At 43.5% G+C, this 144,179-nt stretch overlaps 3 protein-coding genes and 1 long non-coding RNA gene across 9 annotated transcripts in view; 2 read left to right on the forward strand and 2 right to left on the reverse strand.

Annotated features, from left to right (window-relative positions):
• Window positions 1–417: 417 nt before the first annotated feature.
• LOC137350598 (solute carrier family 25 member 44-like) lies at window positions 418–21,356 on the reverse strand. Of its 2 annotated transcripts, none has more exons than XM_068015302.1 (4): window positions 21,174–21,356; window positions 10,688–11,344; window positions 8,695–8,822; window positions 418–4,836 (listed from the first exon to the last, which is right to left on the reverse strand). In XM_068015302.1, exons 2-4 carry the CDS (start codon window positions 11,307–11,309, stop codon window positions 4,735–4,737), a joined length of 852 nt encoding a protein of 283 aa, XP_067871403.1. In that variant the 5' UTR covers window positions 11,310–11,344; window positions 21,174–21,356; the 3' UTR covers window positions 418–4,734. The 2 variants fall into 2 exon arrangements, with proteins under 2 accessions (XP_067871403.1, XP_067871402.1); XM_068015301.1 differs by having other exon boundaries at window positions 4,749–5,377.
• Window positions 21,232–84,940, forward strand: ireb2 (iron-responsive element binding protein 2). 2 transcript variants are annotated; one of them, XM_068015299.1, is made up of 23 exons: window positions 33,045–33,079; window positions 33,642–33,748; window positions 39,243–39,335; window positions 40,386–40,551; window positions 46,967–47,104; window positions 50,220–50,441; window positions 50,739–50,808; window positions 53,959–54,142; window positions 56,522–56,661; window positions 56,780–56,951; window positions 57,041–57,141; window positions 60,593–60,709; window positions 67,995–68,154; window positions 69,637–69,772; window positions 70,458–70,542; window positions 71,070–71,226; window positions 71,324–71,448; window positions 73,887–73,991; window positions 75,942–76,084; window positions 77,112–77,259; window positions 77,358–77,480; window positions 77,578–77,763; window positions 84,066–84,940. In XM_068015299.1, exons 1-23 carry the CDS (start codon window positions 33,060–33,062, stop codon window positions 84,174–84,176), a joined length of 3,009 nt encoding a protein of 1,002 aa, XP_067871400.1. In that variant the 5' UTR covers window positions 33,045–33,059; the 3' UTR covers window positions 84,177–84,940. The 2 variants fall into 2 exon arrangements, with proteins under 2 accessions (XP_067871401.1, XP_067871400.1); XM_068015300.1 differs by lacking the exons at window positions 33,045–33,079; window positions 33,642–33,748 and adding an exon at window positions 21,232–21,468.
• Window positions 84,941–100,186: 15,246 nt separating this feature from the next.
• Window positions 100,187–144,179, forward strand: part of LOC137350599 (hydroxylysine kinase-like) — a 51,341-nt gene continuing 7,348 nt past the window's right edge. The window contains exons 1-5 of one of the 4 annotated variants that reach the window (XM_068015307.1): window positions 100,221–100,259; window positions 100,560–100,784; window positions 119,768–120,104; window positions 131,997–132,139; window positions 140,798–140,978. In XM_068015307.1, the coding sequence (XP_067871408.1) occupies window positions 119,768–120,104; window positions 131,997–132,139; window positions 140,798–140,978 (661 nt within the window). In that variant the 5' untranslated portion in view covers window positions 100,221–100,259; window positions 100,560–100,784. Of the gene's footprint in view, window positions 100,260–100,559; window positions 100,785–101,415; window positions 101,531–101,944; window positions 102,007–119,767; window positions 120,105–131,996; window positions 132,140–140,797; window positions 140,979–144,179 lie in introns of those variants that run through there. The other 3 variants (XM_068015305.1, XM_068015306.1, XM_068015304.1) reach the window with 3 other exon arrangements.
• LOC137350602 (uncharacterized) overlaps window positions 124,001–144,179 on the reverse strand; it is a 44,579-nt gene continuing 24,400 nt past the window's right edge. The window contains exons 2-3 of the long non-coding RNA XR_010969463.1: window positions 140,758–140,878; window positions 124,001–125,218 (exon numbers count right to left, since the gene is read on the reverse strand). This is a non-coding gene — a long non-coding RNA (uncharacterized lncRNA). The remainder of the gene's footprint in view (window positions 125,219–140,757; window positions 140,879–144,179) is intronic.

Consider the following 144,179-nt stretch of genomic DNA (forward strand, 5'->3'; position numbering starts at 1 on the left):
GCAAGGAACATGGGTTGGAGGGGGGGGGGGGGGGGGGGGGGAAAGGGGCTGCCAGTGGTGGTTAATTTTAACCTAGCTACCAAGTCGGGGAAATTGATGGGTTCGGGTTCAATGCCTCACTCCCTTTAACTCTCCACTGCAGTGTCAGGAGAACAATATCAGATTGGATATACAACCAGCATTCCACCTGATCTCCCTGAGGTTCCCACCTGGCACATCAGGTTAAAATTGCACCATAGTTTACCCAGAAGCAATGAAGTTGTGCTTTAATCCCACAGGGTGCAGAAGATGCTTGGTAAAGAATGACAAATTCAATAGTAGTATCTTTTCATCAGAGTAAAGCACAAACTAACCGGCTGCATGTTAAAGCAAATGATTAAACCCATTTGTATGAGCGATCACACAATCAATCACAAAGACACAAAGGTTTATCTTTAATAGATTAAACATTTGACCACCATTCAGTTTAACAAGAACATCTTGGACAGGTACAGTGTTACACTGTTGTGGGAAACATATCTAGCAGCATTCAGCAATTTATGCACCAGATTAAAACCAGTGGATGAACACTGCTCGGATGCGACCTGTAAACGTGCATGCAGCAATCTTAACAGTTAGATGTTTACACCTAAAATGCCCTGCCTAGCAGTCATACAACTGCAGTAGCTATCTCACCAGTAAATGATTTGTCAGCATTTAAAAAAAATTGTACAGTACTTTGTTGGAGGATTTGATCAAATCCATGATTGGAAATATTGTGCAATTAGCATTTTACTTTTTAAAACCACAAGGTGCTAATATAGCCTAGAGTTAAGCGCAATACGTGCAGAAACAGCAGCATTGGGAATACTGATATTGCAATGTCTCACCTGCAACCTACTCTATTAAAGTATCATGTTGATATTAAATGGAGAGATCTGTAATGCATGCTGCAAAAAGCTGGAAGGTATAATATTGGGAGGGGTTGAGATAATATCATATACTAAAATATTGAAGCTTAACTAATTTACCTTCCTCAATTTGCACTCCTGAAATATTCTCTATCCTGATCGAGCTGATGGTTGTCTCATTTCATTTATACCAAGTTTGAGCTGCCCTTTTATTGCAACCCACATGACAGAGATATATAACCCATACAGATCTAAGTTAATCATCTTGAAACTGTATTAAAGAGATGGCACAGCTGCTCTATGCCTTTAATAGAGTCAGGGACTGTTCCCCTAGACTAGCTCATATAGTTCTAACTTACAAAAAAAAAGGGGACAAATAACAGCCGGGAAACGACAGGCCCAAAAGGCGAACATCCATCATTGGGAAGATGCTTGAAAGGCTCCTAAGAGATGCCCTTAATGATTGGAAACAGGGTCATCAGAGATAGCACAGCGTCCAGCTCATGCCTTACACACTTTTTCGAGTTGTTTTGAAGTCACGAGTTAGTGGATGACGGTAAGCTGGTTGATATTGTTTGCCTGGACTATAGAAAGCCTTTTACAAGGTACCCAACACTAAGTTATTTTGCAAGATAAAATCTGTGGTATCAGTGGGAATTAGTGCATTCAAAAAGTTGTAATTAACAGACATGGATCAGCCTGGAAGCAAGTTATTGGTATTGTCCCCCAAAAATCAGTCCTAGACTTGATACAGTTCAGTTTTTATTAATGACATGGACAGTGGTGTTGCAGTTGATTGTATGTGAAGCAGTAGTCATAAAAGTAAACTAGATTTAGAATCTTGCTTTATTTTATATACATATATGTTTAATGTTAGTAGACTCTGTATTAAAGAAGTGTCCATTAAATGATTGAACTGTAATCACATCAGACTGAACAGGCACCAACAAATACTAATTATCCCTTTTAAGATAAACTGACTTTGTGATAATTAACAAGCTTAGAACTATCCGAGTGAAGACAGAGCGGAATCATGAAAGCTGAACAGGTTGTTGGTTAGACCACATCGAGTGGACTGTGTCTAGTTTTGGTGCCCTGACATGGTGGGTGACATAATGGTCTTGGAAAAGGTTCAGAGGAGAGCTACAAGAATGATTTCTACCTTATAAAGACTTTGTTACTCAAATAGGCTTGAAGAGTTGGGTCTTTTTATTTTACTTTAGAGCAGTCTAGACTTAGAGACAATCTGATAGAGGTCTATAAAATAATGAAAGGGTTGGAATGCATGCCTATAAATCAATTATTTACGTTTGACATATTGGTGAGGACCAGAGGGCATACAGATACAAATTGTGAAAGTAGGAATAGGCTAGATGTTAGGCCATGCTTCTTTTCCTGGAGAAGAGCGCCTCTGGAATGTGTTACCAGCTTTATTACCTCTCTTACTGGCCCTGGGATTTCTTCCTGGTCTCTCCCATGAAAGTACATTAGCAAGTGTATAGTTACAGTGTTCCAGGCACCATGAGTGTGGGCAGGGCTTGCTGGACCAGCTGAACTTTTCCTGCCCACCATTCTCATGTATACTGTGCACCCCCTGAACTTTTTTGATTGTATGTTCATGTGTCCACATTTATAACGGAACTGCCTATGTAACAGTGCCAATTATATCTGCTCAGTAAAGAAAGAGTCATAGTGGCAATTACAACAACAACTTGCATTTATATAGCCACTTTAATGTAGTAAAACCGTCCCAAGGGGCTTCACAAGAAGGTAAATCAGGCAAAAATGTTACACCGAGCCACATGAGGAGATATTAGGATAGGTGGCCAAAAGCTTGGTCAAAGAGGTAGGCTTTAAGGTATATCTTAAAGAAGGAAAGGTTGAGGGAGGAATTCCAGAGCTTAGGGCACAAGAAGCTGAAAGAACAGCCAGCAATGGTGGAACAAGAAATTGGGGATGAGCAAGAGGCCACAATAGGAGGATTGCCAGAGATCTTAGAGGGTTGTAGGGCTGAAGGAGGCTACAGAGATAGGAGAGGGTGAGGCCATATAGGGATTTGAACACCTTCACTCGAGCTTGGAGTCTTCTAACTTCTAATCTTCACAAGGAAGTTAAGTTAAACCATTACAAATCATTGGTTAGGCCTCAGGTGGCATATTATGTCCAATTTTGGGTACCACACTTTAGGAATGATATCAAGACCTTGGGCAGGGTGCAGAGAAGATTTACCAGAATGATACTGGGGATGAGGGACTTCGGTTACATTGGAGAGATTAGAGAAGTTGGGGTTGTTCTTTTTGGAGCAAAGAAGGTTAAGGGAGATTAGATAAGTGTTCAAAATCGTGAATGACTTTGATGCACTAAATAAGGAGAAACTGTTTCCAGTGGCAGAATGGTCAGTAACCAGATTTAAGGTAATTGGCAACAGAACCAGAGGAGATAATGAGGAGTTTTTTTTTTACACAGTAAGTTGTTATGATCTGGAATGCTCTGCCTGAAAGGAAGGTGGCAGCAGATTCAATAAGAACTTTCAAGAGGGAATTGGATATACTTGAAAAGAAAAATCTGCAGGGCTATGGGGAAAAAGCAGGGGTTGGGTAGTGGGATGACTGGATAGATCTTTTAAAGAGCTGGCATAGGAACAATGGGCTGAATGGCCCCCTTCTATGCTGTATGATTCTTTGAAAGGAGGAGGAACTGGGAAATTTCCGTGTCAAGTTTCCATAAACAATTCTGTTATAAATACTGACAAAGGAGCAGATAGAAGAACTATAGAAATAAGGACAGAATATATTACTTTAAAATGGAGACTGAATTATGTTTGCATGGCCTGGATCATTTATGCCCCGTCCTTGCTTCATTTGAGACTATGCTTGGTCTTGACTCCCTATGTGCAATGGCATGTAAGATCAACTAATATCTATTACAAATATTCTTCAAAATAACACTAATGAAAACTGAAACCATTACAAATTCCTTTTGTAAACTCTGCATTTGAGGGAAAGTTAGATAGGTACATTTGGGAGGAAGAATAGCAGGATGTGTTGGTAGGGCAAGATGAAGTGGGAGGAGGTTTGCGTGGCACATAAACACTTGTATAGACCATGGGACAAATGACGCATTTCTGTGCTGTAAATTGTGTATAATTTTCACAACTGACAGGAGAGTATAATTACCCTTTGAAAGATACTTCCCATTATAAATGTGGACACTGGAATTTATAATGAGAATAAAAGTAAGGACAAACTGGTCTCATTTTACAATGGGGACTGAAATACTTCTATGTACTCTAGTGCAAACTGCCCTCTGATCCTGTGTCACCTGCAGACTACACCTGGTCCTGACTCCCTGTGTAAAAAGTCCCCAGAGGTCAACTAGAAATATAGAAGTTGCTATTTTTTGGTTCGTAGGCATCAGAAGCAAAAGCTTTACAAAAACTATACAGTTACTTTCTCACAAATGCATTACTAACAATTGGATAAATATAAATTAATGTCCATTAAGTGCACAGAATCTAATATGACTTTCTTAAAAAAAAAAAATCAGAGGGGTCTGAATAACACTGTGGGGTATTTAAGCACTAGCATCAACAGTCTTAAATAGCCGTGTAAACCAAGAAATGAGGTTGAGTTTGAGGAGCCTAAACAAACCAGCTCTCCAAATCTGTAACAATCTCGGGAGCAATTCACTCTATTTATATCTTACAGGGTGAATGCAGCTTTAGTCTATTTATACTGATATACTAGGGGGGCTACGAGAAGAGGAACTTCACTTGTGCCAATATGATTGCATGTGGTGCCAACAGATCTTTTAAACTCAATACCTATTTTTACCACCACCTACGTTAGATCTGAAACAGGTAGTGCTGCAGCCTTCTGTTATGCAGCTTCATATCCTGTCCAACACATCCCAAGTTTTGACGGCCAAAATGAACTGCTGGGCATTTCTGTAGTTCAAGGGACACAGTATGAGAATATTACACATCCACCTTTCTACACAATTCATAATGATTTGATTCACAGCTCAAGCATATGTTAAGCCCCAGATTACAGAATACCAGAGTTTGTAACTGAGTCTGGGGTATAACAATACTGTACAACTGAAAATGGAAAAAGTTCATTTCTAAAATAGAGGCCCTTTGCCTTAGTTTGGCACCTGCACCATCACTGGAGTTTAAAATTTCAAACAGTGAGTTTATGTATAAGCTGACCAAATTTTTTTTTACAACTTTGCAATAATAGCTGCCGTGGAAACTTGTATTAGTTTGTTTCAATTAGATTCAGGCTCACAGGCAACTACCAGTGTCTCGATTCCACTAGTTCTTGCCTCAGACTCATTTTCTTCAGTGCTTCATAACCGACTACCAAGATGAGAGTTGTTGGAGCTGAGGATAAGATGCGAGCAGTCAGTCCCTTGGTCAAGCCCACCAGACCTTCTTCTCTCAGAAGCTGCCTGAAAGTTTCAATCATCGAGGACTTCCCCCCAACCTAAAACAGAACACATTAGAGGAACCAAGCAAATTAAGCAATCGGGAAAATCCAGTGTATTTCTAATAGGTTGCTTTGTCTGACCTTGTTCTCTACTCATTACCACTCCATGAGTTCATTTCGTTCATCAAATTTAGATTTGAATATCTTTCCAATAAAATTTAACAAATTCTTTTCTTAATATTAGCCCTGTGTTATTGTACCAGTCAATAGGTTCTACGAAGGTTAGATGTAAGCATCCATCTAGATTTCTGAGAGATCTTCTCCGTCACTTGGTTCTCAATGTTACTCTCGCCATCTATTATGAAGAGTTTATTTAAAACGAGACAAATGTACCAATGTTTAAATGATATCTGCCCTAATTAACCTCTTTTCCAAGGGGAAGTAAGCACTTAACCTTTATTCATCCCAGTTTCTCTTTCACAGTATTCCTTTCCTTCCTCAACTCTGATGACAAAAGCTGCATGTAATCTTTTAAGGGTGATCTAGATAATGCATTATTTCAAAATTAATTCTCGGGATATGGGTGTCACTGGCCAGGCCATTTATTGCCCATCCTTAGTTTCCCTCAGGTAGTTGTGGGCCTCCTCCTTGAACTGCTGCAGTCTTTGAGCTGAAGGTATTTCCATAGTGTTTTTAGTTAGGGCGTTCAGGGATTATGACACAGTGATGACAAAGGAACGGTGATATATGTTTGAGTCAGGATGGTGTGTGACTTTGAGGAATAATTGGAGGTGCTAGTGTTCCATTGTGCCTGCTGCCCTTGTCCTTCTAGGTGGTCGCCAGTTTGGGAGGTGTTGTTGAAGAATCCGTAAAGGGTTCCTGCAGTGCATCTTGTAGATAGTACACACTGCAGCCAGCGTGCGATGGTGGTGGAGGGAGTGGACGGTTAGTGTGGTCAATGGTCTGCTGTTCAAGTTACTGCATTGCCTGTCTGCACTAATTCTTTGCAACAAATATTTTACAATTGTGTATATTTCACTAATTGCACAGTGGTTGTGCCTAGATATTTTCAATCTGGCACTTTCAAATCCTGCTTGTACACTTGTCTTCAAATGTCTTAAGTTTATACGCTATTGCAAATTGTAGATGCGCCTGTGTTTAACGTAATTTGGCAAATCCACTGCCTAAACATGAAGGTTTACTAAATTTTCTGAATAATAATTTTCAATGACCCTACAATTGTCTCATTCATAAGACTGAGGATCCTACTCAGCTCTCATCAACAAGATTATCAATGACGTCAAGGGAGAGCAAAGGGCCATAGGAATGATCCCTGTGGTAATCCACAATGAAATGTTAAATGAGTATGCTGCTTTTATACCAAGCAGTCTCTGTTTGAAGGTCTTTTTAAAACAGATAAGCAGCTAAAATTCCAAAAGCTAGATCAAGGATACTGGGTCCTAGGATCAGATAAATATGTAAAAGCAGTTTTAAGCTCTGTGAACATCAAGAAAAGAGTGCTAACTTAGCTCTTTCCCCTTCAATAACTTATTGTCATCTGACACTTTCTGAAGGCAGTGATTGGTGCCTTGTTATGGAGCAATGGGTGGCAGCGGCTCCCAAGTACCTCACCCATGGAGCTATTCTTCACACGTCAACTTGGGCAATCAGTGCTAGCAGGCCATTCAACATGGAGACTGTTTCAGCTAAATATAATTCTGACCAGCACTTTCAAGGGGAGGAAATCACTGATAAGCAATCAGAAGTGGGAACCCTGGCCTGTTCCCTGTCTCCCCAGCCCAATGATACCAGCTGTAGTCTCCCCACTCCTGTAGTTAAATTGACTAACAGCACTGGGTAGGAATTGAATCTGGCACCTTCATGACCTGTGTAGCTCAATATCATACTGCACAGTCCATTCAGCCATGGAACGACAGGAAGCTTCAAGTGGCTATTTCTATGTTTAGAAACAAGAATTCCAATACCACTTAATGTAAGTATTATTGGTCAAACTGCTAAATTACTTCTGTCCATCTCTCTCTGTAGTAAAAATTCCAAGTTATTGAATTTTGAATCCTGATAAAAGTGGAAGCAATGTTCAAATTAGACTTTATCCATTTCTTTTCATTTCAAAATACAAAATTCACGGGCAATCATTGCATTTAAGTGACCAGAAAGGGGAGTAAAATTATACACAAATGGCAATTCCATGATCTCAGCAATGAACCGCATTTGCAGGGAATGCAAGTCAGAGTATCAGGGCTACAATGCTGCAGCCTTACCCATCACCTGGGTTTCCTGTGAACACAGCATCCCATCGGAAGTGTGGGTTCATGGAGTTAGCCCAGGGCTGTTTCTGAACACATTGTTAGTCTTGTTGTAATGTTTTTCTTGCATTTCACAAGCGTTCAGTAAGTAATCTTGATTTTTTTCTCTCTTATCTGGGATCTTGAGTTGGGTTCATTTTTTAAAGAAAGGCATTTGTTTTAAAAATTACTGAAATGTTATGGCAGTGTTTCTGCCCTAAAAATCAAAACTAACTCAAAAGCATAGGAGATAACAGGACATTCAGACAATGTCGTAAACTATTACATAGAAACAAATTGCACCAGAAATCAGAATCTAGAGATGGGATTAGTAACTTCTAAACACTCTCATTCACAGTATTTGCACAGCCTGTTGGAACAGGTTTTATTCTGTTTAGATTTTATCTTTCTGTTGTTAAGTGTCATGGCCAGAATAAGCTGTAGTTGACCATTAGAAAATTATGAGCTAAAATGTTAGCAAACAAGAATAGAAGCCCTGAATGATTTTCACTTCCTTAAACCAGGGATAACCCCTTTTGCCATACCTTTGTCTGCAACTAGATAACTCAGTACAAACTGGGATTGAACCTGAGCCTTTCTGGTCTACGTAGTTCAGTACTGCAGTGTGTAGTGCAGTTACTCACTAAACTGAGGGAGAGATTCACGATCATTATATTAAATGGTTAGCCCTTTAGTTCACTGATGTTTTTACAAGAACCAATGTGAGTTTTAAACATTCACTCCCTCCACAATTGGCACATCATGGCTGCATTGGGAACCATCTACAAGATGCACTGCAGCAACTCACCAAGGCTTCTTTGGCAGCACCTCAAACTCCACCACCTAGTAGAACAAGGGCAGCAGGTACAAGTTTCCCCTGCAACACACGCACACTACCTCCACTCCGTTCCTTCATCATCGTTGGGTCAAAATCCTTAAACCCCCACCTTCACCACACAGACTGCAGCAGTTTTCATGGGTAACTAGGGATGGGCAATAAATACTGGCGTTGCTAGCAACATCGTACGCTGAGAATAAATGTTTTTTTATTTTAAAAAGTATTCTCACCTGAACCCTAGCCCTGACCACATCCATCGGATTGGTGAGTGTAGATGCTGTGGCTGCTGCCAGTGGTCCAGCAATTCCTTGAAGGAGCAGATGAGGGCATTCATTGGGAACCAATTTTGACATCTGCTCTGTAATTCAGACACAAGAAAAGGCATCAATGGTTAGATGCACACAATCAGAGGATTCCTCACTCAGCTACCCTGCACTAATACCACAAGCACACGAGAGCTCTTTCTATTGTATATTAGCTATTACAATTTACAAAGTTCAGAGGAAGAGTTTTACTACTAGGACTCCTGTCAAACATTTAATGGTTACAAAATACATTAATTAGTTGGAGACCCTTTAAGGCTCATTATCTGCTTCAGTTATTTCAAAGAAAAACCTTTTAGTTTAAACAGTCATGTCTGGAGGTAGGGCAGGAGTGCTTCCTCACTCTCTTTTGTGGTCTGTGATTTTTCTGGAACTACTCTATTAATAATCCACATATGGTGCATATATTAGAAGTGAGGAAGCCTTTAGGATCATTAGAACTGAAACATTCATGACGGTTTGCAAAAAGGACTGTGCTACAAGAACTTTGGGAAGACAAAATAAATGAAGAAAAAGTTAAATGAATGACTGGAAGATCAAAGGCAAAAAAGTGCAAAGTATTTAAGGAATGGTGGTGCAAATAGTCAAACTGAACTCTGTCCAAATTGAACAGATTATGGAGCGAGAGCAGTGGCAAGATAAGCACAAGGGTTTCAAAACTTTCTAGGAATTTAGTAGGCAGGGGAACTGGAAAAAAAGTTCAAAGATCAGAAAGGCAAGTAAAACTGTGAAAGTTAGAAGAAAGAAGAGAATTCAGGCAAAACCTTTACACTTGGAAAGTAATGAACTTGTGCAGTAATTTACTAGAGACAGTTATTGCAACACACAGTCTAAATGTGAGCGATACAATTGGATGCATATCCAGAGAGAAGGAACTGAAAGACATGGTTAAAAGGTGGACAGGGAAATGGACTTTTCTAGTTCTTAAAATTCGGTGTGTTCATACATACGAGGAACCGGCATTTAACTGTTACTGCAGTATTGTCATGTAAGCATCACTGCAGCATTGGTATTTAACCATTCCCACAGCTTTAGTATTTAATCGGTACTGTGGCATTGGTGTTTAATTGTTACTGCAGCACTGACCTGTAACTGTTATTCTGGCAGTGGTATGTAACCGTGATAATGGCATTTAACCACTACTGCATTACTGGTATGTAACTGTTAAGACAGCTCTGCTATTTAACCCGTTATTGCAGCAGCACTGTCATTTAACCATTACCATGATACTGGCTTTACTACGGCACTATCATGTAACTGTTGTTGCGGCACTCGCATATAACTGCTACTGCCACATTGGCAGGTAAATTTATTATGGCATTGGCACACATCTATTACCGCAGCACTGGTACATAACCATTACACACCAGCATTCAACATTACTGTGGCACTTGTACAAAACATTACTGTGACTTTGGAATTTAAGTTAACATGACACTGACATTTAACAGTTACTGTGGTGCTGGCAGTAAATTGTTACCCTGACACTGACATGTAACTGCTACATACTGGCATTTAGCCAGAGCTGTTACACTTTTATACGGGAGCCGTGTCCTATTTCATTCTATGTTATTTACTGCACTGTGATACCAAATGGTTATAACACATAACTGCTGAACAATACTTTCAAGTACCATGACAAATCAAGCCTGAAGGAAGCTCAAAATTTGAGAATGTGACCTCAGTCTTAAAACTAAAGTATCCCAATGAAGTAGAATTTGCTGAAGAGCAATTGTTTTAAATTTTACTATATTCAGTCTGACAAAGTTACACCATATATTTGTAGTTCAAAACCTCTCCCCTTCCAAATTATTTGATGTCCAGCACATTTATTATAAGGCTGAGATGTAATTATTAGCAGCTGATGTCACGATGGGGAGAGAACTATAGCCTTACATACCTGTAAAGAAGTGATAAAAGGGCCACCACACTGCACTGTTAGGAATGTATGTCAACAAGGAGGCTAAATATCCTCTGTAAAACCCTTTTGGGCCGTCAATCCTGAAAATCTTAACGATAACTTCCCGCGTTTCTCCGAATGCTCGTCTGTATTCTCCTTCATTTGTTGAAATCTTGAACCTGCCAAGGTTCCCTGCGTGGCCCACCATCATCAGGTGCTGAGAAATGATATCAATGGGCACAATGATGGTTTGTGCCACAAGCGATGCCGAGCCTCCTGCTATAAATGACTTAATGGCATCATTATTGCTGTAGTTGGACACGTACATGCGTACCAGCTCGTAGGTTGTAATATACCCTTGACCAGAGACTAGGGTGAATGTGTTCACCGGAAACCCTCTGTAAAGTCCTCGTACACCCTCGGCTCGTAGGATTTTAAGGAACGCGTCAAAAGTGCCTCGGTAATGACTATTCCCCTTTTGTACCTGAAGCCTTGTCCTGATCAGTGCGGCCGGATACATTGTAAGCCGCATCGATAGAGTCATCAAAACACCAATAGAGTAGAATTTTTTCTTGTCCAGGTCCTGCCACTCTATTATCCGAACGTTTCGCTTTTCTTGCATTGCTGGCCACTGTTGCTCCTGATGTCCAAAGTAATCTGTTAAGGTCAGAAAGGGAGCTTAGTTTCATTAAGGGTGCTAATGTCATTAGGTCGAATTTGTCCACTTTACAAGTTTTCTTCCCAGGATGTACATAAAATTCAGTGTGACTATAGGGAATTTGACGCATTGAAGCTCCTCCCTCTCGTATATGAACTCTCCCATCATAGCATGTAATTTGAATGACCCCCAGAAGTAACATAAAACAGTGCATTATATCAACTGATAGAAAAAGACATTGGCCTGCTCCCACAGTCCTTCCAACACTTTCTCCCCTTAGTGTTGCTCAAAGCCAGTGATTCATGCCTGGGCAAGTTCCATAGTGGCATGACTTTCAAGTAACCAGTCTGAATGTGCAAACTCAGATATTCAACTGTGAAAGGTATCTTAGCCAAAGCCGATCTTGTCAAAATTCATGAGTTTCCCAACGCAACAATTGCTGTCAGTGAACTGATTAGCAATCCTCTCCTATCCTTTCCCTCACTAACGCAGGTACACTGGTACTAATTGTAGACTTCAGGCCATATATACATCATCTACAGCTGCCAATCAATAACTATACCAGACAGATATTTAGTGTGTTCGCTACTGTAGTAGCACCACAACCTTTGTCCTAATACTCTCTCTTGATGCTGAGAAGACACTTAATTGAGTTGAATGGTGCTGTCATGCAGGAAATGACTCTGACGTGGGAAACATTGAAGAATGGCACAATATGGGAGAGCGGGCGCCAAGGTTTTCAGATACTGCATTGGAGGCCTTGGTAGAGAAGGTGGAGAGGGGGAAAAATGTCATCTATCTGCAGGGGGACAGCAGGCCATCCAGACAAATTCATAGAATACAGTGAGAGCAGACAGCCGTGGAGGTCAATGTCAGGAGTCAGGCCCTGAGGACCTGGATGCAACAAGTTCACTGACCTCACACAAGTGATCAAGGTCAATGAATGCATCTTCAAACGCTATATTCTACAAACTGAACCACTAGCCTCAGACATTGCTCAATGTACCACCCCTCCCATACTCACTCACCTACCAAGAATCTCGATCAACTAGGACTCATATCTAACATTCACATTCTTCACCGCAGCCTCTCAGGGATGAAACTGGACGGACTACCCGGCGTCAACCTAGGCACCGGAAACAATAACGGCAAACCCAGCCCTGTTGACCCTGCAAAGTCTACCTGACTAACATCTGGGGGCTTGTGCCAAAGTTGGGATTAGTCACAGATTAGTCAAGCAGCAGCCTGACATAGTCATACTCACCAAATCATACCATACAGACGATGTTCCAGACACTGCCATCACCATCCCCGGGTATGTCCTGTCCCACCAGCAGGACAGACCCAGCAGAGGTGGTGGTACAGTGGTATACAGTAGGGAGGGAGTTGACCTGGGAGTCCTCAACATCGACTCGACCCCATGAAGTCTCATGGCATCAGGTGAGACATGGGCAAGGAAACCTCCTGATGATTACCACCTACCACACTCCCTCAGCTGATGCATCAATACTCCTCCAGGTTGAACAGCACTTGGAGGAAGCACGGAGGGTGGCAAGGGCGCAGAATGTACTCTGGGTGGGGAAATTCAATGTCCATCACCAAGAGTGGCTCGGCAGCACCACAACTGACCGAGTTGGCCGAGTCCTAAAGGACATAGCTGCTAGACTGGGTCTGTGGCAGGTGGTGAAGAAACCAACAAGGGGAAAAAATACACTTGACCTCGACCTCACCAATCCGCCTGCCGCAGATGCATCTGTCCATGACAGTATTGGTAGGAGTGACCACCGCACAGTCCTTGTGGAGACAAAGTCCCGTCTTCACATTGAGAATACCCTCCATTGTGTTGTGTGGCACTACCACCGTGCTAAATGGGATAGATTTCAAACAGATCTAGCAATGCAAAACGGGGCATCCATGAGGCGCTGTGGGCCATCAGCAGGAGCAGAATTGCACACAACCACAATCTGTAACCTCATGGCCTGGCATATCCCCCACTCTACCATTACCATCAAGCTGGGGGACCAACCCTGTTCAATGAAGAGTGCAGGAGGGCATGCCAGGAGCAGCACCAGGCATACCGCAAAATGAGGTATAACCTGGTGAAGCTACAGCTCAGGACTACTTGCACGCAAAACAGTGTGAGCAGCATGCAATAGATAGAGCTAAGAGATGGTAGATGACCAATGAATAACCAATAAATCAGATCCAAGCTCTGCAGTCCTGCCATATCCAGTTGTGAATGATGGTGGACAATTACACAACTAACTAGAGGAGGTGGCTCCACAAATATCCCCATCCTTAATGATGGGGGCGCCCAGCACATCAGTGCAAAAGACAAAGCTGAAGCATTTGCAACAATCTTCAGCCAGAAGTGCCGAGTGGATGATCCATCTCAGCCTCCTCCTGAACTCCCCAGCATCACATATGCCAATCTTCAGCCAATTCGATTCACTCCGTGTGATATCAAGAAATGACTGAAGGCACTGGATACTGAAAAGGCTATGGGCCCTGACAACATTCCGGCAGTAGTACTGAAGACTTGTGCTCCAGAACTTGCCACGCCCCTAGTCAAGCTGTTCCAATACAGCTACAACATTGGCATCTACTTGACAATGTGGAAAATTGCCCAGGTATGTCCTGCACACAAAAAGCAAGACAGGTCCAACCCGGCCAATTACCGCCCTATCAGTCGACTCTCGATCATCAGTAAAGTGACGGAAGGTGTTGTCAACAGTGCTATCAAGTGGCACTTGCTTAACAATAACCTGCTCACGGACACTCAGTTTTGGGTTCTGCCATGGCCACTCAGCTCCTGGCCTCAGTACAGCCTTGGTTCAAACATGGACAAAAGAACTGAACTCAAGAGGTGAGGTGAGAATGACTGCCCTTGACATCAAGGCAGCATTTGACTGAGTGTGGCATCAAGGAGTCCTAGCAAAACTGGAGTCAATGGGAATCAGGGGGGAAACTCTCCGCTGGTTTGAGTCGTTCCTAGCGCAAAGGAAGATGGCTGTGGTTGTTGGAGGTCAATCATCTGAGCTCCAGGACATCACTGCAGAAGTTCCTCAGGGTAGTATCCTAGGCCCAACCATCTTCAGCTGCTGCATCAATGACCTTCCTTCAAACATAAGGTTAGAAGTGGGGATGTTCGCTGATGATTGCACAATGTTCAGCACCATTCGCGACTCCTCAGATACTGAAGCAGTCTGTGTAGAAAGGCAGCAAGACCTGGACAATATCCAGGTTTGGGCTGATAAGCGGCAAATAACATTCGCACCACACAAGTGCCAGGCAATGACCATCTCCAAAAAGAGAGAATCTAATCATCTCGCCTTGACATTCAATGGCATTATGATCGCTGAATCCCCTACTATCAACATCCTGGAGGTTACCATTGACCAGAAACTGAACTGGAGTAGCCATATAAATACTATGGCTACAAGAGCAGGTCAAAGGCTAGAAGTCCTGCGGTGAGTAAATTACCTCCTGACTTCCCAAAGCCTGTCCACCATCTACAAAGCACAAGTCACTTGCCTGGATGAGTTCAGTTCCAACAACACTCAAGAAGCTCAACACCATCCAGACAAAGCGACCCACTTGACTAGCACTTCATCCACAAACGTTCACTCCCTTCACCACCGATGCACAGTGGCAGCAATGTGTACCATCTACAAGATGCATTGCAGCAACGCACCAAAGCCCATAAGACAGCACCTTTCAAACCCGCAACCTCTACCATCTAGAAGGACAAAAACAGCAGATGTATGGAACCACCACCACCTACAAGTTCCCCTCCAAGCCACACACCAGATGAGCACTAGATGAGCACTTGAAACACGATAGCATACAGGCTACGAGCCGTGCTGGAAAATGGGATTAGAATAGTTAGGTGCTTGATGGCCGGCACAGACACAATGGGCCGAAGAGCCTGTTTCTGCACTGTATAACTCAATGACTCTATGACCATCCTGACTTTGAACTACATCACCATTCCTTCACTCTTGTTGGGTCAAAATCCTGGAACTCCCTTCCTAACAGCACTGTGGGTGTACCTTCCCCACACGGACTGCAGCAGTTCAACAAGGCAGCTCACCATCTTCTCAAGGGCAATTAGGGATGGGCAATAAATGCTGGCATAGCCAGCAACACCCCTATCCCATGAACGAATAAATAAAAAAAAAAGCATGCCTTCAAAATCGAACAGATTCAGCCTCACCTAATATAAGCTGCTTCCACGCCATCAAGAATGCCATATAATTTGTTCTAAAATAAAAGTTAGCTTGTCCGAGCATTGTTCCTAACCTTTCTTCTATTCCCACCAATGATCCCTGGAGCAATATGCAGCAGCTACTGATTTTGCTGGCTCAGACACCACATCAAGGACAGGAGAGGAAAGGATACTGATCTGCAGGCGTTTTAACTGTAGTCATTGGTCAACATTGTTGAAAAAGGAATGAGTGGATTCCTGCTGGGACAGTAGATCTTTAATAGTGCATTTTCATAAAGAAAAAAAACTCGTGAAGAATTTCCTCTTACATTACCTAATACAGAGGCAGAATTGTACTTCATTCTGATTTTTTCTTCATTCATGGGATGTTGGTGTTACTGGCTAGGCCAGCATTTATTATCCCTAATTGCTGTTGAGAAGGTGGTGGCAAGCCACCTTCTTGAACTGCTGTAAGCCATGTGGTGTAGGTATACCCACAGTGCTGTCACGGAGGCAAATCCAGGATTTTGACCCAGCAACAGTGAAAGAATGGCAATATATTTCCAAGACTGGATAGTGTGTGACTTGGAAGGAACTTGCAGGTGGTGATGTTCCCATGGACTTGCTATCTCTTGTTCTTCTAGGTGGTACAGTACAGGTTTAGGTGTTGTGAAAGGAGCCTTGACGAGTTGCTGCAGTGCATCTTGTAGCTGGTATAAACTGCAAACATTTGGCCACCCAACCTCATTGTTTGCCCTTGTCTTTAATGCATTTAACAATGCTAAAAAAAAGTCGTCAGCTCATGGGAAAACTGTCTTTTTGTATCATCCAGATAGGCCATCTGAGGCTCTTTTCTATCAAATATTTCCATCTTTTGCTCTGATAGTCATTTGATCTAAAACAATGTTCAAAGGCAATTTGTTTATGGCCTCTACAAGGCTGATCTAGAGAGGTGTTAAGTCAATCAAATTGCCAAGGGAATTAATCATCAAAAAATATCTTTAAAAAGCACAAATTAGTTTGGACAACAGCACATCTAATAACTGCTGGAGCCGTCATGAATTGGGCACAGTCCCCTCCTTACAGAAAAGGTTTGACTGGTGTGTGACAGAGCAAACATCTTTAGGTCTCTTTGATCTATGACTTCCACAAGAGAGGTGGATAATATGCTCTCAAGTGTGCAAAACAAGTCTGCAACATTAATAAAGACTGACATACCAAAATCAGAGACTGTCAAAAGCTGTTTATAAATTACTGCAGCAGCTACCTCAAGCTGGTCCCATTCACCCATCAACCCTGGATCCTGGTGAAGAAATGTCTTGATTTTAAAATTCTCATGTTTGTTATCAAATCCCTCCAAGGCCTCACCCCTTTCTCTGTAATCTCCAGCCCTCCAAGATTTTGGCGCTCCTCCAGTTCTGGCATCTTAAGGATCCCCAATTTTAATCACTCCACCACTGGCAGCTGTGTCTTCAGTTACCAAGGCCCTAAGCTCTGGAATTCCTTCCCTAAACCTTTCTGCCTCTCCTCCTTTAAGAAACTCATTAAAACCTACCTCTTTGACCAAGCTTTTAATTCCCTTTCCTAATATCTTATTATGTGGCTCAGTGTCAAATTTTGTTTGATAACGTCTCTATGAAATGCCATGGGTGTTTTACTATATTAAAGGTGTTATATAAGTTGTTGGATATAAAATTAATATGAATACAACTAGATTTTAAATGCACTGCAGGGTGCATTTGCCAAACAGCTAAAGCTGCCGCCAAGAAGCTGTTCACCCCCCTGTTGAGCACTTCTTTGTTTGACAAATTTATTCAAGTTTTTTGAGGCTGTAACTAGTAGGGAAGATAAAGGGGAATCATTAGATGTCGTATACCTGGATTTCCAAAAGGTATTCGATAAAGTGCCACACAATAGGCAATATAAAGGCTCATGGAGCTGCGGGTAATATATTAGCACGGATAGAGGATTGGTTAATGGACAGGAAGCAGAGAGTGGGAAGAAACAGGGCATTTTCAAGTTGGCAAGCTGTGACTAGTGGAGTGCCGCAAGGATCAGTGCTGGGGCCTCAGCTAGTTACAATCTATATTAATGACTTAGATGAAGAGACAGAGAGTAATGTATCTGAGTTTGCTGACGATACAAAGCTATGTCGAAAGGTAGGCCTGTGGGCAGGACACATAGATGCTTTAAAGCGATATAGACTGGTTAAGTGAGTGGGAAACAAGATGGCAGACTGAGTATAATGTGGGGAAGTGTGAAGTTATTCACTTTGGTTGCAGGAAGAGAAAAGCAAAAATTTTTTGAAAGGTGTGAACTTTCAAATGTTGATGCACAGAGAGACTTGGGTGTGCTCGTACAAGGATCGTGGAAAGTTAGCATGCAGGTACAGCAAGCAATTAGGAAGGCAAATGGCATGTTGGCCTTTATTGCAAGGAGATCGGCGTACAGGAAAAAATAAATCTTGCTACAATTGTACAGGGCTTTGGTGAGACCACATCTGGAGTACTGTGTGCAGTTCTGGTCTCCATAATTAAGAAAGGATATATTTGCATTGGAGGTGGTACAGCAAAGGTTCACTAGATTGGTCCTGGGATGAGAGGGCTGTCCTATGATAAGAGGCTGAGTAAATTGGGCCTATATTCTCTGGAATTTAGAAGAATGAGAGGCGATCTCATTGAAACATACAAGATTCTGAAGGAGCTTGATGGGGTAGATGCTGAGAGATTGTTTCTGCTGGTTGGGGAATCTAAAACACGGAGGCACAGTCTCAGAATAAGGGGCTGATCATTTAGGACTGCGATGAGGAGAAATTACTTCACTCAAAGGGTCGTGACTCTTTGAATTCTCTACCCCAGAGATTTGTGGATGCTCCATCATTGAATACATTTAAGGCTGGGATAGCCAGATTTTTGATCTCTTAGGGAAATCAAGGGATATTGTGAGCAGGCGGGAAAGTGAAGTTGAAGCCCAAGGTCAGCCATGATCGTATTGAACGGCAGAAAGGCTCGATGGGCCATATGGTCTACTTCCGCTCCTATTTCATGTTCAGTAACTTGTCACTCTTTACAAATTCAAAGACTTGTCCAGACTTTCTTACTTGAAGTAGTTCTTCCAACTGGCTCACTCCTGGACACAATACAAGAAGCTCAGCATTTAATAGTTGCCCTCTCACCACCCTCTCTCCCAGCCATATTTCTAACCTCTTCATTGTGTAACTGCTGTGACCAGCTCTTTGATTTTCTCTGACACCAGCCCCCACCCCACCCATTTCCAAGCTGCAAATCCACTAACCTCCTCCCACATCCCCAGTCTTATCTGTGCTTGGATAGCCCTGAAGAGAGAGCATGCAGTGTCCACCAGTATGCTCGAGACCTTCAGTGATCAGCAGGCACCCCAGTAGCGCAAAACGAGCTGTATCACATCAGCTGCTTTTTATGCCCCCCTCCCGATATTCATTCCACTCACTTTAATAAAAGTGAACAACAAGCAGGGCATATTACAAGCAGCTGAGATGATAATGCCCATTTAGTACTACCGTCTAAGGCACTCTGGAGTTAGAATATGTCTAATAGGCACAGACACAAAAATATGATTTAATTTTTTGCTTCTCTTTTGGTTCTGTTGCAATTGGACTTGAGGTTTCAATTCTTTTGTTAGTTGTTGTATTTTCAGCACCTTTGGACCACAGGTTAAGTTGTTGTTAAAGGGGAACCTGTGGTGCTGATTGGGTTGCCAACACTGGTTGGATGTATTCCTGGAGGTATCATCACATGACCAACACCCCTACCATGTCAAACAATAATTCTAACTAACAACTAAAAGTGTTCAAAGAAAATCAACAAAAATACATTTTTAATGTCCCAGTAATTGCTCGCTGTGACCAGGAAGATTAACCTTTAATTCCAGGGGTACCACTATCATCTCTGCACTAGAAATTATACAAGCTATAGTTCAAATCCCTTTCCTGAGACTTGAGCCCAAAACACTAGACTGGCAATCCAGTGCAGTACTTAAGTAGTGCTTCGCTATCATAGGTGCCGTCTATTGGATGAGACATTAAACTGCGGCCCCACATGCTCTCTCAGTGTACGTAAAATATCCCAGGGCACTATTTTGAATAGCATGCAAGTTCTCTCCAGTGTCCTGGTCAATATTTGTTAATCAACATGGCTAAAACAGATAAACTGGTCATTGTCCCATTGCTGTTTTCAGGATCTTGCTGTGTGAAAAGTGGTTGCATTTCCTACATTACAACAGTGAAAGCATTTCAAAAGTACTTCATTGGCTACAAAATGCTTTGGGATGTCCTAAAGTCATGAAAGGCACTATATAAATGCAAGTTCTTTCTTCTTACCATGCCAACCATGGCTCAATTGGTAGCAATCTCACCTCCGGATTCAAGTCCCACTCCAGGGCTTGGTAAGAAAAATCAAGGCTGACACTCCAGTGCAGTACTGTGGGAGTGCTACACTGTCGGAGGTGCCATCTTTTCGGTGAGATGTTAAACTGAACCCCCATCTGTCTGCTTGGTTGGATGTGAAAGATCCCATGGCACTATTTCAGAAAAGAGCAGGGAATTTATCTCTGGCATCCTGGCCAATATTTATCCCTCAATCAATATAGCAAAAACAGATGATCTGGTCATTATGTGGTGAGCAGATTGGCTGCCGCATTTCCGACATTATCACAGTGACCACACTTCAGAAATACTTCTGAGAAGTATGAAGGGATACATTTTTGGCAGTAAAAATTAGGATGCAATATAAAATAAAGGATACCATTTTAAAGGGGGTGCAACAGCAGAGGGTCCTAGGGGTATATGTGCACAAATCATTGCAGGTGGCAGGGCAGGTTGAGAACGCAGTGAATAAAGCATACGAGATCCTGTGCTTTATAAACAGGCGCATAAAGTACGAAAGCAAAGTTATGGTGAACCTTTTTAAACCACTGGTTTGGCCTCAACTGGAGTATTGTGTCCAGTTCTGGGCACTACACTTTAGGAAGGATGTGAAGGCATTAGACAGGGTGCAGAAAAGATTTACTAGAATGGATCCAGGAGGAGATTTGGTGGAGGTGTCCAAAATCACGAGGGATCCGGACAGAGTAGATAGGGAGAGACTGTTCCTATTGGCAGAAAAGTTGAGAACCAAAGGACATCAATTTCAGGTGATTGGCAAAAGAAACAACAGTGACATGAGGCAAAACTTTTTTTAATGCAGCCAATGGTTAGAATCTGGAATGCACTGCCTGAAAGTGTGGTGGAGGCAGATTCAATCGTTGCTTTCAAAAGGGAATTGATTAATAATCTGAAGAGAACCAATTTGCAGGGCTACAGGGAAAAGGCAAGGGAGTGGGACTAACTAAGCTGCTGGTCCTGAGAGCCGACACGAGTAGGACGGGCCGAATGGCGTGCTTCTGCACTGTGACCTTTCTATCATTCAATGTTCCAAATCTCCCCTCGGATAGCCACATTTGAAAAACAGCTCCAGCTCCCTGCCTCCCCTCAGTTTCTCTATGAAACACTGGCATGGAGGGAGGAGAGGCTGCCGACGCTGCCCATCTCTCGCCCTAACCCTTCTCCTTGTCTCAACTCCCGACCTGCCGCCACATCTCCTCACCAGGCCTCCCGCCGCTTCTTCCCGGGTCAACGGTCAGAGGTCAACCTCTCGGCGCCCGAAGGATTTCTTCCCGTCCCTCTTCCCAACCGGCCTGCAAAGCTGACATTGAATACAACGAACGGGCCTCAAACAATGAAGAATTGACGGCCTGTCCCGCCGCACAGCCAGTTGCTAGCCAGGGCTCGGATGGAGCGCCGTAATTGGTTGGAGCGGCGGCCCAATGGGGATGGACGTTGCTGCGGGGTGCGGCTGTCCGTGTTTTGCCTGGATGGGGCGATGGCGGCGGGGGCTGAAGGTAAGAGTGGGCCGGGGCTGGAGGGAACATGGTGACCCTGGAGCCTGGGGGTGAGGGAGGACCGGCTGGGCTTCTCCTTTCGGTTTCCCTCTTTGACCGTGTGGCTGTGGTGAGGTGACGCTCGGAACGGGGTTCAATACAAGGATGCCATGCCGGATCAGACCAGATGAGGGGTCGGGGACAAACCCTGGTCCAGGGAGACAGCCCCACAACTACAGCCGCTCACTGTTCCTTCTCCAGTGTGCAGCCTTTCCTAGTTAGTAGTGTTCAGGCCTGCCCTTTAAAAACTGTCGAATTGTGAGGCTCCCCTATTTTAGAAAGTTAAACGTCTACATTTTTTTCAAAAAGTAAAAAAAAACTCGAGTCCAGTCTTATTGTGGATGGTGCTGGTAACCCAGTGAACTGGTATTTTTTTGATTTCTCCTTTAAATTGAATCAAGGAAGAACATTTGATGGTCAGTGCTGAGACCGGGGTTAGGGACATACAATGTCCCACCAAAAACTGGTGGAAGGAGAATCTGTAACCTCTTTGAAAAGGGAGGTGGTTTAATATTTAAAAGGGTGTGGGCTGGGGAGTGGATCTCAGTTGATAAGCTGGCATGATATTCGCCCATCTGTGCTTAAGAAAAGCTATGAATCTTAATAAAACAATTTGTATGTTATTACAAGTAAGGTGTTGCAGTTTGTGTACTACACCATCAGCCTAGCCAGCTCTTATTTGTTCACTGCCTTTATGCCTAATTTCTGGCTCCTGCTGATCTGAAAATGCTTTTAGAAATGGCTGTTGTCTCCTGGTTTCCTCAAGTGACTGATTCTAAAGTAAGGGATTGTCATTGCTGCTGCAGTAATTTTGCTGTCACTCCCAGGTTATCAGCATTTTGACATCAGGTTATCAGCATTTTGACATCAGGTCACAAGGCATAAAAGAATTCCAGCTCAAGTAGTTTGCTCATTTTAAAAAATTGGTGTTAAATTGTTCAGTCAATGAATTCATACGTAATTTCTCAAACTGGCTGGGAGTAATTTTATTTTGTTAGGTGATTACCCTTTCTGATGCCTGAATCTTGAGCTGGAATTATTTTATAGTTTGTGACTTGATGCCAAATTACTGGCATACCTTGCATATAGAACTACCAAGTGATTAATGTGAGGTTAATATCTAATCCTGTCGGTGGTTGCCTGAGAAATTGCTCTCTTTTAGTTAGAATGTCCTCAGCTCTGTAGCTTACTCTTGACAAATCCATGAGCAGTTTTTCGATGTCACTTTAAAACTTGTGTAACCCTTCTTTCCTTAATGCTCATTGCTGCTACTGTGCCTTATGAAAAGCATAATGATCTTTGCTTCCTGTGTGGATGCATAATGGTAAAGCCTAATAAAATCAGTATCGTGTGGATTCAGCTTTACATTAAAGCATTTTCAGTGAATGATGTGAATCGCAGAACTGCTGATATAAAACTTTGGCTGGAATGGTTGCCGTCACTTAAGTAGATTTTCAAGAGTAATAGAGAGGGTTCCAAAGCAGAAAATGCTGGAAACACTTGACAGGTTAGGCAGTTTTTCTGGAGGGAGAAGCAGATAATGTTTCAGAAACAGTTAACATTGCTTCTCCCTCCACAGATGTGGTCTGACCTGCTGAGTGTTTCCAGCATTTTCTGGTTTTATTTCTGATCTTCAGTATCTGCAGCATTTTGTTATTGGTTCCAAACCTGGACAGGCTTATAAAAGGGTTTCCAAATATGTTGTTTTCAGTGTTGGATATTTTTTAACCTTGCCTTTCAGAAGGCATTTAATGAAGTGGCTTACAAAGGATTTCTGGCTGAGGTGAAAGTCCTTGAATTAATAGACTGTAAGTTCAGTAACCTGGTTAAATAACCCAGCGGGAAAAACAACAAAGGGAATGGCCAGCAGTGATCATTCTGATTGGGTTGCTGTAACTGTGAGCATCAAAGTGCCCCAGAGTTGAGTTCCGGGACCTCTCCTGTCTTTATAACTAAGCTTTGTGAAGCAATTAAATGCAGAATAGTGTCCAATTGTGTGAGGAAGTAGGTGGTTCAGAGCAAAGAAATAATGGTTATCCCAACTGCAAGTGGCCCAATGAATTGTAAATAGTGCTTAATATTGACAAATGCAGGGTAGCACAATTGTATAAAATATTTTAAAAAAAACAGTGTGAGCATTGAAAGTATTGCAGCGCATGGCAAACAGAATTGAAATGGACTGTATAAGGCTAGTTCTAAGCTATGTTCCTCATACTAAGACCAAGCTGACTCCTGACAAAGTGCCAAAACCCTACTTCAAGGATTCAGAGGAGAATTAGGATGATTTTCAGTTTTGCCTTATTGATAAATGGGATTTAATCTCATTAGAAAAAAGTAAAAGGAGAACTGTGGAGAAATCAGGGGGCACATTTTCAGTAAGAACAGAGAAGAGGGTAAAAGAGGGGGGGGTGTGGCATTGTTAATCAAGGAAAGTATATCAGCGGCAGAAAGGACGTTTGAGGACTCGTCTACTGAGGTAGTATGGGCCGAGGTTAGAAACAGGAGAGGAGAGGTCACCCTGTTGGGAGTTTTCTATAGCCCTCCGAATAGTTCCAGAGATATAGAGGAAAGGATAGCGAAGATGATTCTCGACAGGAGCGAGAGTAACAGGGTAGTGGTTATGGGGGACTTTAACTTTCCAAATATTGACTGGAAATACTATAGTTCGAGTACTTTAGATGGGTCTGTTTTTGTCCAGTGTGTACAGGAGGGTTTTCTGACACAGTATGTGGACAGGCCAACCAGGGGCGATGCCACATTGGATTTGGTACTGGGTAATGAACCCGGCCAGGTGTTGGATTTAGATGTAGGTGAGCACTTTGGCGATAGTGATCACAATTCGGTTAGGTTTACCTTAGCGATGGGCAGGGACAGGTATATACCGCAGGGCAAGAATTATAGCTGGGGGAAAGGAAATTATGATGCGATTAGGCAAGATTTAGGATCTGTAGGATGGGGAAGGAAACTGCAGGGGATGGGCACAAACGAAATGTGGAGCTTATTCAAGGAGCAGCTAATGCGTGTCCTTGATAAGTATGTACCTGTCAGGCAGGGAGGAAGTTGTCGAGCGAGGGAGCCGTGGTTTACTCAAGAAGTTGAAGAGGCGCGCTTGAGAGTTACAAGCTAGCCAGGAAGGATCTAAAGGGAGGGCTAAGAAGAGCAAGGAGAGGACACGAGAAGTCATTGGCGGATAGGATCAAAGAAAACCCTAAGGCTTTCTATAGGTATATCAGGAATAAAAGAATGATAAGAGTTAGAACAGGGCCAATCAAGGATAGTAGTGGGAAGTTGTGTGCGGAATCAAAGGAGATAGGGGAAGCGTTAAATGAATATTTTTCGTCAGTATTTACAGTAGAGAAAGAAAATGTTGCCGAGGAGATTACTGAGATACAGCCTACTAGGTTAGATGGGATTGAGATTCACAAGGAGGAGGTGTTAGCAAATTTGGAAAGAGTGAAAATAGATAAGTCCCCTGGGCCAGATGGGATTTATCCTAGGATTCTCTGGGAAGCCAGGGAGGAGATTGCAGAGCCGTTGTTGTTGATCTTTATGTCGTCATTGGCGACAGGAGTAGTGCCGGAAGACTGGAGGATAGCAAATGTCCCCTTGTTCAAGAAGGGGAGTAGAGACAGCCCTGGTAATTATAGACCTGTGAGCCTTACTTCGGTTGTGGGTAAAATGTTGGAAAAGGTTATAAGAGATAGGATTTATAAAGCATCTTGAAAAGAATAAGTTCATTTGCGATAGTCAGCACGGTTTTGTGAAAGGTAGGTCGTGCCTCACAAACCTTATTGAGTTTTTCGAGAAGGTGACCAAACAGGTGGATGAGGGTAAAGCCGTGGATGTGGTGTATATGGATTTCAGTAAGGCGTTTGATAAGGTTCCCCACGGTAGGCTATTGCAGAAAATACGGAAGTATGGGGTTGAAGGTGATTTAGAGCTTTGGATCAGAAATTGGCTAGCTGAAAGAAGACAGGGTGGTGGTTGATGGCAAATGTTCATCCTGGAGTTTAGTTACTAGTGGTGTACCGCAAGGTTCTGTTTTGGGGCCACTGCTGTTTGTCATTTTTATAAATGACCTGGATGAGGGTGTAGAAGGGTGGGTTAGTAAATTTGCGGATGACACGAAGGTCGGTGGAGTTGTGGATAGTGTCGAAGGGTGTTGTAGGGTACAGAGGGACATAGATAGGCTGCAGAGCTGGGCTGAGAGATGGCAAATGGAGTTTAATGCGGAGAAGTGTGAGGTGATTCACTTTGGAAGGAGTAACAGCAATGCAGAGTACTGGGCTAATGGGAAGATTCTTGGTAGTGTAGATGAGCAGAGAGATCTTGGTGTCCAGGTACATAAATCCCTGAAAGTTGCTACCCAGGTTAATAGGGCTGTTAAGAAGGCATATGGTGTGTTAGCTTTTATTAGTAGGGGGATCGAGTTTAGGAGCCACGAGGTCGTGATGCAGCTGTACAAAACTCTGGTGAGGCCGCACCTTGAGTATTGCGTGCAGTTCTGGTCACCGCATTATAGGAAGGATGTGGAGGCTTTGGAAAGGGTGCTGAGGAGGTTTACTAGGATGTTGCCTGGTATGGAGGGAAGGTCTTACGAGGAAAGGCTGAGGGACTTGGGGTTGTTTTCGTTAGAGAGAAGGAGGAGGAGAGGTGACTTAATAGAGACATACAAGATAATCAGAGGGTTAGATAGGGTGGATAGTGAGAGTCTTTTTCCTCGGATGGTGATGGCAAACACGAGGGGACATAGCTTTAAGTTGAGGGGTGAAAGATATAGGACAGATGTCAGAGGTAGTTTCTTTACGCAGAGAGTAGTAGGGGCGTGGAATGCCCTGCCTGAAACAGTAGTAGACTCGCCAACTTTAAGGGCATTTAAGTGGTCATTGGATAGACATATGGATGAAAATGGAATAGTGTAGGTCAGATGGTCGGCGCAACATCGAGGGCCGAAGGGCCTGTACTGCGCTGTAATGTTCTAATTCTAAAAAAAAATTAAGGGGCGAGGAACATAAGGTCATAGAGTTATACAGCACAGAAACAGGCCCTTCGGCCCACTGTGTCCGCCCCAGCCATCAAGACTATCTATTCTAATCCCATTTTCCAGCACTTGGTCCGTAGCCTTGTATGCTATGGTGTTTCAAGTTCTCATCTAAATACTTCTTAAATGTTGTGAGGGTTCCTGCCTCTGCCACCCCTTCAGGCAGTGTGTTCCAGATTCCAACCACCCTCTGGGTGTAAAAGTTTTTCCTCAAATCTTCTCTAAACCTCCTGCCCTTTACCTTAAATCTATGCCCCCTGGTTATTGACATCTCTGCTAAGGGAAAAAGTTTCTTCCTATCAAACCTGTCTATGCCCCTCAATTTTGTATACCTCAATCATGTCCCCCATCGGCCTTCTCTGCTCTAAGGAAAACAACCCTAGCCCATCCAGTCTTTCTTCATGGCTGAAATGCTCCAATCTAGGCAACATCCCGAAGAATCTCCTCTGCACCCTCTCCAGTGCAATCACATCCTTCCTATAGTGTGGCGACCAGAATTGTACACAGTACTCCAGCTGTGGCCTAACCAGCGTTTTATACATCTCCATCATAACCTCCCTCCTCTTATATTCTGTGCCTTGACTAATAAAGGCAAGTATCCTATATGCCTTCCTAACCACCTTATCTACCTGTGCTGCTGCCTTCAGTGATCTATGGACAAGTACACCAAGGTTCCTCTGACCCTCTGTACTTCCTAGGGTCGTACCATCCATTGTATAAATCTAAGACTATCCTCCTCACTATTTACGACATCACCAATTTTTGTGTCATCTGCGAACTTACAGATCATACCTCCTGTATTCACATCTAAATCATTAACGTACACTACAAACAGCAAGGGTCCCAACACCGATACCTGCAGTACACCACTGGTCACAGGCTTCCAATTGCAAAAACAACCCTTGACTATCACCCTCTGCCTCCTGCCACTAAGCCAATTTTGGATCCAATTTGCCAAATTGCCCTGGATCCCATGGGCTGTTACCTTCTTGACCAATCTCCCATGTGGGACCTTATCAAAAGCCTTACTGAAGTCCATGTCGACTACATCAACTGCTTTACCCTCATCTACACATCTAGTCACCTCCTCGAAAAATTCAGTCAAATTTGTTAGACATGATCTCCCCCTGACAAAGCCATGCTGACTATCCTTTATTAATCCCTGCCTCTCCAAATGGAGATTAATCCTGTCCCTCAGAATTTTTTCCAATTTTTTCCCAACCCCTGATGTTAGATTCACTGGCCTGTAATTACCTGGTTTATCCCTGCTACCCTTCTTGAATAATGGTATCACATTTGCAGTCCTCTGGTACCTCTCCTGTGGCCAGAGAGGATTTGAAAATTTGTGTCAGAGGCCCTGCTATCTCCTCCCTTGCCTCACATAACAGCCTGGGATACATCTCATCTGGGCATGGGGATTTATCCACTTTTAAGCCTGCTAAAACAGTTAATACTTCCTCCCTTTCAATGCTAATATGTTCAAGTATATCACTGTCCCCCTCCCTGATCTCTACACCTACACCATCCTTCTCCAAACTGAACACAGATGCAAAGCAATCATTTAAAACCTCACCTATGTCCTCTGGCTCCACGCACCAATTACTATTTTGGTCCCTAATGGACCCCACTCTTTTCCTGGTTATCCTCTTGCCCTTATTATACTTATAAAACGCCTTAGGATTTTCCTTTATCTTGCCCGCCAGTGTTTTTTCATGTCCCCTCTTTGCTCTCCTAATTACCTTTTTTAGTACCCACCTACACTTTCTATACTCCTCTAGTGCCTCCGCTGTTTTCAGTGCTCCGAATCTGCCATAAGCCTCCTTTTTATTTCCTGGTCCAATCCTCTGTATCCCTTGACATCCAGGGTTCCCTGGACTTGTTGGTCCTACCCTTCACCTTAATGGGTACATGTTGGCTCTGAACCCTCACTATTTCCTCTTTGAATGACTCCCACTGGTCTGATGTAGACTTTCCTACAAGTAGCTGTTCCCAGTCCACTTTGGCCAGATCTTGTTTTATCATATTGAAATTAGCCTTCCCCCAATTCAGTGCCTTTATTTCCGGTCCCGCTATGTCCTTTTCCATAACTACCTTAAATCTTAGTGTTAGGGTTACTATCCCCGAAATGCTCCCCCACTGACACTTATACCACTTGGCCGGCTTCATTCCCTAGGATTAGGTCCAGTACTGCCCCTTCTCTTGTAGGACTTTCTACGTACTGGCTCAAAACGCTCTCCTGTATGCATTTTAAGAATTCCGCCCCTTTTAAGCCTTTTACACTAAGACTATCCCAGTTGATATTAGGTAAGTTGAAATCCCTCCTATTATTACTCTATTATTTTCACACCTCTCTGAGATTTGCCTACATATCTGCTCCTCTATCTCTCCCTGACTGTTTGGAGGCCTATAGTACACTCCCAGCCAAGTGATTGCCCCCTTTTTGTTTTTAAGTTCTACCCATATGGCCTCATTTGAGGAACCTTCTAAAATATCATCCCTCCTTACTGCAGTAATTGACTCCTTGATCAACAGTGCAATGCCACCTCCTTATCCCCTCCCCTATCACGCCTGTAGATTCTATACCCTAGAATTTTGAGCTGCCAGTCCTGCCCCTCCCTCAACCATGTCTCTGATAGCAACAGTATCATAATCCCATGTGCTAATCAATGCCCTCAATTCATCTGGCTTACTAGTAAGACTCCTTGCATTAAGATAGATGCAATCCAGTCTTGCATTTTTCACTTGTGCCTTAACAGGTCTATATTTGCTCTGCCTTCCAGACTGACTCAATTTCTCTTCTTTATTGACTGAGTATCACCCCCTACTGTACCTCCACTCTGTATCCCATTTCCCTTCCAAATTAGTTTAAACCTCCCCCAACAGCACTAGCAAACCTCCCAGCAAGGATGTTGGTCCTGTTCCGGTTCAGGTGCAACCTGTCCAACTTGTACAGGTCCCACCTTTGCCAGAAGCAGACTCAATGATCCAGGAAACTAAAGCCCATCCTCCTGCACCATCTCCTCAGCCGCGCATTCATCTGCTCTATTCTCCTATTCCTATACTCACTAGCAGGTGGCCCTCTAAATCTGCCATAAGCTTCCTTTTTTTCCTTATCCAATCCTCTAATTCCCTTGACATCCAGAGTTCCCTGGACTTGTTGGTCCTACCCTTCACCTTTACGGGAACATGTTGACCCTGAACTCTCACTATTTCCTTTTTGAGTAACTCCCAATGGTCTGATGTAGACTTTCCTACAAGTAGCTGCTCCCAGTCCACTTTGGCCAGGTCCTGTTTCATCATATAGAAATTGGCCTTCCCCCAATTCAGTGCCTTTATTTCTGGTCCATCTTTGTCCTTTTCCATAACTACCTTAAATCTTACAGACTTATGGTCACTATCCCCGAAATTTCTCCCCAACTGACAAAGTAAGGACTTATCCAGTGGGCGAGGGAAGATTCTGCCTGATCAGTCCCTTTGATTTTTTTTAAAGTAGCCTGCTTGGGGATGCTTTCATTGGGTGTAAGTGTGATTGAACTCAATAATTGTTTTCCTGTGTCTCCCCACACCCCAAACCCACTATCAAATAGTCTCCTGATGCTGACAGTTTAGGGTCACTCATGGAGAATAACAACATGGATGCAATAGAGTGCTGGCCCCGATGTAACTGTTTGAGCAGAAAATTGAAGAAAAAAGTGACAAAAAGGCCTTCCACATTGCAGTGGGGATAAATGGTTCAGTAGGGAGTTAAGAATGGTTTAAGGCAAAGCAAATAGTATTTAAAAGACTAAAACTAAGAAGAAGGAAATTGGAAAAACATAAAATGAAACATAAAAATGGTTAGAGAATTTTTAAAAATTAGGGCATTTTGGTAGTGCACCTTTTTTTGCATATTTTCTGTTAGAATGACATAGAATATACAGCCCAGAAGGGAAAAGGTGGCAGTTTCTCATATACATTTGTTTGACAAATTCCATTTTGTGATCGTTCACATAATTAATGATTCAGTCGAACTTCTTAAAGATAATTGGATTAAATTAAGTAAAGATGAGAGGATATGGATTTGTGGTAGGAAAATGAAGATGATCAGGGTTTGAATAAAGGATACAAATGTCAGGGGAGCTGAGTGTGCTGATTCCTGCTCTCATTTCCTTTTGTTATATTTCTGTATTCCTGTTTCCCTTCAGTGTGATTTGGACAAGTTACTCATGTTTCTCTGTAAGTCACTGGTGAATTTACGCATCCATCACACTTTGTGATTTTTAAAGCTCCAGAGGGTTGTGCTGATTCATTTGTCCCACGCTCTTGTAACTTTCAGTGCTTAGGGATGTCATTGGCTCAAATGCAGGCATTTGCCAATTGTTTCTGGCCCAATTTTCTGGAAGCTGTTCCAACCTCCAAAGCTGATGATGGAAGCCAGCAGGAGGAAGAATCTAATAGCAGGATTAAAGTTATTTTGCCATAAAGAAAATGTTTGGAAAATAGTGGATTTTGCAGAGTAAAATTATATTTGGGTGGCAGCAGAGCTTAGTGTCGAATAGTTGCAGTTTCAAACACTGCTGCAGCACTTAAGTGACAATTACTGTTCAGTGTAGTTCTGAGATGGATGTAAAAGATCCCAAGACACTTTGTTGAGGACCAAAACATATGTTATATCCTTGTGGGAGCTTGTTGTATGTAAATTGCCTACCTCTTTTGCACATCAAACAACTGGCTTGGAAGCACTTTGAGGATGTGAAAGACATATAAATGCAAGTCTTTTTAGTTAAAAGAAAGAAAACAGGATAGAGAGAATTAGAAGGGGGGCAGGAGAAGAAATGAAAGCAAAATTGAATTATTTACAATTTTAATCCTTTTATCTGTTAGTCACAATAAAGCTCCTCATATCTCAGCAGCTTTATTGTCGAGTTTCAAAGCACTGAAAACTTTCAAAACTGACCAATCCAGGGAGGAGGTCGTGTCTTTTTAATTGTGTAATTGTTAAAAGTGTTCAAAGATGTGAAGAAAATGAAATTAATTGAGGCATTAAACAATGTGGGGATTCTTATACTTAACAGAAATATAATGAAGTAAAACTTATATTTTCTATAATCTCTACCCGAACTACTATTATCATGTATTGAGAAGACTCTAAGTGTTACTGGAGCCGTATCTTTTCAAAGCATTTACACTGTGTGAAGTTTTGTATACAAAGATTAAAAGGGTGAGCCTTTAAACTCATCAGACTGGTGGGAGAAGTAACTCATCCTTGTTACAGTGGAAGAAATGCAAACACGTTTACAGGAAGCACTATCAACTGAAATTTTTTTTTTAAAAAGCCGCTAGAATAGACGTGAGTTGGTCATATAATTAAAATAACAGTGCTTAGAATGGTATAATGAGCATTCTGTAGCTGAGCTGTTAAACGAACCTCAGTTGAGGGACAAATATTTCTGCCTTGGTTGCAAATTATACTTTAGTCAAAACAAAGATGTTTTATCCCTTTTTAGAAATATTTTCAATTAATTCAATTTGCCACCGCCCACAGGACTGATGCCCTTCATGTACTTATATGAACTTTTAATTCAATTACTGAACTTCAAAACTAACCCTGGTATGTGTTTTTGGACTGTCTCAACGATTTGCTTCTTTCAGCTGCTTAGAAGTGATATCTGAAGTAGACTGTAAGACTTTCTCTTATCTCATTAGGGCGGTATCAAAAGTAACTAGATCTAAAGTAAAACTAGGAAAAATATTTGGTAAACTATCCAATGGAAGTTAAATATGCAGAAGTTCAAGGTTTTTGTAACTTTGAATTCCTTACTCACTGCCTGACTTTTACCTAGAAAGTATATCTTAATTTTCACCAGAATTTCATATTTTAAAAGTTTCCAAAAGTTTAATTTAAAAGAATAAGTAAAATCCAGATATTCTCAATCCACATATGTATTTGATCTGAGTACAAATGGACAGCTTTAATATGCGGCAACTTTTGTGCAATGTGGTGATTGCATGATCCACAGTACACGGCCCTCCCAATATTATTCCTTCAGATTTGACTCAATATTTTCACACGATTTTTCATTGTGCTTCCCGCTGTTTCACTCCATTTATTTTCGGCCTGACCAACATTCATTTCTGCCTCAACTACAGCCACAAAAAACGGGTGAACCGATCATTCCTCTCTGTCATTTGTGCAACACTACTGTGTGCAAAGTAACTGCTGTATTTGCCCTCATAATAGCAAGTTCATTGTTTGTGAGGTGTGTTACATTTCTAAAAGATATGATAAAGCACAACCTAAATGCAGGTTTTTTTCAAAGTTCAGGACAAACTCCAACATTCTGCCTGAGTAAGTTAGATTAGGGAGGCACAAAAATGTGTTGTTTAACCTGAGTCTGTTTTTCTTTTCTAAGGCAACTCCTTATGAGCCTGAAGTATCAACACCAGATGGCTGAATATTCTAGGCCATCCTTTTCAAGACAAGCTTACTAAAGAAAGAAACTCTGTGCTCTTTAGACCATATGTTTCCTATATGGCTTACACAAAGAACAAGTTAAGCAGTCAAAAACAGACAGTTGGCACTTGAAAGCCCCAAGCACAAATTTGGATTGTATAGTGTCCTGTGTCTGTACTGTGTATCGTATGCCCTTGCATCAAGACCAAGTTTCTCTATAGTTGGGTTTGTATCACTGTGCCGTCTACTAAATGTTTTAGTTGCTCTGCCATACAATTCAGGTTCACTGGCAGTAGTGTTGTACTGCTAGTTCCTGTAGGCTAAGCAGCATAGCAGAACTTGCAAAATTCACCAGCCATACGTATTTGGAATGGATGCACCATTTTCCTGTATTGATGATCGCACAGCACATGCATAGTAAAACTTGAGAAATCCAATCAAGTGTTGAAAGCAATTGGCACTGATTAAGTAGAGTCCAGGGGTACCATTGGTTTTAACACCGCGATGGTGGTGAGGACCGTTTTACTGCCTTGGTGCTGAGAATTCACCAACACCGAGAAAACGTTCACACCGACCATCAAATTCAATGTAAATGAAAAGCAGATTGCACTCAACTCTCTAAAAAGCTAACTGTCTAATGAAATGGTAATTCTTTGGCAGGGGACCTCTACTTGGAGATGCCAACGCAGCTTGTGATAGTATCACTGAGACAATCCCAGTGCTTCAATTCTTTGGAATAGATTCCCTCAGGAATAGTCAAAACAAGGGTCAGTATCTTCTGATGGACATGTGGTGAGAGGTTTCCTAGCTGATTCCTAAACAAATCCAAGAATTTATCAGTAAATGAATCCCACTTTGTTCCTAGGCCCTACTGTTTGGGCAATGGGTAACCCATCTATGTTTGCAAACTATGGTCCCAGTTTGCACTGTTTTCACTGAAGATGGTCACAGTGGTCCTCTTGTAATGAAACGACCATCCTAGAATAATATCCAAGGAAATTACAGAGCTTCCTTGCTTGACAGTTTTGGTTCCATGGGTAGACTAGCTCCCAATCTTCAGAGAGGCATGGTTGTACTTCAGAAGTTTAAAAAAAAAATTCATTCACGGGATATGGGCGTTGCTGGCAAGGCCAGCATTTATTCCCTAATTGTCTTCGAGAAGGTGGTGAGCTGGTGCCTTCAATAGTCTCCATCCATCTACAGATAGCTGGACACAGGACTCCCCTGAGAAAGATGCCAGTAATGGCCAAGGACACATTATCAGACTAAAGCTCTAAATACTCAGCCGTTTAATGCAGCACTCCAGGGATCTGAATGCTGGGAAGGAGTCCCTTCTCATCTCACATTAACCACATCAGGGTGGTTTTTATGGGATTCCTTTATCTACATACTTGTATAAATTATCAATATCTAATTCTAAACAGACTGGGTATACAGAGTTCAGTGACATTCCTAACTAGTAGCCCAGTTGCCAATTTCTCATTTGTACTTCAGGTCCTCCCTCATGGGAAATTAACAACACATAAGGATAAACCTGAGTGATGTGACTGAATGTCCTTATGGATAGCATGGCACCAGACCTACCAAATATTATTTGTTCGCCAATGGCCCACATACCTCACCACTCGCACGAGAACACATTGAGATATTGTTTGCAATTAGTTGGGGCCTTGATGGAGGACCAAATCCGGGAAGCACTGGTCCATGACCATGGACTCTGCAGCGAGATACATGCTTTTCAGTGTCCTCCTCCACCGACTGCCCTAGCTGAGTTTGCATTGTTCCAGTGACAACTACAGCTGCACAGAAACTGTTGTAATCATCTGACAGGAAAGGCTTTTGGTGGAAAAATGGGTAGCGGAACTGATGGAATTTTTTTTCTAGAAGCAAACAGAACATCTAGTATTTAATACTTAAAGCAATTGGTAGAAGGATTTGAGGGGAGTTGAGAATGTTTTTTCACCCACAGGGTGGTGGGGGTCTGAAAGTCACTGCTTTAAAGGTTGGTAGAGACAGAGAGCCTCATCGCTTAAAAAAAACCTGTATATGCACTTGACATGCTGTAACCCATAGGGCTATGGTCCAAGAGCTGGAAAGTGGGATTAGACTGGATCACGCTTCTTCATCTGGCGGGGATGATTCTGTGACTAACTTAAATTTTAAGAGTCTCCTTTGTGCAACAAAAAGGCTCTGTGCAATTTCCTGACCAAATCTTGATTACCATGTACTAGCCACTTACCAGATGCTCCCTTCTCACTTGGAGCCCTGCCTATTTCAGCTGATCAGCATACCAGTAGTATCAGGGATAATTAAAGAGTTCAGTCCTTTAGGAAACATTAGATTTCTACTCCAGATGTTTTGTAGTTCCCCAAGAAGATAGCAGGACTGTGTGCTTAACTGGTCCTCCATACCTGTCACTCCTGGTAAAAGCCTTGTTAATTGTCACTGTGCGTACCTTAACCAAAGCTTTCTTTGCTGTCATTCAAAACCTGGAAACTGTTAGCTTGCATAGTTTGCAAGCTTCAATCCTACATGAATTGGCTGCTGCTATGTTAGGGGCTAACGTAAAATTAACCAGGATGCTGCACAAACAGACTCGTCCAAAAATACTAACCTTTCCTAATTCATAAATAAAAACAGAAAATGCTGGAAACACTCAGCAGGTCAGGCAGCACAGACCCGAGAGAGAACCAGGTGGATGGCCTTTCACCAAAACTTTTTTTTATTCATTTATGGGATGTCGGCATCTCTGGCAAGGCCAGCATTTATTGCCCTTTCCTAATTGCCGTTGAGAAGGTGATGGTGAGCTGCCTGCAGTCCATGTGGGATAGTTACATCCACAGTGCTGTTAGGAAGGAAGTTCCAGGATTTTGACCCAGCGACAGTGAAGGAACAGCGATATAGTTCCAAGTCAGGATGGTGTGTGACTTGGAAGTGAGCTTGCTCATGGTGGTGTTCCCATGCATTTGCTGCCTTTGTCCTTCCAGTTGGTAGAGGTTGCGGGTTTGGAATGTGCTGTCTAAGGAGCCTTGGTATGTTACTGCAGTGCATCTTGTAGATGGTACACACTGCTGCCACTGTGCGTTGGTGATGGAGGGAGTGAATGTTTGTGGATGGGTTGCCAGCCAAGCGAGCTGCTTTGTCCTGGATGATGTCAAGCTTCTTGAGTGTTGTTGGGAGTTGCACTCATCCAGGCAGATGGAGGGTATTCCATCACACTCCTGACTTGTGCCTTTTGTTTAACAACTAACAGATGTTCGAGATGAATAGCAGTTTACCATGTGCACATCTAGGAAAGAGGAACAAAACTGATCAGATGGAGGGCGGGAGTGTTTAAATGGCAACAGGGATGATGGCAAAATGAGGGGGTGTTAAGACAGGGAAAGAAACAAAAGATGGATCCAGAGTAGGGGATAAATGGCTACAGCAGAATAACAGAGGAGGAGGGAATCTCAGGAAAGCTGGCAAGAGGAAGAAGTCTCCCGTGACTTGGGAGTGTGGTGGAGAAAGATGGCTAGATCCCAGAAATCTGGACCACCCACCGGCCGTATACCGATATGGGATCCCGGCCGTATACCGATATGGAATCCCCATCCGGAAACACCATCCCATACCTCCTTCACTGCAGTGGCTCTGGTGCAGCACCCTGTCCAAGAGAAAATGGGAGCTGTGCTTGAGATCTAAAGTTGTTAAACTCAATATTAAAGCCCTGAGGTTGTAAAGTGCCTGGTAAAAACATGAGATACTGTTCCTTGAGCTTGCTTTGAACTTCATTGGAGCATTATAGGAGGCTGTCAGAGTGCAGGTCTGCTAGAGAATTAAAGTGTCAGTCAAATAGGAGGGATAGGGTTAGAAGGAAATGGAGGGGGAGAAAGATCCTGAGAGACCTTGATATCTTAGAGTTTCCTAATTCTTAGTTGGTGAGAGAACAATTGCTTTGTGCTAAGAGCGAAGTTCGGGTTAGTGGGTCAATATAGTTAACCAGAGAGATATCTCTATGTTAAATGAATACTTTGTTTTTGCCGCTGGCTTGTCGGAAACCCGAAAATGTCTGAGAAAAGATTCATTCTGTTCTATTCAAACAAGGTATGTTGGACCGCAGGCTAGACGAGCTGAATGTTCCCTCTGCTTTCCCGTTTAAGACTGCTTTTCTCTCTTCAGTGCTAATATGCTTATCTACAGCCTGCCACTGGGTAAGGTCATTGGAAGAGGAGCAGAGGCAGCAGTTTAACCCTCCTTCAGTGTTGATAAGGCACTCAGATACAATCTCAAGCATGAGTCTTGCAGGAACTGTGTATGTGCATTGCACAAAGTCCAGATAACAGATTCTCTGGGCAGGACTTGGTGTTGCTGTGTTGGTTAGCTACAATGAATCAGTGAATTGGAATGGTACAGACACACTTAGTGAGTTCTGTTTGTTGTATGATTGCTTCAAGATTGCTGTCCCTTTAAGAACTCAGTATGCTAATGAGCTAAGTACCAGGATGTATTCATGTAACTAGAAGCCATAGTCACTCTGCAACTGTAACACCCTAGACAAAGGTTCTATACATAGTTCGCTCTGTATTGTATATACTAGTTTAGCTGTTAATAAACCTGTTAGAGATCTTCAAGGCACTGGAATTCACGTACCTCATTGTGTTGCTTAACATAACACATGACACTGTTTTTTGTAAGGCTGCGTTTGCTGACAATACAACCACTAGGTGGCGCAGTACTAGCACATGCACAAATGCAACCTCGTCCACTGAAATGTCACTGTCTGTGACGTTCAGGCAGCTGCCAGTATTAGAGATGGCACTGCTCAATTTATCACAGAAAAATAACTTCAACTTGGCAATCCCCTCAATGGCTGCCATTGCCGCCTCCATCCCGCTCCCCAGTCCCTCCCTCCTTCCTGCCATTTTGCTCTCTATTGGGGTCTCCTATGCCTGTCTTCTCATCGCTAGCTCCCCGTAGCCTTCCCTTAAGCACTTGCTACAGTCTCACCACTTCCTCCCCGCCCCCCCGCCACCCAGCTGCTTGCTCCAGATCTTGCCACTACTCCATCCCCCCCCCCCATTCCTCTCGTCCGATTGTTCCCCGCTCTTCACTTCCCGCCACCTCCCCCCCCCCCCCCCCTCAGTGGCTAGCTCCAGGCCACGCTGCTTCCCTCCCTCTACGCCACTCGCTCCCACGTTCGATCATTCTCCACGTGGTGTCTGAAGAAGCAAGGTGGGCCACGAGGGGTGACTAGTCAATGTAGGAGCGAGTGGCCGAGAGGAGGGAAACGGCACGGCCTAGAGCTAGTGGCTGGGGCGGGGAGCCGTGGGAAGCGAGGAGCAGGGAACAATAGGCCGAGGGGAGTCGGGAGTAATGGCGAGATCTGGAGCGAGCAGTTGGGGGGGGGAAGCGGCCAGGAGGGGGAAGGGGGAGAAAGTGTCAAGGCCTAGAGCAAGTGGCTGAGGGGGGAGAGCGGCCAGTGGGATGGGAGAGAGTAGCTGAGTGGGGGGGAAGCGGGGAGCGAGTGGCAGGATTGGAGCTCCAGCCTCAAAGTGGCCCATTCACCCGCTCCATGACGTTGGCGTTATGCGATGACGTTTTCCCGTGTGTGTGCCAGTTAGTCATGCCAAGAAGTAGGCTGCGCATGCGCAGCATCTCGCTGAGAGCAAGAGACCATTTGCGCATGTGCGCAGCTTGGAGCGCTCTGATGATGTCGGCAGGCCACAGCGTTGTCAGGAGTCAACGCTGATTTTGTAATCTGAGCACATCTGTGTATCCACCCTCATCTCAAATTGGCTGTGTATTCAGATTGGGAATTGGAAATGCTTGGCAATACCAACAGTTGTGCTTTGTCGACCAGTTAAAAAAAAAGTCATGGATATGAGAAACCCAGTGTTGGACCTGTGAATTTCCACTAAACTATGATTATCTGTTGAAATTACAGAGATAGTAACCCTGTTAGATCACCAATCTTTCATGCTCAGCTGTGGACTTCCACACCTTTGTGGCAGTGTCAGTGATATTCAGAGTTTAGCCCAGCCATATGTTGTATCAAACCTTCGGCTGTGCTATTTTCACCTCTTTTCATCTATTAATTAGTCATATTGTTATGTAGAGTCCGGAAATGTTGATGCTTCATCAGACCTTTGAACTTCACTTGTGTTGATCAGAGAAAGCAAGTGTTCTACTGTTTTTAATAATCAGCTTTTTAAACATAAAATCAAACCTACTGTTATAAGTTACATAATGTATGCTAAATTTTTTTCCCCTTAATTTTAGAACATCCCTTCCATTACTTAATTGAGCCATTAACTGCAGAGCTTCCGGACAAGAAATACTTCAATGTTCTTAAACTCAATGGCCCACGATATGGTGAGATTTTTGCAAATACGTTTTGGAGGGTTGTTTTCATTTGCGAGGACGGGTAGGAGGGCAAGATTATATATCCGTGTATCCTATAAATGACGTGCAAACCCTTAATCAAATTTTAGGTTAAAACCATGTGACTTCTTGTCAGTTATCTGGGGTCGTTTTTATTCTCCATCCTTGTCCTCTGCCTTCTGGTACCTGGGTTCCATTTGACATCTCTGCAGCAATGCTGACTGACACAGAGATTTGTGGGGGGCTTGAAACTCCATCTCTCCATGTATATTCTTTACACTCTAAAAGCACAGTTGCCGGCTATACTTGTAGATCGAGCAATTAACTCCCAAAAACTAAGTTGGCAATGTGCTTTTTGGTGTAATGCTGATTCATGCAATCATGGAGCTCCCAAGATTGATCCATGATTTGTTGAGTTGGACAGTTAAGCTACAGTTGATCCTGGGACCCCATTACTAGGGTAAAATTGGCCAGTGGTTATGATAGATATCTGGTGGCCTGAAAGTTCATGCATGGAAGCGTGGTTAGTAGAATGAACCATAATAGTCTTCCTAACAGATGTTAACATCTGGAGAACTATCCAAGCCTGAATCGCTGCTTTCAAGAGGGAAAGGGTCATTGGTGGAGAGTGAGAACATTGCATGTTAAAAGGCAGCCCTGGGAGCGGAGATTTCATTTAGAGCTAGTCCTGATGTGGCCTTGTGCATTTCAGTTATAGTGACCTCCCGTCTGCCTTGTTTACAAACATAGAATATAAAAGCACGACACAACCGAGATAACTTCCTTAAAAGCAATGAATGAGTAGATGATAATGCCATCCTGCATGTTTCATGTAGCACTCCTTTATGTAATATATTTAAAATGCATATGAAAAGTGACCATTAATTAACTGGCATCTTCTAGTTAATGCTGTGAAACTATACTTGAGTGCAACTGTTTGTTGGGTAAAATTGATCCTTTAAAGAAGTTTCATTTTATACACACAATTTTGTTTACATTGATTGAACTATAACTTGCAATTGACCTTTGTTTCTCCAATAGTGGGATTGCCGTACTCCATCCGGGTCCTGCTGGAGGCTGCTGTTCGAAATTGTGATGGGCTCCATATAAAGAAAGAGGATGCTCTAACTATTCTCGATTGGAAAAACCAACAAAACCAAGCTGATGTTCCCTTCTGGCCAGCCCGGGTCCTCCTCCAAGACTTCACGTGAGTTAAATAACTGGATAGAAAATTGAATTTGGTGTTTAATTGCCAATTAAATATACTTGGCTTTACTTGAAGGATGGGAAAAATGTATATTTAATTTGATCCCTTGTTCACAATTTATCAGTAGACATGCTATTGTATAAGAACAGGGGTGTTGTCAATAAGTTTAACACTTATAGGAAATGTAGGCTATACGGAAGCTTTTAAATGTGTACCCACTCCCCCTCCCGTTTATCTATTTTTCTCTGTGTGTATAATATGTGTTTGCCATGTTTTTTTCACACTCCTGTGTCATTTTTTCCCTTAGCTTTAGCAGAGACTGCCTGCGTAAACTTATTGTGATATAATTACACCCTCCTGTCAGCTGTAATGCCGTCGTGCCTCAATTTTGCATCTCCCAGCTCGAGTCTGCCCTGCTGAGAAATTCCAATATTCTCTAACCCATTTCTAGTTTCCCCAAACTATCTAACTTGTGACTTAAATCTATTTTGATTTGTTAATTATAATTAATAAGAAAAAAATGATTTTAAAGTGAGTGGTGAATTGCTCTTGCATGCCTTAGCCCAGTGACCGCCGCCCCCACCCATCCACCCCTCTTAGCCCAATTTATTTGAAGACTGCATTTGGTCTTGACTTCCCATATTCAAGATCAAGGGAAACTAGCTCGCCTTATGTATGATAGAAAAATGTGTTAATATTTAAACTGCACATTCTTTCAACCGCAGTTCTTTTGATGGGTTGCTCTCTGGTGGAAAGTGCATATGTAGCTGTCTGGGGAAGATCGGATTGGGTTATGCTGTGGTTTTTCTTCATCTCCTTGCATCGATCCAGAATGGGTACTTGGAAAGGGTACCAGATGGAGCCCCACAGTTAAATTTAGCGCTTGACTTTTCCAAATTGTATAATTGAAAATGAGGGATGGATTTATCTGCAGTATGGCCGTTATTTGTCAAAACATATTTAACTTTATGAAAGATAATTTTTATTTTGTATCCTATCCTATCATTTAAAGCTTTTCCATTATTCCAATTGTCTCTGTTCCAACTGTGTTCTGCTTCTTCCGACTCATCTTGCCTCCTCCCTTAATCCTGTCTTTCCACCCATCTTGGGATGACCTCATCTGGCATTAAGTTAGTGAAGACCTTTTGAACCAAGCTTTTGGTCAGTCATGCCAGTTATTTATTGTAGATAATGGAACCTGTGGGAAGAGGGGATCATTTCAGGAATACAGATCCAGGGGAGTTTTAAGTAGAGAGTAGAATACAGTTCAAGTTGTTAAAGTCATTAAAAATAGAAGAGTGAATGGAAACTGAGTGAGCTGAAGATTTTGAAGTGTTTCAGCTTTGTACAGTTAATACTAAAATAAAGGCGCTCCAGAAATCTAGTAACAGTTTTGCTGTAGCAGTTTGTTTCCAGTTATGGCGGCTGAAAATTTAAAGGGCTAGATTGGAATTTCACAAACCTGCTGGCGATGTAAGAGATATTAGTGATGATAGCTACCTGTATTGTCTTTAGTATAGATGGAAGCACAAAGTGGTTTACAAAGTTTGTTTGTGTGTTATGGAGTATGGGTCCAACTGCTGTTCATGACCATCACTAATGATGATCTATATATTCTTCCCTCTGCTTCCTCTAGTGACTGATCTCCTGAAACACTTTTACTACCAGGAGAACAGACATGTAATGATCCACTTGGATGACTTACCTGTCATGTTGTTTGCTGTCTTGCTGCCACTGTTGGGAATGACTTTCCTATTTGTGGATACTTACTCTGACACATGAACCCAAATCTAAATGGTCAGTACCCTAAAATGCCAATATGATTCTGACCAAGATCCCCTGAAGTCACAGACCATCCTGACTTGGACATACATTGCCGTTTTGTCTTCACCACTGGGTCAAAATCCTTGAACTTCCTAGCTAACATCATTCTGCAAGAACCATTACTACAAGAAATGTAACAGTTCAAGGAGAAGGTCGACTGCCACCACTTTTTTTTTTAGAGAATTAGACCATTACAGCGCAGTACAGGCCCTTCGGCCCTTGATGTTGCGCCGACCTGTGAAACCATCTGACCTACACTATTCCATTTTTCATCCATATGTCTACCCAATGACTACTTAAATGCCCTTAAAGTTGACGAGTCTACTACTGTTGCAGGCAGGGCATTCCACGCCCCTACTACTCTCTGAGTAAAGAAACTACCTCTAACATCTGTCCTATATCTATCACCCCTCAACTTAAAGCTATGTCCCCTCGTGTTTGCCATCACCATCCGAGGAAAAAGACTCTCACTATCCACCCTATCTAACCCTCTGATTATCTTATATGTCTCTTTTAAGTCACCTCTCCTCCTCCTCCTCTCCAACGAAAACAACCTCAAGTCCCTCAGCCTTTCCTCGTAAGACCTTCCCTCCATACCAGGCAACATCCTAGTAAATCTCCTCTGCACCCTTTCCAAAGCTTCCACATCCTTCCTATAATGCGGTGACCAGAACTGCACGCAATACTCCAGGTGCGGCCTCACCAGAGTTTTGTACAGCTGCAGCATGACCTCGTGGCTCCGAAACTCGATCCCCCTACTAATAAAAGCTAACACACCATATGCCTTCTTAACAGCCATATTAACCTGGGTAGCAACTTTCAGGGATTTATGTACCTGAACACCAAGATCTCTCTGTTCATCTACACTACCAAGAATCTTCCCATTAGCCCAGTACTCTGCATTCCTGTTACTCCTTCCAAAGTGAATCACCTCACACTTTTCCGCATTAAACTCCATTTGCCATCTCTCAGCCCAGCTCTGCAGCCTATCTATGTCCCTCTGTACCCTACAACATCCTTCAGCACTATCCACAACTCCACCGACCTTTGTGTCATCCGCAAATTTACTAACCCACCCTTCTACACCCTCTTCCAGGTCATTTATAAAAATGACAAACAGCAGTGGCCCCAAAACAGATCCTTGCGGTGCACCACTAGTAACTAAACTCCAGGATGAACATTTGCCATCAACCACCACTCTCTGTCTTCTTTCAGCTAGCCAATTTCTGATCCAAAGCTCTAAATCACCTTCAACCCCATACTTCCGTATTTTCTGCAATAGTCTACCGTGGGGAACCTTATCAAACGCCTTACTGAAATCCATATACACCACATCCACTGCTTTACCCTCATCCACCTGTTTGGTCACCTTCTCGAAAAACTCAATAAGGTTTGTGAGGCACGACCTACCCTTCACAAAACCGTGCTGACTATCGCTAATGAACTTATTCTTTTCAAGATGATTATAAATCCTGTCTCTTATAACCTTTTCCAACATTTTACCCACAACCGAAGTAAGGCTCACAGGTCTATAATTACCAGGGCTGTCTCTACTCCCCTTCTTCAACAAGGGGACAACATTTGCTATCCTCCAGTCTTCCGGCACTATTCCTGTCGACAATGACGACATAAAGATCAAGGACAAAGGCTCTGCAATCTCCTCCCTGGCCTCCCAGAGAATCCTAGGATAAATCCCATCTGGCCCAGGGGACTTATCTATTTTCACACTTTCCAATTTTGCTAACACCTCCTCCTTGTGAACCTCAATCCCATCTAACCTAGTAGTCTGAATCTCAGTATTCTCCTCGACAACATTTTCTTTCTCTACTGTAAATACTGACAAAAAATATTCATTTAACGCTTCCCCTATCTCCTCTGATGCCACACACAACTTCCCACTACTATCCTTGATTGGCCCTAATCTAACTCTAGTCATTCTTTTATTCCTGATATACCTATAGAAAGCCTTAGGGTTTTCCTTGATCCTATCCGCCAATGACTTCTCGTGTCCTCTCCTTGCTCTTCTTAGCTCTCCCTTTAGATCCTTCCTGGCTAGCTTGTAACTCTCAAGCGCCCTAACTGAGCCTTCATGTCTCATCCTAACATAAGCCTCCTTCTTCCTCTTGACAAGCGCTTCAACTTCTTTAGTAAACCACGGCTCCCTTGCTCGACAACTTCCTCCCTGCCTGACAGGTACAGGCTTATCAAGGACATGCAGTAGCTGCTCCTTGAATAAGCTCCACATTTCGAGTGTGCCCATCCCCTGCAGTTTCCTTCCCCATCCTACGCATCCTAAATTTTGCCTAATCGCATCATAATTTCCTTTCCCCCAGCTATAATTCTTGCCCTGCGGTATATACCTGTCCCTGCCCATCGCTAAGGTAAACCTAACCGAATTGTGATCACTATCACCAAAGTGCTCACCTACATCTAAATCTAACACCTGGCCGGGTTCATTACCCAGTACCAAATCCAATGTGGCATCGCCCCTGGTTGGCCTGTCTACATACTGTGTCAGAAAACCCTCCTGCACACACTGGACAAAAACTGACCCATCTAAAGTACTCGAACTATAGTATTTCCAGTCAATATTTGGAAAGTTAAAGTCCCCCATAACAACTACCCTGTTACTCTCGCTCCTGTCAAGAATCATCTTCGCTATCCTTTCCTCTACATCTCTGGAACTATTTGGAGGTCTATAGAAGACTCCCAACAGGGTGACCTCTCCTCTCCTGTTTCTAACCTCGGCCCATACTACCTCAGTAGACGAGTCCTCAAACGTCCTTTCTGCCGCTGTAATACTCTCCTTGATTAACTATGCCACACCCCCTCCTCTTTTACCATCTTCTCTGTTCTTACTGAAACATCTAAATCCCGGAACCTGCAACATCCATTCCTGCCCCTGCTCTACCCATGTCTCCGAAATGGCCACAACATCGAGATCCCAGGTACCAACCCATGCTGCAAGCTCACCCACCTTATTCCGGATGCTCCTGGCGTTGAAGTAGACACACTTTAAACCAAGTTCTTGCTTGCCAGTGCCTTCTTGCGTCCTTGTAACCATATCCCTGACCTCACTACTCTCAACATCCTGTACACTGGAACTACAATTTAGGTTCCCATTCCCCTGCTGAATTAGTTTAAACCCCCCCGAAGAGCACTAGCAAATCTCTCCCCCAGGATATTGGTACCCCTCTGGTTCAGGTGAAGACCATCCTGTTTGTAGAGGTCCCACCTACCCCAGAAAGAGCCCCAATTATCCAGGAAACCAAAACCCTCCCTCCTACACCATCCCTGCAGCCACATGTTCAACTCCTCTCTCTCCCTATTCCTCGCTTCGCTATCATGTGGCACGGGCAACAACCCAGAGATAACAACTCTGTTTGTTCTCGCTCTAAGCTTCCACCCTAGCTCCCTGAATTTCTGCCTTAAATCCCCATCTCTCTTCCTACCTATGTCGTTGGTGCCTATGTGGACCACGACTTGGGGCTGCTCCCCCTCCCCCTTAAGGATCCCAAAAACACGATCCGAGACATCACGAACCCTGGCACCTGGGAGGCAACACACCAACCGTGAGTCTCTCGTTCCCACAGAACCTCCTATCTGTTCCCCTAACTATGGAGTCCCCAATGACTAATGCTCTGCTCCTCTTCCCCCTTCCCTTCTGAGCAACAGGGACAGACTCTGTGCCAGAGACCTGTACCCCATTGCTTACCCCTGGTAAGTCGTCCCCCGCAGCAGTATCCAAAACGGTATACCTGTTGTTGAGGGAAACGGCCACAGGGGATCCCTGCACTGCCTGCTGGTTCCCTCTCCTTCCCCTGACGGTAACCCATCTACCTACTTCTTTTACCTGAGGTGTGACTACCTCCCCATAACTCCTCTCAATAACCCCCTCCGCCTCCCGAATGATCCGAAGTTCATCCAGCTCCAGCTCCAGTTCCCTAACGCGGTTCTCGAGGAGCTGGAGTTGGGTGCACTTCCCGCAGATGCAGTCAGCAGGGACACTCTTGGCGACCCTTACCTCCCACATTCTGCAGGAGGAACATACAACTGCCTTAACCTCCATTCCCACTATTCTAAATTCCCAACAAATCTACTGAAAAACCAAAAAAAAAAGTCAACCAAAGTGTGCAGTCAATGAGATGTAGCCACTTTCCCTCACATACTGAGAATTTTAAAAAATTACTTTTACCCTGATCAAAGGGAGCAAAACCAAATTGTCATATATCCCTTTTTAAAATTGAAATGTTAAGAATCTGTCAGTTTATGCACCCTAATGCCATGCTACCAAAATATAGCTCTTTATCCTTCAACCCACTATACTGTATACTAAACAGGAAACTTAAATTTACAGCCTAAGTACTTTGAAGTGTAGTCACTGTTGTAATGTAGGAAACTGGCAGCCAATTTATGCACAGCAAGCTCCCACGACAGCAGTTTGCTAGTGACCAGATAATCTGCTTCAGGTGTTGGTTGAGGATTAAATATTGGCCATGACATGAGGAAGAATAATGGTCGATATATGATTGCTTCCTTAAAAGACAGGAAGCTAGTTGTTGTTTCTGACTGTGTGTTTAATTTCTTTCAGTGGGATTCCTGCAGTGGTGGATTTTGCAGCCATGAGGGAAGCTGTGAAGAAACTTGGAGGAGACCCTACCAAAGTCAATCCAGTCTGTCCAACTGATCTGATTGTTGACCATTCAGTACAGATTGATTACAGTAAAAGGCAAGGAAACTAAACATGAGTAAGCTTTGCTTGCAGCAGCTGGAATTTTAATTGCTGTACTAGTTTTTGCATAGACAATTTGCCTGTGTATTTACTTTGAACAACAACAGCCTGCATTTCTATAGCGCTTTTAATATTGTAAAACTTCCCAAGATGCTTCACAGGAGCATAATCACTGAAACAAAATTTGACACTGAGCCACATGAGATATTAGGGCAGATGACCAAAAGCTTGGTCAAAGAGGTAGGTTTTAAGGAGTAGCTTAAAGGAGGGAGGGAGGAATCCCAGAGTTTAGGACTTGGCAGCTGAAGGCACAGCTGCCAATTGTGGAACGATTAAAATCAAGGATGCTCGAGAGGCTAGAACTGGAGGCGCGCAGATATCTTGGAGGGTTGTAGGGCTAGAGGGAATTGCAGAGATTTGAAGGGGCATGGTCATGGAGGGATTTGTAAACAAGGATAAGAATTTTAAAATCGAAGTGTTGCTTAACCGGGAGCCATCGAAGGCCAGCAAGCACAAGGGTGATGTGTGAACAGGTCTTAGTGCGAGTTCAGACATGGGCAGCAGAGTTTTGGATGACCTCAAGTTTACAGATGGTAGAATGTGGAAGGCCATCCAGGACTGTGCTGGAATAGTCAAGTCTGGAGGTAACAAAGGCATAAATGAGGGTTTAAGCAGCAGATGAGCTGAAACCAAGGATGGAGTTAGACGATATTGTGGAGATTGAGATAGGCAGTCTTAATGATGGCACAGATATCTGGTTGCAAGCTCATCTCTGGCTCAAATTCTCAAATATGAAACCTAGTCTGGTCCATCCTTAGACATTTGTCAGAGACAGGGATGGAGTCTGTGACTAGAAAATGGTGTTTGTGGCAGGGTCTGAAGACAATGGCTTTGGTCTTCCCAATATTTCATTGGAGGAAATTTCTGCTCATCCAGTACTAGATGTCATACAAGCAGTCTTAACAATTTAAAACCGTGAAGGGGGTGAGGTAGAGCTGGGTGGTCTCAGCGTACATGTGGAAACTGACGGTGTGTTTTCAGATGATGTTACCAAGGGGCAGCATGTAAATGCGAAATAGGAGAGGGCCAAGGAAAGATTTTTGGGGGACACCAGAGGTAACGCAGGAGTGGGACGAGCACCCATTGCAAGTGATTGTCCAGCTACAACTGGATAAATAAGAATGGAACTAGGCGAGTGCAGTCCCACCCAGCTGAATGGCAGTGGAAAGGCATTGCAGGAGAATGGTGTGATCAACTGTGTCAAAGGCTGTAGACAGGTCACGAAGGATGAAGACAGATAGTTTACCTTTGTCACAGTCACATAGGATGTCATTTGTGACTTTAATAGCCATTTTGGTACTGTGGCAAGGGCGGAAACCTGATTGGAGGAACACAAACATTAAGTTCAGGGGAAGATGGACACTAAATTGGAAGGCAAAGCACATTCAAGGACTTTGGAGAGGAAAGGGAGGTTGAAGATGGCAGTAGTTTGCAAGGATAGGTGGGTCAAGTGTTGTGTTTTGAAGAGAGGAGCGATGGCTACATATTTAAAGGAGAGGGGAATAGTACACGAGGAGAGAGAGAACTGTTAACAATATCAGCTAACACAGGAACCAAGAACGGAAGTTGAGAGATCAGTTTAGAGGGAGTAGGGTTGAAGGAGCAGGAGGTGTGTATCATGGACAAAATGAGCTCAGAGAGGGGATAAGGGGAAATAGGGAGAAAGAAAGAAAGATCTGAGTTCAGGGCAAGGGCAGGGGTGAGCCTCAGAGGAAGTTTGACCTGGTGGGCTAGAGGAAGGCAAAGAAGTGGTAGGGGCAGCTGATCAGATGGTTTTAGTCTCAATAACAAAGAAATTCATGACCTCCTTGCACTTGCTGGCGGTGAGGATGAAGGAGACAGGACAGACGGTTTACAGTCGAAAAAAGAAGCTGGGAGGTTACCTTTGCATTCCAGGATGATCCCAGAATAGTGAGCAGTTTCGGCAGATGAGAGCAGGATCCAAGAATGCTTTATGTGGTCCAACCAGATCTGGTGGTGAATGGCTAAATCACCATATCTGTTCAAGTCTGCATTTCTTGGACTCACAGGAGTGGAGATGTGGGCTGTACCAGGGGAGCAGACAGGGTGAGAGAGTTTAATGGGGACTGGGGCATTAAAGGTGGTGGTGAGGATGTGGTTGAGCAGATTGATAGCTGCAGAAATGTCGCAGATGACAAAAGACTACATAGTTGGCATTTTGAAAGTGAAAAGAGGTGATTCATTTAACTGTAACCGAATTGAATTGTGCAAGTACTTGTCAGAGATTTTATCATTCACATCTCCTTTTCAGGTGGCTTATACAGTTAATTTAAGTTACTGGCAAAAGAGCCAGAGGGGAGATGAGAATTTTTTTGACTGAGTACGTTGTTATGATCTAGAATGCATTGTTTTAAAGGGTGGTGGAAGCAGATCCAATAACTTTCAAAAGAGAATTGGATAAATACTTGAAGGGGCAAAATTTGGAGAGCTGTGAGGAAAGGGACTAATTGGACAGCCAAAACAGGCATGATGGGCCGAATGGCCTCCATCTGCGCTGTAAAATTTTACGATTCTATTCTATTGCAGCATAGGTTTTCAAAATGAGCTTCCTAGACTGAGAGGCATGAGGAAATCCAACGTGGTCATCCAATTTCAGACCTTTTTTGGTTCAGACTCACTGGCATACTATTCCTATCGCCATGTACAGAAAAAACATTAGGTTCTGCAATGATGGCACTGTTTTAACATTGTACCTAATGTGTTTATCAGAAAGTAGAACACCGGGTCCTCATTAAATCCATAATATACAGCACAGCCATCGTGCCTGTGCTGGCTCTTTGTAAGACCTATGTACTTAGTCCCACTCTTTCCTTGTAGCCCTGCAAATATTTACTGTTCATGTACAGTATTGTGGTTATCCAAAACGCTCCCATACAGAAGAGTGCAAAAACCACTGTGCTGTAGACAAACTTTGAATCTGTTAACCTGCATAATAATTTGCAAATTTAGCTATTGCAATTTTTTTTGCGAATGTGCCGTTTATCAGTGAGGTCCGTAATTGTACCTCTTTTTTTTTGTTTTTTTCGGGCAGTGCCATTCAAAATGCTCCAAATCCTGGTGGAGGTGATGGTTCTGGAGCAGCACCTAGAACTTCCAGTGCCAAGCTGCCATTGAAATCCTCTCCGTGTCGAAGCTCCAGGGGCTGTTTGAGTGTATGCCACAGTGAAGCAGGCGCCACGTCCTCAGGAAAACGCAGCACAGAGATAGAGAACACACCATTGCTTTGTCCTTTCCACCTGCAACCTGTGGCCGAGTAAGACTGACCTTTTCTTCTTCCTAATGTCTGCTGCTTAATATGTTTTTATGGAAGATAGTTCTGTAGCCTAGGTTACATTTTCAATGATGTGTTCTGTCTGTCTTGGTTGAGGGAAAGCAAAGACAGAGATAGATTTAGAACATAGTTGGAAATGTTCCTTGCCTCTCTGTCTTAACTAAATGCAAATGGCTTTGTGCATCATTCTTGCAGTTTGACCATGGTTAAGCATTTAAAATACAATAGAATTTGACAGCTGTGTTGTTATTTATTGTAAGCTTTTTTTAAATTTTCTAGGCCAGAAACCTTATTAAAGAACCAAGAAATCGAATTCAACAGAAATAAGGAACGGCTACAGTTTTTTAAGGTTTGTCTATCAACATATGAAAAATCTTGCATTTCCTGTGAATTTTTTTCTGTTATAAATTCATTAGTCTATATTTATAATGGAAACTCTAGGTAAATTTGTCACAATGGCCGAGATTTTATGGGCCCCCCTTGAGGCAGAGGGAGGTGGTTGGGGGCGGGGTGCGGTGAGCTCACTGCCCAGCAATCTTCCCGGGGGCGGGAAAGGCTGACGACAGCCTTCCCACCCAGAGGCCTCTTCCCACCGCCGCTGGGAACTTACCAGCGGTGGGAGGGGCCTCCACCGCACGGGGAGCACGCATTGTAAAGCAAGGCGCCCTCCTGTGCGCTTGAGGTGGGGGGGAGGGGTGGTCCCTCCTTTGCGGGCAATTTGTGGCCCATGGAAGACCCCACCAGAACAACTTTACCTACCCCTAGGACCACCCCCCAACACCACCTAACCAGGGCTTTCTGGACTGACCCTGGCGACTCAGCCTCACCTACCTCTGTTCCGGAGTTTTACCACTGAGCCTGGGTCCGAGGCCTCTTCAATCCCGGTGGCGCTGTCAATACTGCTGAGCAGCCAGCCCTCTGATTGGCCAGCAGCTCTTGGAGGCAGGGTTCCCATTCCTTTAAAATCTTTAAAGGGGCAGGGATCCCACCTCCTAAAACTTTGACTCAGGAAGACCAGAGGATGGCTCCGGGGGTGGGTGAGGGGGGCACGAAAAGGCGGTGACAAGGTTCCCCTTTGTCTTTTTGGCCTGGTGCTGGGGGCCTCGCCTCTAGCACAAAATCCAGCCTAATAATTTACATAGAGAGTTTCCATTATAAATCCCTATTTTCATATTTATAATGGGAATCCAAAAATAAGTCAGAGAAATGGGGACCGAATTATGTCCGTGTGCTATAGTTTAACTATCCCCTGGCATCTAACCTAACGGTTACATTCAGCCATGATTCTCTGGGCTGAATTTTATGTAAGCTACAGGGGTTCCAACGCCGGGCCAGTTAGAGGGCCAGCAGCTCAGCGGTCCCAGCAGTGCCACCAGTAGGCTTGGGAACAGAAGCAATCATGGAGGTCCAGAGTGCAGGTAAGTGGGCGGGACCAGTCAGGCAAGCCCTGGAAAGGGGTTTGTGGGGGGTCTGTGGCGGTTGTTGAGGGCAGTATGAGGGTGAGGGTCATTTGTGGTGGGGGGGTGGGGTGAGGTGGTGGTGTTAGCCACTTAAGAGCCTCAATTGGGCTCGGCCTTCCCCCACTCCTGACAAAATTGAATGGTGTCGGGCACGGGATCCCCTCCCTTCCCCTGCTGTTTAGTGAGCCTCCCTGCCTGTCCCGAGAGGGCTGATAAAATTCATCCCTCTGCGTGCAGTGTAGCACAGAACTACAAATCTTGCATAACTGAAGGCTACTGATGCAGTTTGGCATAATCAGTATATGTGTGGTGCAGACTGAAAGCTGACAACAGAGCCACTTTAAGTACTGATGTGGGGAAAAAACAAAGGAGATGATTTGAAAGCAAAATAAGAAAGTGGAAAAATGTAACATCGTGAATTTCATTGTGATCGTGAATTTCATTGTGATCTTAATGTTGTCTAAACACTCTCCCTCAGAATAATGCAGTCAATACTTGGGCTGAAAGACAGCACAGTGCAAGGTAGAATATAAGCTTTGGGCAGCAATGCACAATAAAACAGAACAGAGTGCTTATTTTGGGTGAAATAAGGAAGCAAAGACAAAAGGCCAGCAAAGATACCATAGTATACTTTGACTGACTATGACCATACACAGCAATAATCAAGGAAGTTCAGTCCTAATATAATGGTTGCAACAAAACTTTAAAGATATCTTTTTAAGATTAAATTCCTTTTTAAAATCAGCTCATTCTGAAAGAGAGAATTTTCATTTATCTATCCCACAGTGCTTTGACGTGCAGTTGCTGTTATGCAAGCAAACATGGCAGTTAATTTGTGCACAACAAGGTCCCACAAGCAGCAATGCGATAAGTAACTTGTAGTTTGTTTTGCTGGTGTTGGTTGGGGGTTGAATGTTGCACAGGACATTGGGAGAACTCTCAGCTGTTTTTTGGATACTGCCCTAGGATCTGAAAGTTGGCACCTCTGACAACGTAGCACTGTTAGTTATTTAAGATGGCTTCACTCAATGGAGATTATTTTTTCATTCTGTTTTGAAATATATTCCAACCTTATAAAGCAAGTCTTTTCAAGACAAGCCATTTGTACATTACACCATGGTACATTTAGATCTACAATGACTCCACTCAGCCACGGCTCAGTGTGTAGCACTCTTGCCTCTGAGTCAGAACGTTGTGGGTTCAAGTCCCACTCCAGAGTCTTTAGCATGAAGCTCTAGGCTGACAGTCCAGTGCAGTACTGAGGGAGGTGCCATCTTTCAGAGGAAATATTAAACTGAGGCCCCATCTGCCCCCTCAAGTGGATGTAAAAGATGCCATGCCATGATTTCGAAGACAAACGGCCAGGGGTGAGGTGGGATTCCCCCGTGTCTTGACCAATATATATCCTTCAACCAACATCAGTTTCAAAAATAACGATCTGTTGGTTATCACATTGCTGTTTGTGGGAGTTTGCTGTGTGCAAATAGGCTGCCTTGTTACCTACATTAAAATAGTGACGGCACTTCAAATGTACTTAATTAGTTGTAAAGTGCTTTGGAATATCCTGAGGTCATGAAAGGTGCATATAAATCTAAGTCTTTTTACAATAGTTCCATCTACTATACCTGTATAATGTGTAATAATGCTTCCTAGCATAAAGCAAAGGGTCTCACTGGGATGTCAACATCTGTGTTTTATCCACAGGTGCTGTCTGAGTTAATTGTTTTCAGCATTCGCTTTCTGTTTTAAGATTTCTTAGTGTCAGTTCTGTAAAAGCAAGAAGTTGTTCACAAAGTACAGAGCTGCATTTACACCTGCCTAATACAGTTCATAACAACTGTGGCCAAATAAGTGCACCATTTTAGAGGGCTGTCTGAAGTGAGATAAAAACTGCTTAAAGACAGAAATACATTCTAATATAAGGCAAATCATAGCACAGAACATAAAAATGTATGTTAATATTGGCAAAACTGTTCCATAGTTTAATTTTAAATTTTTTTTTCACATTTTCTCCCACTCCCCATTTTTTTTTTGTGCAGTGGGCTTCTAAAGTATTTCAGAATGTGACCGTGGTGCCCCCGGGAAGTGGCATAGTGCACCAAGTAAACCTAGAATACCTGTCCCGCGTAGTGTTTGATCTAAGAGACGTTTTCTTCCCCGACACTGTGGTGGGCACTGATTCTCATACGACAATGGTGAATGGTCTCGGAATTCTAGGATGGGGTAAGTGTGGGACCAGCTGATTCCACTTACTGATTGTTTTTTAACCACTTAAATCATAGGACGAGAAGCAAGCATCTTAAAGCAGCTGTAAAAAAAAAAATTGACTACACTTGACTTTGTTTCATCATTTGCAGTCTTTTAAGTTTGTTGGTTTAAAACTATTGGTTTAATGTGTGTAGTTTGTTTTAAAGAGGGATTATCTCAATATTGGTCCCAAATTGTTGGAATGAATTAGAAGTTGACCTTTTAACTGTATTTTCTGAATGTTTTTGTCAAAGCACCTCATGACCTCACCTGAGACCAGGTTTGAAGGGTTTCGAGGCTGAATGTCGAGGAGTTAAACTGACCATGATCATCTGCAGTGCCATCTTCATGTGTTAATTTACTGCTTGTACTGTGAGCCTTGCCTCTTCTGTCTCGCTTCTATAATGTTGATGTTTAGAGAAACAAAACCACAATAAAGTGAAAGGCTTTTGCTGTTAATTGTGTTTAATTATATGTGGGTGATGGGCATTAACTGGGGATTCACTTGTGCTCCTGTAAATAGGAACAGACTGAAACTGTGGTGGTTGGGTTAGGAGCTGCCTGTTTGTAATGGGTATCTCTGTAAATAAAAATGTGTAAAGATTAGGCTCCAGTTCTATTCTTCACCATCTGGCTTCATGCAGTAGAGCACTAGCTACCTTTTTAAAATGAAATCTTTTCAGTTGGCCAGTGGTTTACAACCTGGGGGACTTGATGGGGGTCCACGAAAGAACCTGAATGCGACCCGCTGCTGCGACAGGGTGGGCCAGATGCATTCTGTTGTCCATTCCAGTTACTGGCAGTCTCCCAGTTGCAGAAATGCTGCACACCAGGAAGCAGACAGGCTGGTAAATAGCAGAGGAGAAGGGCAGAAACCGGAAACACTCAGCAACTATAGAGTGAGTGAGTGGGCGGTGGAGAGGCACACCTGAAAACGCCCAACAGGAGGCACCGAGTCTAATTCTACTCCAGCAAGAGCAGGGAGGTGGTGTGCAATTAAGTATTCTACAGGCATGTTGAAGAACCTGTAAGGTTGCCTTCCAACTAAAGGGAAGATAAAAGTTTCACATAGCCAGACACATCAATGTTTGATATATCGGATCGCCTGGCAAAATTTCATGCAAGTTCCTTTAACAAAAACAAAAGGAAACCTGATGAACTTTACGTTCAGAGATGTAAATACACAATGAATTTCTAATATAACTCAGATGGGGGGGAGGGTCTGTGATTGCTAATCCATTTGAAAAAGTTTGAGAACAATTGTAGTAGCTGATTCAAATGCTTTACACGCACTGGAGCTTGTAGATTTGTACATATTACCTCTGAAATTTTAGCAGATGTTGGTTGGGCAATCCGTGATAGTTACGTCATCCCAATATGCACTTTAAAGAAAGCACCCTTTTTTGTCTTTTATGAGAATGAAAGGATGTTTAAAAAGATTTGCCTGTGAAATCTCTTTCCTTCTTATTGCCCAAAACCCCAAAATTAAAAGGTCCTTTAAAACTCGCTACTGAGGAAAGATGGTGGTTATGTAGCTCTCGACAGCAATAGATTTTGGAGCCAGTTTAAATGCTCAGAAGTCCGGTACTGCATTAGGAATCCTCTTTTTCTCTGTTCTCCGGGTTTTGGGTGATGCCAGAATAGCTGTATTTACTACCCATCCCTAATTGCCCTTAGAAGATGGTGCTAAACCTTCTCATCCAAGCAGTGTAGCTTCCATGGCGGTGTTAGATACAGAATTCCAAAATATTGGCATGGGGGACAATGATGCAAAGGCAGTCTATCTTTAGTTTGATTTCACATTCTTATTAAATAAGCTAGGGACATCTGTTGATAGAATGTCAGTGTTGTACCAGTGGTTATATTTTCATTTATATTAACAGCAGGGGTTAATGTTTTCTTTCCAGCTCTGGGATGCATGAAATAAATGTTTTGGACTAGCTTATGATTAGGTCCAGTGCTCTTGACCAACAAAGGAAGTTTAAAACAAATTGTAGCATACCATTCATTCGAAGATACTTCTTTCAAAGCATTGGATACGCAATTGTTTTTAGACTTAAATGCAATTTAGAGTTAGTCGAAGCAAACCACCTCTGATGTTGCTGCATGCTTGGTTCCAGAATTGTATGATTAATAAATATATTTTCTGATATTTATAATATGATGCAACATGATATCTAATTGCTGGGTGGAAAATTAACTCTTGACCACACTTTATTAAATCTGGGCTACGTTGTTTGCACATGCTGTGCAGTTATATTCGAAAAAGTTTTGCAAAGCGCTTGCTTGATTGCTGTAAATGTTCTTGTCTTTATCCCACAAACGTGAATAAGTGAGTGTTTATTTACTTTCCAGGGGTTGGTGGGATCGAAAGTGAAGCAGTTATGCTGGGCCAGCCAGTCACACTGACTTTACCCGAGGTAGTTGGATGTAAACTGGTTGGGATCACAAACCCTTTGGCCACTTCAATCGATGTTGTTTTAAGTGTAACAAAGGTATGCAAGGTTTTTGGAATTTTTTTTTTTGCTCACTTCAAGCTATAATGTTAACCAAATTACAAGCAAAGAGAGGAGAGGATTCATTCTTTATTTCTGTTTCCCTGCCCCCCCCCAGCATCTTCGACAAGTGGGTGTTTCTGGCAAATTTGTCGAATTCTTTGGTCCAGGAGTGTCCCAGCTATCTGTGGCAGACAGAACAACAATAGCAAACATGTGTCCTGAATATGGTGCTACTGTGAGCTTTTTCCCAGTTGACGATGTTACTTTAAGGCACTTAAAACAGACAGGTGAGGGGAACTGGAGAATTTATAGAATTTCTCAAATTTCACATTTTTTTTCCCCCTCAACTTTTTAAGACTTTTGTTTTTAATAACAGGTTATGGTGAAACAAAGCTTGAAGCTGTGGAAACCTATTTAAAAGCTGTGAAACTGTTCAGAAACTATCAGAATCCATCAGAAGACCCGGAGTATTCGCAGGTGATTCATTTTGCTAGGAAGAATGAGGAGAGGCAATATAAACTAAACGACACAGTTTTGAAAAGGGGTGCAGGAGCAGAATGACCTGGAGATGTAGATAATCAAGTCTTTGAAGGTGGCAGGAAAATTTGAGAAACCTTTTTTAAAAAGGCATATAGGATTTTTGGCTTTATTAATAGAGGCTCGAGTACAAAGCAAGGAAGTTATGTTAAACCTTTTATAAACTACTGGTTAGCCCCACCTGGAGTATTGTGGCCAGTTCTGGGCACCATGCTTTAGGAAGAATGTTAAGACCTTGGAGAGAGTGCATAGGATTTTCACTAGAATCATACCAAGGATGGGGGAATTTCAGTTAGGAACATAAAAAGATTTATGGCATAGAAGGAGGCCATTTGGCCCATCGTGTCTCTGCGGCCGAAAAGAGCTATCCACTCTAATCCTACCTTCGAACTCTTGGTCCATAGCCCTGTAGGTTACAGGACACCTCAAAAGCATATCAATGTTTTTTAAAAGCGATAAGGGTTTCTGCCTGTACCATCCTTTCAGGCAGTGAGATCCAGACCCCCACCACCCTCTGGGTGAAAAGAATTACTGCTCAACTTCCCTGTAATCCTTCCACCAATTACTTTAAATTTATGCCCCCTGGTTATTGATCTCTCTGCTATAGAAACATATGTAAACTGGTGGGTAGAGACTGGAGGAGAGGGAGTTGTTCACTTGTTCTCCTCAAAAAACTCACTCTTGTTACTTCTATCCTTGCAAACTGCTGCTCCATCTCCAACTTCCTTTTCCCCTCCAAAATCCTTGAACGTGTTGTTGCTTCCCAAATTCACGCCCACCTTTCCTATAACTCCATTTTTCAACCCCTGAAATGCCCTTTATAAAAGTCACAAATCACACCTTATGTGACTGACCATAGCAAGTTATCCTATCTCATCCTTCTCGACCTGTCAAAGCCTTTGGCTTGGTTAACCACACTACCTTTTTCCAACATCTCTCCTCTGTTATCCAGCTGCATGGGACTTCCTTCCCTTGGTTCTATTCTTATCTATCTAATTGTAGCCAGAGAATCACCTGCAGGTTTGTCTTCCCAGACTGTTCACTCTGGTGTCCCCCAAGGATCTACCCTTGGGGGCCCCCCCATGTTTCTCAACTACGTGCTGCCCCTCGGCATTGTTACACAAGAACACAACATCAGGTTCCACATGTACACTGATGACCACCACCTCTCTTGACCTCTTCAGCGTCTCTTAATTGTCAAACTGCTTGTCTGACATCCAAGTACTGGATGAGTAAAAATTTCTTCCAACTAAATGTTGAGAAGACTGAAGTCATTGTCTTCAGTCCCACCACAAACTCTGTTTCCTAAGCTATTGACTCCATTCATCTCCCTGTCACTGCCTGAGGCTGCACCAAACCATCTGCAATCTATTTGACCCTCAGACAAAATATCTTTTCCATTACCAAGATGTCTACTTCCACCTCCGTAAAATCAATGGTCTGCACCCATGCTTCAACTCATGGGCTGCCTGAAATCCTCAGTCATGCCTTTGTTATCGCCAGACTTGACTACTCCCGTGCTCTCCTGGCTGTCCTCCCACTTACCACCCTCCATAAACTTGAACTTGTTTAAAACTCTGCTGCCCATATCCTAACTCAGACCAAATCCTGTTCATCCATCACCCCTGTGCGTGCTGATTTATGTTGGTCCCTGGTCCAGTAACGCCTTGATTTTTAAAAATTTTCATCCTTGTTTTCAAATCCCTCTGTGTCCTTACCCCGCTCTAACTCTGCAACCTCCTCCAGCCGTACAACACTGAAATATGTGCTTCTCCAGTTCTGGCCTCATAAGCATCCCCAATTTTAATCGCTGCACCATTGGTGGCCATGCTTTCAACTGTGGAATTCCCTCTCTGTGCCTCTAGCTCTATCTCTTCCTTCAAAATGCTTCTTAAAACCTACTACTTTGGCCAAACCTGTACTAATATCTCCTTATGTGGCTTTGGGTCAGAATTTCTTTGTTAACGCTCCTGTAAAGCTCCTTGGGACTTTTAATGCACATAAAATGCCATATAAGTGCAAGTTGTTGTAAGAGCACAGAAGGTTAAGGGTCGGTTTGATGGAGGTGTTCAAAATCATGAAGAGTAAGTAAGGAGAAACTGTTTTCACTGACTAGGGTTGGTAACCAGATTTAAGGTAATTGGCAAAAGAACCAGAGGCAACATGAGGGAAAAAAATTTATACAGTGTGTTATGATCTGGAATCCACTGCCCAAAAGGGTGGTGGAAGCAGATTCAGTAGTAACTTGCAAAAGGGAAATGGATAAATACCTGAAGGGGAACATTTTGTAAGACTATGGAGAAATAGCAGGGAAATGGGAATAATTTGATCTTTCAAAAAACCAACGCATGCATGGTGGCCATCTGGCCGCCTCCTTCTGTGCAGTATCACTCTAGGTAGTAGCAGCAAGTTATATAGTGTAGTCCAGAGTTTTGAGCACAAAAATCTAGGCTCACACTCCAGTACAATACTGAGGGAGTGCTGCAGTATCGGAGGTAGCATCTTGCAGTTGAGTCATTAAACCAAGGTCCTGTATGCTCTTCCGGGTTAATGTAAAAGATCCCATGGCACTATTTCAAAGAAGAGCAGGGCAGCTATCCCTTTGTCCTGATTAATATTCCTCTCTCAATCAACATCATCAAAACAGATTACTGTTTGCAAATTAGACTGTCACATTTCCGACAATACAACAGTGACTAACAGTCAAAAGTACTTAATTGGCTGTAAAGCGCTTTGGGACGTCCTGAGGTGCGATATAAATGCAAGTTCTTTACTGTGTTGTAGCATTTTCCTGGTGTTATAATTCCATAAAAGCAATTATCGAATCTTGTCTATGTAATACAAATTTCTGCAAAAGTGGTCAAAACCGTAAAAACCTAGTTACAAAGAGAGAAACAAAGAAGCTTTTGGTTGGTTATGACAATGTTTTTGGGGGGGAGGGGGGGAATTGCAGTGATGAGTGTGTCTCTTGTATTAAATCTACTAAACCTCTGTTTACTCACCCCTACCATTTGTGCTTTTATGTTCCTGGTTAGAGGCAGCTTGGAACCAGATGTTTTGTGTAGGAGCGCCCTCTGACTATAATGGGGATTGTGAGCTGTGGGGATCCACTTCTTATATCATTGGCATTGAGGACTGTGAAAGCACAGAAACAAGTCTTTTATGCAAAGGGTATATCTCCCAATTTTGACCAGCGTTCTAGAGCATAAAACACAAACAAGAGGCAATTGTCAAGAACAGTCTGTGTACAGATCTCTTCATTTGACATTTTGGGAGCATGAAGCAATTCAACAGAAGAAAAGTCCACATACTTGCATTTTATTTTTGCTATGTTGACATTTGTTTAAAGGTTGAGCAGTGTAGACTGGCATCTTCTCTATCTATTCCTCAGGTTATAGAGCTAAATCTTTCGGCCATTGTCCCATATGTGAGTGGTCCAAAACGGCCACAAGACAGAGTCGTCGTATCCAACATGAAGAAAGATTTTCAGAACAGCCTGAATGAAAAGGTGAGTGTAGCTAGAATTATTGAAGATCTGCAAACTGCATTGTTCATTAATTCTGGATGTGGAATCTGGTGAAAAGGTTCAGAAAATAATTTATTTTTACGCAGCAAATCTTTACAGAACCAATGCAAAATTCGTATGACATAGAGAAAGGTGGCAGTGGGGGTTATGCTCCACATTCATTGCGTCACTAGACCTAGGTTTCAGAATATCACTGATCTGTTTAAAGGTCATTTCATTGAAAGGACAATACAGATTAACTCCTGTCAGCAGCGGATATAATTTGCAGCTTCTGGGACTTGGTGTTCCAGCCATGGAACCTGCCAGAGTAAGCTCTAATCTAACAAACAAATTGAAAATGTTGATTAACCCTTTTGACTGCTGACTGGCTTTTGGAACTTGCACTTTTTAAGTGCCAAAGATGTGCTGGTGAGTAGATCTTTTTCAAGAGTGAAATTGCACAATGTGATAACTGTGAAATTCCTTTGTCTGCTGTTTTAAAAAGTATTAACCCACTTGTACACAGCTCCATTAAAACAACAGGAAAGGGATTAGGAGCAGCATATTAAGCACTGGATGTTAATATTTCACTGTGTTTCAGAACCTTTGGGGCACTAGGACCTTGGGGAGCAGTCGTTTTGTCGGGTACTGATAAATTCAGGTTCAAGCTGAGCTATTTGTTCAACAAAAGCAAAATATAGCAGATGCTGGAAATCAGAAATAAGAACAGAAAATGCTGGAAACGCTCAGCAGATCAGACAGGATCTGTGGAGACAGTAACAGAGTTAACGTTTTAGGCCGATGACCTTTCTTCAGGATCAGCACCTGCTATCCGAGAAAATGGGAACAGCGGCTATGGTATGAAGTTGTTGAACTCAGTGTTGAGGCCAGAAGGTTGTAAAGTGCCTAATCAAAAGTTGAGGTGCTGTTCCTCGAGCTTGAGTTGCACTTCATTGGAACAGTGTAGGAGGCCGAGGACAGAATAGAGAATTTAAATCGTATGCATCTACACCTCCAGCCTGCAGCAGGACCATCTGGAGGACCTTGCAAGATTCAGTGAGGGAGAAATGGAGGAAGGGTGTAATGGTGGAAGAGATTTCTTTAAAGAGGAAATGAATGAAGTGCAAAATAAACTCAGCTGAAGATGAAAGGGTAGCAATTGTGTTCATAGTCATTTATAGCATAGAAGGCGGCCATTCAGCCCATCGAGTCCATGGTGGCTCTCCAAGGAGTAATCCAGTCAGGTCCACTCCCACTCTCGCTCAATCCCCGTAGCCCTGAAAGTTCATTTCCTTCAAGTGCCCATCCAATTTCCTTTTGAAATCATTCATTGTCTTCATTTCCACCACTCTTGTGAGCAGCGAGTTCCAGGTCATTACCACCCGCTGCATAAAAAAAGTTCTTTCTCACATTCCACCTGCATCTCTTGCCCAAAAGGCTACAAAGGGATATAGATAGGTTAGGTGAGTGGGCAAAGACCTGGCAATGGAGTATAATGTGGGAAAATGTGAAATTGTCCATTTTGGCAGGAAAAACAAAAAAGAAGCATATTGTCCAAATGGTGAGAGATTGCGGAGCTCTGAGATGCAGAGGGATCTGGGTGTCTTAGTGCATGAATCGCAAAAGGGTAATATGCAGGTACAGCAAGTAATTAGGAAAGCTAATAGAATGTTATCATTTATTGCGACGGGAATTGAATGCAGAAGTAGGGAGGTTATGCTTCAGTTAGACAAGGCATTGGTGAGTCCACATCTGGAATACTGTGTACAGTATTGGTCCTAATTTAAGGAAGGATATAAATGCGTTAGAAGCAGTTCTGAGAAGATTTACAAGACTGGTATCCCTAGTTATGAAGCCCAAGATCCCATATGCCTTGCTAACCACTCTCTCAATATGCCGTGCCACCTTCAAAGATCGATGCACATACACTCCTGGTCTCCCTGTTCCTGCACTCTCTTTAGAACTGCACCATTAAGTCTATATTGCCTCGTCCCATCCCTTCTGCCAAAATGCATCACTTCACACTTGTCTGTTTAAATTCCACCTCCCACTTGTCTGCCCATTCTGCTAGCCTATCTCTGTCCTGTTGCAGGTGGCTCATATTATCCTCACTGTTTGCCACTGCTCCAAGTTTGGGATCATCGGCAAATTTTGAAATTCTACTCTATTGCAAGATCCAAGTCATTCATATATAGCAAGAAAAGCAGTGGCCCTAGCACTGACCTTTAGGGAACAGCACTGTCTGCCATACTGCAGTCTGAAAACCAACTGCTTACCACGACTCGCTGTTTTCTGTCCTTAAGCCAATTTTTTAACCAATTTGACAATAGCCCTTCTATTCCATGAGTCTCAATTTTGTTAACCAGTCTTTTATGTGGTACTTTATCAAACGTTTTCTTAAAATCCATATAGACAACATCTGCCGCATTCCCTTCTTAACCTTCTCTGTAACTTCATCAAAATATTCAAGTATATTAGTAAAGCACGATCTGCCTTTTACAAATCGGTGCTAACTACCCTTAATTAACTCAAACCGCTCCAAGTACCTGTTGTTTTTTTTTAGAACATAAGAACTAGGAGCAGGAGTAGGCAATTCAGCCCCTCGAGCCTGTTCCGCCATTCAGTACGATCATGGCTGATCTCATCTCGGCCTCAACTCCACTTTCTTGCCCATTCTCCATAACCCTTCAAACCTTTATTAATTAAAAATCTGTCTATCTCCTCAAATTTACTCCATAACCCAGCATCCACCGCACACTGGGGCAGTGAATTCCACAGACTCGCAACCCTTTGAGAGAAGTAATTTCTCATCGTCTCTGCTACCCCTTATCCTAAAACTATGACCTCTTGTTCTAGATTGTCCCACCAGAGGAAACACCCTCTCTACATCTACTTTGTCAATCCCCTTAATCATCTTGTATACCTCAATTAAATCTCCTCTCATTCTTCTAAACTCTAGAGAGTAAAGGCCTAAACTGCTCAATCTCTCTTCATAAGACAAACACCTCATCTCTGGAATTAATCTAGTGAACCTCCTCTGAACTGCCTCCAATGCAACTACATCCCTCCTCAAGTAATGGGACCAAAACTGTACACAGTACTCCAGGTGCAGTCTCACTAATGTGTTGTACAGTTGCAGTAACACTTCCCTACTTTTATGCTCTATTCCTTTAACAACAAATGCCAAAATTCCATTTGCCTTCCTTTGTTACCTGCTGCACCTGCATACTAGTTTTCTGTGATTCATGCATGAGGGCACCCAGATTCCTCTGCACCGAACCACTCTGAAGTTTCTCTCCATTTAGATAATTTGCCTTTCTATTCTTCTGACCAAAATGGATAACTTCACACTTGTCCACGTTAAACTCCATCTGCCAGATGTTAGCCCATTCACCTAACCTATCCATATCCATTTGTAAATTTCTTATTTCTTTATTGCAACTTACTATCCCACCTATTTTAATGTCATCTGCAAATTTGGCTATAGTACCTTCTATCCCTGCATCCAAGTCATTAATATAGATTGTAAATAGTTGGGGCCCGAGGACCGAACCCTGTGGCACCCCACTAATTCCATCTTGCCAACCAGAAAAGGACCCATTTATCCCGATTCTGTTTTCTGTTGGTTAGCCAATCCTCTATCCAAGCTAATAAATTGCCCCTAATCCCATGTGATCTTACCTTGTGTATTAACATTTTGTGTGGCACCTTATCAAATGCTTTCTGGAAGTCCAGATATACTACATCTACAGGATCCCCATTATCCACTTTACTTGTTACATCTTCGAAGAACTCTAGGAAATTAGTCAAACACGATTTACCCTTCATAAAACCATGCTGACTCTGATGGATTGCGTTTTGACTTTCTAAATGTCCTGTTATTACCTCCTTAATAATGGATTCTAACAATTTCCCAATGACTGATGTTAAACTAACTGGTCTATAGTTTCCTACTTTCTGCCTCCCTTCTTTTTTGAATAAGGGCATTATTCGCATTTTTCCAATCCACTGGAACCTTTCCCGCATCCGGGCAATTTTGGAATATTATAACCAGTGGACCCACTATCTCCACTGCCACTTCCTTTAAGACCCTAGGATGTAGGCAAACTGGCCCTGGGGACTTGTCTGCCTTCAATCCCAATAGTTTGCTCAGTACTTTTTCCCTAGTGGTGATGATTGTTCTAAGTTCCTCCCTTCCTATAACCTCTGCATTATTTGTTACTATTGGGATGGTACTAGTGTCCTCCACCGTGAAAACTAAGGCAAAATACTGATTTAGTGTCTCTGCTATTTCTGTGTTCCCCACCATTAACTCCCCAGTCTCATCCTCCAAGGGACCAATGTTCACTTTGGCTACTCTCTTCCCTTTTATATACTTATAGAAGCTTTTGCTAGCTGTTTTTATATTTTGCGCTCATTTTCTTAATTTACCTTTTCTCTTTTTATTACTTTTTTAGTAACCCTTTGTTGATCTTTAAAAGTTTCCCAATCTTCTGGCCTTTGCAATATGGTATGCCTTAGTTTTTGTCTTTATGTTACCCTTGACTTCCTTGCTTAGCCATGGATTTTTTTCCCCTCTTCCAATCTTCCTCTCTGGAATATATTTTAGTTGGGAGGAATTGAATATCTCCTTAAACATCTGCCACTGTTCATCAACTGTCCTATCTTTTAGTCTTCCTGCCCAGTCCACTGGGGCCAGATCTGTCCTCACGCCTATGCAATTACCTTTGTTTAACTCCAGAACGCTAGTGTGAGACTCCAGTTTCTCGCCCTCAGACTGAATTTGAAATTTTCCCTGATTATTGTTTCCAAAACCTTACCCACTACTGATAAACTAACTGGCCTGTAGTTGCTAGGGTTGTCCTTACACCTTTTCTTGAATAAGGGTGTCACATTTGCCACTCTAATCATCTGGCACCTCCTCTCTATCTGGGGAAGATTGGAAGATTATGGCAGGCCCTTCCAGTATTTTCTCCTTCGCTTCCTTTAGCAACCTGGGATGCAAGTCATCCAGATCAGGTAACCTATCTACCCTAAGCATAGCCAGCCTTTCCAGTACTTCCTCGCACTCAATTTTTACCCTATCCATTGTCTCTACTCTCTCTGCTTCTGCTGATATTTTGTCAGATTCCTCTTCCTTGGTAATCACCAATACAAAGTGCTCATTAAGTATTCTAACCTTACCCTGTGCCTCTCAGTATATATTACCCTATTTCTCCCTAATAGGCCACACTCCACCTCTTATTACCCACTCACAATTTACACGCTGGTAGAAGATTTTTGGGTTCCCTTTTAGGTTGACTGTCATTCTCATATTCTCTCTTTGCCAGTCTTATTTTCCTGTTCACCTCCCCTCTCAACTTATTGCATTTGTCCTGGTCCTCAGTTGAGTTCACCTGACATGCATCATGTACCCTTGTTTTTTCTGTTTTATCATAATCTTTATCTCCCTCGTCATCCAAGGAGCCCTGTTTTTGTTTCCCTTACATTTCACCCTTGTTGGAATATACCTAGCCTGTACCTGAAGCAGCTCTTTCTTAAAGATAACCCATTGTTCCATTACAGTTTCTCTTGTCAGTCTTTGGTTCAATTCTACCCTCGCTAGATCCCTTCTCGTTGCATTGAAATTAGCCCTCTTCCAATCTCGTAATTCTACCTTATATTGTTCCTTGCTTTTCTGCGTTACGTCTAAACCTTATGATACAAGATCACTCTTACCTCTTACCCAAGTATTCCCTCACAGGCACTTGGTTCACTTGGACCACCTCATTTCCCAGCACCAGATCCATAAATGCCTCTTTTCTAGTCGATCCGGGGACATACTGATCAAAGAAGTTCTCCTGAGCACATTTCAGAAATTCCTCCCCCTCCTTTCACTTTACTCTGACATTATCCCAATCGATATTTGGGAATATAAAGTTCCCCAGTATCACCACCCTATAGTTCTTGCACATCTCTGTGATTTCCCTCTAGATTTGCTCCTCTGTGTCTTTCTCACTATTTGGAGACCTATAGAATACCCTTATTGGCGTTATCCTACCCTTTTTGCTTCTCAACTCTAAGTAAATGGATTCTGTCCTTGCCTCCTCAAGGACATTCCCTCTTTCCAACACTACAATGCCTTCCCCAATCAGTACTGGCACCCACCTCCCTTTTCTTTCCTTCTCTACCTTTTCTGAACACTTTATGTCCTTGTATATTAAGCACCCAGTCCTCAGAATTTTTAAGCCGTGTCTCCGTTATTGCCACTACAACATATTCCCAGACTGCTATTTGTACTTGTAGCTCACCAACTCTATTCACCACACTTTGTGCCTTTATATGCATTGTAATCCTGTTTTTGCATTCCTTTTAACCCGTTAGTCTGCTCCTGTCTAGTACTGTCTAACATTAAACACCTTATTTCTCTTGTTCTATATGCTGGTGCCCAACCCCCTGCCAATTTAGTTTAAACCCTTCCTATATCTCCATTGTGTAAATGACTGGTAGTGAATTAGAAATCAGTTATTCATTATAGATGTTTGGATGCCACCTTAACTGTGAACTTCCACCAAACTCCTGTGACTGAAATACTCTACGACAGATATTTGCTGATTAAGATCTCTTTTTTAATGAAACATTTTTCTTCAAACAGTTCCTCCGCTGCTCACCTGAAGGCAGTAACTTTCCTGTGGTACAGTTCCATAATTGTAGCCACTCTTTTTGTGAACTCTGTGTGCATCTTTCGGCTGGTTAATTGACTGTGCCTTCGATCCATCCTGGGTGCCAATCTCAGCGTGGTAGTGCTGCTAAGCGGTGCAGTCATAGGTTTCTCAGTTACTCACAATGATTAACTGATCGATACTGGAATGACAGGTGGAGTACTAAACTTAACCTCAGCATCTCCGGTTCAACAACGTATCTAGTGACCCCATGTGTAGATCAGGTGAGAACAGATTGGACTTGGCCATGAACTCTTTCTCTCTTCGCTTCCCACCATTCTGCCTCACCCCGCCCTGTTCCCCCTCCTACCTGCATTTCAGTAGCACTTGGTGTTGAGGCCCACATATGATGATACCCAGTTGGGCGACTGAGGAACTTTTGACATTGCACCCAGCAAGGGGTCAGCGGAGTCAAGGGATAATTGGAGCAGGAATGGCTCAAGAATCAGTATCTCGATTATAGTTTTATTGGTAGACTGTATTAGACCTTAAGCCGATTAAGATACTTTTCTGTATCCCATCCAAAATGTTCTGTACTGTTTGTCTCAAGTAGTGCTTAACTGCATTCTAATTTGCTTTTGGTGCAGGTTGGCTTTAAAGGATTTCAGATTCTCCCAGAAAAGCAGAAGAAGATCGTTGCCATTGAGTTTGAAGGGAAAGATTATAAGCTCGCCCATGGTTCTGTTGTCATTGCCGCTGTAATAAGCTGTACGAATAATTGTAATCCATCCGTCATGCTGGGGGCAGGTAAAGTATCTATTTGTGATCAAACTAGTTTACCATAAAATCACATTTGTCACCTACCTCTAATTTCACTCTGTCAGGGAGGTATTGCAAAAGGTTAATGTGTTCTAAGTTCGCCTTTGGGACCTTGGTTTGAATCCAGCTCAAGACTAATCAGAGTGGAAATGTAGTCGTTCTCCTAGCTGTAAAATGTTACACGGAATGAGTTTGGGCAATCTGAACCCATTTCCTTGGAGATGAAAGGCAGCAACTCAGAGCTCACTGAGCTAGCAGAAATTACATTTTGAGGTGGTTTAAGAATGTTTGCTGTGGGGAGAAACTGGGAATGTGGGGGAGTGAGAGTAACCATTGGTGCAATGACAAGAGTATTTCTCCAAGGTTTAGATTAAGACCCATGATTGAGACCAATTGCCCTGTTTCTCCCCTCTTCCTCCTCCCCATCCCCTTACAAATATTGCTAAGATATTGGTTCCATGGGCACTAGGCACCCTCTGGCAACCTGCCCATTACTTAAATAAAAACAAGAAATGCTGGAACAACTCAGCAGGTCTGGCAGCATCTGTGGAAAGAGAAGCAGAGTTAACGTTTCGGGTCAGTGACACTTCTTCGGCCCGAAGGGTCACTGACCTGAAACGTTAACTCTGCTTCTCTTTCCACAGATGCTGCCAGACCTGCTGAGTTGTTCCAGCATTTCTTGTTTTCATTTCAGATTTCCAGCGTCCGCAGTATTTTGCTTTTATTTTAGTGCCCATTACTTACTTGAGTGAGCTTGATGATAAAAAAAAAATCAACAGGCTGTTCAATAACTGGAGGCAGCAGCACAGCTGTTCACTGTGTACTAGCATGTTATTTTGAAGTTGGAGTTAAGACAGCTAGTTGGTATAGAATCAGTCAGAATCTTGTCGGTACCTACCTGAGAGTGCTGGATCCTGAAAGAAATTCTTCTTGTGTCAGCCGTGGCTCAGTGGGTAGCACTCTCGTCTCTCAGTCAAAAGGTTGTGGATTCATAAAATCCAGACTGATGCTCCAGTGCAGTACTGAAATACAGCTGCAGTGTCAACGGTGCAGTCTTTTGGTGAGATGTTAAACATCTGCCATCTTGGGTGGACATAAAATATGCCATAACACTATTTGACGAAGAGCAGGGGAGTTCTCCCTGGTGTCCTGCTCAATATTTATTCCTCAACCAACATCAATATAGCCGATTATCCGGTCATTTTCATGTTGCTATTTGTGGGAGCTTGCTGTGTACAAATTGGCTGCCACACTTCCTATTTTACAACAGTGACTACACTTTCAAATTACTTGATTGGCTTTAAAGCACTTTGAGATGTCATGTAAATGGTGCTGTATAAAATGCAGCTCTTTTTCTTTTTTTTTACTTAGAATTGACATTCTTCACTCTGATCACATCAGCTATTCATACAGGTTAATTCCCCTTTTTCTATAATGCGTACTGATTCAAAGTTTAAATATTTCCACCAGGTTTGCTGGCTAAAAAGGCCATTGAAGCAGGTTTGTCTGTTAAACCTTACATTAAAACCAGCTTGTCCCCTGGAAGTGGGATGGTGACGTATTACTTGAATGCCAGTGGTGTACTGCCTTATCTGCACAGGCTCGGGTAGGTGCTTTCAAATGCTCAATTCAGTGGTCTTATTCAGTAATGAAGTTAAAGTGACTGCCAATTAAATTTTGTCTGTGAAAGTGAGAGGAGAAAGAAAACTTTTAATGTTTTCATGGAACATTCTGGAGTTGATTCAAATTGCTTATTTGGGGGCAGCAAATTGTCTCGGGTAACAGAAGCTTCCTCCTTCACTATCCAGCAGGATACTCCTCACTTTCTTATTTAAAATATGCTTTTAATTGTAATGAGTGAGACATGATAGCGAGTTCACCATATCATACAAGTGCTGAAAGCTATTTGTAGCTTGTGCATGGAGAGCTTGGTGATTGAACAGCTGCTAAACTGAGAAAAGCTGCTGTCAGGTCGATCACTGTATGGATGTGAGTTTCGTGCAGGTTTCAATAGTAGACTCATTGCAGCAAACCCCATTCTCCTCTTCAGTTTGTACATTGGTTAAAATTAAGGTAACACATAGGTGGAAATGTGATGCACGTATCACTTACAGTCCCTTATTGAATGAACTGGTATTGGGCAATAATACTGGCAGCATACAAGTATAAGCTACCCACTGGTCTAGCAAAAAAGCTGTAAATGGAAGAAATGATCACTGATTCTTCTACAATGGTAAATCTAATGTGTGTGTTAAATGGGTAAGCAGCACTTGTCTATCTTTTTGAAACAGGTTTGAAGTTATTGGCTACGGCTGTGCGACCTGTGTTGGGAATACAGCCCCTTTGCCGGAGTCTGTTGTTGCTGGTATCAAACAGGTAAAATCGGATGTTTGCTTTGTAAATGTCTTTGCACCAAGAGGAGTGTTCTTTATGACAGTGGATGTACATGCCTGGCAAAACACTTCTCAAAATGTCACTTAAAAGCCATTTAATGCTTTCATCCTATGTAGACAAAATGTACAACGTTACAGTAGAAAACATTTGAAAATGTTTATGGACCGGGGATGGGGGAATCATCCCAAGTAATTCTCAGCATTTTTCAGATTTCATCACTCTGTAGTGACATTGTGTGCCTCATTTAAGGTACAGTTACATCATGCAAGTTACATTATCATCATTGCAGACACACCATTGCATGCCACCTTACAATCTGTAACTTTGTGAAAAGATGTTCACTTGTAAAATTTTAAATCGGGTTCCATCCTATTGTTCTTTGCTGCAACCCTTTGCTTTTAGTGAAGAAGATTGTAAGTCTGAATGGTTACTGACTGACTCACTCTCTCTCTCTCTCTCTCTTTCCCCCCCCAACCCACACACTCTGTCTCTCTCCTTCTCTCGTACAGGGAAACCTCGTTGCGTGTGGAGTTCTATCTGGAAATAAAAACTTTGAGGGCCGCCTCTGTGACTGTGTTCGTGCCAACTACCTCGCCTCTCCTCCATTAGTGGTAGCATATGCCATTGCTGGCACAGTTAACATAGACTTTGAAAAGGAACCTTTAGGTATGTAATTGGTTTGTTGGTAGATCTGTGTCCATTGAGTGTTTCTCATTTGGTTAATTTGAAAAAATGGAATTAATATTTTGCCATTATTTTCTAGGTGTAAACTCCAATGGAAAAGAAATCTACCTGCATGATATTTGGCCTAGCAGGGAAGATATCCAGCAGGTAGAGGAACAGCAAGTGATCCCGTCCATGTTTAAAGAACTGAGAGAAAAAGTAGAGGTTGGTAGTTACACAGCTGAACTACTCGGGTCAGGGGACAACGTTCAAGAGGCCCTTATTGCATATTATGATTTTTTGCTTAATGCCAGATATTCTGCTTGGGTTCAATGTCATTGACCATTGCCTGCCCCCCAATGAGCCAGAGTGTGCCTGTACAACCCAATCCCCAGCTAAATGTAATGAGATTCAGGGGTTGAATAGAGAACCACTGTCATCCATACGCAATTTCTCAGATAATGTAGCAGTCTCTGCTCACATGCAGCAGGACCTGGACAGCATTCAGGCTTGGGCTGATAAGTGGCAAGTAACATTCACGCCACAAAAGTGCCAGGCAGTGACCATCTCCAGTAATAGAGAGCCTTACCATCTCCCTGTGACATTCAATGGCAGTACTATCGCTGAATCCCACACCATCAATATCCTGGGCACGCCATTTACTAGAAACTTAACTGGACCAGCCACATAAATGCAGTGGCTGTAAGAGCAGGATGGGAATTCTAACTCCCCAGAGCCTTTCCACTATCTAAAAAGCACAAGTCAGGAGTGTGATGTAATACTCTCCACTTGCCTGGATGAGTGTAACTCCAACAATACTCATGAAGCTTGACACCATCCAGGGAAAAGTAGGCTACTTGATTGGCACCCCATCTACTGCTTTAAATGTTCACTCCCTCCACCAGCGGCACACCGTGGCAGTAGTGTGTACCATCTACAAGATACACTGCAGCAACTCACCAAGGGTTCTTCAACAACACCTCCCAAACCCGTGACCTCAAACACCTAGAAGGACAAGCACAGCAGATGCATGGGAAAAGCATCACCTCCAAGTTCCTCTACAAGTCGTACATCATCCTGACTTGGAAATATATCATCGTTCCTTCATTGTGGCTGGGTTAAAATCCTGGAATACCCTATGCAATAGCACTTTGGGAGTACCTACACCATGCAGACTGCAGTAGTTGAAGAAAGTGGCTCACCACCAACTTCTCAAAGCCAATTAGGGATGGGCAATAAATGCTGGCCTTGCCAGCAGCACTCATCCAATGAATGAATAAAAAAAACTTGTACTCCAGCTTACTAAAATATACCCCATGCTGCCACACCTTTGATGGGTAGAAGAATATGCAGTCTTACACAAAAACAAAATACTGCAGCTGCTGGAAATCTGAAATTAAAACAGAAAACGCTAGAAATACTTAGCAGGTCAGGCAGCATCTGTAGAGAAAGAAACAGAGTTAATGTTTCAGGTCAATGACCTTCCATCAGAACTGATTTTCAACAGAAGAAGTTGCACTCTTATTGGACTGATTCAGATAATAAACCAGCAGACACATTTTGAATATTAATTAAGTAAATTAATCATACCCAGTGCAAGTGGTATACTTGCAGTAAATAACAAGATTTATAAATCTCCTCACTGTCAAAACAATAAAAGTTTCTCCTGCAAAATCTTCAATGTTAATCTTGTGCTTAAAACCTCGGTTATTTATGCCCCTGGTTATCTGGTACCACAGGATTGTCTGATGTACCGCAGGGTTGTCTGATGTACCACATACCCCTCATGGCTGCAGATTGGCTGCTTTCTTTTGTGCACTACTGTGCAAGGTGTAGCTCCAAAAGTCTTTTGGCGATAACCCAGAACAAAACAAAATTGTAAACTAGTTCTCTTAACTGCACAGGATTTTTAAAAAAGTGACTTTTTTTCTTTCTCTCTAAGCATACAGCTGCCAAGTAAACATTTACTGTAATCAGCCCCATCGCGGCTTGTAATTGAATGGAATTGGCTTGACCCATTGATCAGTTCCAAACACTGGAGTGACCTTTTAGAAAGGTCCGCATCCAAGGACAATGGAAACAATTAGCCCCCATGTATCAATAAATATGGGGTGTGTATTTGCTACAACCTGTGGATAAACAGCTAGCAATAATCAATTTGAACCCTACAGGAAAGTATTCAACTTAAAATTGTTGTATAGGATGTGTTTCTTGAGCATGAACCTTGCTTCCTGTTATCATGATTTGTTTGTCCCACTTCTCTGTAAAAACTATTTCCATTGTATATTTCTGTCAATGTTTCCCATCAATTTTGCAGTGGTCAACTGCCACAATATAATTTCAGGCTCTGGTCACTAGGTGGCTCTGAGGATTGAGTTTCTAAACTGTCTCTTTCCCTCAACTCTTATGACCAGCTTGTATATTAAAAGATTTGGTTCGCCAACTAACTGGGCAATGGCTCCAGCAAATTTACTAATCATAGACAAAATTCTTGGAGTTTTGTGTTGTTTCATTGTTAGAAAAAAGTGTGGCTGGATGAGAAACCTTTGCTCATATTGTGACATAGATTTATTTTTGGACTAAAAAAAATCACAAGTAAGCAATTGGTATTTTTTAAAAAAACTGAAAATATCAAGCAGAAATTCCATTCATTTTTTTCCTAGAAAGGAAATAATCGCTGGAATGCCTTGGAAGCTCCAGAGTCGCTTCTGTTTCCCTGGGATTCAAAATCAACCTATATCAGATGTCCTTCATTTTTTGATAAATTTGTAAGTAATATCAATTTTATAATCAGTGCTGTTCCTTTATTTTGCTATTATGTCAGTATTTTTATCTTGGCTTTGTATACTTTCTTCCCCCCCCCTCGCTTGCCTCTCCCCACCCCCCGGTTCTCTCTTCTGGACCCCAATCTTTAAATGTGTTTGCGATTGCTGCAAAGCTCCCTCCTCGTGAAAAAGACAATATCCTGGGAGATTGACCAGAGAGCAACCTTTCACAAAAATGCACAAGGACCGCATTGAGTGTATCTTGGCAGAGGAGCGAGCTGATTGTATAGGTGATGGCAGGAGGCTTTTATAAAGAAATGAATCTAAAAGTTGAAAACATTCATTCAGTGCCAGCATCATGAGCTTCATCCATCGAAAAGCTGAAAAGCACTCTCCTGGTGAGAAGCTGTACAGAAGCTTCTAGCTCCCACTATCAACATCCAAGGGGTCACCATTGACCAGAAACTGAACTGGATCAGCCACATAAATACTGTGGCTACAAGAGCAGGTCAGAGGCTGGGAATTCTGCAGTGAATAACTCACCTCCCGACTCCCCAAAGCCTGTCCACCATCTACAGGCACAAGTCAGGAGTGTGATGGAATACTCTCCACTTGCCTGGATGGGTGCAGCTCCAACAACACTCAAGAAACTCAGCATCATCCATGCCAAAATAGCCCACTTGATTGGCACCCCATCCACTACCTTAAGCACTCGCACTGCGCCACTGGCGCACAGTAGCAGTAGTGTGTACATCTTCAGGATGCACTGCAGCAACTTGCCACGTCTCCTTCGACAGCATCTTCCAAACCCACAACCTCTACCACCTAGAAGGACCAGGGCAGCAGATGCATGGGAACACCACCATCTGCAAATTAGCCTCTGAGCCACACACCATCCTGACTTGGAAATATATCACCATTCCTTCATTGTTGCTGTGCCAAATGCCTGGAATTGCCTCCCTAGCAGCACTCTGGGAGTACCTTTACCACAGTGGTTCAAGAAGCCAGTTCACCACCTAAAGGGCAATTAGGGGTGGGTAATAAATGCTGGCCTTGCCAGCAATGCTCACATCCTGTGAATTAATTAAAAGTAAATGTCCCTCATGATTATCTCGGAAGACAAATGGGGTTCCCTATTTAAGAGTTTTCACCAGAAATTATCTAAATGTGAGCCAGGCAGTACCCATTCTGCTTTTGTAATGTTGAATTTCGTCCAGTTACAAATTCTTACTCAAGGATTACATTTTTAAAAATTGCTGTATGAAAGATCTTGCAGAACTTAAACTAAATGTGTACTGTTTTTAAAACCGTATTGTATTTTAAACTAAGCTTTTTTTAAAAAATGTTTACAGATTCCATGCCAAGGTATCTAGTTTAATTCTTTTGTTCTGGAAGAATGTGTCATGTATTCTTGTATATAATTTGAATCCAAATTTTTAACTTAAAATGTAGTTTACAATTTGAAGTTGATTTTAGTGTTTTTAGACTTGTGGTGGAGTATTAGTGCATTCCATTGCTAGAACTAAGACCCAGATGGCTTCAGTAACAGAACAGGAGTCACATTTGCAGGTTGCAAAAATCACTGCCCTTTTTATTTGTTCCTCATTATTTCTTCTCTATTTTTGGTCCAAACTGTACCACTTACTATTTCTTGCCCAAGAGCCAGTTGAGAGTAGAACGGCTGCCTGCTTGTAACTAGTTTGGAAAGCCAGAGGAGATTATGTGGTGACCTGGTCGTTCATTATCTCTTCTATCTAGGAACATGCAGGATATTGGGAATGACCATTTCTATCCATCTAATAACAGATGCATGATTTGTATGGAATAAAATGTAACACTCCTGCATCACCAATCAAGCTTCACTCCTCCAAATCATGATCATGCCCACGCCATTCAGTTTCAGTGCTTGCTTCACGTGTGAATTTAACTTATCTTCCTTTCTTTTTCCTTTAGACCAAAGAACCCAGCTGTCCTCAGTCCATTGAAAATGCCCACGTCCTGCTACATCTGGGAGATTCTGTTACCACTGACCACATCTCCCCTGCAGGCAGTATAGCCCGTAACAGTGCTGCTGCCAGATACCTGACCTGTAAAGGGTAAGTGGAATTTTCGATTACTCTCCATTTATTGGCTTTCAAGCTTGGTGCTTGTTTTTAAATAAAAATACTTACTGGGATCCATTACCTTTTCTCAACTTCCTGATCAAAAACATGTGAAATTCTCTGACAAATAGAGACAAGCCAATCTAATTCAATATTTACGGTCATTTAAAAAAACACTAAATGGCAAGATACTAAATTCATTCCATCAGTGTTTAGTTGTTAGCTATGTACACATAGTAGAATTGGATTTTCTTTCATGGAACATAGGAGAACATACAGCCCCTCAAACCCATTCATTTAGGTCATGGCTGATCTGCATCTTAACTCCATCTACCTGCCTTAGCTCCATACCCCTGATACTATCACCTTATCTCCATCTTGAAATCTCCATTGGCCCAGCATCTACAGCTTTTTGGGGGAGAATTTGCTAGATTTCTACTGCACTTTGGGGAAAAAACCCTTTCTATAACCACACAGTTACTGGCAATGCTAGTACAGGGACTGACTGCAATGAAAACCAACATCATTCACAAGCCCAGTTCAAAGCTATCTTATTCTCTTTATCAAGGCAGATACCTCGGAGCATGATGAGTGCTGGGTGCAATCTTGGAAATCAGATTTGCGATGACCTTTAATGTTTTTCTGTCTGTTTTTCTTAACACTTGGAGGGTTACTAAGCCAGACAACATGTAGAAGCTCAATTAACATGCATAATAGGGTATTCTGCACTTGGAGAGCATGTCTTTAAATGGAATTTGCTGGGTGAAAAGTCACAGGCTGCACATCTGTGATTCCCCCATGCGGTCTCTGAGTGCCACTCCCAATGGGGAGCACAAATCGCTGAATTATTCCTCTGCACTTCATGCCAGAGCATTGTTGGGTTAATGTCTGCACCTCTACTAATCAGCTCCTTCACAGTATCAATTCATTCAAACCAATAACTCTAATTGAAACAAGAAATTCAACAATTGACGGAATTAAAGATATATTAATTGTGTATGAATTCTTTTTGTAAACTTAGTCTCACGCCCCGTGAGTTTAACTCATATGGAGCACGACGGGGTAATGATGCTGTGATGACCCGAGGGACCTTCGCCAACATCAGGCTCCTGAACAAGTTTATTGGCAAAACAGCACCGAAAACAATACACATCCCATCTGGGCAAACAGTAAGTATTCGGAGTGATTAATGCATTAAAAGTTTAATATTTTTCTTTTTAAAAAAAGCGGCTTTTTTGATGAACCTGTGTACCTTTTATTTTTACAGTTTGATGTGTTTGATGCAGCTGAGCGGTACCAGAGGGAAGGCTTTCCATTGATTATTTTAGCTGGGAAAAGATACGGCTTGGGTAGCTCGAGAGACTGGGCAGCCAAGGGACCTTATTTATTGGTAAAGCTCAATTCTGTACCTCTTGTAAGAACTGCTGTGAGTTGATTTCTGACTTAAATTGCCGATGTAATCCTGTTATTGTGCCACTGCATTGCAGGGCGTCAAAGCCATTCTAGCTGAGAGTTACGAGAAGATGCACAAGAACCACTTGATTGGTATGGGCGTCATTCCCCTTCAGTTCCTTCCAGAAGAAAATGTAGACAAGCTTGGACTCACCGGAAAGGAGCGGTACACAATAATAATTCCTAAAGAGCTGTGCCCTGGAACGACAGTCGATGTATCGGTATGGATATAAAATCTTCTGTAGATTAACTTATACTTGTAGGGGGTGCTGATATAATTTATTACAGTTTTGTTCTGCCTTGCTCTCACATCAAGAGTCGTGGTGAGAGAAGGTTTTTTTTTAGAGATACAGCACTGAAACAGGCCCTTCAGCCCACCGAGTCTGTGCCGACCATCAACCACCCATTTTATACTAATTCTACATTAATCCCATATTCCCTACCACATCCCCACCTTCCCTCCATTCCCCTACCACCTACTTATACTAGGGGCAATTTATAATGGCCAATTTACCTATCAACCTGCAAGTCTTTGGCTGTGGGAGGAAACCGGAGCTCCCGGCGAAAACCCACGTGGTCACAGGGAGAACTTGCAAACTCCGCACAGGCAGTACCCAGAATCGAACCCGGGTCGCTGGAGCTGTGAGGCTGCCGTGCTAACCACTGTGCCGCCCAACAGATATTTCTCCTTCTCCCTGTCCCTACCACCCCCCAAGACTGATATATGATTTTTCTGTGACCACATATTGGTTGGCTCCTTTTCATCAATTGTTCAAGTTCGAGGGAGCTTTTGAGAGACGGGAACTATCTCTTCTATTTTCCATTCTCTTAACTGCTTTCTTTCCTGAAGGAGCAATTCCTTTGTGTGTGAGCCTGGGCAGATAGTTTCAGTACACTCAGAGCATCACAGCCAAGCATGATCCCAATCCCATCCTCAAAGCCCACATGCACTTTCCCCAGGGCCTCTGGAGCAGGAATTCTATCTCATTTAGTTTACTTCCTTCTGACCCAAGGCGGGCTGCTGGACAGTTAATATCAGCTAAATCAGCACAGACTAGGGCTCGCATCTGATGTCTTTCGGGATGTAAGTGACCCAATTTTCATTGCCTTAAACAACTGAGGATCAGGTGAGATTCACCTGTTGCTGTCCAAAAGTTAAGGGAATTTATTTTAGTGATTTGCTAACAGCTGCAAACTGTGTCCAGACTTTTCCCTTTCAATCACCATTTATAGCTGGAAGCGACAGAATGCTGTGGAAAGTACCAACTAGCAGGGGAAAAGTGGCACAGTTTAGTAAGAAGGTCTTTCACCCGGACTCGTGAAAAATGCAAAGACAGGATTAAAACATATATTTGTAAATGCACACAGTTTGGTGAATAAGGTTGGTGAGCTACAAGCACAATTAGCAGTATGGGATTATGATGTAGTGACAATAACGGAAACGTGACTTAAAAATGATGAGGACTGGGCACTTAATATACAAGGATATAAAGTGTTCAGAAAAGATAGAGAAGGAAAAAAGAAAGGTGAGGTGCCAGTACCGATTAGGGAAGAAACATTGTAGTGTTGGAAAGAGAGGATAACTTTCAGGGGATAAGGGCAGAATCCATTTGGTTCGAGTTGAGAAACAAAAAAGGTATGATCACGCTACTGGAGGTATTCTATAGGCCTCCAAATAGTGAGAGATAGCGGAGCAAATCTGCAGGGAATTCAGAGATGTGCAAGAACTACAGAGTGGTGATATTGGGAGACTTTAATTACCCAAATATCAATAGAGATAATTTGAAAGTAAAGGGAAAGGAGGGGGAAGGATTTCTGGATTGTGTTCAGGAGAACTTCTTTGATCAGTATGTTCTTGACCCAACCAGAAAGGAGGCATTGTTGGATCTGGTGCTGGGAAATAAAGTAGGCCAAGTGGACTAAGTGTCTGCCGGGGAGCACTTGAGTAAAAGTGATCATCGTATCATAAGGTTTAGACTTGGAATGCAGAAAAGCAAGGAACGATATAAGCTAGAATGGCTAGATTGGAAGAGGACTAATTTCAGTGCAATGAGAAGGGATCGAGCCAGGATCAAATGGAACCAAAGGCTGACAGGAAAAACTGTAATGGGACAATGGGCTATCTTTAAGGAAGAGCTGCTTCAGGTACAGGCTGGGTACATTCCAACAAGGGTGAAAGGCAGGGGTGCCAAAAACCGGGCTCCTTGGATGACGAGACAAGAGATTAAGATGAAACAGAAAAAGAGGGTGTATGATGCATGTCAGGTGAGTTCTTCAAGTCAGAACCAGGCCCTATGCAATACGTTGAGAGTGAGGTGAAGAGAAAAATAAGACCGGCAAAGAGAGAATATGTGAGCAGAAAGACAGTTAACATAAAAGGGAACCCAAGAATCATCTACTGACATGTAAGTAGTGAGAGATGGAGTGTGACTTATTAGGGACAAAGAGGGTCATATGCTTAGAGGCACAGGGAAAGGCTAGCATACTTAATGAGTACTTTGTATTGGTGTTTACTAAGGAAGAGGAATCTGACAAAATATCAATAGAAGTGAAGAAAGAATGGGCAATGGCTAGGGAGGAGGTACTGGAAAGGCTGGCTATGCTTCGGGTAGATAAGTCACCTGGTCCGGATGACTTGCGTCCCAGGCTGCTAAAGGAAGTAGAAGTGGGAGTGGAGATAGCGGTCAGGCTTGCCAAAATTTTCCAATCTTCCCTAGATACGGGGGAGGTGCCAGAGGATTGGAGAATGGCAAATATGACACTCTTATTCAAGAAAGTGTGTAAGGACAGTCCTAGTAACTACAGGCCAGTTAGTTTATCAGTAGTGGGTAAGGTTTTGGAAACAATAATCGGGGAAAGATATCAACAGGCACTTGGAGCGGTTTGAGTTAATTAAGGATAGCTAACACCGATTTGTAAAAGGCTTGATAATCTAATTGAATTTTTTGATGAAGGGAATGCGGTGGATGTTATCTATATGGATTTTAAAGTATTTGATAAAGTACCGCATAAATGGCTGGTTAACAAAATTGAGGCACATGGAATAGGAGGGCCAGTGTCCAATTGGATAAAAAAAAATTGGCTTAAGGACAGAAAACAGCAAGTTGTGGTAAATGGTTGGTTTTCGGACTAGAGGATGGTAGACAGTGGTGTTCCCCAAGGGTCAGTGCTCAGACCACTGCTTTTTTTGCTATATATAAATGGCTTGGATCTTGGAATACAGAGTAGAATTTCAAATTTGCCAATGATGCCAAACTTGGAGCAGTGGCCAACAGTGGGGATGATATGAAGTGCCTGCAACAGGACATAGATAGGCTAGCAGAATGGGCAGACAAGTGGCAGATGGAATTTAATACAGGCAATATGAGGTGATGCATTTTGGCAGATAGGTGAGCCAATATAGACTTAATGGTGCAGTTCTAAAGAGTACATAAGGGGACATGTGCGCGAATAGAGGGACCGGGGGTGGGGGGTACATGTGATCGATCTTTGAAGGTGGCACAATATATTGAGAGAGTGGTTAGCAAAGCATATGGGATCTTGGGCTTCATAAATAGAGGCATTGAGTACAAAAGCAGGGAAGTTATGCTGAACCTTTATAAAGCTCTGATTAGGCCCGAGCTAGAGTATTGTGTCCAGTTGTGGTCGCCACACTTTAGGAAGGATGTGAGGGTCCTTGAGAGGATGGAGAGGAGATTTACCAGAATGGTTCCAGGGGTGTGGGATTTTAGTTACCAGGTTAGGTTGGAAAAGCTGGGGTTGTTCTCTCTGAGCAAAGAATATTGAGGGGAGGTTTGATAGAGGTGTACAAGATTGTGCCAGACTTAGATAAGTTAGACAAGGAAAAACTGTTCCCATTAACTGATGGTACAAGAACTAGGGGACACAGATTGAAGGTTTTGGACAAGAGATCCTGTGGGGAATGTAAGGATGAACTTATTTATGCAGCGAGTGGTAATGACCGAATGACGACCTCCTGTGCCATAAATGACTAAATGGCTGTGACCTGGAACTTGCTGCCCACAAAGTGGAGACAATCAATGATTTCAAAAGGAAATTGAATGAGCACTTGAAGGAAATAACCTTGCAGGGCTATGGGGAAGGAGCTGGAGTGTGGGGCTGACTGGATTGCTCCGCGGAGAGCTGGCATGGACTCGATGGGCCGAATGGCGGCCTCCTGTGCCATAAGTGACCATAACTCTTGGTTTGAAAGGCGACCACTCGTAATTCTTACACTTTCTGTGCTACAACTGAAACATGAGATGTCTTGTCCTCTTGTTTATAAGGGAACATGTTCCCTTTCAATGAGTTATACCACATTCGGAAAAATGCTTGTCCTGTATGGAGCTCTATCTCCCTTACTCCTCCAGTCTGTAAATCACAAGCTCGATGACACCTAACCCTGTACTTAATCTGTCAGATTTATTTTCAATCTTGATCATGTCCAGCACTGAGAACCGAGACCCAGCACTTTCTCAATTGGGAGAGGGAGGCAAGTTGCTCACCAAGGATTCAGCACTGTTTCTTCTTTTCTCCTTACACTGACCCTGACTGGGTCTGAATCGAGGCAGCAAACTGCAGTGCATAGATTTGTTTTCCAGTATATTCATGCCTCCTTTCTTTCTCCCCTGCCACCTGCACATGTACAATGAAAGCATTCTGAGACAGCTGATAAGGTCCACAACATGTCTTTATTTTTTCCTTCCTTTCTTCATTCTCGGCATATGTGCGATGCTGGCAAAGCCAGCATTTGTTGACCATCCCAAGTTGCCTACTCAAAATTGAGTAGCTTGCTGGGCTACTTCCGTGGGCAGTTAAGAGGGAACCACATTGATGTGGGACTAGAGTCACATGTAGGCCCAAGTCAGGTAAGAATGGCAGGCTTCCTTCCCTAAAGAGCGTTAGTGAAAGCAATTGGCTTTTTACAACAATCTTCATAGTCACTTTCACTGAAAGCTTTTTGTTTCAAGACTTTTTTAAAAAACTAAATTAGAGTTTTTCAAAATGCCGTGTTGGAATTTGAATTTCCATTCTCTGTATTACTCACCCAATAACATAACCACCACATCACTGTATCTACGTAAGTGCACGCATATTTTAAATGAAAAGGGATTAAGGGAGACAGTACTTTGCTGAAGCTTTACCTGGGGAATTGACAGGAAATTTGAATAATTTGGGGAATGCCCATCACAGTGCCGATCGCATGTGGTTAGTGAAATGGGCTCATGACCATTCCTAGTTTTGTGTATATTCTGTGCGAAACTCTGAACCAGGCAGGTCTACAGTTTGGTGAGTCTGAGCAACAAATGGTGAAATCTAAATTTAAAGGAACTGTTTTGTCTCTAATTTTAGTCTCAAAGTCACATTATTATTAAATAATTGCACCAATTTGTAAAGGCAGGAAGTATTCATACCAGTTCCTCCTGATTCCACTCTGACCTCTGCATCGCCAACACTGTCGCCTCAAGAGTGCCTTGAGATTCCATCCTTTGATGATGCCTTTGATCCCCTGTTTTCCTATTGCTGTTCTTCTCTAGGGGTTCTTTTACTGTGTTAAAGCTACAGTATAATTGTACGCTGGTTATTCTAGCTCTTAAGGTACCAGCATTTTCAACTTTAATCTTGGGTTATGATGCTTTCAGTGAGCTCAGAGTGATGAAACTTCCCTGTGACGACAATGTGCTGGAGGGATGAGATTTTTCTGACAGGAACATCTCCAATACATCAGCACTCCAGTTATACGGGCGGCACAGTGGCGCAGTGGTTAGCACCGCAGCCTCACAGCTCCAGCGACCCGGGTTCAATTCTGGGTACTGCCTGTGCGGAGTTTGCAAGTTCTCCCTGTGACCGCGTGGGTTTTCGCCGGGTGCTCCGGTTTCCTCCCACAGTCAAAGACTTGCGGGTTGATAGGTAAATTGGCCATTGTAAATTGCCCCTAGTGTTGGTAGATGGTAGGGAATATGGGATTACTATAGGGTTAGTATAAATGGGTGATTGTTGGTCGGCACAGACTCGGTGGGCCGAAGGGCCTGTTTCAGTGCTGTATCTCTAAATAAATAAATAAATAAAACCTACAGTTTGTCTCTTGGCTCTGCCAGTTGTAGCTTTGGAAGTTGGGGTAGGAGGGGTGCCAACACGAGACAGGACTCTGGGTGACTTCAGACTGTCTGTAGGTTCTTGAGAATGTTCTGACTGAGACTGACCATTTTTGATCCGCTCCCAGTGATTTCTGTTCCATGTGCCCCTATTTTTAATACATGGATTATATTCAGTTGATAAAATACTGTGCATACTGGAAATCTGAAATAAACACAAAATGCTGGAAACACTCAGCAGGTCAGGCAGCATCTGAGGAGGGAGAAACCGAAACGTTAACTCCGTTTCTCCCTACCCAGATGCTGAGTGTTTTCCAGCATTTTCTGTGTTTCAAACGTAGTAAGTTTAAAACCTTAATCAGTAGAAGAGTGAAAAGTAAGTTATTGTTTTTCCCATGATATAATCTGTTAAATATTCTGTCTTGCAGACAAATACAGGAAAGACATTCAGAGCTGTAGCTAAGTTTGACAATGAAATGGAAGTCACCTATTACAGGCAAGGAGGCATTTTGAACTATGTCGCTCGAAAGATGTTATAACGGCTACTGCATTTCTTCACTTCGTCTGCAACTGTGGTTTGGGTTCCCGTCCACAGGTGACATTATTGAATCCAGTGCTGTTGGAGTGATGGCTATAGCTGTTGAGGTCTTTCATGCCAGGTGTACTGTATATTTCAGAACTGTCTGCTTGCACCTCAAGAGACCGGCTGTGAATGGAGTCCTTGCCTTGCGAGTACACATGATTTCTTCCTTTTGCGTTTATAATCACTGTATTAATTTTTCATACTTTTTTGTAACTTAAATTCCTGTATGAGATGTGTGTATCGCAAATGGAACCATTCAGATCTGAAGACAAACCACTAAACAACATTGCTCATTCAGTCCACCACTGCCTTTCTCTGTATGAGGTTCCGTCGCTGTGGGATTTTTTTTAAACTAGCCCTATTTAACAGTAGACTTCCCAATTTTTAAATTTCCACATTTTAGCCTTGTTTCTGCCTTCGGGTGGAAGCAGTTTCCCGAACTTAAAAGCAAAGGGTGACGTGAGCATTCAGAACACTGTGAAGTAAAGCCATCTGAGGACGATGGAACAAAGAAACAGTGAAAACGCGGCAAAGGTTTTGAGATTTTATTTGCAGACTGTAGGCAGACAAGAACCACCTCTCAGTTTAAACATCAAAATGTTTGGTATTATATGATGTGTTCAAGACAAGTGTATTTCAGTGATAATTCTAACATACAAATGCTACTGACAAACTGTGCATTTTTAATAAGTTGTAAGAATAAACATGTCAAACCATAAATTTGGGTCATGCTGTTTGCTGCTCTGTGAAATGTCCAACTATTTATTTTATTCTTTCACAGAATGTGGGTGTCACTGGTTAGGCCAGCATTTATTGCCCATCCCTAATTGCCCTTGAGAAGGTGGTGGTGAGCCACCTTCCTGAACCACTGCATTCCATCTGGTGCGGGTATACCCACAGTGCTGTTAGGAAGGGAGTTCCAGGATTTTGACGTAGCGACAGTGAAGGAACGGCGAAATAGTTCCAAGTCCGGATGGTGTGTGGCTTGCAGGGGAAATTGCAGATGGTGTTCCCGTGCATCTGCTGCGCTTGTTCTTCTAGGTGGTAGAGGTCGTGGGTTTGGTAGATGCTGTTGAAGGAGCCTTAGTGAGTTGCTGCAGTGCATCTTATAGATGGTACACACTGCTGCCACTGTGCATCAGTGGTGGAGGGAGTGAATGTTTGTAGATGGGGTGCCAATCAAGCCGGCTGCTTTGTCCTGGATGGTGTCGAGTTTCTTGAGTGTTGTTGGAGCCACACTCCCCCAAGCAAATGTATTTCAATCACACTCCTGACTTGTGACTTATAGTTGGTGGACAGGCTTTGGGGAGTCAGGAGGTGAGTTACTCGCTGCAGAATTCCCAGCCTCTGACCTGCTCTTGTAGCCACAGTATTTATATGGCTACTCCAGTTCAGTTTTTGGTCAATGGTAACCCCCCAGGATGTTGATAATGGGGAATTCAGCGGTGGTAATGCCATTGAATGACAAGGGGAGATGGTTCCATTCTCTCTTGTTGGAGATGGTCATTGCTGGCACTTGTGTTACACGAATGTAACTTGCCACTTTACAGCTGAAGCCTGAATGTTGTCCAGGTCTTGCTGCATATGGACATGGACTGCTTCAGTATCTGAGGAGTCACGAATGATGCTGAACATTATACAATTATTAGCGAACATTCCAACTTCTGACCTCATGATGGAGGGATGGTCATTGATGAAGCAGCTGAAGATGGTTGGGCCTAAGACACTACCCTGAGGAACTCCTGAAGTGATGTCCTGGGAATGAGATGATTGACATGTAACAGCCACAACCACCTTCCTTTGCGCTAGGTATGACTCCAACCAGTGGAGAGTTTTCTCCCGATTTGAATTGACTCCAGTTTTGCCAAGACTCCTTGATGCCACACTCGGTAAAATGATGCCTTGATGTCAAGGGCAGTCACTCTCCACTCACCTTTGGAGTTCAGCTCTTTTGTCCCTGTTTGGACCAAAGCTGTAATGAGGTCAGGAGCTGAGTGGCCCAGGTGGAACCCAAACTGAGCATCAGTGAGCAGGTAAGTAAGTCAGGCAGCTGAGTAAGTGCCACTTGATAGCACTGTTGGTGACACCTTCCATCACTTTGCTGCTGATTGAGAATAGACTGATGGGGCGGTAATTGGCCGGGTTGGATTTGTTCTGCTTTTTGTGGATAGGACATACCTGGGCAATTTTCCACGTTGTCAGCTAGGTGCCAGTGTTGTAGCTGTACTGGAACAGCTTGGCTAGGGGTGCGGCCAGTTCTGGAGCACAAATCTTGAGTACTATTGCCAGAATGTTGTCAGGGCCCGTCGCCTTTGCAGTATCCCGTGACTTCAGCCATTTCTTGATATTGTGTGGAGTGAATCAACTTAGCTGAAGACCGCATCTGTGATGCTGGTGACTTCAGGAGGAGGCTGTAAAATATTGAGATTGAGATCAAGATGCTGCATGACGGTACTATAGTTACCTAGGTGAGTCATTGCTGTTTGTTAACGGGGCTAGATTTGGCAGGGTGGAAATTCACTGCTAGCTTAAGAGCAAACAAACAGTTCCTGCCCCAATTCTCCTGCCTGCCTTTGTTCAAAAGCAGTTTGTGTTATTCTATCAGTACGGATGTATCTGGTATTATGAGAAATCATGAAATGTTTGTTCTGGTATCTGAGAAATGTGATTTTTTCTATAAAATGTCTTTAATGCAACGGATATCCTGTGCTGCAACTAACATTCCAGCAAACTTTTTTCGAGGAAAGTTTCTCCAGTCAAGGTGGCTCCCTCAAAGTTTCCACATGTAGTGCAATGTACATGTGTGTACAATGTACATGCATTAATGAATGTACAAATAAGCATGGAAGGGAACAGTGATTCCCAACTAGTCTTTGTTGATAGAATATCTGGAAAGCAATGGTCTCTTAAAATGTGTTCAACTGTGACTAAGTGAAACTCTTGAGTTTGACTCTGCTTCTGAGAAAGGGGCCTCTAGATTTGGTATTATTGAATATTAAAATTTTACAGAGCAGAAGGTCATTTGGCCCATCTCACGTGCTAACTCTTGAAGATCTGTTCAGCTAGTTCTATTCACTTGCTCTTCCATGTACCTTTCTTACATTTTTATTTTTCAGATATTTGCCCACTTCCCTTTTAAAAGCTATATTGATTCTGGTGGTCCTGTCAAACTCCTTTTGGATGTAACTTGCAGTAGAAGACAACTGTCAGGCTGTACGGGTTTCCCAGGGTTCTGGAGGCAGATCGAGGCCCTCTGTTGATTCATCTTCATTCCACAATGGGTTATATTGCCTCAGTTCAGCTTGTGTAAGTTCACCAATGGACAACACTGATAGGCAGGGAACTGCCATAACTCATTTGTGTTGGAGTAGTCGTGCTTAATTGCCACCTTGCAGGAATAGACTGGAGTGAAAGGCTGGCTGTTTAAAGAGCAAAGATACTCAGAAATTAGATATAAACAGGGCTGTTGAGAAAGAGTAGGGGAGTTGGACTAATTGGATAGCTATTTCAAGGAGCTGACACAGGCACGACAGGTTGAATGGCCTTCGTCTCTGCGCTGTATTGTTCTGTGATTCTACTCTGTTCAGCCATGGTTCTGACACAGTTTCTTCGGAGCCCAGGCAAGTAGCCGTCTGATAACTTGAGGTGTTGCTCGCACCTTATCATTCAACATGCTGAAGTTCTGCATCCAGTGCTGTGATGTTTCGGGGGTGCCCTGCAGTCTGCTCCTGCACTGATCTGAGCAGTTGTGGTCCGCTGCATGCTGCATAATTTCGTCCTGGTTTGAGGGAATCCCACTGCAGCAACCTGAGAAGCAACAAGGACAGGAAGGAGGAAAGGAGCCTCTCCGAAAGGTTACAAGAGGTAAATGACAGCATCTCTTCTGTTGTCCAAAATATCTGCGGCAAGCTTATAACGTTCTAATTCCTAATAATCTATAGCCATTACCTTCCTCCCAGCATTGAATAACATCTTACAAAGCCTTTCCACTGAAGACATCTGGCAGTGTAGAGTGATTCATCTCCAAGTTATTAAGCTGACAAAAGCCAATCAGTTCATGTTGGTGTTTATCCTCCATTAAGCAGTAATCCTAATCCCATATGCCTGATCGTTCCTGTATGGCTTTATTCCTTTTTCCTTCAACCACCTACCTTGGAGCATACAAACAGGAGTATGCCATTAAGCGCCTTGAGCCTGTTCTGCCATTCAGAGATATTGTGGCTGATCTGCGACCTAACCCATATCCCTTAATATCTTTGGTCAACTAAAATCTATCAATCTCATATTTAAAATTACTAATTGATCTCTCATCAATTGCCATTTGCAGAAGAGTGTTCCAAACTTCTATCACCCTTGTGTGTAGATGTGTTTCTTAATTTTACTTCTGAAAGGTCTGGCTCTAATTTTTAGATTCTGCCCCCTAGACCTAGACTCCCCAACCAGCAGAACTAGTCTCTCTCAATGTACCCTATCTGTTCCCCTTAATATCTTGAAAACTTGGATCAAGTAACCCCTTAACATTCTAAATTCCAGGGAATACAACCCTAGTTTGTGTAAGAGCAAAATACTGTGGATGATGGAATTCTGAAATGAGAACAGGAAGTGCGGGAAATACTCAGCAGGTCTGGCAGCATCTGTGTAGAGAGAAACAGAGTTAATGTTTCAGGTCTATGACCCTTCGTCAGAACTGGTAGAAGTTAGATATGTAACAGTCTGAGCAAGTGAAAGGGGAGAAGAAGGGTAAAGATAAGCCCAACAACTACAGGCCAGTCAGTTTAACTGCGGTGGTGGGGAAACTTCTAGAAAGAATAATTTGGGGCAAAATTAGTAGTCACATGGACACGTGGGTTAAGTAAAGAAAGCCTGCATGGAATTTTTAAGGGAAAATCATGTTTAACTAACTTTCTGAAGTTTTTTGAGGAGGTAACAGAGGGTTGATGAGGGCAATGGTGTGATGTACATGGACTTTCAAAAGGCGTTTGATATCGTGTCACACAACAGACGTATGAGCAAGGTTATAGCTCATGGAATAAAAGGGACAGTAGCAACATGGATATGGAATTGGCTGAGTGACAGGAAACAAAAAGAGTAGTGGTTAATGGATGTTTTTTGGGCTGGAGAAAGATTTATAGTGGAGTTCCCCAGGGACCAGTGTTGAGCTCCTTGCTTTTTCTGATATATATTAATGATCTAGAACTTGGTGTACAGGGCACAGTTTCAAAGTTTGTGGATGATGTGAAACTTGGAAGGATAGTGAACTGTGAGGAGGATAGTGGAGAATTCCAAAAGGGTATAGACAAGTTGGTGAAATGGGCAGACAGGTGGCAGATGAAGTTCAATGCAGAGAAATGTGAAGTGATTCATTTTGGTACGTAGAACATGGGGAGACAATATAGAATAAAGGGTACAATTTTAAAAGGGATGCAGGAGCAGAGGCACCTGACTGTATATGTGCATAAGTCATTGAAGGTGGCAGACAGGTTGACAGAGCAGTTAATAAAGCATACAGTATCCTGGGCTTTATTAATAGGGGTATAGAGTACAAATGCAAGGAAGTTATGTTGAACTTGTATAAGACACTAGTTCGGCCTCAGCTGGAGTATTGCGTCCAGTTCTGGGCACCGCACTTTAGGAAAGAGGTGAAAGCATTGGAGAGAGTGCAGAGAAGATTCACAAGAATGGTTCTAGGGTTGAGGAACTTCAGTTATGAAGTTAGATTGGAGAAATTAGGACTGTTTTCCTTCGGGAAGAGAAGGCTGAGAGGCAATTTATTAGAGGTATTCAAAATCATGAGGGGTCTGGACAGAATAGATAGAGAGAAACTGTTCCCACTCGTGACAGGATCGAGAACGAGAGGGCACAGATTTAAAGTATTTGTTAAGAGAAGCAAAAGTGACATGAGGAAAAGCTTTTTCACACAGTGAGTGGGTAAGGTCTGGAATGCGCTGCCTAAGAGTGTGGTGGAGGCAGGTTCAATTGAAGCATTCTTAAGGGAGTTAAACTGTTATATGTGAAGGAAGAATGTGCAGGGTTACGGGGAGAAGGCGGGGAAATGGAACTGCGTGACTTGCTCTTCCGGAGAGCTGGTGCAGACACGATGGGCCAAATGGCCTCCTTCTGTACTGTAATGACTGTGAATGTTTCTGTGATCTATACTGCTTACAATGCCACCTACCTTTGTGTTATCAGCAAATTTGGATGTGTGGCTCTTTATTCCATCATCTAAGTCATTATAAATGCGATGAATGGTTGAGGTGCCAGCACAGATCTTTGCAGGACACCACTGGTCACATCCTGCCAATTAGAGTACCTGCCCATTATCCCTACTCTCTGTCTCCTGCTGCTCAGCCAATTTCCGAACTAGGTCAATAATTTTCCTTCAATTCCATGAGCTTCAGCTTTAGTTAAACAGTCTCTTATGAGGGACTTTACAAAATGCCTTCTGGAATTCCATCCGTAGACATTTCCCCTGTCCATTCCCTTAGACACCTCTTCAAAAATTTCAGTCAGGCTCCTCAGGCATGGCCTATCCTTTACATGTCTCTGCTGGCGCTCTCTGATCAGCAAGTTCTTGACAACAATGTTTCCTGGTTTCCTTTCTCCTTTCTTAAATAATGGAATGACGTGCAATTTTCCAATCTTAAAGGTATGGTTCCCTGATGAAGAGAACTTTGGAAGGTTACAGTGTTCCAGCCAGGTGGTAAGGGGTGTGGGTGGTTCCCACTGTTCATCTCCTAACTGATCACAACAGTGTTTTTGTTACTAGGGTTTTACCCCCCCCCTCCCCCTTGTGTTTTATTTGTCAAATAAGCAGGTTTTCTTACAGGTTTAAAACATCAGATTGACTGTTTATTGAGCAATATTAATTCCTGAAATGGTCGCAATCCCACCCACACACAAGAATAGAGAGGAAAAAGGTAAGTGGTTTGAAGTGAGGTAGGTGTTCAGGGTTCACGGTAAAGCTGTTGAATCTTCTCTGAGGACAACTCTTAAAGTTGCAGACCTGTGTTTTCAGATTTTTCTGGTGGTTGGGACTTTAGTCGGGAGGCAGTGATCACTTTCACTTCTCTGCTGCAAGAAGTTGATGTGTAGAATTCACAGCAGGGCTCCTTCTTTGGCTTTTGCTGGATCTTACAGCTCTCGGTTAGACAGACTTTTGTGAGGTTTGTTCTGATCACTCCCTCTCTCTCCAGAGAACAACTTTTTAAGGTCAAAAATCTCTTGCATGCTGCCTCTTTTAGGAGACATATGGCCCCCTCCCTGTGGTGACCAACAATGGACCAGGATGTGGCTACTTCACACCTTTGTTTCACAAGAACCCATTCAAATCAAAAATATCTCTTGATGGATTCAGGGTAGGTGTAATTGACACCGCTTAGTGTAGAATGTATCGTTTTGTCTTTAACAGACAGTAAGACAGTTTGAATATACAGGGCCAGGTCACTTCACCTTTAACAGCCATTCTGCAGCACATTGTCCCCTTGTTTTAAAGGAAAATTCAATTTTTAGAACTCTTCAGTTTAGATTCTGTATTTTCATCATTACCCTTCATGTGAGGCTGACAATAGTTAGGGCATCAACAACGTTCTAACCTACTTCCTTTAAACCCTGGGATGGAAATCTCTGGCCATTGATAATTGTTATTCTTCAGTGCAGTTATTTTCTTCAATACTGTTGCTGTGCTTACATTAATTTTGGTGAGCACCTGTCTCTGACTCAATAATAGTTTCCTTGCGATGTGGTATGCTGACCTCTTCTCTACTGTAAATACTGATGCAAAGTGATTATTCAGTAAGTTCACCATTTCCTTATTTTCATTGCCTACATCACCTTTATCAGTTCTCAAGGGCCCTACGTTGCAACTTACCGCACTATTTTTCCTAATATAATTGTAAAAAGTGTTTGATTTTGACATCCTTTGCAAGTTTCTTCTCATACTCCATTTCTGTAGCTCTTACTATTTTTGACACTTTTTGCTGTTTGTATATTTCCCATTTACCAGGATCCATTCTTTTCTTTGCAATTTTATATGCTCTTTCATTTAGTTCTGTGTTGTCTCTTACCTGTTTAGTTGTCCATGACTCTCTTTTTTGGCAAATAGAGCTCTTGCCCTTGGGATATAAATCAGTTCTGTATCACATTAAATTCTTTATTGAACTCCTCCCTTTTATGAACCCATCCCTCATCTATTATGTTGACATGGCCTCTGCTTCAATCACTAACTCCAGTAATGCATTCCACAGCCTCACAACCGTCTGTATATAAAATAAACTCCTGCTCTCTCCTAAATCTCTTCAATCTTGTATCTATTTCCCCACATTCAAGTTTCTCCATCACTGGATATTTATATCCACTCTGTCCGATCCCTTCATAATTTATGCATTTACTCTGTAATTTCCTCAGTTCTAATGAAAACAGCCTCCTGTTAAAGAAAAAGCTTGCATTATATAGTGCCTTTCACCTCAAAAGTACTTCAGTGCTGAGGTAATGAAAGGCAGTATATAAACACAAGTCTCTCTTTCTTCCAAATGCAGTAGGCCAAGCTTCATTTCTCTGGATCACTTGCTCACATTGGCTGTGGACTCTTAAGCTGCACGTGATGGGAGGCTGAATGTTTGGCTGGCATCCTCTGTAGAAGTGAGATAAGGGTCCACGGGCTCTTTAGTCAAGGATTGATGCTTCTCCAAACATGAGTAGCAGTCTCCCCATCATTCAAGCCTCTCCCCATCTCTCCTGACGGCAGGTGCTTGGTGATACCACACTGTGCTCGTTCCTACTGCAATCTGCCAAAAGATTGCCAGGTGTTGGCTCTGGGCAAAAGTGTAGAAGGGAGAGAGGTTGCAACTAACTTGATAGGGGATGGAAACCAGGTGGAAAAATGAGGTGCACAAAGAATTCAGCGAAGTCAGATAGCATTGTAGAAATAGTGAAACATTAGGTGCAGCCAGAGTAAGAGGAAATATAATAAGGTGTAAATTAGGTTTCTCATGCTTGTTTGTAAATGCACAGAGTGTGGTAAATAAGGTTGATGAGCTGCAAGTGCAGGTGGCCACATGGGAGTATGATGATGTGGTGATAAGAGACCTGGCTCAAAAAAAGGCAGGCCTGGGTACTAAATATTCCTGGATACAGGATGCTCAGGAAAGAAAGGAGGAGGAGTGGCAGTATTGATTAAGGATGATATTGCAATGCTGGAGTTGCCCGGGAGAGTTGAGGACAGAATCCTTGTGGTTAGAGACAAGAAACAATACCGGGAGTATTTCATAGGCCACCAACTAGTGGGAAAGATAAAGAGGAATAAATTTGCAAAGAAATTAGTGATGCATAAATTAAAGAGAGGTTATAATAGGGGACCTTAATTATCCTAATACAGACTGGGACAATGGTGTAAAGTGCAGAGAGGGGTTGAACATGAAGTATGTTCACAGAATTTTCTGGTCCAATGAGGAAGGAGGCTTTGCTGGATCTAGGTTTAGTTCTACAAAATAAGGTGGAACAAGTGGATCAAGGCCAGAATCTTTCCTTGTGGCAGTGGCCCCGCCCACTGGCAAAAATTATCAAGGGTGAGCCCGCCTCCGCTGGGCCGGGAAGCCATGCTGTAATTTTAAGTGGCCCAGGCCCTTTATTGGCCTTGGTCGGGACTTCCACCCCTCTAAGGAAGGAAGTCCCACCTCGAAGCCGCCGGCCAATCAGAGGGCTGGCAGCTTCTCAGTCCCAGCAGCACCACCAGGATAGGTGAGTGGAGGTTGGGCCTTGCCGAGGACATTCGGCTGGGCAACGGGGTGGAGGTCAGAATGTAGGGCGGGGGCGGTAGTTTTAGGGGGAGTGGCCTGTGCAGCTGGGGGAGCCCTCTGTGAGTCACAGGGTGTCCAATCAGGAGGACTGCCCCCCCAACCTGCCAGATATTACCAGGCAGCCTCCTCAGGTGCCGGTGTTTACCCGTCGTTGATAATATACCAGCGACAGCAGGAGATAGCCCTTAAGTGGCAATTAATTGGTCACTTAAGGGCCTCAATCGGCCTTGGGCGGGGTGGGGGGGGGGAACATTTGCCACCTCCCCCAGCAGCAAGGGCGGGTAGGCGACGGGCCCAGCAGCCCCCCACAACTCAATTTTACGCTCCTGGGGGGCTAAAAATTGATAAAGAGGCGGTATTAGAAAGGCTGTCTGTACTTAAAGTTGATAAGTCACCAGGACCAGTTGAGATGCATCCAAGGATACTTGGGGAAGTAAGGGTGGAAATTGCAGAGGCACTAGCCATAATCTTCCAATCCTCCTTCATATAGGGGTGGTGCCAGAGGACTGGAGAATTGCAAATGTTACATTTTTCAAAAAAGGATGTAAGGATAGGCCCAGTAACTACAGGCCAGTCAGTTTAACCTCAATGGTGGGAAAGCATTTGAAACAATAGCTCCGGACAAAATTAACAGTGTTATGAAAGTGATTCCATTTTTTGTGAAATTGTTTTGAGGATTTGTGTTTTAAAACTGAAAAAATTCCATGGATGTTTTTTTTAACGAAGTTCACAGAAAGGACACTTGAGATGTTGTTTGAAAACAACCTTTACTGGAAATTATGTGCTTTAAGCTCAATAAACAACAGAAACCTTGGTGATCTGGGAAAGATGTTTACAAAGAAATGACATGTCAAGATTTATGAGCGTCAGGAGGTTGTGACTTGCTGTTTGGTTTCACTTCTGAGAAGTTGTTTTGGTTCAGTTGGGGTGTGGACTGTGTTTAAAAAAAACAGTTGAAGATCAGCCTGCTAAGAAAGAAACCCCAGATCATCTTTCTGGCACACCTCTAAGAGACCCTGAGATCCAGTGTGTCAGCTCCGCTTTCCTCTTGTCTTTGAAAAAACCCTGCAAAACCAGATTGTGATCGTAGAAACCCCTGATGCCATATTTCTCCTGGAAAGCCTACCAGATTAATTCTCAATGCTGCCTGAAATGAACTGCTTCTGAAAAGATCCCAGTGATCCATTACGGTATATCCAGACGCCAGACAAAAAGGGAAAACTGACACCAATATCTTATCTTTTTTTTTCCTTCAAACATTAACAAGTATTTGGCCAAAGTATTGTGTCTTATGCAGAGAGAGTTTCTGTATTTTTTTCAGTTTGTGTGTGGGGGATTTTAAAAGGGAACTTTCATATTTCAATCTGTGTTAATGCTTTTCTTACTGAATAAGTCTTGTTTTATAATAAATTGATAATTTTGTTGTTTATTAAAGAAACCTGGTTGGTATAGTTTATTCTGGGATAAAGAATAGAGCATATGATTGACCTCATTAGTAACTGTGTAAACATTTAAATATATGTTGTGATCTGTGGAGAAGTGGAACTAGAAAAGACATGCACTCCTCTCACCTCGGAGGTGGTAACAGTTATCTACTTTGGTAGGCAGAATAGATGTGCAGAGTATTTCTTAAATGATGAGATTAGAAAGTGTACATGTACAAAGGGGCCTGGGTGTCTTTGTCAATAAGTCACTGAAAGCTAACATGCAGGTACAGCAAGCAATTAAGAAGGCTAATGGTATGTTAGCCTTTATCACAAGAGGATTTGAAGTCTTGTTTCAGTTGTATAGGATCTTGGTTCGACTGCACCTGGAGTACAGTGTGCAGATTTGGTCCCCTTACCTTAGGAAGGATATTATTGCCACAGAGGGAGTGCAATGAAGGTTCACCAGACTTGTTCCCGGGGTGGCGGGACTGCCCCATGAAGAGAGACTGGGGAAACTGGGCCTTTATTCTCTAGAGTTTTGAAGAATGAGAGGTGAAATCTGCAGAATACTTAAAGGGGTAGACAGGGTAGATGCAGCTAAGTTGGGGAGTCTAGAACCAGGGGACACAATTTCAAAATAAGGGGGAAGCCACTCAGGACAGAGATGAGAAATTTCTTTACTCAGAGGGTTGTGAATCATAGGAATTCTCTACCCCAGAGGGCTGTGGAAGCTCAGTCATTGAGTATGTTTAAAGCAGAGATTGACAGATTTCTAAATACAAATGGCCTAAGGGGATATGAGGATAGTGTGGGAAAAAGGCATTGAAGTGAATGATCAGCCATGATCATATTGAATGGCGGGGCAGGCTCAATGGGCTGAATGGCCTACTCCTGCTCCTATGTTCCTAACAGTCACTTGGACAAATGTGAATGAATTAAGGAAAGCCAGCACAGATTTATTAAGGGAAAATGGTGTTAAATTTGATTTGAGTTTTTCAATGAAGTAACAGAGTGGGTACTGTGGTATATATGGACTTCCAAAAGGCATTTAATAAAGTGCCACATAACAGACTTGTCAGCAAAGTTAAAGCTCATAGAATAAAAGGGACAGTGATAGCATAGATATGAAGTTGGCTGAAGGACAGATAACAGAGTAGTGGTGAATGGTTTTTCGGACTGGAGAAAAGTATATATAGTGGGGCTCCCAGGAGTCAGTACTAGAACCTCTGCTTTTCTATATTAATGACCTAGACCTGGGTGTACAGGGCACAGTTTACGGGATCCTGGGCGTACAAAAAAAAGTTATGTTGAACCTTTATCAAACACTGGTTCAACCTCAGCTGGAGTATTCTGTCCGATTCTGTGCACCATACTTTAAGAATGATGTAAAGGGTTCGAGAGGTGCAGAAAATATTCATGAGAATGGTTCCGGGGATGAGAGACTTCAGTTACGGGGACAGATTGGCAAAGCTGGGGCTGTTCTCTTTAGAGAAGAGAAGATTGGGAGGAGATTTGATAGAGGTGCTCAAAAACTTGAGGGGTCTGTCGGAGTAGATAGAGAGAAACTGTTCCCTTTTGGGGAAGGGACAAAAACAAGAGGACATAGATTTAAGGTGATTGCAAAAGAATCAGAGATGACACAAGGGCAATCTTTTTTATGCAGCGAGTGGTTAGCATCTGGAATGCACTGCCTGAGAGTGTGGTGGAGACAGATCCAATCATGGCTTTCAAACGGGAATTGGTTAATTATTGAAAGAGAAAATAATTTTCAGGGCTATGGTGAAGGGGAAGGAGGACTAACTGAGTAGCTCTTCCAGTGAGCAGGTATGGACACAACAGGCCAAATGGCCTCCTCCTGTGCTGTAACCATTCTATGTTAGGGAGTGAAGCTGACAGGCTTGGCTGTTCTTCCCCCTACTGCTCCATAGCAGCTTGGGACTCTCCTTGCCTGCTTCTCTTCCATTCTAATCTCTCACTAGGGGAACCGACCTACTTATTTTCCAAAGAGGCATGAGCTTAGAACTGCCAAGACTGGAGGAGGGCAAGTTCTGCAGCAGCTGAAAACACCTCAGAACCTGGTGACAAACCTTCAGTTGGTAATGTCCCTCTCATTTCTCCTGTGCCTCCATCCCCACCCTCTGCTGGTCTCCCCAGATGTTCTAACTCCTCCATTTAAAGTGGACCGTTTTGACCAAGAGGGTTAAGGGTTCGCACACTGATATTTGGACAGGCCAATCTCAGGACCTTGGAACTCAAAACTCTAGCAGTGTTTAGGCTGAGTGGGATGAGAAAGTATAAATTCAACGTAAGAAACCATCTAGGGGTCACGGTTAGAGGCATAATGTTGGAAACAGAAAATTGACAGCACAGAAGGAGGCATTCGGCCCATCATGCCAGTGCAAGCCTAATCCGACCTACCAGCTCTTGGACTGTAGTCTTGCAGGTTATGGCACTTCACGTGCATATCCAAGTGTTTTTTAAATGTAAGGAGGGTTTCTGCCTCTACCACGCTTTCAGGCAGTGAGTTCCAGACCCCTACTGCTTTCTAGGTAAAAAAAAAAATTGCCCCTTAACCCCCCCACCTCTAATTCTTCTACCAATTACTTTAAATCTATGCAGCTTAGTATCAACATCTCTACTAAGGGAAATAGGCCTCGCCTATCCAAGTCATCCAAGCCTCCCAATTCTATACACCTCAAATAAATCTCTCCTCAGCTTTCTCGCTTGCAAAGAAAACAATGCCAGCCTTTCCAATGTCTTTAACATCCCTGTTGTCTTCCCCATTGCCTTACTTTACCTCATATTGTGGGCCGCCTTCCAAAAGGTGATGCAAGAAACAAATTTACAGTCCTGACCTTTATTCTTGCCTTTAGCTGCAGTGCTCTGCCACTCCAATTAATTAAACCAAGCAGCCTCATTGAAAACCTGAATATCTGATCCATTGGTCAAACGTGTGGCTCTCAGTAATAAGTGAGACTTGGATTATTCAAGTTACAGAATCAGCAGTGTTATTTACCATGGACTGGAACTGTTTTTCAGATGGCTATCTCATTCCTGGCAGGTCTAAGAAACACATGAATAGAATTGATTGACTCAAGGACATTCTGAAACCTTGTTTTTAGTGACTCATTCAAAGCAAACAGATATGAAGGCTGGGTTTCTTATGAGGTCATGGTCACCCGTGATGTACTGTTAATTATAAATGCCTGGCTGATCCATTTAAGTTGCTCTGCAGATATCTGGCATTAATCCTGATGCAAGATCCAGTGCAGCTGCAATTTGCATTGGCATGCAGAATAAACAGCAGAAATTATGGGAAAAGGTGAACAGTGCTGTAGTAATTGGAGGGTGAGAGACCCCTTTAATCACTGCTTTAACCACTTAAAAGAAATGGGGCAACGCCTCCATTAAAAGCCAACATAGGAACTTCAGATGAGCAGGTTAAGGGTCCGTCACTAATATTTACACAATCTTAAGAATTCAAAACTCTTTGGGAGTGTGTTGCCTGAGTGCGAGGGGCAAGTATGAATTCTGCACAAGACAATCTGGATGGTGCATAATTTAGTTGGGTGGAGCCAGGTGGTTTACTAGCTCTAGTGATATCACAAGGGAAATTGCCTCCGACAGTGTCTGTTCCGCTGATTGTGGGGGTAACAGAGGATGTCCATAAAACACCTGACGGGTCTTTACACCTGTAGTTGTTTGTCTAACATTAAAATTGTGCTCTTCAAGACAAGCAATTTGAAGTGTTAGTGCCTGTTCCATTCTTCCCACTTTCTTCAGTGTCACATTAACTCAAGTGGGTAATTCTTACTTTAACCTTGTTGAATGTGTGCACACGAATGCCTGAATTCTATTACGAACCCAAACATAGAGATACAGGTGGGAATCTGGTGCTTCCAAGCAGAGTTGGAGGGGGGAGTTCTTCCAACTTTAGAAACTGTTGTATTTGTGAGGACAAGCATTGACTTGTTGAGCTGAACCCCAACAGGTGCCAAGTATTCGATACCTGTGAGGGAAAGGACAACCAAAATGCCGCCCAAGGCACCGTGGAGCACGTGGCTGTTCAAGGGGATCAGACCGAATCTCCCCCATGCACTATTGCCAAGCATCCCACTCTGTGGCTGTTATCCAAAGTTGATGGATCCAAATGTTGCTGAGTGGCACCGTAGACCAGGATGGTTAATGGTGTTGAACGTCTTAATTAGATCCATGTGTATTTCAGCATTCCTTCTACAGTAACCTTGTGACAAATACATATCTGCTTTTCAGCTCTGTGACCAAAACCTGCATTATGTTAAGGAAAAGAAAACACCATCTGTTATGTCAGGAGAAGAGGGGTGAGAATTTATCTGAAGATCGCAAATCATGCTGTCATAGTAATTGCTGCTGTCCAATTTCCAAAGTTGTGAAAGCGGATTTAATAGTAACTTTCAATAAAAAATTGGATATATGCTTGAAAAGGAAAGAAATTACAGGGCTCTGAGGAATAAGTGGGGAACGGGGCTAATTGGATAACTCGGAGAACTGGCACAGGCACGATGGACTGAATGGCCTCCTGTGCTGTATGATTAGTTTATGGCAATGATCATATCATTGAGATCCTGGGGCACAAATAGTTAGCTGTCTCAAAAAGGGTTGTGAAGTCAGTTGAAAAAGTTATATTTGTACCAATTGAATTTCCATGGGACTGCAGCCTATTCAAATAAAAGCTTAAGTCTTTGCACTGACTGGCTTCTGGTTGCCTTGGTAACTAGTTAGTTGAAAAATCTCACGACTCTGAACGGGATAGCTATAATCAGAATCTCAAACTACAAGGTAAATGTTTTATTTTTTATGAATTTGTCTTTTCAAGTAGTGGAGTGAGTGGTAGCTGAGAACCAGGCATAACTCAAACTTCTGTAGTTAGATTTGCTTTGTTTCTAATTTTACAAATACAGTCGCACATAAGAGTCTATGAGAAGAGCGACTGAGCACAATTGCCACATCTACAGGAAATTTCTCTGCCTTCAGCCATTCTTACTTAGTCATTGAACTGCATTGCGAGTTGAGTCATGCCGACACATGAGGGAGGGACAGGAATTTCTGGATTTAAAATTTTTTTTTATTCATTCATAGGATGTGGGCATTGGGGGCTAGGCCACCATTTATTGCCCATTCCTAATTGCTCTTGAGAAGGTGGTGGTGAGATGCTTTCTTGAACCGCTGCAGTCTATGTGAGGTAGGGACACCCACGATGCTGATAGTTTACTCCAAGACACAGTCACACCTCGGCGTAAAAACAAGAAATACTCAGCAGGTCTGGCAGCATCTGTGGAGACAGCAGCAGAGTTAACGTTTCAGGTCAGTGACTGCCAAAGTACTACCGAAGTAAGTTAAGAAGGTAGTTTCAAATAAATGGCTATAGTAAGGCCTTTAAATGAATAGAGGGGTGGGTTCAACAGAAATAAAACAAAAGCCTAAAGAGTCAGAACAGGGATGAGAGCAAAGTCCAGATCAGTGATAGATTAACGATTATACAAATACCTCAGGTTTAGAGAAAAATATAGGAAATAATAACTAAATAACTGATCAAAATACAACAGTAGTGATAAAACAAGGCATGTGTTAAGTTTAAAAAAAAATACTTTTAAAAACATAAAACCACAAAAGCAGGCCAGAGTCTAGTGCCCAATTACAAGTTCTATATGTTAGTGTACGTAGCAGAAGAAATAAATGAATTAGAGATTCAGCCTGAAGGGGTAGTGGCTATTACTGAGACCTGGCTACAAGCTGGGCATGACTGGGAAATAAATACTTTAGGTTATAACGTCCTTAGAAAATGGAAGAGGAGGAGTATTGTTGACGAGAAAAAGGGAATATCAGAAGGGGGTGAGTAGGCAGTAGAAATGCTCTGGATAAAATTGAGTAATAGAAATGGTGGCAAAACATGGGCGGGAGTTGTTTATAGACCTTCAGATAGCAGATAAAGTCGTTGGATACATAAACGTGGAGATGGGAGAGGCTTGTTGCAAAAACAAGAGTTTTAATAGGAGACTTCAATTTTCTCTCAGACTGGTGGAAACTGAAAATCTCAAGTCTCAACCGCAGTAAGTTTATTAAATGTATTCACAATTTCCTGAACAAGCAAATAGGCCATTTAGATTTAGTAGTGAGTAATGAGCCTGTATTAGTCGATAATCTAACAGGGAACACTTAGCTAACACTGGCCAGTATATGATGGAATTCAATATTAGGGTTCAAGAGGGAGAAGGATGAGTCAAGAACCTAAGTTTTATATTTAGATAAGGCTGACTTTGGAGGGATGAGCATAATAGACTGGGCAGAATTGTTAATGGATAAAACTACTGTTGAACAGTGGGCGATGTTCATAGAAGTATTTGGTAGAATACCAGACCTCTACGTACCCCAAAAGGGTAAGAACTCTACTTGTTTAATTAAATAACCTTGGTCAGCAAGTGAAGTGAGAGATTAGTCTAAAACTAAAAGGGCTTATACGTAGGCAAAGAACAGTCAACATCCCACCAAGATGCAAAGAACAGCAAAGGGATACTGTTACGATCAGGTGAGAAAGGTGTCTAGGGATCCCTCTCAGCTTTCACCTGGTCTTACTGTAACAGGGTTTTATTTTTAAGCGCACTGTGTTTTGAGCTCCCTCTTGGTAAATCCTTATTCACCACTTTCTAATTATAAGGCAAAGAAATGAGCACAAAGAGGCTTTCTTAGGTTTAAAGAAGAAAAATGAAATTTATTAAACTTAAACTCTAATTTGGTTAATGCCTACGGGTACTCAACGCGCCCACGCAAGCATGCATATACACGATGCACATATGCAGATAGGGACAGAAAAGAGCGAAGAAAAAACAAAGTGGAAATCTTTGAAGCAATCTCTGAAAGGAGTTTGTTACTGTGCTTCAAGCTCGCTGTAGAGTCCCTGATTGAAGATATGGTCTTACTTTTCGTTAGGACCCAGTAATCTTCTTAAACCTTGTTCACTGTAGGAGACTTTTCTCTCTCTCTTGGGGTTCATGTGTCTTCAGTGGAGTTTGGAGTTCCGTGAGAAAGAGATGGGAACAGACAGGAGAGGCTCTTTTCAATCCAGGAGCCAACAGCTTTCTCCAGTTCAAAACACTGCCTCTACAATTTAAAACTCCCCAAGTTGGCCAGCAGGGTGATAACATGACTGACTGATTTGACCAGGTCTCTTCTGTGTATTGTATGGGAGCAGGGGATAGCTCCTTTGTTCCAACACCGTCTGCTAATATGCAAAAATGTCTTTCTGGCTAGGGGCCTGGCAATTCCTTGTAACAGGCCTTCTCTTCTTCCCAGCAACAAGTTGAAGTTTAATGTCCATGTGGCAAAATTAATGTGCCTCATTCTTGGCAGGCGGGGGCCTGCATGACAGATACAAAGAACCACAGAAAGGGCAAAGACTTACAAGGGATATCAAGGACAATGCTAAAGGTTTTTACAAATACATTAAGACAAAGAATGTGATTAAGAGTAACATAGTGTCAGGGGCAGATGATATTGTCGTTGGAATTCAGGAAATGGCAGACTTACTAAATATCTACTTTTAATCGGTCTTCACAGTAGAGGATGAGGATAAAGTACCAGGAAATCTAAAAACTAAATCAAGGGAGGAACTAACCATATGAGTAAAAACATGTGAATGGTGGAACTGAAGTTAATAAAGACAGATAAATCTTCACAACCTGATGGTTTCTGCCCCAGGGTATTAAAAGAAGTAGGTGAGGAAATTGTCGATGCTCTAGTCAAGATCTTCCAAAACACACTCGATTCAGGAATTGTCCCCTTGGATTGGAAAATTGACATCATTCCATTATTTAAGAAGGGAAAGAGACATAAATTTGTATATTATGGGCCTATTAGTCTACTGTTAGCATGGAGAAATTACTACAATCTTTTGGACAACTATGACCTGATCAGAGAGAGCCAGAAAGGATTTGTAAAGGGTAAGTCATGTTTGATGAACCTACTGGAATTTTTTGAGGAGATAACTAACGTGGTAGATCAGGGAATGTCTTTTGGAAGGCATTGACAAATTTCCACTTCAAACACTGTTAATAAAATTAGAGCACATGAAATAGGAAGCAAACTATTGGCTTAGAAAGGCAATTGGTTAGGAGACAGGAGACAGAGTAGGGCTGATGGGTGCATACTCCAATTGGCAGGATGTGACTAGTGGCATCCCCGGAGATCTATACTGGGGTCACAGCTTTTTACTGTATCTATAAATGACATGACGAAGGAATAGAGAACCGTATATCTATGCTTACCGACAACACTAAGTTAGGTGGCACAGTAAATAGCGTAGATGGGAACAGAAGGTTGTAAAGGGAGATTAATGTTGGATTAAGTGAATTGGCAAAACCATGGGAAGATATGTAGGAAAGTGTGAGCTCATCCACTTTGGACCAAAGAAAGCTGGATGAGAGTACTTACTAATGATAAGAAGCTAGGAACTGTGGATGGGCAGAGAGATTTAGGAGTCCAAGTACAGAAAACACTAAAAGCTACTGGATAAAATAATTTAAAAAGCTAATGGAATTTTCACTTTCATGTCAAAAGGGCTGGAATACAAAGGGGTACAAGTTACATTACAGCTGTACAGAGCTCTGGTTAGGTTCCATCTGGAGTAATGCATTCAGTTCTGGGCACTGCACCTCAAGAAAGACAATGGCCCTGTCAAAGATGCAGCACAAATTCACCAGAACATTATTGGAGCTAAAAAGATTAAATTGTGAGGACAGGTTGCATAGACTAGGCTTTGATTCCCTTAAACATAGAAAATTAAAAGATACTGAAGTGTTAAAGATATTTAAAGGATTTGATAGGGTAGATTGAGGGAAACTATTTTCTCTGGTGGGGGAATCTAGAACAGGGGCGAATAATCTTAAAATTAGAGCTGGGCCATTCAGGGACAATGTCAGAAAGCACTTCTTCACAAAAGGCTAGTGGAAATCTGGAACACACTCCCCTAAAAAAAAAGTGTGACAGCTGAGGGCTGTTACGAATGTGCCTCTGTGTTTTATTAAATATATTTTTTGAGGATTTATTTTTGAAAGATTAAAGAAATGTTAAACTTTGGGGTTTTCAAAGGGGGTCATGTAAAGGCCACTTGACTTGGAAAACAATCCCTGGAAATATTTTTAAAAGGGGCACTGAGAGCTCTTGTGAGGAAAACAAGCCTTTCCGAGAAACCACCTGACTTCCAGCAACAACAACAAGCCTTTCCAGCAAACCACCAGATTTCCAGCTCAATAAATGACAGAGAACTTTGGACACCTGGAGAAGTTGTTTACAAAGAAGTGACGTAAAGATTGATGGAGGTCAAAAGGTTGACCTGTTATCGTTTTCATTTTTGAATTGTTTTGAGTTGAGGTTGAACTATATAAAAAAGGTCGAGAATTTCCAAGGAGAGAACAGGGAGGAGAGAAGACCACAACCCACCTCTCTAAAAGATTGTGAGAAGTCCACAGTGTCAACTCATCTCGTCTCCTGTCTTTAAAGAAAAGCCTGCTAAATTAATTCTCAACACCGCCTGAAAAGAACTATGTAAAGATCCCAGTGTGCATAGAGGCTAGACTGTATGCCAGTTTTGGAACACAACATATCTCACCTTTTTTTTCCTTCCAGAATGAGCAAGTATTCAGTCTGTGTTTTTTCTTGTCTGTTTTTCTTTGTAACAGAGCTCTAAACAACAATCCCTTTTATTTTTCTGGTTAACCGGTGTATGTATGTGTGAGTGTGAGGCACTAAGGTAAAAAGGGAACTTTAATATTTCAATCTGTGTGTTTACGCTTTACTTCATTACTGGTTAAGACTTGTTTTATAATAAACTGATAATTTTGTTGTTTATTAAAGAAACCTGGTTGGGAAAAATAGAATCTATGATTAACCATATTGGTAAGTGGGAAAATTTAGATATATGTTGTGACCTGTGGAGAAGTGGAACTAAAATAAAGAGTGCATTCCTCCCGCCTCAGTCGTAACAGAGCCAATCGGAAATTTCAAGGCAAAATCAGTTGATTTTTGATGGATAAGGGTAATGGAGTCAAGATACAGATCAGCCATGATCTAATTAAATGGCAGATCAGGCTCGAAGGGCCGAATGATCTACTACTGTTCCTGTGTTATATTTTTCTGCACCCAATGCAAAAATAGGACAACAAGCCAGTTCTGCTACGAATCTCACAAAGAACGACAAGGGATGATATTGAGGTCTCGTGTTATCAGTATTGTGAAATTGGGCACCAAAAGTTCCAAAATGGCAGGCAGAAAGTGTGCGCATTATTTCTGACTGCAGTTTTGGTAGCAGATGTAGTGCTCTGCTCAGGAGCAGATGCTAACAATAATTAAAGCAAGAAACAAATTATGTAGAAGAGGCTCCCGCGTTATACCCAGGCACGGTTCACCATATTGGACCATCACAGAGCTTCACCTGCTAGGTGCTGACCTTGGTACAGCGTGTCACTAATCCACATGAAGGCCCCTTCAGCAGCACCATCTGAAGGGACCCTGTAATACTCATGGGTTAGAATCATAGAATAGTACAGCACAGGCCCCTCCGCCTATAGAGTCAATGCCGCCTTCTTTCAAAGACCAATACAGTTCATCCCATTCACACCCCCCCCCCCCCCCCAACCACCCCCACCGCTCTTTCCCCATATCCCTGCAAATTTTGTTCCATTCCAGTAATTAGGTTAGTTGCTGATTTACTGTTTCTGGCTATTGTTTGATCACTAGGAGCGTTTTGCTTAGTTCCAGCACTGCTGAAAGTCCACTTCCTTTGCAGACAGAGTGTGGTATATCTGCTTTTGTTCTTCCGTTGCTTTTTGACTATTAAATAACCTGGCTCCAAATGTGGGAGAGTGTGGTAGGACTGCCTTTGGGTATAAAGCACAAGAAGCTACCAGCAGAGGGAGGAGTACCTCTCCTGCCGCAAAGTGACTGAGGAGAAATGCCTTCGCCTGCAAGGTGATTGGTTGGTGCGTAACTGCTGTTAGGGAGTATCTGTAAATAGCTGGGGTAGTAACTAAAGTGAAGAGAAAGGTAAGGTATACAGTTTTCTTTTTATATACCAAGTAGTTTTTTTTTAGGGAATCAAGGTCCCTAGTGTAAATAATCTCCAATTTTTGAGTAATTTAAGGGAGTAAATTAAGAGTCAGTCGTGGCCGGGCAGCTCAGCAGCATGGAATGCTCCTCCTGTGCAATGTGGGAAGTCAGGGATACTTCCTGTGTCCAGGGCGGACACGTGCAGGAAGTGCCTCCAGCTGCGGCTACTCGAAATCCGCGTTTCGGATCTGGAGCATCGGCTGGGGACACTGTGGAGCATCCGCGAGGCTGGGATCATCATGGATAGCACGTCCTGGGAGGTGGTCACACCACAGGTAAAGACTGCTCAGGCAGAAAGGGAATGGGTGACCGCCAGGCAGAGTAGAAGAACTAGGCAGGTAGTGAAGTAGTCCCCTGGGTTCATCTCCCTCTCTAACAGATTTTCTGCTTTGGAAAGTGTAGGGGGAGATAGTTTCTCAGGGGAATGCAGCAAGAGTCAAGTTTGTGGCACCACAGGTGGCTCAGCTGCACAGGAGGGAAGGAAAAGGAGTGGGAGAGCTATAGTGAGAGGGGATTCTAACGTCAGGGGTACAGATCGACATTTCTGTGGCCGCAAATGTGGCTCCAGGATGGTATTTTGCCTCCCTGGTGCTCGGGTCAAGGATGTCACAGAGCGGCTGCAGGACATTCTGAAGGGGGAGGGTGAACAGTCAGAGGTCGTGGTGCACGTTGGCACCAATGACATAGGTAGAAAGAGGGATGAGGTCCTGCAACAAGAATTTAGGGAGCTAGGTAGCAGATTAAAAAGCAGGACTTCAAAGGTTGTAATATCTGGATTACTCCCGGTGCCACTTGCTAGTGAGTATAGGAATCGGAGGATAGAGCAGATGAATGTGTGGTTGGTGCAGGAGGGAGGGCTTTAGCTTCCTGGATCACTGAGTCTGTTTCTGGCGAAGGTGGGGCCTGTACAAGTTGGACAGTTTGCACCTGAACCGGAAAGGGACCAACATCCTTGCTGGAAGGTTTGCTAGTGCTGTTGGGGGAGGTTTAAACTAATTGGGCAGGGAAATGGGATACAGAGTGGAGGTACAGTAGGGGGTGATGCACAGTCAAATATAGAAGAGAAAATAAGTCAGTCTGGAAGGCAGAGCAAGTATAGATCTGTTAAGTGCAAGGCTGGATTGCATCTATTTTAATGCAAGAAGTCTTACAAGTAAGGCAGATGAATTGAGGGCGTTGATTAACACATGGGAATATGATATTATTGCTATCACAGAGACATGGTTGAGGGAAGGGCAGGACTGGCAGCTTAATATTCCAGGATATAGAATCGTCAGGCATGACAGAGAGGGCTGTAAAAGAGGAGGTGACATTACACTATTGATCAAGGAGTCAATTACTGCAGTAAGGAGGGATGATATCTTAGACGGTTCCTCAAATGAGACCATATGGGTAGAATTTATTTTTTAAAAAGGGGCAATCGCTTGGCTGGGAGTGTACTACAGGCCTCCAAATAGACAGGGAGGGACAGAGGAGCAGATATGTTTAGTTTAGTTTAGTTTAGAGATACAGCACTGAAGCAGGCCCTTCGGCCCACCGCGTCTGTGCCGACCATCAACCACCCATTTATACTAATCCTACACTAATTCCATATTGCTACCACATCCCCACCTGTCCCTATATTTCCCTACCACCTACCTATACTAGGGGCAGTTTATAAAGGGGGGCAATCACTTGGCTGGGCGTGTACTACAGGCCTCCAAACAGTCAGGGAGAGGAACAGATATGTAGGCAAATCTCAGAGATGTGTAAAAATAATAGGGTAATAATAGTAGGGGATTTCAATTTCCCCAATATTAACTGGAATAGCCTTAGTGTAAAATGCTTAAAGGGGACGTAATTCTTAAAGTGCATCCAGGAGAGCTTTTTGAGCCAGCATATAGAATGTCCTACAAGAGAAGAGGCGGTACTGGACCTAATCTTAGGGAATGAGGCCGGACCAGTGGTGGAAGGGTCAGTGGGGGAGCATTTCGGGGATAGTGACCATAACTGTCTAAGGTTTAAGGTAGTTATGGGAAAGGACAAAGATGGCCGGAAGTAAAGGTACTGAATTGGGGGAAGGCCGATTTCAATATGATAAAACAGGACCTGGCCAAAGTGGACTGGGAGCAGCTACTTGTAGGAAAGTCTACATCAGACCATTGGGAGTCATTCAAAAAGGAAATAGTGAGAGTTCAGGGCCAACATGTTCCCGTAAAGGTGAAGGGTAGGACCAATAAGTCCAAGGAACCCTAGATGTCAAGGGATATAGAGGATTGGATAAGGAAAAAAAAAGGAGGCTTATGGCAGATTCAGAGTGCTGAAAACAGCAGAGACCCTACAGGAGTAGGTGGGTACTTAAAAAAAATAATTAGGAGAGTGAAGAGGGGGCATGAAAAAACACTGGCAGGCAAGGTAAAGGAAAATCCCAAGGCGTTTTATAAGTATGTTAAGAGCAAGAGGATAACCAGGGAAAGAGTAGGGCCCATTAAGGACCATAGTGTCAATCTGTGTGTGGAGCCGGAGGACGTTGGTGAGGTTTAAGATGATTACTTTTCATCTATGTTCACGATGGAGAAGGACGATGTAGGTGTAGAGAGCAGGGAGGGGGATTCTGATATACTTGAAGAAATTAGCATTGAAAGGGAGGAGGTATTAGCAGTTTTAGCGGGCATAAAAGTGGATAAATCCCCAGGCCCGGATGAGATAAATCCCTGGCTGTTATGTGAGGCTAGGGAGGAGATTGCAGGGGCTCTGACACAAATGTTCAAATCCTGTCTGGCTAAAGGCCTGCTCAGGTCTGCAAAAAAAAACCCGACCCGAGCCCGACAGAATCACATCTGACCCCGAGTCCGACCTGGCCCGAGTCCTTTCACTTTTTCCGCCACCCGGCCCGATCCGACCCGACCATCAGTTAACCTACCTTCCATTTTTTCACTTTGTTGCTAATCTGCAATAAGCTTAAACTAACTGTAACAAAACCACCTTTCTAGTCCAAAAATTAAATTGACATTGGAGCCACTTACCTGTGATAGAGTGTGTCTGACCTGGCTCGACCCGAGCCTGAATGCCAGCCCTGGAAATGCAACCCGACACATGTCATTGGGTCCCGTTGGGTTTGGGTCGGGTAGCCGGCCAAGATTAATACAGGGTTTTTTGTGGCTGTGTTTGATTGAATACTAACATGTCTGCAACTGAAGTGAGTAGCTCTCCAAGACAGGGTGAAGTAACTTGGGATAAGTTAAAAACACTGTCTAACTGACTATGGAGGAGCTGAGAAAAATGGCTGAGCAGTGTGGGATCACTGTGCGTGGAAGGGATAGGAAGTCTGAACTCCTAAGCCAAGTGGCCAACCATTTTTCCCTTGAATCTGAAGAAGCAGAAGCAGTGTGAGAAGTAGACCCAGACAGGGTACTGCTAGCAAAGATACAATTGGAACAAAGGAAACTTGAATTAGAAGACAGGGAAAGAGAAATAGAGAGAGAGAGAGGAGAGGGAGAAAGAGAGAGCCTTCCAGAAGGAATGTGAAGAAACAGAGGGACAGGAGAAAGAAAGAGAGAGGCAGGAGCGAGAGAGATAAAGAATATTCCAGAAAGAATGCAAAGAAAGCGAGCTAAGGTGGCTTGAGTTAACTAGGGGGCAACAGAGTAACCCCAGTGAAAGCATAGACAATATGGAGGAGCAGAATTCAGGGCTGGGTACAAGATTGCTAAAACTCGCCCAACTAATTCCAAAATTCAACGAGGAAGATGTGGAAGTGTTTTTTGTGTCCTTTGAGAAACTGGCAAGGCAGCTAAAATGGCCAGCTGAGACCTGGTCTCTTTTAATACAAAGCAAGCTAACTGGAAAAGCCCATGAGGTTTATTCCTTGTTGCTAGATGAGAGTTCATCAAAAATTATGAACTGACCAAAAACGTTATCCTCGGAGCATATGAATTAGTACCTGAAGCTTATCGTCAAAAGTTTAGAATCCTCAAAAAGCAAGCTAATCAAACTTATCTGGAGTTTGAAAGAAGTAAGCAGCTGGCTTTTGACCAGTGGCTGAGTGCTTTAAACATACAACTCAGCTATGAAACTCTCAGAGAAGTAATTCTGTAGAGGAATTAAAAAACTCTCTCCCACTCTCAATAAAGACCCATGTAGAGGAGCAGTGGGTTCAGGGAGCTCAGCAAGTGGCCGTTCTGGCCAATGAGTTCTAAGTCGATTTCCCAGGGGAGAACCTTTCCTAATCACCCCCACAAATCCACAAAGGACAAAGGGTGGGAAGGTGATCTCCACCCAGGCAGTCCTGGGAGAGAAAGGAAAGCAGGAGACACAGGGGCCCTCCTCCAGCCAAAAAGGAAGGTGCTGTGAGCAAGAGTGAGACCTGGTGACCTGTGTGCTTCCATTGTAATAAGGCAGGACATTTAAAAGCTGACTGCTGGAAACTAAAGGGAAAACCGGTAGGGTTAATCAGGGCACATCCGCTCAGTGAAGACAGGGACCTGATGAAAAGCACAGCAGAACAAGATGTGGCTTTAACTTCAGTAAGAGTGCAACCCAGGAAGCTTACTATGACCAGTGCAGGAAAAGTTAATAGGATTCCTGAAGGTTATCAGGGTTTTGTGTCTGAAGGGAGAGTAACCCCATACCTCTCGAGTGGGGCAAGCGAGCCCATAGTAATTCTCAGGGACACAGGAGCCACTAGATCCCTTTTACTGGGAAAAGGCCTGACCTTTCCTCCAGAGAGTGCAATGAACACCAAAATGGTGGTGAATGTTATTGGAGGGCAGGGTATGCCTGTACCTGTACACCAGGTGCACCTGGAGTGCGACCTAGTTTCGGGACCGGTGACCGTAGGGATTGTCCCTATTTTGCCTGTGGATGGGGTTAACCTGCTTCTAGGTAATGATCTGCGCCTCCACACCCACCACACCCCCCGCCCCCCCCCCCCCCCCCACCGAGTGAAAGAAAGACCACAGGAGGTCAGAGAGACAGGCAGTGGCAGGAGACGGTCCCCTGCAGTTTCCTTGAATGTGTAGTGGATCAGACCATGATCAAACCAGCTCCCCCAGAAGAGACTGCATTGGCACTGTAGGCAAATGACCATGAGGTCTGCCTGTCCGAGATTTTCTTTGGAAAGTTAGGAGACCCAGGGAATGAATTAAATGGATTTTCCCTAGGTGAGACTCAGCGAGCTGACCCAGTATTGTGAGAGTTAACACAGGCTGCCCAGTCTGAAAGTGAAGCAGAGGGACTCCCTGATGCTACTATTTAAAGAATGAGGTACTGATGTGGAAATGGAGTTCTCGTCGCAAACCTGAGAGCAAGGTGTGGGCAATAGTTCACCAATTAATGGTGCCACAGAGGTACCAGGGAGAAATATTAAAAAGGGCCGACAAGACTACAGTGGTTGTACATGCCGGTATACGAAAGACCAAAGCCCGCATAAGACAGCAGTTTGACTGGCCAAAATTCCACAAAGATGTGATGGAGTACTGCAGGAGTTGCCACATATGCCAGGTTGAGGGGAAACCCCAACCTACAGTGAAACCTGCACCCCTTAGTCCTGTACTGGTGTTAGGAGGACCCTCCAGCAGAGGGCTGGTGAACTGTAAGGGACCCCCACCGAGAACAAAAGGGGACAGGCAGGCACACGGCTGGCAAAAGTTTAGAAAGAGAAGGGAAAAAAGTGACCAAGAGGGCAGGTTAAAGGAAGTCCGGGAGGAATCCCGGATGAAATCCCTTACTGTCTGGTCAGCCAGCCCCGAAATATTTGAAAAGTTAGATCCTAATCCTCCTAAGTAAATGCAGACTCTATAATCACCCCACCAGAGTTATTAACAGCATTTACAGGAACATCCAGAGATAAAGAGAGACCTCTCGGGGACATAGAAACCGTGAGGGCAATGCCTTACCTAGTCGAAGTGCCACAGGAGAGTGTAGTCAAGGCTGCACACATACCTGCACGTAGGAGTTTCCCAGAGAACAAGGGGGAGATTAACAAAGAATCCTCCCCCACAGTCAGAGAAAAAGGGAACTACCCATCCCCTGAAGTCAAAAGTCTTTGCATGACTCAGCAAAGCACTGAAATAGAGTTCAGGATAGACTCGCCCACTACTAACTCACCGGGGAAAAAGCATTACCTCAACAGGAACAAAACCCTAGGCAGTCATGGCAATGGGCAGACTGAAGAAAAGCTTTCCCAACGAATCACATGGTTACTGGATGCCAAATGGGGGAAATTAAAGCAGCCCTGGCACCCAGAAAAGACTATTTTAATCAGCTTTAAGAGTTATGAATGAATGGAAATGACGAGAGAAATGCATGGTTTTTCTTTCTGTATCTTATATTTCTCTCAAACCTTTTAATGAAATGTGCCTTTTTTTCAAATCACATTCAATCCCCTGGGTGTGGAGGTGTCATGCAGGCCCTCACCTGCCAAGAATGAGGCACATTAATTTCACCACATGGACATTGATTTTTAAACTGTTACTGGAGTAAAAAAAGAACTTGTTTTTTAAAAAAACACCAGACCCTTGGCTGGGAAGATATTTGCATCGTAACAGACAGTACTTAGAAAGGACAAAGGGGCCATTCCCTGCTCCAATTTAATCTACAATGGACCTTCGATTACCAGACATTGAAGGTGGAGAAGCTAGCATTTCAGGTTGACTACTAAGATGCTCCCAAAATACAGAAGAGACCTGGTCAACCCACTCAGTCACATGACCACCTGCTGGCCAACTAGGGGAGTTTTAAATTGGAGAAACAGCGTTTGAAAAGAAAGCTCTTTGCTCCTGGACTAAGAACATCTCTCTCCTGTCCGCTCTCATCTCATTCTCACCAGCTTTGGAATCCATTGAGGACATCAATGAACCCCAAGAGAGAAAAGTCTCCTACAGTGAACAAGGTTTAAGAAGAATACTGGGCCCCAACGAAAAGCAGGATCTACCTACAAGCAAGGACTCTACAGTGAGTTTGAAGCACAGTAACAAAAATCCTTCTCCAGAGATTGCGTCAAACCTCTCCATTCTTTTTCTTCTGCTCTTTTCTGTCTCTATTTGCATGTGCGTATCGCGTACACATGCTAGCGTAGGGCGCGGCATGTATCCATAGGCGCTAACCGAATTAGAGTTTAAGTTTTAATAAATTTCACTTTTCTTCTTTAAACCTAAAAAAGCTTGTTTGTGCTCATTTCTTTGCCTTATAATTGGAAAGCGGTGAACAAGGATTCACCAAGGGGGATCTCAAAACACAGTGTGTTTAAAAATTAAACCCTGTTACAATAAGTCCAGGTGAAGGCTGAAACAGACACCTGGACACCTTTCTCACCTGCTCATAACAAAAGCCTACATGATGCACAAAATAACTCCAACAGCTAAGACACTGCATGAAAGTAGCCAAGACAGCCGTGCAAAGGACAGGGAGATACTGCACAAACAAACAAAGACCACTCTCACCACGGTAGTTCAAAGCCTGCCATTCAGCAGATGGGTTTTGTCACAAGGAACTTGTTAGTGACTTCCCGTGATTCCCATTCCTTGATCCAAAGGATGTCTGCTGGTAGATTTTAATCAGGAAGGTTGCTCCATATTGGGTGCCAAGATGGAAGGTGGGCAGTACCACTGGGGCCTCAGTATACACCCCTTATGCATTTGTTAAGAGACACAAACAATACTGCACATTACCGAGGAGCGGCCCCTCTACACACTAAGAGATGGAATAATCACCTTCAACTCAGCAAATGAGAAGGCTATCACTTGGCTCCAGGGATTTGCATTTACTAAATAAAAACTTATTCAGGAAATCCAGACTGTATGCGACAAAGTTAATCTACGAGCTATGTACTGTTACGGCTGCATGGTGTGACGTGGGTGGTTCCTGCTGTTCAACTCTCCACCTGACCACAGCCAGTATATTTGTATTGGAGTTTAGCCCCTTCGTGTTTCATTTCTCAAGTAACCAGACAGTGACAGGTTTTCTTGTAGGTTTGAAAAAATAGAAAGTAAATTGTTTATTGATCAATATGCCTTATCCCGAAATTGTCGCAACCACATCCACTCACGCATTCACTTGCGTGCACACACGCACAAGAAGAAATAGATAGATAGAGGAGGGAAAGAGGACTTTTTTTAGTGGGGGTGAAAGGTTATGATAAACCTGTTGAATTCTCTTGAGACTCAAGTTCTAGATGGATGCAGGCCTGATATGATTGTAGATTTCTCTCTTGATTGAAGGTTCTGTTGAAGATGGTGGGTCACTTCCAGCTCTCTCTCTCTCTCTCTCTCTGTTGTATAATGTAGATGTTGGATTTTTTCAGCAGGGCATGTGCTTTATGGCTTGCTGGAATGCCAGCTGTTACAAGTCACTTCACCTTCTGTGTCAGTCTCTCTCTTTCTCTATCTCTCTCTGGCTGTCTTTAAGGTAAAACTGTGTCACCTCTTACCTCCTGTTAGGAGACACTCTGGTATTTATCCCATGGTGATCGCACAATGGCCCAGGACGTGGCCATTTTGGCTTTGAAGATTTGACCTTTGTCTTTGTCAGATTGTTTGGACACACAAAGATTGGATACACAAATGGCTAATCCCCTTTTGTTCGGTAGCCATTTTGGAGCATTGTTCACTTTTTAAAATAAAAGTTCATTTTTTTAAAGACAAAGTCCATTTTTTAATAACTCTTCAGAGTTACTCCGTGAATGTTCTATCATCGCACCTCCACTGTGTGTGACAGTACGAAGGAATCAAGAGGGTGCTTGGCCCTGCCAACACTAAACTTACTTCCCTGAAGTGGGCAGATGGTGAAGTACTCATTAATGGAAGCCGCTGGGCTGAACACTACTGTGCACTATACCCCTGTGAGTCGGACATCTCCCAGTCTGAGCTTAATGCTCTCCTGTAACTTCCTGTCATGGATGAGTTAGATGAAGTACCCTCATCACTCAAGCTCGAGTAGGCCACAGACCACCTAGCAAACAGGAGGGCACCGGCCATGATCTTCTCCATACACTAGCTACAAGAGAAGTGTAGGGAACAGAGTATACCCCTTTACCTTACTTTTGTAGATCTCACTAAGGCATTGGACACCATCAGCAGAGGAGAGCTCTACAAAATTTTGGGAAAAATTGGCTGTCCACCAAAACTCCTCAGTCTCATCCACTCCTTCCATGACAACATGCACTGCAATGTACAGTTTGATGGCTCCACTTTCAACAGTTCCAGAGTGAAGAATGGAGTGAAACAGGATTGTGTCCTAGCCCCCACTCTGTTTGGCATCTTGTCCAAACTCCTGATCTTTGCCTTCCCAGCAAATGTGGAAGCAGTCTACTTGCACACTAGGTCAGACGACAAGCCTTACAATCTATCAAAACTGAAAGTGAAGACAAAAACACATTGTGACCTGATCAGAGAACTCCTCGACGCTGATGATGCTGCGCCAGTCGCTCACACGGAAACTCAGCTGCAAAGACTCATGGACTGTCTCTCCCATGCCTTGTTCTCCTTGACTATAAGCATCAAGAAACTGTGGTCATGGGACAAGGTGTTGCATTTCTGCCCCTGATCACAGTAAATAACACCCCACTGCAAGTGGTTAGTAGATTCTGCTACCTTGGGTCCATGGTGACAGACAATCTGTCCCTTGATTCAGAGCTCGATACACGCATAGGGAAAACAGCTACCACCTTTGGCTGACTTGAGAAACGTGCATGGGATAACACCAAGCTGACCCTTAGGACCAAGCTGATGGTTTATAAGGCCTGTGTTCTCAGCACCTTGCTGTATGGCAGTGAAACATGGGAGACTTACAGCTACCAGGAAAAGAAGCTCAATAACTTCCATCTTCGCTGTCTGCGGTGCATTATGGGTATATCCTGACAGGGCAAAATCATAAATGTGGCAGGCCTCTCAAAAGCAGAGCTCCCAAGTGTGTTGGCACTAATCAAACAGAGGCAGCTTCAGTGGATCAGACACGTCCGCAGGATGGAAGACAGTCAGGTACCCAAGGACCATCTGTATGGTGAGGTAGCCGGGGCCAGACGATCACTGAGGCGCCCAAAGCTCCGCTTCAAGGATGCTTACAAGCATGACATGAAGGCTCTAAATGTCAACTATCACACCTGGGAGTCACCAGCTGCTGAAAGAAGGAAATAGCAACACATCCCGTGGACTGGTGTGCACTACCAAGACAACCCATGGCTACAGCAGTTTGGCAACAGGTACCAACACCGAAAACAGCAATTCACAGAGTCAACTGGCAGCTTCATGTGCGGCACTTTACAGAACCTGCCTCTCAAGGATTGGCCTTCACAGCCATCAACAAAGGTGCACCAAAAGAAGACACCCCACCTCAATGGATTGTTTGCTGCATGTCCATCATCTTTCGTAGATGGAAGGATGCCAACCAGGGTGTGGTCACCCCACAGGCAGTAAGAGTTCAGGATAGTAGATGGGTGACCATCCAGAAGAGTAGGAAGAGGCAGGAAGTGCAGGAATCTTTGGGGTGTGTGCCACTCTCAAACTGGTACTCAGCATTGGTGATTGCTGGGAATGACAACACCTTGAGAGTGCAGTGCAGGCCATGGCACCAATGGGCAAGGGACTGTACAGGAGGAAACAGCAAAGAGTAGAAACACAGTTGTTATAGGAGATTCCATAGTTAGGCGACAGACAGGCATTTCTGTAACCGTCATGGTGAGTCCCGTGTGGTGGGTTGCCTCACTGATGCCAGGGTAAAAGAGGGTGCAACGACATAGAGAGAGCAGGTATTGAGGTCCTACGTTCAGATTTTCTGGAGCTAGGAAGGAAGTTAAAATGTAGGGCCTCGAAGGTAGTAATCTCTGCATTACTCCCAGTGCCATGCGCTAGCAAGAGTAGAAATAGGAAGATAGGGAGGATCAATGCTTACCTTGAGGCATGGTGCAGGAGGGAGGGCTTCAGATTCATGGGACATTGTGACCAGTTCTGGGACAGGAGGTACCTATTCAAAAGGGATGGGTTGCACCCCAACAGGACTGGGATCAATGTCCTCGCGGAACGGTTCACTAGTGGGACTAGCTCCTGCAGAGAGCCAGCGCAGCAATGATGGGCCAAATGGTCTCCTTCTGTGCTATAACCATTCTATGATTCTATGAGCGAAGAAAACTGCTCGGTATCTCCTCAGCATCGGCAGTAGCCACAGCCTCAACTCTGCCCTTTCCCACAATAGCCAGGATGCTCTCTTTAAGGAGAGACATATCTGCAGATGTGATGCTCCCCCAGCACAGGAGATCTGCTGCCTTGTGCTCTGGGCCACTTTTCTCCTGAACGAGAAAGGCGAATGAGTTAGTGAGAGTCTGGTGAGGTGTTTGGGGGATTTGGCTTCCATAGTTGAATAGCTGCCAATCTGTGTGTGAAATGTAAATTGTAAGTGTGAAGCTTGTAATAGTGCTGGGTGTTGAGGCCACCGATGGTGGAGCAAGGAAAAGCGGGATGCGCAAGAGACCAGAATTGGAGGAGCGCAGATATCTCTAATGATTGTGGGGCTGGGGGAGATTACAGAGACAGGGAGGGGTGAGGTCACGGAGGGATTTGTAAACAGGGATGAGAATTTTAAAATTGCCAGATTGGGAGCCAGTGTAGGTCAGTGAGCGCAGGGGTTATGGATGAATGGGACTCGGTCTGAGTTAGGATATGGGCAGCAGAGTTTTGGATGAGCTCGAGTTTATAGAGGGCACAAGAGTGGGAGGCTGGCTACGAGAGCATTGGAATATTATTGGAATGTGGATTACTGAATGGACTCTAGATAAGGGAAAACATTACGACACTAGTGGCATGCCGGACAAACGGTACTAACTGCCAGCTGCTGTATCAAAAGCATAAATGGACATAAACAGATATGGGACCCACATTTGTCCTCTATAATTAGTCCTATAAAAATAGAACACACTGGAGAGAACTTTAACCAACTTCTTCCAAGGTTAGTTTAAGCAAAGACGGCACACTTCCAATCTCTTAAAGAAGAACCTTTTACACGTGAGTTATAATTTATTCCGATCTCATATGCACTGAATCACAGGGTTTAATCAGTGAAAGACCTCCTGTTAACCTATGGTTCTACTCCTACTGCAGAAGTGAGGGCCACAGGTAGGGCAAGAGTAAAAGCTGCAAAGAATGCACAAGTATTTTCAGGGATATTTTCTACCTGAGGAATTTCAGGGCCTGATTTTATTTTGGGCTGAGGGTGAGTTTCAAAAACCAAAACTCAAGAAAATATTAAACTAACTGACAGCTTTCCTCCTTCAACATTTCTGCGGTGGGATGAACTGATATTTTAGTAGCAACATCACTGAAACAGATTGTCTGGTCATTAGCTCTTTGCTGTTTGTGGGAGCTTGCTGTGCGCAAATTGGCTGTCACATTTCCTACACTACAACAGTGACTACACTTCAGATCTAATTAATAAATGCACATCTTTCTGTCCTTTCTAAGGACCATATGTAAGTGCAGGACTTTTATACAGACATCGTCTTCTTACTTTAATGATATCGTCCTTTCAGATTTCCCTCCTTTAAGTTAGCTCTTTCTCTGGTGCTCTCATTGTTGCTTTTACTCTTGAAATAAAAGAGATTTAACCACGTGACCCACTCAAAGTACGTTACAGAGTAAACCAGGAATGCAAAATGTCAAATCTGCTGCTCCCTCTTTCTGTGTCACCAATCCTGTTATACTTCTGCTGTACTTCTTTTCTCCAATACTTTACTTTTGTTTTCTTTCTCCATTTTCCGCCTTTCACTATCCTCCTTTGTTTCTCTCCTTCACTTCAATTTTTCTTTTCCCTTCATTTCTTTTACCCTATCATCCTTTTCTCTCGGAATATCTCCTGAGTTCCATTTTGTACTTGGTAAAAGAGCAGCCTCCATTTTAAAGCTCGGCTTATTTGGCAAAACAAAAGACAAGAAACCCCCAATTTTGTTTCAATGGTGTCACCAGCAAAATTTTCCTTTCACTATCAAAAGTTCGATTTTGCGTTTAAATTTACACTTTAATGTTGTGCTCATTGCAGAAGATTTCAGACTGTATCACTATTGAGCATGTTTTGAGTATCTGTGACTGTAGTAAATGACATTTTGGCCTTTGGTAGCAATGTCCGTATTAGGTGTCCAAAAGGAGGCATAAAGAAGCAGCTAATGTTCATCGGTGCATCACATTCTCTTAGTTAATCAGCTTCATTATTTTGTTTTTTCTCAGATGTCCTCCACAGAGAAAACTGTTCTAATCAAACCCTCGCTGAGTGAAGCTCAGGCTGTTGAGTTGGTTGGGCGGTTGTACGGTCTGAAGGTCTCCAGTGTCCGACCAATGCCTAGTTATATTGACCAGAACCTCCACATCGTGGTGTCTGAGAGCCAGGGGACTGAAGATCACAGTAAGAGCTATGTCCTCAAAGTGATGAACACTGTTGACAGCCAAGATGCCGATTTGATTGAAGCACAAACACGAGTCATGATGTTTTTGAACGAGAAAGGATTTCCTTCGTCCACACCAATCCCAACCATTGATGGCAAGATTATGTCACTGGAGACGATTGGTGAGTATTGGTTGCTGGATTCAGGGTACAGTTGAATTGAAAAGTTTCAAAGTTTGAAGTTCATTCATAGGAATTGCTAGATGGGAAAAGACCAAGATCCATTTAGTTCACCTTCTACCATCCTAGTCATGACAAAACAATGATGGACCATTCACTAATCCTGGTGATCAATCTCTATTAGTTATTTAAAAATAGACCCAGACATGATGTGAGGAAACCCTCCAGAGGAGGAGAGCTTTGGGAACCATAGGTCCAAAGTCACCTGTTTCTCCCAAGCATGTCACAAATTTTTAATGTATTCTAAAATATTATTTTCTGAAGAAAATCTCTCTAATTTGCATTCAGATGAATCAACACTATCTGCTTTCACCATCTCCCATGGGAACTTGTTCCATAGATTGACCACTTGCTCACTGATCTCTTGTTTCTGCAATAAGTATGGCAGCATCTGTGGAGGGAGAAGCAGAGTTAACGTTTCAGGTCAGTGACCCTTCATCAGTACTGGAAATGTAATAGGTTTTAAGCAAGTAAAGCTGGGGTGGAGCAAGAGATGACCAAAGAGAAGGTGTTGAGGACAAGGTCACAGAGAATAACTGACCGGAAGGTCATGGAGCAAAGGCAAATGGTATGTTAATGGTGTGGTGAAAGACAAAGCGTTAGTGCAGAGAGGGTATTAATTGACAGAAAAGTGAACATCCTGGTCCCAAGCACAAACATGAAAACAAACAATGGGTAGGCACAGTAGAAACAAACTAAACAAACTAAAATGAAAGAAAAAAAGGAAAAAAGAAAAAAGAACTAAAAATAAAAATACAAAGGGGGGCCCGTCATACTCTGTTATTAGTTATTAGTTAATTAGTAATTAGTATTAGTTGTTTTTTCTTTTTTCTTTTTTATTTGTTAATTTTATTTTAGTTTGTTTAGTTTGTTTCTACTGTGCCTACCCACTGTTTGTTTTCATGCTTGTGCTTGGGGCCAGGCTGTTCATTTTTCTGTCCATTAACACCCTCTCTGTACTAACGCTTTGTCTTTCAGCACACCATTAACATACCATTTGCTTTTGCTCCATGACCTTCTGGTCAGTTATTCTCTGTGACCTTGTCCTAGCAACACCTTCTCTTTTGTTATCTATTGCCACACCCCCACTTTACTTGCTGAAAACCTAATTTATTTCTAATATTTGTCAGTTCTAATGAAGGGTCACTGACCTGAAACGTTAACTCTGCTTCTCTCTCCACAGATGCTGCCAGACCTGTTGAGTATTTCCAGCATTTCTTGTTTTTATTTCAGATTTCCATCATCTGCAGTATTTTGCTTTTATATTATTGTTTCTGTGGATAGTTTTAAATTTGCCATCTTCAAGTGCAGGCCGTGTCCCTCTGGTTCTAATGTTCCAGAAAAGATTAAACAGCTCATTGCAGTCGACATTATAGAGCAGCTTTAGAATGCGCAAAACAGCAATTGTATCACCTCTCCATCTTCTCTTGTCCATGCAGCACATGCCCAATTTACATAATTGATTCTCATAATCGAATCCCTCCATTTCCTTAATTATTTGATTGCTCTCTTTTGTTTTCTTTCAATAGAAGCAATATCCTTTCCTGTACTGTGGCAACCAGAACTGTGAACAGTACTCTCTAAATGTGGTTGCACCAATGATTTATAAAGTGGCAGGGTTACCTTACTATTTTGATTCAATATTGACCTTGTTAACACATCCCAACATCTGATTTGTTTCACTCACTACTACCGAGCATTGCTGCGATAACCTTAATTTATTGTCAGTCAGGACCATCACCATCACACCCCGCCCATCCCACCCACCTGATCTTTTTTTATACTCCATGGCCAGAATTTTATGTTGAGGCGGTGGTTGCCCCCACCAGCTGAAAAGTGGCAGGAGAGCCCACCTCCGCTGGACCTGGAAGCCCACGCTGCTATTTTACATGGCTCAGGCCCTTAATTGGCCTCCGTCAGAACCTCCGCCCCTCGGAGTCAGGAGGTCCTGTCTCTAGGAGCTGCCGGCCAATCAGAGGGACACTGCTGGAACTGCACCCAGCCAGAAGAGGACCATGGACGCCGACCTCAAAGCAGGTAAGTGAGGATCAGGCCTTGCAGGGGACAATTGGCTGGGCCCCAGTAAAGGTGTGGGGATCGGACTGTAGGGCAGGGGGGAGCTAGTTTTAGGGGGGGTGGCTCATGCTGCTGGGGGACCCACTGTGGGGAACAGGGTGCCCGTTCAGGAGGGCCCACGACACTCCCACCTCCACCAAGCCCACAAGGAGGCCGCCAAGTATTACTGGGCAGTCTCCTCAGGTGCTGAAGTGCCCGTTTGCTGCTGGTAAGATATCAACGGCAGCAGGAGGAGGCCCTTAAGTGGCAAGTAATTGGCCACTTAAGGGCCTCAATTGGCCTGGGTCGGTCAGGCCGTTTGCCATGTCCCCCACCACTGGTATAATAGCAGCGGAGGCAGGTGGGTGAGGGGAACAGCACTCCCTGCCTCCCACTCGGTTTTACACTTGCCCCACCTCCCAGCCAGCTCCAGGGTGGGGGGTGGGGGGTGCGTATGATTCTGGGGCCTATGTCTCCTTTTCGGTAACAGTCCTTTCCTGGACTTATTAAACATTTTGCAATTCTTTGCACTGAATTTCAGCTGCCCAATACACAAATCTATTCAAATCCACCTTCATCTGTAGTTTTAACACTGCCCCTATTAGCCTAAACTCAGGAAAGAACAGAAAGTAGGTGAAGCTGAAAGTAAATATTCTGATGTTGCTAGCTGGGCAGTGAGGAAAGGCTGTAGATTTTGGAAAGTACATACAGGAGACTGAGGATGAACAAGGTACCAAAGTGGAAAGTGACCGAGAAAGATTAAGATGTTTAACAGAGGACATAGCTGCAAGTTTAAGAGGGAGGGAGGGAAGACGTCGGAATGGGAGTGGGCCATTCAACCTCTCAAGCTATTTACAATCCATATTATTGACTTGGATAAAGAAACCAAGTGTATTGTAGCCAAATTTGCTGATGATACATTGATAGTTGGGAAAGCAAGTTGTGAGGAGGACTCAAAGGGTGGGATTTACTTTCTGGGGTTGGGCTCCAGACGTCACAGTCACTTCCAGGTCCTGACCCCATGCAGTTTCAGCGATGCATATGCATTGCGATTATGATACGCAAAGGAGGTAATTGCCCTGGAGTCGTGTTTGCCACCCAATTAGCGGTGGCGGGCATTGGAGGGAGATAGGACTTAGACAATGGTGGGCCAGTTGAAAGCCATTGCCCAAGAGCTGGAGGAAGTTGAAGAGCAAAGGGCATTGAGAATGGAGGCCCCCTATGCCAGGGCAGCTCAACCCGCACCCTGCCCCCACCCCCCCACCCCCCCCCCTCACCTTCCCATTTTTTGGGCAGCTCACTGGAGGTGCTGCTGAAGTCGATGCCTCAATGCAGATACATCCAGTTCCCTGCTATAGCAATAGAAAGTCTGCAAGACTCACCAAGACGGCATAGCTGGAGGTGGCTAATAAGGTCAGCAGCAGAGGAGTGGTGAGGAAGAACTAGGTGCAGTACTGAAAGCATTTCAGTGACTTTCTCATGTCTGGAAAAGTGAGTCCAAAGATAGACCCAGATGGCAACCCTCCTGGTCACCAGTCAACAAAGTGTAAAAGAGAGAGGGGCATCCTGAGGGTGCATAGAGTTCTCCTGACCATGGGAGAGATGTCTTGGCAGATGCTGTTCTTCATTACTGGTCAGATCAAGCTCTGAGAAGCTTAATCACTTTTGCTCTCATGCTCTTCCTTGTTTGGCAATGGTATGTGGAATCTTCCTGACCCCCCCCCCCCCCCCCCACCATCTTGATCCCCCAAAATGCCCTTGTGAAGAGTGCAGAGATATGAAAAATAATTCTTCTCACTGAACACAATCAGTTGCCTGTGAACAATGGCCTTCTCTGAGCCTTCCCTCTTCAATGCTGCCTCTTGCCTCTGTCCTGCCATTCGAACTCACTCCCTGCTGTGTCACCACCTCCTCCTCCATGTTGTGGTTCTACAGAGTGTTGAAACCACACCTTTGAAACAAAACTTGGCCCTTCAATGAACTGACAACTGTTCTCTTCCAAACAGCCAGATGACATTGGAGCCAATCTCTACTCAGTCTAACATTTATTTACAGAGTGAAACCTTACAAGCATACACGTCCTAATTCAACTACACCACAGTTTCAGTAAGTATCTCTTTAAAAATGCTTGAGACACCCCAATCAATGCCCTCCACCAGCATATAATTAAACATAATTGAAATACAATTAACAACAGGCTCGTTAATGGGCTTAAGTAGGTATTTGCATAGAGGGGCAGGTTGCATCTTCCCACTTCTGATGCTACCATTTGAATTCGGAGCATGCCAGTTTCGTGTCGGGAAACCGGCACGCTGAACTTGGGGGGGGCGGATTTAAATGACTTCCCGTCCCCTTTCCCACCCCCACGAGCTAATAAAAATCCTGCCCAAAGAGCCTGCAAAGGGATATAGATAGTGTTAGGTGGGAAGAGTGCACTGCTAATTCAGTCCCACTTCTCCATGGGTCACAGCATATCAATACATTTTTCCACTTACCGAAAACATCCAATTAGATACTCTACTTGTCCCCAGAATAAAGCACACCAACCAGGTTTCTTTAATCAACAACACAATTAACTATTTATTATAAAACTATGTCTTAACCAACAATGAAGTAAATCTATATATGAACTGAGATATTAAAGCTCCTTATTTCCCTAGCCCTCATGCGTACAGATACATCCAAAAAAATAACTGGTTTACAGCTGTATCATAGGAATGAAAGGAATAATAAAATAACTTAGTCTGTCATGATCTGGAAGGAAATTTTTCAGTTTGGCGAGGTGTCCCAAAGTCGAATAGTTGGATGCCACTCGAAGTCTTTCCAGAAGAGGTTGATGAACAGCCTGTGAAGTGTAGGTGTTCAAGGAAACTCAACTGAAGTAGGCTTCACATTGGTCTTCCATCAAGGGTGTAGCAACAGGTCTTCTTAGGTCTTACAGCATCAGTATAGCAGTAGAAGGTTTCTTCAAATTTCAGGATTTCTTAAAACACAGGAGGCACCTGGAACCACACAATGCAAGGATTCTTCAGAGACAGGAGGCAGTAGGAATCTGCTACATTTGAAATACAGGGTTTCTTCTCAAGAGATGCAGGATTCCTTTACAGAGAGGTAATACTTTTTTGGTTCTTCTTCTGATCTCCAGGCAGTTCAGAATCAAATTTCAGAATGCCTGCTTTTTGTCCAAACTCACTGGCTTTTAAAAGCTCAAAATTGAAATTGAAACTTCCAGAAACAAATCACATACACAGTCATAAAGTCTCGCTTGTCACTCAAAGAGTAGCTCTGTGGTCAAATCTCTTGCTGGTTTCCTTGAAATTACCTGCTTTCCTGTCCTTTTACAAGTTCAGCTTTTGTTAAACATCCTTTCAAAACATCCGTAAAGCTCAACTATTTGCAGGTGTCTTAATATCCTCTGATAATCCCTTTTCAGTTTTTAAAATCATAGAATCTCAAGTTGCAATTTTAAAAAATTCCTCACAACAGTAGGTTAAGTGGTGGGCAAAGATTTGACCGATGGATTTTAATGTGGGAAAATGTGAGGTATCCACTTTGGGAGCGACAATAGAGAAGCAAAATATTATTTAAATGGAGAGAGATTGCAGAATGCTGCGGTACAGAGGGATCTGGGGGTCCTCGTACATGAATCACAAAAAGTCTGCACGCAGGTACAGCAAGTAATTAGGAAGGCAAATGGAATGTTGACCTTTATTGCAAGGGGGGGGATGGAGTATAAAAGTAGGGAAGTCTTGCTACAATTGTACAAGGCATTGGCAAGACCGCACCTAGAGTACTGTGTACAATTTTGGTCTCCTTATTTAAGGACAGATATATTCCCATTAGAAGCAGTTCAGAGAAGGTTCACAAGACCTGTGATGAAGGGATTGTCTGAGGAGCTGAACAGATTGGGTCTATACTCACTGGAGTTTAGAAGAATGAGAGGTGATCTTATTCATAAGATTCTGAGGGGACTTGACAGGGTAGTTGCTGAGAAGATGTTTCCCCCCATGGGGGAATCTAGAACTAGGGGCACAGTTTCAAAATAAGCAGTCTTCCATTTAAGACAGAGATAAGAAGGAATTTCTTCTCTGAGGGTCGTGGACTTTGAAATTTTCTACCCAGAGAACTGCGAGGCTGAGCCATTGAACATATTTAAGGCTGAGATAGACAGATGTTTGAACTATCAAGGAGTCAAGGGTTATGGGGAACGGGCAGGAAAGTGGAGTTGAGACCAAGATCAGTTCAGAGATGATCTTGTTGAATGGCGGAGCAGGCGCGAGGGGATAAAAGAACAAAGAACAGTACAGCACAGGAACAGGCCATTCGGCCCTCCAAGCCTGCGCCGATCTTGATGCCTGCCTAAACTAAAACCTTCTGTACATCCGGGATCCGTATCCCTCTATTCCCATCCTATTCATGTATTTGTCAAGATGCCTCTTAAACGTCTCTATGGTACCTGCTTCCACCACCTTCCCCAGCAACAAGTTCCAGGCACTCACCACCCTCTGTGTAAAGAACTTGCCTCACACTTCCCCTCTAAACTTTGCCCCTCTCACCTTAAACCTATGTCCCCCAGTAACTGACTCTTCCACCCTGGGAAAAAGCTTCTGACTATCCACTCTGTCCATGCCGCTTTTAACTTTGTAAACCTCTATCATGTTGCATCTCCACCTCTGTCGTTCCAGTGAAAACAATCCGAGTTTATCCAACCTCTCCTCATAGCTAATGCCATCCAGACCAGGCAACATCCTGGTAAACCTCCTCTGTACCCTCTCCAAAGCCTCCACGTCCTTCTAGTAGTGTGGCGACCAGAATTGCACGCAATATTCTAAGTGTGGCCTAACTAAAGTTCTGTACAGCTGCAGCATGACTTGCCTATTTTTATACTCTATGCCCCAACCGATGAAGGCAAGCATGCCGTATGCCTTCTTGACTACCTTATCCACCTGCGTTGCCACTTTCAGTGACCTGTGGACCTGTACGCCCAGATCTCTCTGCCTGTCAATACTCCTAAGGGTTCTGCCATTTACTGTATACTTCCCACCTGCATTAGACCTTCGAAAATGCATTACCTCACATTTGTCCGGATTAAACTCCATCTGCCATTTCTCCGCCCAAGTCTCCAACCGATCTATATCCTGCTGTATCCTCTGACAATCCTCATCACTGTCCGCAACTCCACCAACCTTTGTGTCATCCGCAAACTTACGAATCAGACCAGCTACATTTTCCGCCAAATCATTTATATATACTACAAACAGCAAAGGTCCCAGCACTGATCCCTGCGGAACACCACTAGTCACATCCCTCCATTCAGAAAAACACCCATCCACTGATACCCTCTGTCTTCTATGACTGAGCCAGTTCTGTATCCATCTTGCCAGCTCCCCTCTGATCCCATGTGACTTCACCTTTTGTATCAGTCTGCCATGAGGGACCTTTTGAAAGGCTTTACTGAAGTCCATATAGATAACATCCACTGCCCTTCCTTCATCAATCATCTTTGTCACTTTCTCAAAAAACTCAATCAAATTAGTGAGACACGACCTCCCCTTCACAAAACCATGCTGCCTCTCGTTAATAAGTCCATTTGTTTCCAAATGGGAGTAAATCCTGTCCCGAAGAATCCTCTCTAATAATTTCCCTACCACTGATGTAAGGCTCACTGGCCTATAATTTCCTGGATTATCCTTGCTACCCTTCTTAAACAAAGGAACAACATTGGCTATTCTCCAGTCCTCTGGGACCTCACCTGTAGCCAATGAGGATGCAAAGATTTCTGTCAAGGCCCCAGCAATTTCTTCCCTTGCCTCCCTCAGTATTCTGGGGTAGATCCCATCAGGCCCTGGGGACTTATCTCCCTTAATGCTTTGCAAGACACCCAACACCTCCTCCTTTTTGATAATGAGATGACTGAGACTATCTACACTCCCTTCCCTAGGCTCATCATCCACCAAGTCCTTCTCTTTGGTGAATACTGATGCAAAGTACTCATTTAGTACCTCGCCCATTTTCTCTGGCTCCATACATAGATTCCCTTCTCTGTCCTTGAGTGGGCCAACCCTTTCCCTGGTTACCCTCTTGCTCTTTATGTACGTATAAAAAGCCTTGGGATTTTCCTTAATCCTGTTTGCCAATGACTTCTCAGAACCCCTGTTAGCCCTCCTTGCTTAAGTTCCTTCCTACTGTCTTTATATTCCTCAAGGGATTCGTCTGTTCCTAGCCTTCCAGCCCTCACGAATGCTTCCTTTTTCTTTTTGACGAGGCTCACAATATCCCGCGTTATCCAAAGTTCCCGAAACTTGCCAAACTTATCCTTCTTCCTCACAGGAACATGCTGGTCCTGGATTCTAATCAACTGACGTTTGAAAGACTCCCACATGTCAGATGTTGATTTACCCTCAAACAGCCGCCCCAAATCTAAATTCTTCAGTTCCTGCCTAATATTGTTATAATTAGCCTTCCCCCAATTTAGCACCTTCACCCGAGGACTACTCTTATCCTTATCCACAAGTACCTTAAAACTTATGGAATTATGGTCACTGTTCCCGAAATGCTCCACTACTGAAACTTCGACCACCTGGCTGGGCTCATTCCCCAATACCAGGTCCAGTATGCCACATCCCTAGTTGGACTATCTACATATTGTTTCAAGAAGCCCTCCTGGATGCTCCTTACAAATTCTGCCCCATCCAAGCCCCTAGCACTAAGTGAGTCCCAGTCAATATAGGGGAAGTTAAAATCACCGACCACTACAACCCTGTTACCTTTACATTTTTCCAAAATCTGTCAACATATCTGCTCCCCTACCTCCCGCTGGCTGTTGGGAGGCCTGTAGTAAACCCCCAACATCGTGACTGCACCCTTCCTATTCCTGAGCTCCACCCATATTGCCTCGCTGCATGACACCTCCATGGTGTCCTCCCACAGTACAGCTGTGATATTCTCCTTAACCAGTAATGCAACTCCCCCACCTCTTTTATATCCCCCTCTTTCCCGCCTGAAGCTTCTAAATCCTGGAACATTTAGCTGCCAATCCTGTCCTTCCCTCAACCAAGTCTCTGTAATAGCAACAACATCATAGTTCCAAGTACTAATCCAAGCTCTAAGTTCATCTGCCTTACCTGTTATACTTCTCGCATTGAAACAAATGCACTTCAGACCACCAGTCCCGCTGTGTTCAGCAACATCTCCCTGCCTGCTCTTCCTCTTAGTCTTACTGGCCTTATTTACTAGTTCCCCCTCATTTATTTCACTTGCTGTCCTACTGCTCTGGTTCCCACCCCCCTGCCACACTAGTTTAAACCCTCCCGAGTGACGCTCGCAAACCTCGCGGCCAGGATATTTGTGCCCCTCCAGTTTAGATGCAACCCGTCCTTCTTGTACATGTCCCATCTGTCCCTGAAGAGATCCCAATGGTCCAGATATCTGAAACCCTCCCTTCTACACCAGCTGTTCAGCCACGTGTTTAGCTGCATTATCTTCCTATTTCTAGCCTCACTGGCATGTGGCACAGGGAGTAATCCCGAGATTACAACCCTAGAGGTCCTGTCTTTTAACTTTTTACCTAACTCCCTAAACTCCCCCTGCAGGACCTCGTCACTCTTCCTGCCTATGTCGTTGGTACCGATGTGTAACCACAACCTCTGGCTGTTCACCCTCCCCCTTCAGAATGCCCCCTGTCCGTTCAGAGACATCCTTGACCCTGGCACCAGGGAGGCAACATACCATCCTGGAGTCTCTTTCACGTCCACAGAAGCGCCTATCTGTGCCCCTGACTATAGAGTCCCCTATAACTATTGCTCTTCTGTGCTTTGTCCCTCCCTGCTGAACAACAGTGCCAGCCGTGGTGCCACTGCTCTGGCTGCTGCTGTTTTCCCCTGATAGGCCATCCCCCCCAACAGTATCCAAAATGGTATACTTGTTAGAGAGGGGGATAGCCACAGGGGATTGCCGCACTGACTGCCTGTCCCTTCTAGCGGTCACCCATCTATCTGCCTGCACCTTGGGTGTAACCACGTCTCTAAAACTCGTGTCTATGACGCTTTCTGCCACCTGCATGCTCCTAAGTGCATCCAGTTGCCGTTCCAACTGATCCATGCGGGCTGTGAGGAGCTGCAACTAGGTACACTTCCTGCAGATGTAGTCGTCCGGAACGCTGGAAGCGTCACGGACCTCCCACATCTCACAGGTGAAGCACTTCACCCCTCTAACTGATATTTCTAGCACTAATTAATTATTAAGTATGGCCTACTCCTGATCTTATTTCTTATATTCTTTTTTTAATGTTTAAATCTGTTCTACCATGCAGTTAGATTTTAACTGATCTGTATCTCATTTACCTGCGAAAGAACAATTTGTATAGTGTCTTTAAAGATGCAAAATCTGCCAAGGTGCTTCACAAGAGCATTATAGATCAAAATTTGACACCGAGCCACATCAGGAGATTTTAAGACAGGTCACGACAAACCTGGTCAAAGAGGTAGGTTTTAATGAGTGTCCCAAAGGAGCAGAGAAAGGTAGAGAAGCAGGGCGATTCAGGGAAGGATTCCAGAACGTAGGGCCTCAGCAGCTGAAAACACTGAAGATTTCACTCCTAAACGGCCTCGTGCTAATTTTATTATGCCCCCTTGTTCTGGACTCTCCCACCACAGGAAATAATTCCTCTATCTTTCTAAGCTCAAGGGAATAGAAACCAAGCTTATGCATTCTGTCCTCAATGAACCCTTTAAGCCCCAGTATTATTCTGCGGATTCTGCATTGTGCTTCCTGCAAGGCCTATATATATTTCCTAAGGTCTGGTGCCCCATATCATGAAAAAGATACTCTTAATACACATAAATACTGTGGCTACAAGAGCATGTCAGAGGCTGGGAATTTTGTGGCAAGCAACTCACCTTCTGTCTCTCCATTGCCTGTCCATCATCTACAGAGCACAAGTCAGGAGTGTGATGGAATACTCTCCACTTGCCTGGATGAGTGCAGCTCCAACAACACTCAAGAAGCTCGACACCATCCAGGACAAAGCAGCCCACTTGATTGGCAAACCATTCACAAACATTCACTCCCTCCACCACTGACGCACAGTGGCAGCAGTGTGTACCATCCAAAAGATGCACTGCAGCAACTCACCAAGCCTCCTTCAACAGCACCTTCCCAACCCGCAATCTCTACCACTTAGAAGACAAGGGCAGCAGATGCATGGAAACAACACAACCTGCAAGTTCTTCTCCAAGTCACACACCATCCTGACTTTGAACTATATCGCCGTCCCTTCACTGTCGCTGGGTCAAGATCCTGGAACTCCCTTCCTAACAGCACTGTGGGTGTACCTACACCCCAAGGACTGCTGCAGTTCAAGAATGCAACTCACCACCAACTTCTCGAGGGCAATTAGAGATGGGCGATAAATGCTGGCCTAGCCAGCAATGCCCACATCTCCTGAAGGAATAAAAAAAAAGGTGCCTGACCAACTTCACTTTAATAAAAGCAAAATACTGCGGATGCTGGAAATCTGAAGCAAAAACAAGAAATGCTGGAATCACTCAGCAGGTCTGGCAGCATCTGTGGAAAGAGAAGCAGAGTTAACGTTTCGGGTCAGTGACCCTTCACTTTAAGATGTAGTTTGTCGTTATAAATGTTTAACAGGGCACATGCACCTTTTAACCCTTATAGTGAAACCTACAGAGCAGAACTGTTATAACCTGCTACAGTACTTGGAATATGATGGTTAAGAATCCAATGTTAAAAGTTGACTGTATTACTCAAAATATATTACAGAGCAAAAGAATGAGTATAGACAGCACATGGTCAGGCTGTTGACTTACCTCCCTGGGGTCCCAGTTGCCAGTCTCACTTTGGATCATCGGACTTTCTACAGAATGGGCAAAACTATTGCCCAAATGGACAAGTGTCTTCATGAGGTATTTAAATATTTTGCTCCTTGTTTTAGTAACTGGAGACAGGGGCTCGGCATTTACTTGTAATTGTCAGCACGCCCAACAGGGTAAATGACCTACACTGGAGCATCACTATCTGCAGTTTCATTGATCAGTCACACCACAACCCTTTACAAAATCCACTTACTGTATTAACATAGCTCCCCCGTCATACAAAAGACCATAGAATAAGTTCCCTAAATTTGCATCAATGCTGATCCATAGAGTCATAGAGTTATACAGCACAGAAACAGGCCCTTCGGTCCATCGTGTCCATGCCAGCCATCAAGCACCTATCTATTCTAATCCCATTTTCCAGCACTTGGCCCGTAGCCTTGTATGCTATGTAGCCTTGTATCCAATGTAAACTTATTCCCAAAAAATGTAGGCGCAGCACGGTCTAAATTAGATTCCTGGAGTCGGCAGTGATTCTTTTCCCCCATAGAATCATAGAGTCATTTAGAGCACAGAAGGAGGCCATTCAGCCCATAAGTCCATGCCGGCTCCCCATGGAGCTATCTAGTCAGTCCCACTCCTCCACTTGATCCCCATAGCCCTGCAAGTATATTTCCTTCAAGTAGCCATGAAATTTCCTTTTGAAATCCTTGTCTCTGTTTCCACCACCTTCGTGGGCAGCGAGTTCCAGGTCATTACCACCCGCTGTGTAAAAAAATTCTTCCTCATATTCCCCCTGCATCACTTGCCTAAATCCTTCAATCTTTGTCCCCTAATCCTTGCACCATTAGTTAATGGGAACAGTTTTTCCTTGTCGAACTTATCTAAGCCTGTCATAATCTTGTACACCTCAAATCTCCCCTCAATCTCCTTTGCCTGAAGGAGAACAACCCCAGCTTTTCCAACCTAACCTTGTAACTATGATTCTCCATCCCTGGAATCATTCTGTCTATTTTCCTCTGCACCCTCTCAGGGACCCTCACATCCTTCCTAAAGTGTGGTGATCAGAACTGGATAGAACATTCCAGTGGGGCCTAATCAGAGTTTTATAAAGGTTCAGCATACCTTCACTGCTTTTGTACTCAATGCCTCTATTTATGAAGTCCAAGATCCCATACTTTAGTAACCACTCTGTCAATATGTCCTTCCACCTTCAAAGATCAATGAGCATGCACCCCCAGGTCCCTCTGTTCCTGCACACTCTTTAGAACTGTGCCATTAAGTATATATTGCCTCTCCCTATTCCTTCTGCCAAAAGTATCACCTCACACTTGTCATTTTTTTTATTTGTTCCTGGGATGTGGGCGTCGCTGGCTCGGATAGCATTTATTGCCAATCCCTAATTGCCTTTGTGAAGGTGATGATGAGCTGCCTTCTTGAACCGCTACAGTCCATGTGGTGTAGGTACACCAACAGTGCTATTAGGAAGGGAGTTCCAGGATATTGACCCAGCGACAGTGAAGGAACGGTGTATAGTTCCAAGTCAGGATGGTGTGTGACTTGCAGGGGAACTTGCAGGTGGTGAATGCTTCCATGCATCTGTTGCTCTTGTCCTTCTAGGTGGTAGAGGTCATGGAATTGGAAGGTGCTGCCTGAGTAGCCTTGGTGAGTTGCTGCAGTGCATCTTGTAGATGGTACACACTGCTGCCACTGTGTAACGGTAGTGGAGGGAGTGAACGTTTGTGAATGGGGTGCCAATCATGCGGGCTGCTTTGTCCTGGATGGTGTCGAGCTTCTTGAGTGTTGTTGGAGCTGCACCCATCCAGACAAGTGGAGAGTATTCCGTTACACTCCTGACTTGTGCCTTGTAGATGGTGGACAGGCTTTGGGGAGTCAGGAGGTGAGTTACTCGCCGTAAGATTCCGAGCCTCTGACCTACTCTCATAGCCATGGTATTTATATGGCTACTTCAGTTCAGTTTTTGGTTAATGGTAACCCCCCAGGATGTTGATAGTGGGGGATTCAGTGATCGTAATGCCATTGAATGTCAAGGGGAGATGGTTATATTCTCTCTTGTTGGAGATGGTCATTGCCTGGTACTTGTGTGGCGCGAATGTTACTTGCCAATTATCAGGCCAAGCCTGGATATTGTCCAGGTCTTGCTGCATTTCTACACGGACTGCTTCAGTATCTGAGGAGTTGTGAATGGTGCTGAACATTGTGCAATCATCAACGAATATCCACACCTCTGACCTAATGATTGAAAGAAGGTCATTGATGAAGCAGCTGAAGCTGGTTGGGCCTAGGACACTACCCTGAGGAACTCCTGCAGTGATGTTCTAGAGCTGAGCTGATTGGCCTGCAACAACCACAACCATCTTCCTTTGCACTAGGTACAACTCCAAATCAGTGGAGAGTTTTCCCCCTGATTCCTATTGACTCCAGTTTTGCTAGGGCTTCTTGATGCCATACTCGGTCAAATGCTGCCTTGATGTCAAGGGCAGTCACTCTCACCTCACCTCTTGAGTTCAGCTCTTCTGTCCATGTTTGAACCAAGGCTGTAATGAGGTCAAGAGCTGAGTGGCCCTGGTGGAATCCAAACTGAGAGGTCAGTGAGAGGTTATTGCTAAGCAAGTGCCGCTTGATGGCACTGTCAGTGACACCTTCCATCACTTTATTGATGATCGAGAGTAGACTGATGGGGCGGTAATTGGCTGGGTTGGACTTGTCCTGCTTTTTGTGTACAGAATCTACCTGATCAATTTTCCACATTGCCGGGTAGATGCCAGTGTTGTAGCTGTATTGGAACAGCTTGGTTAGGGGCACGGCAAGTTCTGTAGCACAGGTCTTCAGTACTATTGCTGGAATATTGTCAGGGCCCATAACCATTGCAGTATCCAGTACCTTCAGTCATTTCTTGATATCACATGGAGTGAATCGGATTGACTAAAGTCTGGCATCTGTGATGCTGGGGACTTCAGGAGGAGGGCGAGATGGGTCATCAACTCGGCACTTCTGGCTGAAGATTGTTGCACTGATATGCTGGGCTCCCCCATCATTGAGGATGGGGATATTTGTGGAGTCACCTCCTCCTGTTAATTGTTTAATTGTCCACCACCATTCATGACTGGATGTGGCAGGACTGCAGAGCTAGGATCTGATTCAGTGGTTATGGTATCTCTTAGCTCTATCTATTGCATGCTGCTCACACTGTTTTGCGTGCAAGTAGTCCTGGGCTGTAGCTTCACCAGGTTGATACCTCATTTTGCGGTATGCCTGGTGCTGCTCATGGCATGCCCTCCTGCACTCTTCATTGAACTAGGGTTGGTCCCCCGGCTTGATGGTAATGGTAGAGTGGGGGATATGCTGGGCCATGAGGTTACAGATTGTGGTTGAGTACAATTCTGCTCCTGCTGATGGCCCATAGCGCCTCATGGATGCCCAGTTTTGCATTGCTAGATCTGTTTGAAATCTATCCCATTTAGCACGGTGGTAGTGCCACACAACACAATGGAGGGTATCCTCAATGTGAAGACGGGACTTTGTCTCCGCAAGGACTGTGCGGTGGTCACTCCTACCAATACTGTCATGGGCAGATGCATCTGCAACAGGCAGATGGTGAGGGCAAGGTCATGTATATTTTTCCCTCAGGTTGGTTCCCTCGTCACCTGCCGCAGACCCAATCTGGCAGCTATGTCCTTTAGGACTCGGCCAGCTTGGTTATTAGTGGTGCTACCGAACGACTCTTGGTGATGGACATTGAAGTTCCCCACCCAGAGTACATTCTGTGCCCTAGCCACCCTCAGTGCTTCCTCCAATTGGCGTTCAACATGGAGGAGTACTGATTTATCAGCTGAGGGAATGTGGTAGGTGGTAATCAGCAGGAGGTTCCCTTGCCCATGTTTGACCTGATGCCATGAGACTTCATGGGTTCTGGAGTCGATGTTGAGGACTCCCAGGGCAACTCCCTCCTGACTGTATACCACTGTGCCACCACCTCTGGTGGATCTGCCCTGCCAGAGGGATAGGACATACCTGGGGATGCTGATGGCTGTGTCTGGGACATTGTAAGATATGATTCCATGAGTATGACTATGTAAAGCTGTTGCTTGATTAGTCTGTGGGACAGCTCACCCAACTTTGGCACAAGCCCCCAGATGTTAGTAAGGAGGACGTTGCAGGGTCGACAGGGCTGGGTTTGCCATTGTTGTTTCTGGTGCCTAGGTCAATGCCAGGTGATCCGTTTCTTATTGACTTCATAGTGGTTAGATACAACTGAGTGGCTTCCTCGGCCATTTAAGAGTCAATCACATTGCTGTGGGTCTGGAGTCACATGTAGGCCAGACCAGGTAAGGACAGCAGATTTCCTTCCCTAAAGGACATTAGTGAACCAGATGGGTTTTTACAACAATTGACAATGGTTTCATGGCCATCATTAGACTAGCTTTTAATTCTGGATTTATCAATTGAATTCAAATTCCACCTTCTGCTGTGGTGGGATTCAAACCCATGTCCTCAGAGCAATACCCTGGGTCTCTGAATTACTCATCCAGTGACAATACCACTACGCCACCGCCTCTCCTCATTATTAAATTCCATCTGCCACCTGTCAAGCAGCGAGCGTATCTATGTCCTGTTGCAGGAAGTTCCTCACTGTTTGCCACACCTCCAGGTTTGGTGTTATCGGCAAATTTTGAAATTTCTGTAATACAAGATCCAAGTCATTTATATATAGCAAAAAAAGGCAGTGGTCCCAGCACTGACCCTTGGGGAACACCACTGTCCACCATCCTCCTGTCCTAAAGCCAATTTTTTTGTTCAATTGGACACTAACCCTCCTATTCCATGAGCTTCAATTTTGTTTAGCAGCCTTTTATGTGGTACCTTATTAAACGCTTTCTTAAAATCCATATAAACAATATCCACTGCATTCCCTTCATCAACCTTCTCTGTTACTTTCCTTACTTGAACCTGCACTACACTTAACCAAAGCACTTTCAGTCTCAGTGCATCTTTGGATCCCCTCTCCCCCCTCTCTTCATGTTCCGAAGGACTAGGTAACTGGAATGGTCTTCCCCATGGGGATATATCTGTTTTCAGAATAGAAGAGCAAGGGGACCAGCAGAGGCTAGGGGCTCTGAGACTGAAGCATCTTGGCAAAACTCAGCAGCCTATCTTTTTACAGCCGCATTCTTACCACTAGCAGTGGCATTGAATTTGTGTTTACTTTATGAAGGGTTTTTCTGTTACGCAGGAAATGTGGGTTTAAATTCTCGTTGCCGTGATTGGTGTAGAAACCAGAGTAGATTTCAGTGTAATCTCGGTGTAAATGAGGTAGTGGAAATTCTGGGCTATTGAGTTTCATACAGCACAAAAAGAGGTCATTCGACCCATCATGCTCGTACTGGCACTCTGAAAGAGCAATTATCCAATTGGCCCCACTACCCTGATCTTTCTCCTTAACCATGCAAATGTTTCCTTTTCAGGTATTTATCCAATCCCTTTATGAAAGTTATTATTGAATCTTCTTCCACTGCCCTTTCCGGCAGCACATTCCAGATCATAACAACACACTGTGCCAATAAAACATTCTCCCCATCTCGCCCACCTGGTTCTTTTGCCCAGCAAGAGGAGCAAAGACAAACGACTTAAACATGATCTCTTTGTTTAGTTGGAGCCAAATTCCATCTAAATAGGTTCAGTCACAAATACTCATATTTTTCCAACAATTTAAGTAATCTCAGGTCTTATTTGTGCGTTACTTTTGAAAATGTCATCTTGCCTGTAGTATTCTCCTGTCTCTGACCTGACTGGGGCTGCAACTAGCAACAGTAGCCAGGATTCTCCATCTGCACCCAAGTCCACTGTTCCAAGAATGTCAACAGGATTGGCTGGGACCATGTCCTTGGTCCACTTACTCACACTAGCCACTGGGTTATTCCCCATGAAAGTGGAGGCTTTGATGAATAAAATGGTTACCACTGTAAGGGGGTCAGGGTGACACATCCCCTGTCAGTCCATTTACCAGCAAAACCTCAGAAGTCCAGACACACATGTTAGAGTCCAGCTCCCCAAGCAGAGGCCATGATTGTACAGATTTATCCAGAGAGCAAAGACTTTGGAGCTCATACCAGTACTTCACACAGATTTGGGAAAGTCACGTGTTGAGAGTAAGATAACATAGTGATCATGTTATTGAACTCATAATCTATAGATGTGAGCTGAAATCCCATCATGGCAGCTGGGGAATTTAAATTCAATTAATTGAATTCAAAAAATAAATCTGGAATAAAAGTCTATTATCAGAAATTGCTCGAGCCAGAGTCCCAAAGGATCATAGGCATCTCTCCCCCATTAGAGAGAGACGGGTGGTGATGTGCAGCTTGATGGGCCACCACTCCTCAAGTGTGGGGCAGGGCATGGCAAGGAGGTAGGCCTCCATGAGCTACCACAGCCAAACAGGGATTGAACCTGTGCTGTTGATATTTTTCTGTATTTTATGCTAGCTGTTTAGCCAACTGAGCTAGCCGACCCTCCATCAGAAATGGTGACCATGAAACTACTGGATTGTCATAAAAAGACCATCTGATTCACTAAGATCCTTTAGGTAAGGAAAGCTGCCTCCCTTACCTAGCCTGGCCGATATGTGACTCCATGGGACAAAATGGGGTTAACTCTTAACTGCCCTGTGAAATGGCAAGTGGGTCAAAATCCTGGGACTTCCTCCCTGAGAGCACTGTGGGTGCACGTACACCACATGGACTGCAGCGGTTCAAGAAGGCAGCTCACCACCACCTTCTCAAGCGTAATTCGGGATGGGCAATAAACTTGCCAGTGATGCCCACATCTGATGAATGAATAAGAAACATGTAAACTGTCTGCACTTTGGTCACTTTATTTATAAAAAGGTACGGAGATGGGGAGAATTAAAAAAAAAACAACGGTTTTTCCAAGTTGTCAGCCATTAGTTTCTGATAGCAATCTGATGGGATTCAACCCATGCTTATTGGAAAGTAGATCATTAAGTGAGCTCCAACACTTCAAGTCTTTAAATCATGAAGAAAATGAAAACATGGACGCTGGTAAATATTTTGTGAGGGAATGGGGAAGGATAGTCGGAGGAATGAGTCGAGACTAAGGGAAGTGGCATCTTGTTCACACTTAGGAAATTGAACTTATGGAGCAGTTTGTGATCAAGCTGCTGTTGAAATGCCTGATGCATTCAGAAACAGTGTAAGGAAAGGGTTAATCAGACTGTCCCACTGCTATTGACTTCTCTTTATATTATAATAATGTTAACCTTAGGCAGAGAATTACAAATCAATTTAGATGCAGCGACCACTGAACTGTTGAGCTAAGAATTACCTTAAAGCAATAGTCAGTTTAGTCACGTCTATAAACCTAATTAAAAGACAAGCTTCATATATAATACAGTTAGTTCTACAGAAGGAAACATTTGAGTATACCTCATCTTTTTTAGAAGCAGGAGATTGGTATGAAATGGTGCCGAGTCAACGACAAATTAATAATTCAAAATTTCACTTGGTTGAATAGCAATTATATGTAACAAGAGTGAAGCTATCAATAAGATGACGAAGTTGGAGACGTGTACCAGTCTATGGAAAACTAACCTGTTAAAACTAAAGTTATTGTTAAGGAACAAGCTTGTTAAAGTTTTCATTCATGTAATGCAGAATTGTGTGGATTATCATGTAGAAGGGGTAAGAGAAAGGGATAAAAAGTGGATGTTGGTACTTAGGACTCAGAAACGCCTGTTATTGAGCTCACAACTGAGGAACTGAGGAACAGGAGGAGGCCATTCAGCCCCTCGAACCCTGTTCAACCATTCAATAAGATCACGGCTGATCTGAAACCTGTACCCACCGTTACCCTGGATCCCTTAATATCTTCGGGTAACAAAAATCTATCAAATTCAGATTTAAAATGAACAATTGATCTGGCATCAATTGCCATTTGCAGAAGAGAGTTCCAAACTTCTACCACCTTTTGTGTGTAGAAGTGTTTCCAAATTTCACTCCTGAAAGGTCTGGCTCTAATTTTTAGAGGAGCACCCCCACCCTCCCCTCCCCCCCCCCAGTTCTAGACTCCCCAACCAATGGAAATAGTTTCTCCCAATCTATTCACTCTGTTCCCCTTAATATCTTGAAAACTTTGATCAAATTGCCCCTTAAACCTTCTAAACTCCAGGGAATACAACCCTACTTTGTGTAATCTCGCCTCGTAATTCAAGCCTTGTAACATGTTTCAGTCCTCCAATTAAGCCCATAAGTTTGTACTGCAAGCATTGCTTTTTCAGTGTATGTTTAATTACTGCACTTCATAATACTGCGACATCCGACATTCGATGTTAATGCACCCTTTTGATTTGAGGAGTACAGACACGTCGACCCTCCAGAACATAAGGACGGGTAGGTAGTTCAACAAAAAGCAGAAGGAAAAACAATAAAAAAATACTACAGATGCTGGAAATCTGGAACAAAAACAGGAAATGCTCAGCGAGTCAGGCAGCATCTGTGGAGAGAGAGAGTTAACGTTTCAGGCACATTGTTTCTTACGAGCTTACTTGCAGTGGCTTTCCAGCAGCTTTTGTTTTTGTTGAGGTTGACATCAGCCACCGCATGGTCTGAAAAGGGAATTAAATGCAATAGAATGGGTTGACTAGCATTTCCACATTCACATCTACTCACACTCTTCTGAGTCAGTAACGGATTTGTCCCACTGTTCTAGTTCTACCACCCGACCACAAAGAGTCTACATCGGGAAGGATTCCAGTGGAGTCTTTCAAATCTTCATCTCCTGGAAAAGTACCTGCATGAAATGGAGGAGGGTGACACACGATCAATTGTTGAGCAAGTCATTCAGCAGTTCAAAGAAAAGATTCTTCCCAACATGGACAAATTTCGTGGAAGTAAGTTAGCCTTTATTGAGAAACTGACCACGTACTTGAAGCTGACAGGTCACAGGATCATAGAATGTTCCAGCACAGAGTTGGGCCATTCGACCCATCCAGTCTGTCCCAGTGTTTGCCTCTACATGAGCCACCGAAACTAATCCCGCTCTTTTACTCACTCCCCATGCCCATAGCCCGGTTTAACTCCTGATTGAAAGAATTTATGGAGGGGGCAGTTGGCATCTTTTACCGTCACTGGGAGAATAGATCCCTCCTCCCAGCCCCATTCTCCTCACCCCCCCAACCCCTCCCCCACCCACCCCTGCTATGAAAGCCGCCCGATCCTTATTGCATTGATGTGGTGAAGTAGGAAATGTAGCCCATGGACTTGATTTCGGTAATTATTTATGGCAGCGAATGCTTTCAGATTAAAATTGTGACCACTCATTACTGTCTCGTTGACCTATGGAGGCAATCTGGCCCCGATAATAACTCTGAGGTGCATTCTGGGTGGGGGAGGGGATTGGAGGGTGCAGCATCAGGCGGGAAACCCGGAAGTACTTGCAGTGCATCTACCTTTGGCATTTTACTGCAGCACCTAATTATAATGTTACTCGGGTTCAGTGTTGAATCCAACGGCAGCGGGATTGGTGCAGACACATGCAATGCATTCTCAATTCCAATATTACAAGGGACAATCCAAAGATGGAATCAGGAGGAGTTTCATCGTGGATTCAGGACAATGAAGGGCTGTGCCTTGATTTAATGATACATTGCTTGATGTAGTGCTGGGGGCAGTGAGGAGCTGGAGACAGATATTCTTCCCCAGCAACAGGAGGAGAAAACCTACTGCTGATGCAAAGAAGAGGTGACTGGAGGTGAGCAGCAGGAGTGTGGATTCAGCACAGGAAGCGCTTTAATGACCTCACCAGCTCAGGGAAGGTGAATTCAGATGCACATTCACCACCACCCTGCTGTGCATATCATTCCTTCCTCACTCTGCCTTGTTAAGCTTACACCATCACATCACTCCTCACACCTTAGCCAGGCCAAAATCTTGGAACTCTCTCCATAACAGCACTGTGGTGTACAGGGGTCAGCAACACGTCCCTGGCAAAAGATTTTGAGGTCAGTGAGTAACAATTTCAGGGATGAGAAATTTCCCATTGGCTTCTTCTTTCCAAGCAGACCGACTTTAAATAAAATCGCAAGTCAATTTTATAGCTGACAGATGCTGGGAGCAGGAACGGCAGTTTCTGAACTTCAGACAGCTTTGGGTTCTCCGTAGGGTTCCAGTTTTAAAAAAAGCTTTCTGGAAAACCCCAAAGCTGTCCAAAGTTCAGAAACTGCTGTTCCTGCTCTCAGCAACGGTCAGAGAGAGACAGGGGGGCAGGGAAGAGGGAGAGTGGGGGAGAGAAGGAGGGGGCAGAGAGGGAGACAGAGAGCATAGAGGTAGAGCTGAGAGGGGGAGAGAGGCAGTAGACAGGGAGAGAGAGGGGAAAGAGAGAGGGGGGAACAGAGAGAGAGGAATGGGGGCCGGTGGGGACACAGAGTGGGGGGAATGACACAGAGAGGGGAGGGAACAATACAGAGGGGTGAACACAAAGAGGGAGAGAGAGAGAGAGAGAGGCAGAGAGGGAGAGGAGGGGGAGAGTGCGATCAAGACTACTCCTGACAGATGAACGTCTATCTGGAATACTTCGCATCACTACAAGTGTGTGGGCAGACATTGCCTATTTGTGCAAGCAAAAAAAATTGGGTATCTCACGAAATCTGTGTCCAACACAGTGATGAGAAAGTAAGTCAATAAATTAGTCTTCTCATTTAAAGCTTCTTCACAAAAATGCACTTTTGTTGTTGTTTTGATTCTCTTGTTTTCTTTGGCCTCCTTATCTCGAGAGACAATGGGTAAGCACCTGGAGGTGGTCAGTGGTGTGTGGAGCAGCGCCTGGAGTGGCTATAAAGGCCAATTCTAGAGAAACAGGCTCTTCCACAGGTGCTGCAGAAAAATTTGTTTGTCGGGGCTGTTACACAGTTGGCTCTCTCCCCTTGTGGCTCTGTCTTTTTTCCTGCCAACTGCTAAGTCTCTTCGATTCGCCACACTTTAGCACCGCCTTTATGGCTGCCCGCCAGCTCTGGCGAACGCTGGCAACTGACTCCCACGACTTGTGATCAATGTCACAGGATTTCATGTCGCATTTGCAGACGTCTTTAAAACGGAGACATGGACGGCCGGTGGGTCTGATACCAGTGGCGGGCTCGCTGTACAATGTGTCTTTGGGGATCCTACCATCTTCCATGCGGCTCACATGGCCAAGCCATCCCAAGCGCCGCTGACTCAGTAGTGTGTATAAGCTTGGGATGTTGGCCGCCTCGAGGCGTTCTCTGTTGGAGATACGGTCCTGCCACCTGATGCCAAGTATTCTCCGGAGGCAGCGAAGATGGAATGAATTGAGACGTCGCTCTTGGCTGACATACGTTGTCCAGGCCTCGCTGCCATAGAGCAAGGTACTGAGGACACAGGCCTGATACACTCGGACTTTTGTGTTCCGTGTCAGTGTGTCACTTCCCCACACTCTCTTGGCCAGTCTGAACACAGCAGTGGAAGCCTTTCCCATGCGCTTGTTGATTTCTGCATCTAGAGACAGGTTACTGGTGATAGTTGAGCCTAGGTAGGTGAACTCTTGAACCACTTCCAGAGCGTGGTCGCCAATATTGATGGATGGAGCATTTCTGACATCCTGCCCCATGATGTTCGTTTTCTTGAGGCTGATGGTTAGGCCAAATTCATTGCAGGCAGCCGCAAACCTGTCGATGAGACTGCAGGCACTTTTCAGTGTGAGATGTTAAAGCAGCATCGTCAGCAAAGAGGAGTTCCCTGATGAGGACTTTCCGTACTTTGGACTTCGCTCTTAGACGGGCAAGGTTGAACAACCTGCCCCCTGATCTTGTGTGGAGGAAAATTCCTTCTTCAGAAGACTTGAATGCATGTGAAAGCAGCAGGGAGAAGAAAATCCCAAAAAGTGTGGGTGCGAGAACACAGCTCTGTTTCACGCCACTCAGGATAGGAAAGGGCTCTGATGAGGTGCCGTCATGTTGAATTGTGCCTTTCATATTGTCATGGAATGAGCTGATGATACTTAGTAGCTTTGGTGGACATCCAATCTTTTCTAGTAGTCTGAAGAGACCACGTCTGCTGACGAGGTCAAAGGCTTTGGT

The sequence above is a fragment of the Heterodontus francisci genome, chromosome 35 (genome assembly GCF_036365525.1).
Source record: "Heterodontus francisci isolate sHetFra1 chromosome 35, sHetFra1.hap1, whole genome shotgun sequence".
Classification (NCBI taxonomy): domain Eukaryota; kingdom Metazoa; phylum Chordata; class Chondrichthyes; order Heterodontiformes; family Heterodontidae; genus Heterodontus; species Heterodontus francisci.

What these genes read in the sequence shown, in the direction of transcription:
- LOC137350598 (XM_068015301.1), bottom strand. Translation starts at nt 11,309, where the DNA reads ATGCAAGAAAAGCGAAACGTTCGGATAATAGAGTGGCAGGACCTGGAC. An exon ending in CTTTTATCACTTCTTTACAG is followed by an intron (nt 8,823 to 10,687) that starts GTATGTAAGGCT and finishes TCTGAATTACAG; the next exon opens with AGCAGATGTCAAAATTGGTT. An exon ending in TGGTCAGGGCTAGGGTTCAG is followed by an intron (nt 5,378 to 8,694) that starts GTGAGAATACTT and finishes GTTCTGTTTTAG; the next exon opens with GTTGGGGGGAAGTCCTCGAT.
- ireb2 (XM_068015299.1), top strand. Translation starts at nt 33,060, where the DNA reads ATGGCTTACACAAAGAACAA. An exon ending in ATGGCTTACACAAAGAACAA is followed by an intron (nt 33,080 to 33,641) that starts GTTAAGCAGTCA and finishes ATTCTTTGGCAG; the next exon opens with GGGACCTCTACTTGGAGATG. An exon ending in AGAACAGCCTGAATGAAAAG is followed by an intron (nt 60,710 to 67,994) that starts GTGAGTGTAGCT and finishes CTTTTGGTGCAG; the next exon opens with GTTGGCTTTAAAGGATTTCA.